The 132,139-nt window shown below is 48.0% G+C and overlaps 2 protein-coding genes, 2 long non-coding RNA genes and 1 pseudogene across 6 annotated transcripts; 1 reads left to right on the top strand and 4 right to left on the bottom strand.

Moving 5' to 3' along the window:
• Positions 1-18,925: 18,925 nt before the first annotated feature.
• TKT (transketolase) lies at positions 18,926-43,577 on the bottom strand. Its single transcript, XM_040628685.1, has 14 exons — positions 43,364-43,577; positions 33,575-33,692; positions 32,631-32,744; positions 31,767-31,864; positions 28,226-28,417; positions 26,319-26,437; positions 24,677-24,870; positions 23,766-23,930; positions 22,510-22,666; positions 22,245-22,375; positions 21,529-21,612; positions 21,331-21,424; positions 19,887-20,009; positions 18,926-19,205 (listed from the first exon to the last, which is right to left on the bottom strand). The coding sequence occupies exons 1-14, from the start codon at positions 43,468-43,470 to the stop codon at positions 19,030-19,032; spliced, it is 1,872 nt and encodes a 623-aa protein (XP_040484619.1). The 5' UTR covers positions 43,471-43,577; the 3' UTR covers positions 18,926-19,029.
• A 3,943-nt stretch (positions 43,578-47,520) lies between these two features.
• On the bottom strand, positions 47,521-52,534 carry LOC121102493. Its single transcript, XR_005834543.1, has 2 exons — positions 52,397-52,534; positions 47,521-48,072 (listed from the first exon to the last, which is right to left on the bottom strand). It is a non-coding gene; the product is annotated as an uncharacterized LOC121102493 (long non-coding RNA).
• LOC121102492 lies at positions 49,286-54,150 on the top strand. Its single transcript, XR_005834542.1, has 3 exons — positions 49,286-49,980; positions 52,341-52,586; positions 53,401-54,150. It is a non-coding gene; the product is annotated as an uncharacterized LOC121102492 (long non-coding RNA).
• Positions 54,151-62,156: 8,006 nt separating this feature from the next.
• Positions 62,157-117,340, bottom strand: DCP1A (decapping mRNA 1A). Of its 3 annotated transcripts, none has more exons than XM_008703660.2 (10): positions 117,143-117,340; positions 114,399-114,439; positions 111,860-111,987; positions 89,742-89,808; positions 84,470-84,608; positions 80,072-80,185; positions 70,016-70,768; positions 68,095-68,160; positions 66,421-66,636; positions 62,157-66,109 (listed from the first exon to the last, which is right to left on the bottom strand). In XM_008703660.2, exons 1-10 carry the CDS (start codon positions 117,335-117,337, stop codon positions 66,029-66,031), a joined length of 1,800 nt encoding a protein of 599 aa, XP_008701882.2. In that variant the 5' UTR covers positions 117,338-117,340; the 3' UTR covers positions 62,157-66,028. The 3 variants fall into 3 exon arrangements, with proteins under 3 accessions (XP_008701882.2, XP_008701883.1, XP_040484618.1); XM_008703661.2 differs by having other exon boundaries at positions 111,860-112,021; positions 117,143-117,243; XM_040628684.1 differs by lacking the exons at positions 111,860-111,987; positions 114,399-114,439; positions 117,143-117,340 and adding an exon at positions 110,834-110,852.
• On the bottom strand, positions 90,203-96,198 carry LOC103674740 (annotated as a pseudogene).
• Positions 117,341-132,139: the final 14,799 nt, after the last annotated feature.

Raw genomic sequence — 132,139 nt, 5'->3', positions numbered from 1 at the left:
TGTCCCCGCCACAGAAGAGTGTGTTAGAGTTCTAGAATCTACTCAAGAGTCCTTGCCTACCTGGGGCGGGGGAGGGGAGCAGGGTGGGAGAAGAAGGATGAGAAAATGCTGAGTGGCTATGTCGAGGTTGAGGGCCATGCTCCGGTGTATCCGTGGTGCAGTGAGGACAGTGGCTCCAAGAGACAGAGGTGGCAGCCAGTGACCCCTCAGCCTGGGCAGCTCTCCCTCCCACCACCTCAGTGTCTCCCACTCCCTGGCTTCCCCTTTCTTCCTCTCAGCCTCTCTCCCTACTCTTCCCTGTCTCTGTTCCCCTGCTCTCTGGGGCACAGGCCTGAGGCAGGGCCTGCCCTCCAGCCCCTCTGGTCCAGCCCCTGGCCCTCCAGTCCTAGCGGTGGGCAGAGTGCCCCAGCGCCTAATTGGCTGGCCCTGACAGCCAGGCAGCTGACTTCCAGCAAGTTCATTTTTCTGGGCTGAGGTACAAGTTTCCAAGGCTGGAGAGAGGTGGGACGAGGTGGGGCTGGTGCTGGCCAGGGGAGGGGGCTGTGGGGATGGGTGGAGCCAACTCCGTAGAGAGACTGAGGTCCCCCTCCCCTTTCCATCCACCAGCCATCACCTCCAGGAAACAGTCGTTGAATCCCCCGCTCTGCTGTAGGGCAGCGAAAAGGCCGGAAGTGAGGCTTGGTCCCTTGGGCTCACAGTCAGGTGGGGGAGCCAGCATGGCATGGGCCGACCTCTGCTGCAGCACACACAGGCCCCAAGAACTCCCCTGGGGCTGTTCAGAGTGTGTTTAGAACAAAAAAAATGGCTGGTGTTTGAATTCCAAGGCTCTCCCCATTGTCCCTCAGCTCTGGGGCAGACACTTGCACGGAGAACCCCAGCTTCCTCCTGTGTGGAGAGGGGTAAGTGGTTTGTCAGCCAGAGGCAGTGGAGGATGGCGGGAAGAAGCCTGGATGAGTTCCACTCTGCCATCCTTCACTGGGACTCAGTTCCCTCCTCTAGAAAATGGGACCATCCTGCTGCTTGGAGGAGCTCCTGGCTCTGGGGAGCCCCCGAAGGACTGATGCTGGTGCCAGGCAAAGCCTAAGAAAGCTCTGGGCCTGGGCCTGTGGGGCCCACCTCAGGCAGTCAGGGACGGGGAAGCAGCTGCCGGGATGCCGCCCAGCTGCCTGGGAGGCTGGAGGCTGTGTGTCTCCAGCCTGTTCTCAGAGCTGAGGTGGTGCCAGGCCTGACCTGGCGGCCTCAGGAAATGCCTCCCGTGGCTGGGCCCCGAGCCACATTTTCACTGGAATCTGGGGGTCCTCTAGAAGCAGGCAGGCTCCTCCCTTCCACCTACCAGGCAGGTGTGCCAACAGAGCAGAGCCGTCGGCCCCCACGGCAAGGGTCAGATGGAGCGCTGTGCCCCGCTGCGCGCCAGGCCCCGCGCTCAGTGCTTGGCAGGGTAACACGGATGCAGGAGGGCTGAGGGGCGGGAGCACGGGCTCTGCTGTCAGATGGCTCTGGGTTCAAATCCTGCGTGGCCCTAGTTGATGACCTCAGTGAGTGACAACCTCCCAGAGCTTCAGCTGCCTTTTCTGTCCAATGGGGATAACATGCTGCTGCGTGTGGGTGAGGCTGAGGTCTGTAAGTGTACCCCACGGACTCAGGACACACAGAGACGCTTCATAATCAGCAGCCACGGTGACTCCATCCCTCAACGGGATGAAACGTGCCCAGGACAGAGGGCCTGCCAGCCAGGCCTCTCACCGGACTATGGGGGGCTGCTTGGCAGTTCAGATGAAAACCTACGAGGCACCTGCCCCGTGTCCCAGCCATCCCCCTTCTTAGGCAGAGCTAGGCAGAGGAACCTCACCCACAGGCCCCAGGCAGCTGGCCCAGCATGCCTGCCATTGCATGGATCCATTGGGAAGTAAGCAGAAAGCCCAGCGGTTGGGGAGCTGGGTAACTACCAGCAAGGCCGAGGGACCAAAACGAGCAAGTTAGAAAGGTTCAGAGTGATTCCACCCTGTAGTTCCATGTGCCGGCTTAAGAAGGCACCCAAAAGTCTGGAAGCACAGGGTGGAGTTACAGAGAGGGGTGAATGAGTGAATGAGTGACCCCACAAGTCCCTTTAAGGCAGTGGCTCTCAAATTGTGTGTGCTGTGCCTACTGATGAGACATGGCCGTGCCGAGTTCCAAGCAGCAGGTCTCAGTGCTGGCAGCGTGTTGGAACCCCATGCCCAGGCTGCCTCTGGTCTAATAAAATGGTGATCTTCGGAGGAGGACCGGGCATCAGTATTTCCAAAGCTCCCCGGAGGGTCCAAGCTGTGCTGGGATCAGGAGCCAGTTGGGAGAGAGCCAGGAATCTTCATTTTGCCCAGTCAGCCAAGTGAAGTCAGGAAATGCTGTTCTGAGCAGGTCACACCCTGGAAGGCGAGGTCACCAGCCTGGACCTCCTGGACCCCTGCACCCAGACGTCCCTGGGCAGAAGGCCCCGCACTGGCTGGGGCACAGCGCCCTCTGGTGGTCATCTGGCTGGCGAGCGCTGCTGCCGGCTCAGGCCAGGGAGGACCTGCTTTGAACCATATACCGCATTGAGGTTTTTTTTTTTTTATGTTTTTTTTTTTTTTATTATGTTAGTCATCATACAGTACATCCCCGGTTTCCGATGTAAAGTTCAATGATTCATTAGTTGCGTATAACACCCAGTGCACCATGCAATTCCTGCCCTCCTTACTACCCATCATCAGTCTATCCCATTCCCCCACCCCCCTCCCGTCTGAGGCCCCAGTTTGTGCATTGAGTTCTTAACCCACCTCTGTGTCGTTAGTCCCTGGGAAAATGTTCCAGCAAGGAGGTGCTGGAGGACCATTTTGCAGAGGCTCAGGGATGCAAAGGATATACATCTAGATACCTACCCTGGCCTTTAAGAGGGTCCTGGGGCTAGTCCACATCTCCAGTCCAGTCTCTGGCATTCATCCCAACATTACGGTCACATTTCCTCAATTTATTCCTTATTAAGGTGTGCGTAGCCGATATGAGCTGGGAGGTTTATCGCTGGGTTTAATAGCAGGAAGTAAGGTGTGTTGCATTTGCCAAGGTGGGAGGGGCTAATGGGCTCCAGAACATCCCCCTGACGCTCTTGGCCAGCAGGCTGGGGTTTGCACCTCTGCAGCCCGCCATGCACCTGCCCTCCCCTTGGCCCCTCCAAGCTGGATGGGACCTGGCTCCCTCCTGCACCCTGACTGTGCCCAGCAGGTGACCTTAGGCTGCCCTGAATGAGGTTAGAGGCTGGAAATCGGTTTTGGTTCCTCTGAGTCCTGACTACCCTCCCAGGCACCTTATCTCCTTGGTGCTGGCAAAGGGGAGATGTACACAACTGAAAAACGGAATCTGGTAGCAAAGAAGGGGTGCAGAAGACCCCCAAATGTGGCAGCCAGGCCTGAGTCAGTACGGCCCAGGCGAGGCCAGACCTGTGAGGTTTGGGGCACTGAGGTACTCCCTTGGTCTCTCATATGATCGAATCCAACCTTTGCCAGCTGTAGCCTCAGTGATTTAAACCTATGGAACTTTAACACCAGTCCTCAAACCAGGCTTTTTTCAGTGGCCTTAGAAGAACCCCAGTTTCTCCTCTTTCCCCACTGAGAAATACATACTCTGAAAGCCCTGCCATTTGCCGCTAGACCGCATTAAGCAGCATGCTAAGCTCAAAGCCACCTGGGGAGCATGTTTTCCTTTCTCGTCTTCTGAGCGGGGAGTTTAGCTTTCCATTGATTGCACCTGCCATGGTAGACGCGGCGCTGGGGGTGGGGTGGCGGTTTGGGCTCTGTTCCCAAATTCACGCATTCCCTCCTAGAACAGGTACCCGCTCTGTGCCAGGAGCTCAGCAGGCATCATTCAGAGCTGTCACTCAATAGAGCTGATCTAGCACTTGCTGCGTGTGTCTCAGGTTCTCGCAAAGGTGACACTCGGGCTTCAGCACTGCACTTGATGCTTTCCCTGCATCATCGAAGGCAGTGGATCCCCACGACAGCCCCATGAGGAAATAACTGTCAGTCTCCCCATTTCACACATCCACAAACCGAGGCTCTGAGACGTTAAGGACAATTTGCCCAGAGGCTCTGGGCTGGAGGCTCTGCTGTGATGTTTTCCACGGACACAAGCCGTCTCCCAGGCTTGCTCAGGAGCTATCAGGGAGGGCACTCGGGTCCCTCGTCCTGGTCGTCAGTGGCTCCAGGAAGAGGGAAGGTGGGGGGCGCCTGGGTGGCTCAGTCGTTAAGCGCCTGCCTTTGGCTCGGGGCGTGGTCCCGGAGTCCTGGGATCAAGCCCCGCGTCGCGCTCCTCCGCTGGGAGCCTGCTTCTTCCTCTCCCACTCCCCCTGCCTGTGTTCCCTCTCTCACTGGCTGTCTCTGTCAAATAAATAAATCTTTAAAAAGAAAAAAAAAAAGGAAGAGGGAAGGTGGGCCTGGTGACGGGCAGACCGTGGATGCAGCAAGGATGGGGCACAGGCAGGCTGCCTCGGAGCTGGAAGGACCTCGGAGATGGTGGGTCTGCAGTGGGGATCTGCATGGATTCACAATGGGACACTGAGCTTAGAGGAGAAAAGGGGCTGGGCCGGGTCATACAGGGAGGCAGAGGCTGGGACGAAGGCAGACCCTCAGAGGGAGCAGCCAGGTGTGTCCCCAAACCTCCCCCTCCTGTAGGACGGCAGAATGGCTCCTCCTCTCTGCCTACTTTGGGCTCACCGTGAACCTGGCCGACAGCGCGGTGAGTAAACACTGGTGAATGAACATGAGTGAGTGTGAACGTGTCCACTTGCTAGACCCTCGGCACCATCCTGCGCCTCCCTCTCTGCTCCCCTGCCCCTGCTCTGGCATGGGGAGGGGGCGAGGGTGACGAGTAGGCACAAGCAGGGGAGGCTGCCGGTCCTGCTTTAGCAGCGGCGGGTGACCAAAGTCCAGGGACCTCAGAAGACAATGTCCACCAGCTGGTGAGTGGCAGAGGCCCAAAGCCTCAGCTGAGGGTTGGGACCCCGTTCAAGAGCAAGGCAGCTGCGGCTGGCCACCGTCCAGTACAAACCTGCCATCAATAATATTGGCAAGGCCTCTCTGAGCAACTTCCTGGGTTTTAAATCATGAATTCAGAAACAATTAAGTGAATTAGGCACACTTTGTGTCAATAACAAGTTAAAAATAACACACTTCACAAAAGGCTTGCATTGAATTGAAAATGGATCTTGTTAAGCTTAAATGTTCTCAAATGCTCCGTTTGGAAACAATGTATGTTTAAAAAAAAAAAAAAGATTGTCTTTCCACTCTGGTTTAGGTTTGTCAGGAGCGGGATCTCCAATGCCCCTGTGTTGATCGGGCCAGCACGTGGCAGTGCTGATGGCCGACGCATAGGGTGCAGGTGTGGAGCCAGAGCTGGGTCTACACCCGCCTGCCCCGTTCCCAGCTGTTGCTCGGCCTCTCTGAGCCTCTGTTTTTCAGCTGTAGCTTGTGCGTAACCTGTTGTCCACGGTTGTGGAGCTGCTGCGTGGAAAAGTCCCCGTGCAGCTCGGCACACAGTGAGTGCTCAGGGAATCGAAGTCTGTGGTTCTTACTCTGAGCTCGTGGACATTCTACTCCAGGCACGTTTGTCTCCTAACAATGCTCTAAGTACAAGGCATGGCTGGGCCCCGGCTCATGGTGTCCGGGAATCCTGTGGAAAGGGAGGGGGCAGCGTTTTCCTGGGCTGGGATCGAAGATCTGTGGCCCGCAAGTCAGGAGTGGGCTCCAGTCCGGGCAGCAGGGTCCTCGTTCCGCTCCTGCCCTCGCTGTGGGCTCTGGGCCACAAGCCAGCTCGACAGCAGGGAAAGGAGTGTCTAAGACTGGTGTGAATGGCGAATGGGTCTCGTGCGGATTTAAATTATGAAAAAGAAAATTTGAATGTCAAATGCCACCACTCTTGGCACAAATTAAAGCCAAATGATATGAAAGGCAGTAATTACCGCTGTCACGAAATTCTGCTGGAAGTTGCGGCTGCCGCAGAAAGAGCAACCAACACCTAGAGACTTCGCTGCCCCCTCTTGTTCGGTCTTTCAGCCCACACTGAAGTCTCCCCTCAACCTTCATGCCCCTCCCGGGCATGTTCCAGAGGCAGAGCTGGAGAACCTCCTGGAGGCCCCCAAATGCATGCCCTGCTGGCGGCATCCGGGCCGCGGACCGGCAGGTTGCACTGATGTTTCTTGGGTAGCTACTACGGTCAGAGCCTGCGCGGGCGGCTTTTCTAGTACATCTGTGCTCCTGAGTCTGAGACGAAGGCTGGACTCGGTTCATTGTGTGAGCATTCAGTAAGGGCTGACTGCATATCAGGGCGTCTCTAGGATGCTGGGAGCAAGGAGCAGGCGTCATGGTCTCTTGGAGGAGGCAGGTGTGTAAGGAGATAATGACGGGGGCTTGGGGTGGGATGCCCACTGGGCTGTGTGGGTACACAGGGACATGCTGGCTCTTCCTGGGACAGCAGCAGGGACCAGGAAAGGCCTTCTGGAGGAAGAGAGAGACATCTAATCTGGAGATCTATAGAACAAGTGGGTCCCTGCAACACCTATAGTCTGCTAATGGCTGAAATGCAAAGAAGCAGGGGGTCCCTGTTAGCAAGGCTGGGGATGTACATTGGCCCCCCATCCCCTTGAAGGCCATTTGGCTCTCTTTGGGAGTACTGAAGACCCAGAGTTCTTGCTGCTGGCGGAAGTCTTGGTGGAGACATTGAGAGCCACAGGTGCAAGAATGTTCGTTGAGTTTGTGAAATACTGAGTTGGACACAGCCCGAGTTTGTGAAATACTGAGTTGGACACAGCCCGAGTGTCCCCCACCAGGAGACGAGATCAGGAGCTGCAGGTGAGTTCGGGCCACAGAATACTGGCTCGTCTGCTTTCTCTGTGGGAGAAAGCCACCTGTGTCAACACTGATAAAAGCTCAAACCCACGTCGAGGGCAAAGCACACGGGGAAGGACAAGTGTGCGGGGTGATGAAATCGTGCAGCCCCAACTCAGGCTGCAGTTCGGTGTGAAGTGCAAGTTCACAGAGCAGGGGTGGGAACTTTGGGCCAGGACCCTGGCCACCACTGCGGGGTGAGGAAGGGCTGGAGGGCACCTGAAGGGCTGTAAAGTTTTGCCTCTTCAAATGTTTTACGTATGTAAGGAAAACCTTCAGGGGTTCATAGAACTCAGTGGAGGGTCTGTGGATGCTATTTTAATCTCGTGCCTATCCTGACGTTCAAAACGTTTCATAATGTTTAAAGGTGTTTTCTGAAGATTATTTGAGAGAGAGCAAGGGTGCAAGGGAGGAAGGGCAGAGGGAGAGAAGCAGACTCCCTGCTGAGCGCAGGGCCCGCCCCGGGGCTGATCTCAAGACCCTGAGATCCGGAGCTGAAATCAAGAGTCAGACCCTTAACTGACTGTGCCACCTGGGCGCCCCTGCAGGTGTTTTTTAGAGAAGAGCTAGGTGTTCTGTCTTGTGACTTGACTGCTGGTGACCAGTATCGCTTTATAATGACCTGTTACACCGTAGATCTGTTCTGTGTGCTTTTCTTGATGGAGGTGACATTTCAGTTTTTAAAAGTTAAGAATGAGCAAGCGAGAGGCTAGGTTCAGAGAAGCAGCCCCAGACAGAGGGACGCAAGAGAGCAGAGGCCTGGGAGCTGGGCAGAGCCCTGTATATGCAGGGCCCAGGGATATTTGCTCCCCTGAGAGGCAACCCTCTTCCCAGCCCCCACCTTCCCGTGGTCGGGCCCTCTGCTCCACTCCCTACCTGGCAACAGGGGGCCAGGCCTGATTCCGCCACAAGCCTGCATGAGGCTGGCTAGAAAGTGAGCTCTCGGGGAGCGACACCAGCTGGAGGTAAGCGGATGGCTTCGAGAAGTGGTTCAGCCAGCACCAGCTGGGTGTGTGGCCTGCAGGTGGGGGTTACTAGGAGCCTGGCATTTCTTGGAGTGGGGGGGTGGGGTGCGGCTGTGCTAATGATGAGGTTGTGGGATATCGGTGAGGTTCAGTGGGGGTGGAGTCTGGAGCCGACGACCAAGAAAGAATTCTTGAGGCATCTTTGGTGCAAAATGGTGGTTTATTAAAGCACAGGGACAGGACCCATGGGCAGAAAGAGCTGCTGCCCCGGGGTTGTGAGGAATGGCCCATTATATACCCTCAAGCTGGGAGGGGGTTAGGGATAGCGTAAGTCTCTAAGGAATTTTGGAAGCAAGGTCTCCAGGACCTTGAGGTGGCTAGCTGTTATTGGGAAAAGGTCATTTATTACTGTCTAATAAAACCTGAGTCATGAGACCCTTCAGATGTATATCGGTGGGCCATATGCTTGGGGGATGATTGTCAACACATATCTTGGTGGGGGGGGAGGGGGGTTAGAGATAAAGGAAGTTTCCAAAGGAATTTTTATTTTTTTTTTATTTATTTTTTAAAAGATTTTATTTATTCATTCGACAGAGACAGAGACAGCCAGTGAGAGAGGGAACACAAGCAAGGGGAGTGGGAGAGGAAGAAGCAGGCTCATAGCGGAAGAGCCTGATGTGGGGCTCGATCCCATAATGCCAGGATCACGCCCTGAGCCAAGGCAGACGCTCAACCGCTGTGCCACCCAGGCGTTCCCCAAAGGAATTTTTATACGTTAAAGTAGACTTACAGGATCTTGGTGGAGGGGAGGGGGTCAGGCTAGAACTGCCTTTGGCCCTTAGCAAAGTACTAACATTGAGGCCCCTGAGTTCCTAGAGGAATGTCACTCTGCCTGTTTCCAGAACTTGCCAATGGGCTGTATGTAGGTAGTAAGGAAATTGAATTGTGTCTACCTACATTCCCTTCTGGAAGCTAGGTTACTGAGAGCTTTGTTCTTGTAAACTGCTAAGACGTTTGTAAACTGAAGGAGACTCAAGTCTTGCAAGATTGTGGTCTCTATAGGTTAACGGTTTCTTTGTCCTTTAGGGCAGCCAGAGGTGCCTGAGGAATGCTGCATACATGGGGGGGGGAGGTGTGTGCCGGGTGTCAGCTTCTGCTTTGTGCTCAGCTTGCCTTCCTTCCCTCATCACTAACGGGGAAGGGCAGACGGGAGCCGGCCGAGCGGCGCTGGGTGGAGGCACAGAGGAGCGCCCCACGCGGTTCCACGGGCGGCTGTCTTTACGAGCTCACTAGGCTTTTCTCGGGCTTTCGGAAGGTTGGGGGAGAACAGCCCGTGCAAGGGTGATCGCAAAATTGCATTACTCTGGAGGAAGCAGAAAACAAGCTTCAGGAGGCAAAGGTTGGGTTCTCAAACTCTCGGTGTTTTTTCCGCCCCTGCGATGGGAAGTCAGAGCCTGGGCGCAGGGCGGGGACTGCACAGGGGAGCTGGTGCTCCTGACTGACCTCGGGGGGATTGTGCAGTGATTGAGCCGACAAGTAATCCTGTGCAGAAAACTCTCCGACGTAAAGGAAAGTGTAGAGAAGCCTTCTGCCCCAGACTAAGAAATAAAACATGAGAGAGAAAATCGCCCCCCTCAGACCCCCCTCTCTAGCGCACGGCCTCCTCCTTTTGTCTGTGTTCTTCCGGGGGCGCCAGAACCTGCTTTCAGAGTGGGGAGCATTTCTCTGCGTCCCTGAACATAGTCTGGGGAGTTGCTCTCCATGTTTTTTTTGTTTTTGTTTTTTGTGGTTTTTTTTTTTTTAAGATTTTATTTATTTATTCGACAGAGATAGAGACAGCCAGCGAGAGAGGGAACACAAGCAGGGGGAGTGGGAGAGGAAGAAGCAGGCTCATAGTGGAGGAGCCTGATGTGGGGCTGGATCCCATAACGCCGGGATCACGCCCTGAGCCGAAGGCAGACGCCTAACCGCTGTGCCACCCAGGCGCCCCTGCTCTCCATGTTTTTAAGCTTCATACAAACAGGATCTGTGTACTGAGGAGTGACCTGCCCCTGGATATCCCCTTGGCATGCTTTTTTTTTTTTTTTTAAGATTTTATGTATTTATTTGACAGAGAGAGAGGCAGCGAGAGAGGGAACACAAGCAGGGGGAGTGGGAGAGGAAGAAGCAGGCTTCCCGCTGAGCAGGGAGCCCGATGCGGGGCTCGATCCCAGGACTCTGGGATCATGACCTGAGCTGAAGGCAGACGCTTAACGGCTGAGCCACCCTGCCGAGGTTGTGGGATATCGGTGAGGTTCGGTGGGGTGGAGTCCGGAGCCCACGACCAAGAAAGAATTCTTGAGACGTCTTTGGTGCAAAATGGTGGTTTATTAAACCACAGGGACAGGACCCGTGGGCAGAAAGAGCTGCTGCCGGTGTGAGGGGTGGCTGACTATATACTATGGGGTTCGGGGAGGTGAGGAAACAGGGAGGCTGAGAAAACACTTTCATATGTTAAAGACTCACAGGAAACCGGAGGCCGGTTGTCAGGTTAAGGTTGTTTTTCCCTCTAGTAAGGCAGGAACATGAGGGTAGTTGGGAACTTCCTCGATACCTGGAAGTACCCGTCCATGGTCTGCGGGTTATAAAGACATTCAGTTGTATCTACTTTCCCTTCCGGAAGCTGGGTTATTGACAGAAATGCTTTGTTCTTGTAAACTGCTAAGACATTTGTAAACTGAGGGAGCCTCAGGTCTTGTAGGACTGTGGTCTCTATAGGTTAACTACTTGTTTTTCCTTTCCTTAGCTTCAGGGCAGCCAGGAGAGCCTGAGGAATGTCGCATACATCCCATGGGGGGGGGGGGGTTGCAGGGTGTCAGTTTCTGCTTTGTCCTGAGCTTGCCTTCTGTTCCCTCATCAACCCAGGCGCCCCCACCACATGCTTTTAAAATTGATTTTTGCCAAGTCCTTTAGCTCAAGTGCATTTTTGTCTTTCTGTGAGTGCTTTGGAATTCACACACCATACAATCCACCCACTCGAAGTGTACATTTTGGCGGTTTTCAGTGTGTTCGTGGAGTTGTGTGACCATCACCACAATCCGTGTTAGAACAGTTTCATCACCCAAAAAGAAACCCCAGACCCTTGAACCACTACCCCCAGGTCTCCCATACCCCACCTCCAGACAGCCAGTGATCTGACTATAGAGTTGCCTATTCGGGACGTTTCATATAAATGGAATCGTGCAATTATATAAACTTTTGGGACTGGTTAAAACATTCCTTTTCATGATTGTAAATTCCGTCACACAAACTTACCACCATTCATTTATCCAAATAAATGATGTGCAATCCTGCTTTCAGCCAAGATGGAGTAAAGGGACTGGGTTTACCTTCCTGCCTAAGGAAAAAAAAAAAAAAAACTAAAAAAACCAAGATAAAATCAATGAAGCAACAGTTTTTTTAAAGATTTTGTTTATTTGACACAGAGAGAGAAGCAGTGAGAGAGGGAACACAAGCAGGGGGAGTGGGGGAGGGAGAAGCAGGCTTCCAGCTGAGCAGGGATCTGAGGCAGGGCTTCATGAGCCGAAGGCAGACACTTAACGACTGAGCCACCTAGGCCCCCCAATGAAGCAACAGTTTTCAAGATGCCAGACATCAAGCAATGAAAGTCAGTACTCCATGGGAGGTGGTGGACAAAGGAGGTGAGCCCTGTGATTGTCGTGGCTTTATTGCCTGGAGAGTCTCCAGGCCGAGGACAGGGAGAGGGAACACAGGTGGGTCCCAGGGGGCTTCCCAAGTTGAGAAGAAGCTGGAAGTTCAGGGAAGCCAAGGTGGCTAGAATTCACAGTGCAGCCCACGGAAGATGAGAGGGAGAGAAGCCTGGAGAGCTGCCGAGGATCTCCGAGCACTTAGCGGAGTGCCCATCGCTACTGGGGNNAAGACCGAAGGCTGGCAGGAAATAACCCTCTGCATGGATTAGAGGTAACAATCCTCAGAACTCACACAGGAGTAGAAATAGGGCCTGTTCCCAGAAGCCAGAATGTACCTCATGATTTGGGGGTTACTATATAGAGTGCCCAGAAAGTACATCCTAGAACAGAGCCTGATAATTTTTATGGGATCAGAAAAATAGCCAGTGCTCAATAAGGCTAAATTCAGAGGCACCTGGGTGGCTCCGTCGGTTAAGCGTCTGGTTTTTGATTTCTGCTCAGGTCATGATCTCGGGATCATGAGATTGAGCCCCGTGTCAGGCTCTTCACTAAGCATGGAGCCAGCTTAAGATTCTCTGTCTCCCTCCCCCTCTCTAAAATAAATTAATTAATTAATTAATAAAATAAATAAATTTTAAAAATTAAATAATAAATAAATAAAAATAAAAAATAATACATACATACGTACCAGAAGATTACGCAGGCTTTAAGAATTTCACAATCCAGAACACATCGCCATGATAGAAAGTAATGAATAAAATTCCCTTATGAAAGGAAGAAATATAGAGGGGAGGGGAAGAGATTTCTTCTAGCCAGAGATCTAAGGAAGGCCATTTTCTAGGTAACCCTCTAACGCATGAGAATTTAGAAATATTTAGGTAAGAAAGGCTACATCTTACTTGTTGTTTGTTGACAACTTCTGATGAAAATATTAGATTTCTGGTGAAATATTAAAATTTCTCTTTCTGCCTCACCCCCCCCTTCTGTTATTCTACGGTGTTTGAGGCAGAAGGGAGGACGGCTAAGGGTTGGAGAGGTAGCAGAGTGGAGGAAGGCTGTGTTTGCCACCAGGATACAGAGATGAGCGATCTCCAGAGGTGGCTGGCGAGAGAGGGTGAGTGGCCCTGGAAATGATGGTGCTTTTGGCCTTGTGTGCAGACTTCTCAGGTATGTGGGGGATGCGAGCAGAAAGATGGAGGGCTCCCTGGTGTGGGAGGTTTAGGACCCTACGGAAAGTCTGATTAATTTAGATTTGATTTAATCTCAGACTTCCAGGCTGTCTGATTTTTTTTTTTTTTTTTTTTTTTTTAATTTTTGGTCTTGGTCTAGCTAACCCCTTTTGGAGACGTTTAGCCTGTGTTGTCTTTGCTGAGGAAAGCCACACTGGAACGGCTTGGGGCCTGGGACCTGGTGTCTGTGGACATCTCCCATCTGTTCATTAGCCAGCTCCTGGCAGCCATGGGCCTGGAAGGTGTGGACTGGGGCTGGCTCCCCTTTGGATTCCTCTTTGCACATAACCTGGGCAATGGGAAGCATTCAGTAAAACACGGGAGAAGGAAAGGAGGACGTTCCTCTTCCTGCGAAAGTAAAAGTGGAATTCTTTTCAAGCATAATGATGTGAGCATTCAAGGCCATGTCACTGCACCCCTTCCGTGAGACCTCTAGTCAAACTAGATGTTTACTGTTGCCCAGACAGGCTGTGCCCTTCTCTTGGAAGGCCCTCACCCACCCCCTGTATTCTATGCCAGCTCACTCTGGCAGAATCCAGTCTGTCTCATAGATGCCACCTCCTCCCAGAAGTCTCTTTTGATTGCACCCTCCACCCCCACCAAGCTCTGGCTTCTTCCTCTTTGGTCCCTATTCTCTTCTGGGCCAGGCTGACTTGTGTTTTCCTCAGCTCTAAGTGTTTAGGCACCCGCCCAGACTAGGGAGGGGTAGGAGGCAGAAGAGGAAGTAGGAGAGAACCAAAAGAAGCTGGGCGGGAGCTGGGGCTTGGCCAGTGCAGGGGAGATGGTTTCAGATGAGGCTGGATGGGGGGGCAGGAGGAGGCCATTCAGAGACGCAGCCAGCATCTGGGATTCATCCAATGGGAGTCGTGGGAAGGGGGCCGTTGAACAAGAGAGTGCTTGTGCCAGGTTCTAGAAGGTTCCTTGGGCTGTCACACAGAGAATGAGCTGGGGACATGGAAGGAGGTCAAGAGGCAGCTGGAAGCTGCTGTCACCTGAGCAGGGAGAGGTTATGGAGGTCTGGACCAGGATGAGGCAGAAGGTGGCACGTTGGGGTCATTTAGAAGTAAAACCAGTAGGACCTGGAGTTAGTGGGGGAGAGCACGCTGCAGTCCCACGGGGTGGGGGTGGGGGGAGCTGCCTGAAAGCTTCCTCTTTGTTCCAGGCTGCCTCTTGCAGTTTCGTGCCATGTCACTACCAGGAGGCATTGCCGCAGCCCAGGGTCTCTGGTCCCCAAGTACATCCCTCCCTGGCCCTGCAGATGGGGGTGCAGGCAACTCCCCGCAGCACGAAACCCGGGCCTTCGCTGATGGCGAGACCGGCTAGCTGCTGAGCCTGTGTCCCTGAGATCAGCTAGTGTGAAGTTCCGGGGGGGGGCGGTCCAAACTTTAGGCGCCCCCCCACTCTTGCCCTCATGGACCCTGGCTCGTCTCCAAATACCCTCTCGCTGGGTAAAGCTTCTCATCCAATTCTGAGTTGGGGGGTGGTTCGTTCAGTCTGCTGAGCATGGAGGAGTAGAGCTAGAAGCCGCCTGAATTTAAGGTGTGGCGTGTGGACAGGAAGTTTCTGTTAAAACCCTGGTCAGCTGCCCCCCACCCCCCACCCTCGCCATGAAAACATGTGACAAGCATATTTACTGAGTGCGCGGATCTGGAGTCACAGACAGGAGCATACAGACGGGCCACGTGTAACTCGGGTGCCAGTAAGCTCCCCCTTGGGGCAGGGACGGAGACTCCGGCCGGAGCAGGGGGCACGCTGTGAACTTGGCCGATGTGGAGCCTGTGACGCACTGAGTCACGTCCCTCCTGCACTCCTAGGTTGAAGCCCTAACCCCCAGTGTGGCTGGACTTGGGGATGGAGCCCCTAAGAAGGTGACGGAGGTTAAGGGAGGCTAGGCGCGTGGGCCCCGGCCCCGGTAGGAGTAGCGCCCTTAGAGATGAGACTGCAGAGCGTGCTCTCTCTGCACGCTCACGGAGGGAGGAAGGCCACGTCTGCAAGCCAGAACGCAGCCTCTCACCAGAAACAGGCTGGGGCCTCCATCTCGGGCCTCCCAGCCTCCCGCACTGTGAGAACTAGTTTCTGTTGTTGGAGCCAGCCTGAGCTTTCTTGTTATGGTGGCCCCAGCTCACACTGACACAGAGGCTGCCCCAGCTTCTGGGCCTCTCCCTGCCGCTGACATTGTCCCTCCCAGGTCCCAGAGGGGCTGGGAGCAGGACGCCTCCTGGGTCAGGCACAGGTCATAGGGCCAGCAGCTGTACCCCCAACCCTGAGGACAGCCCTGGAAAGTTCCCCCAGCCCTTCCTGCTGGACCCAAGGCTCATTCTCCCCACGACGGAGCCTGGCCTAGAGCGTGTCCGCACGGGACCAGAGGCACACCCCGTGCACCCAACCTGGGTCACAAGCAGCCGCTGCCTTGGCCTCTTTGCAGGACACAACTCGGGGGAAACTTTCTTCCTCTTGCCCTGTGGGCCGTGTCTGGGTGACCCCCTTTCTCTGGAGTGGACAGTGGGAGCGGGAGACCTGGCCTGGGGGGCCCTACTGAGCTGCCGCTTGGGGCTGGGGAAGGAGCCCTAGGATTGTACCTTCTTTTTCCCACTTTCTGCGCCGAGTTATTTTCTGTGATGGATACTTCCAATCCACATATCCATAATCCCCAGATTCCCGAGGCTCAGTGATTTCCAGAATCCTGCCTAGGGCACTTGTCTGGTGCCCCTTGATCTCCTATTACCTCCCCCTTCCCAGAAGGGGACAGAGAGGACACAGGGGAGCCCCGGCAGTCCATCCTCTGACGGGTGGCTGGAGCCCGCCTCTGAAATGCTTCTGTTATTAAAGTAATACCCTCCCACACCCTGGAGCCTGGAGCCTGGGAAGCAGGAGAGGCTGTTTGAGGCGGTGGCTTTCCTTGTAACGGGACCTGGGTCCCTACCTACAACACGCCATCTGGGAGGGAATCTTCAGGGGGATCAGGGGGTACAGCTATGACCCCAGCTCTGCAGCAAGAGGTGTCTGCGTGCATCTTAGCCCCCACGAAGCACAGGGTCTTTGCTGGGGGGGGCATTTGGCACCCCCAGCCTCAGTGATGCACCTCACAGCCCTGTCTCCCCATCCTCACAGCAGCGAGAAGGGAAAAACCTTCAGGTCCCATGAGTGAGAAAGACACGAACGCGGGTGAAAGCTGAGTAGGTCCGCAGTCACCGGAGACATTGTGAAAATGTCCAATGGTCCCAGTTAGGAAATGAGCTAGTTCTGTAAGCTGCTGCCACTGAGGGGAAGCTGGGCGATGGGGTCACGAGACCGCTACGCTTTTCTTGTAACTTCTTGGAAGTCTGTAATCCAAAAGGAAAAAAAGATTTTTAAAAATGACAGACCCAGAGAAGAGGGTAAAATATCTGTAGACCGTAAATCTAATAAGGGACTTCTATCCCAAATATATATACAGAACCGGGCTTCCGTAACAAAGGACCACGGACTGGCTGGTTTTAACAAACCTTTCCTTCTCCTGGTTCTGGGAAGTCCGAGATCGGGGTGTGGGCAGATCCGGTATCTGGGGAGCGTCCCCCACGTTGCATGTGGCTCTCCAGTTACATCTTCACGTCACCTTTTCGTGACGCGTGCTTGCAGGGTGACGTCAGCTCTTCCTCTTTTTAAAAGGGCATGAATCCCGTTGTGAGAGCCCCTCCTTCGTGACCTTATTATAATTACCTCCAAAATTTCCCACCTCCAAATACCGTCACACTGGGGATTATTAGAGTTTCAACATACGGATTTTGAAGGGACACAAAAAATTGAATAATAAAAAGAAAAATGACCCACAGATGTTGGCGGTGAGGGTGTAGAGAAAGCGGACCCCTCGTACATCGCTGGCAGGAACGTATAATGGGCCACCAGACCGGTCCTCAAAAAGGTAAACACGGGGTCACCAGCATTCCACTCCTAAGTATGCAGAATATAGTTTATATATAAATCGGTCGTTGTATAATCAGAGAAGTGAAAACCTATGCCCCCCAAATATTTAGAGCAGCATTATTCATAACAGCCGAAAGGGGGAAGCAATTCAAGTGTCCACTAACTGATGACTGGATGAATAAAATACGGCCTAGCCAGACAATAGACTATTATTTGGCAATGAAAACAAACAGAGCACTGACACTCGGGTGACCCCGGCACACATGCGAAATGAAAGAAGCCAGAGCAGAAGGCCACAGAGTGTATTCTCGTGCTTATGCGAAGCGTCTAGAAAAGGCGAACGGGCAGCCACAGAGAGCTGACGAGAGTTGCCAGGAATCGAGGAAGCTGGTGTGGAGCTGGCCGGTAAGGGCACGCAGTTTCTTCTGGGGTGGACGTGTTCTGCAGTTCATTGTGGTGACGGTTGCACGACTGTCGATGTGCTAAGAGCCACCGAATGGTGCACGGAAGCGGGAGAATTCTATCCCGAGGCCTGGGCTGCTGCGGGTACACCCCGTGCTCCCCGAGTCCGTGGCCGTGGCCCCAGAGCCCAGCTCCCTGTTCCGTGCTCACAGTATTCTTCCTGTCCCCCTTCCTGCGTCCTCGTGACAGCCTTATGAGGTGCTGTCGTTGTCCCCATTTCACAGATGAGGAAACTGAGGTTTGGGGAGATGAGCCCCGGGGGGTGCAGGGGAGAGCAGAACACCGGTCTCTTACTCTCAGGGCTTTGGCCAGGCTTTGTCACCCTTGGTCAGGCTCAGCTGGTTGCTTCCTCCTTTCAGCAGATTGGGGATTATGGAAAGGACCCCCCAACCCCCCCAGCCACGTCACATGTGTGACTGTGAGGAAATGGGGTCCCCTGCCTCCTGTCTCCACCAGCTGGGCTTGGGAGGGCCTTTCACTGGGAGCAGGAGTCTGTCCTGCGGCCGGTGTGGGGCCGGCTGACCGGCAGACAGTACCAGGCTTGACCACCAGGTGGCACACCCACCCCAGGTCTCCCTCGCAGGGCCACTGCCTGCAGACCTTTGTGCATTTCCCTGCTCTTCTGTGGTTTTACTGGTTTTATGCTGGATTTTACAAGAAGGGGTACTGGAATTGGCAGGACCCAGAGCTCTGGCTGAGAACTGTCCTCCCCTCTACCTCGCTTTCCCAGGCAAGAAGAGAGGGCTTGCCAGCTCCCCCCACCCCCACCTGGGCCTTCTGCAGCGCCTGGCACCCATAGCCCGCCTGGTGCTTGTCTCCACCTCCCTGCCTAGTGCTGGTCCCTTTCAGCACGTGCTAGCAGGCTGGGAGGCCCCGGCCCCGAGGTGGACAACGGGCCATCCCTGCTCTTGGCTCCTTCTGGAACTGGGGTTGTTAAAGGCAGGCACACAGCCCCCAGTATGGCCAAACCAGGCTGAGCAGCTGTGAGCGACTGTTCGCCCCCTGTGGGTTTGACTGGTTCATATTGTTGGACCAGATTGCTGGGCGGGCAAGCAGACATGTCTACAAACGCGTCTCCTCCTCCCCAAGGGCTCTGAGGGTTTCCTGGGATCCCCACCAGTGGCCGGGAGCATCCAGTCTCTTTCCCCAGCACTAGTCCGTCCTCAGCTGGAATCTGTGCAGTGGGCTACGAGCAAGGCCTCCGGCCGGGGAGCACGGCCAGCAGCGGGGCGGCCCGGAGCTTGCGTCTGGGCTGCCACAGGTGTGCCGACAGAGGATGGGATCCCAGGCACCAGAGGCAAGGCCTGGGAACCCGCAGTTTAACAAATCGAGGGGAGGCAGTTCTGCACACGGGACTGAGAGCTTCTGGTTTGTGGTGCCGGGTCAGAGCCGGGCCTATGGTTTCCCTCACCCCTGCTGCTCTGATGCCAACCGGGGGGTTCCCTTCCCCAGGACGGGGACTGCCGCTTCTCTCGGCTTCTCTGACCTTACTGGTTCGGAGGGCATCTGGGGAGGAGCTGGGACTATAAGCAAAAGCACCTCGCTGCCCAAGGGCTGTGGGGCTTTGAGGAAGGGGAGGCGGGGCCAGCAGCTGAGGTGGGGCGAGACTGGGTTTCAGCCTCTGGGCTGGAAGGTCACCTGGCGGGGCTTGGGGGCAGCAGCAGTCCAGTGGCTAAGGGCAGATGCTGGGCCCAGGGGAGGTGACCGCCCAAGACTCAGACGTCTCACCTTGGCCTCTACCAGCACCGGCTGCATTCATGTCAAATAAATACTTCTGGGCCAATTCATTTCTCTCAAAACATATATTTTATCACTCCTCTCCGCACAACTTTGAGCACCTTTGCCAGAACTTCAGGAATGTGCAGAACCCGTCTCCGTCCTCCTACCCTCCCTAGGCCTTGGCGACCAGGTCCCTCACAGCTTGTGCGATGGCGTCCCTGTCAATGCCAAACATCTTCAGCAGCTCCGCTGGCTTCCCGCTTCTCGGTACCTCGCCCACAGCCAGGCGAGAGATGGTGATGCCAGGCTCGCCCGCTAAGGCACAGCACACCGCCTCGCCTATGCCACCTGCGGAAAGGGAAGGAGAGGAGTCAGGTGATGCGGCCTCAGGGTGAGCAGCGGCTGCGGCCTCCTGGGCCCGTCCCTTACCTGAGGATGACAGGACGGCGTATGCACCACCCTCCCCCGTGCCTGTAGCCAGAGCAGACATCATCCATCAAGCACGAGCCTTAGGCGCCTTCCTAAGCCCAAACATGGCCTCGGAATCATTTTTATCGCCATGCTCTGGGCAGCTGTCCTGATGACAGCATGTGTACCTGACCCCAGAGTCTAAGCCCATCTCTTCCCCGGGAGCCTGCCCTGGTGGTGTGTGCTTGTGGAGGGCTGCTTTGCGAAGGACCCGCAGAAGACAGAAATTCTGCACAACAGACGTAAAACTCAGCTATGTCAGCCACCTCTTCTCCTCTTAGCAGCAAGGTCAAGATCCTCCTGGGCTCCCTGGGTGGCAGGGGGCTATACCAAGGAGCTATTCTGGCAGCCAAGTTTGCTGGGTCCCTGGCCAAGCCTGCGCCCAACAGGAGACCGAGACCCAGCTGCTCCAAGGGATGGCCCTGGGTTTCCTGGGCCCAGCTGCCATCCTAGGGCAGGTGAAGGAGGGACATCCAGCCCTCTGCGGCCCTCTGCCTGTGGCCCTGTGCGCCCAGCCGTTCCCTGACCCGTCTGTCCCTGGCTCTCCAGCCGGCCTGTTACCTTCATAGTAATGGTCTTCCACAGTGAGGATCCTGCCCTTGGTAGCACGGGCGCTTTCGAGAATGAGATTCCTGTCCAGGGGCTTGATGGTGAAGGGGTCCAACACACGAATGTTGATCTTCTCTGTGAGAGGAGAAAACACAGGGGTGTGACTGAGGGGAAGGTGCTGGGTGCTGTGGGTGTGTCCTTGCATGGGTGAGGTCGGTGGGGGTGTCCCAGGAGTTGTCACAGTTAAAAGCCTCGGCCTAGCCCTATCCTGGGGAGACCAGCTGTCGTCCTGTTCCCATCATCTGGGTAGTGTCTGCCAATCCCCACCCCCACAGTGGCTTGCTCCCTTCCCTCTGCTTATCGTGATGCTCATGTCCTCTGGCATCCTGCACCCCCTGACTTCGGAGCATCTGGTCTCAGGAAAAGCAGCGTCCCTCTCTCCCCCTCACATCCTGGGCCAGAGGATCTTAGCCTCTGGACCACCAAAGAACACTGTGTGGCCTGGCAGGGGCCCACACGGTTTTGCCTCATCTTCCCAGACGCCCTTGAAGATACAGGGGAAGCCGGAGGACAGTTCCCGGTGTCTGACGTGAGACAGGACCAGGGCTCGCCAGGTGGGGGGAGGGGAGCTGCAGCTGCAGGCATGGGGGCCAGGTCAGGAGAGGACCCAGCAGAATGGCCTCAGAAGCTCGAGTCAAACTCCGCCATGTCTCTTCAAGCCCTCCCCCGGGATCTCCATCCCTGACAGGGCTGGGCCTCCCCTGGCTTCTCTCCAGCTCGCTGGAGCTCTGGACGCGCTGTTCCTTCTGCCCGGGCCTCTCCGGTTATCAGTTCCTACTCACATCTGAGGTCATTTTCCTAAGGACACCCCTGTCTGCCTTCTCCTTCCTGCTCAGCGTGACTACACCGTGCCGTCTGCTGTGATTCTCTGAACTCCCAGCTTTCCTAGTGTGTCAGGAGCTAACACTTGTGAGCCTGCAAGGCGATGATGATAATGATGCCAGGTCACATGTATTAAATCCTCGGGACACCCCTACCAGGAAGGTGACAGTATCTCCACTTTATGGATGGGGAAACTGAGGCATGGAGATGCTGAATAACTTCGGTAGTGACCCGCTAAGTGGCGATTCAGGCCCACTGGCAGGCTCTAGGACCTCTGATCGGACCACTGTGCTGGGACACCTCAACTCCAGGGCCACGGGGCGGGGGCAGCCCCGGCACTCAGCACCACGCTGGCCACAGAGTCCTAAGTGCTCCAAGGTGGCTTTTACGGGGCGCCTGAGTGGTTCAGTCAGCTAAGTGCCCAACTCTCGATCTCAGAGTCATGAGTTCAAGCCCTGTGTTGATAAAAGGTGGCTTTTGTTACTATCAGCATTGAATCCGATGGAATCCCCTCTCACCCCCAAGACCGCGTATCGTCGGCGCCTGATCTGAGATGGGCTGGGTCCCTCCTCACCTTTCTTCAGCAGGTCGGCAGCAGCCAAGGCCTCGTGCAGGGTCACTCCGGCCCCGATCACAGTCACCTGGTCATCCTTGCTCTTCAGGACCACCTGGGGAGGACACCGGGGCCAATGAGGCTTGGGGACTGGTGGCCGACGGCGGGCCCTGGCTTCGGGCGTGCTTTGGGGTCTCATGGGGCATGCGCGGCACTGACCTTGGCCTGTTTGACTTGGAAGTCCTCATTGTTGTTATAGATGATGGCGTTTTCTGGGCGGCTCGTCCGGATGAAGCAGATGCCCTAGCAGGAAACACGATGACAGAGGATGACAGACCGTGGCATCGTGGGCAGCCTTTCTAGAAAGGCCACTGCCTCTCACTTGCAAACTTCCACACCCCGCCGTCCCCACAGGTGTGTGTGAAGCCACGTCACGCTGCCCCCCCCCCCCTCGGGGAAAGGGACCGTCTTGTCCTCTGTCGTGTGCATCTCTCCAGACACTCCTCCTGCGGGAGAGCAGCCCGCGGCTTTGCCAGCCCCAAGCCCCAGGCGGAAAATGGCTTTTCTTTCAGGCGGGCTGCTCTCCAAGTGGGGCCGCTCCCCCCAGAGTGCGTCTGGCAGAGGAGGGGGACCCACAGGGCACTCTGGCTCTTGGTCAGGACCATGCTACTCAGCTCATCCTTTCTGTCTTGGCAAGCCCATCTCGGGGAGGAGACGGGCGTCAGAGCCAGGTTCTCAGTGGGCCAAGAGCCCAGTGACGGTCAGCACTGTCCGCCACGCAGCAGAAAGGGTGGCGTGTTGTGTTTCCTGGCCTAACTCCTACCAGCTACAAACACCGGCGGCGAGGTTGGAGACACACTGTGGGGCAGTGAATGGCCAGCGCTGCGCCGGCACGCTGACCCCACCCCCAGGTCACGAACGGCCGTGTGACCAACCTTTGTATTGGCTGCTAATTCCACCGCCTTCTCGGTAGACACCGCGTCACTTGGGTAAAAGACCGTTGCAGTGGGGATTGACCGAAACATGGCCAGATCTTCCAGGGCCATCTGAGAGGGCCCATCTTCCCCTGGGGTGTGGGAAAGGACACAACTGAAGCAAGCCCCCCACCCACAGAAAGGAATCCTGCCCCTGCCCCCGACCTCCTGGTCCAGAAGGGCAGGGAAGTTACAGGGGCAGGCGTCCTGGCCCCGTGGCACTCACCGATGGACACGCCACAGTGGGAGCCACAGAAGTTGATGTTGCTCTCAGAGATGGCCGCCATGCGAATCTGATCGAAGGCCCGCGTGAAGAAGGCCCCGAAAGCACTGCAGAAGGGCACTGTCCTGTTGCGTGTGGCACAGCCCACCGCAACACTGACCTGGGGAGCAGACGGGGGCAGCGTCAGCCCCGAAGAGGAGGGACAGGGGAGCAGGGAGCCCAGAAGCTCACGCCCTTATTGAGGGTTGGGGGATTCAGTCATCCTAGCGACTAAATTCTCTTCCCTGCAACAGATCCCTGTGTACCCAGGGATTCCTCAGTCTGTCTGGTATCAAACCCCTCGGACTTGAAACAACCACTTCAAAAATTCTCTTCAAAATTACATTCCTGGGGATCATTTTTTTTCTAGCAAACAAGGAAGGCCTCTCACAGAGTAGGCTAGGAAGCTCGGACATAGACATCTATGTCCATCCTTCCCAGGCTTCTGCAAACCCTGTCCCTACTGTCCTCACCAACCCCCAGCCGTCCGCAGAGACCAGCCTCCCTACACACGTCTATGCCTGAGGAAGCTCCAGACCCAAATCCCGGCCTGGAAGCACAGAGAGCAGGCAGTGGCTCCAAAGCGGCCACCCCCTCCACAGCTCTGGAACCTGCCACCTGACGTGAGCCACCTGCCGTGGCCTCCCCAGCCCACACACCGCTCCAGTTTAGTCTGGACCCTCCAGCTGCCAAGACTAGAAGCCCCAGAGAGACAAGTTCAAGTTCAGCTGGAGAAAGAACTCTGGATATGGTAGAGCCTGGTGGCCTCAGAGAGGGGAAACTGTAGATGCTGGGGGCCTGCAGGCCAGGCTGGGCTCCTCGGTGAGAGGACCACGGCTGCTGGACCCGTTATGTTCTTGCCTTGTGCCCGTGGCTGCCCTACCACCCGGAAGGCCCTGTACCCCAAGAGACAGCCCACTGACCACCACACGTGGCCTACAGACGGCACTTCCTGTGTGTACCCACAGCCCATGCAGCTCTCCCGCCTGCACCCGAGCATCACACGTACGTTCCTCGCCCTCGCCGCCGCGGTCCCTTGAGGTCAGTGCTGGGTCCTAGCTATTCCTGTGCTCTCCCCGGGCTGGCCTCCAGCAGGCACCTGGCACTGCCAACATGGCTGCCCAGAGGAGCAGGAGGACTTCAGCCCTGCCCCGTACCCATCAGACCTCAGCCCCAGGCTGTGGCTGGCCCTGTGCCCACCTGCCCCCCCCGGCACCCACCATGTTCTGCTCAGCAATGTAGCACTCAATGAAGCGGTCTGGGTGCTCCTTTCTGAAGATGTCTGAGAAGGTGGAATTCTTGGTGTCCCCATCCAGAGCGATGATACGGTCGTGAGCACGGCCCAGCTTGGCCAGGGCCTGTCCATAGGCCTTGCGGGTGGCTATCTGCGGGGAGGAGAGCATAAGGGCCCTGAGCACTGGGGTAGGCATGTGGCCTGAAGCCTGGTTCAGCCTCTGGAGGCCACAGCTTTCAGGGAGGAAAAGCATAACAATAAAGGTAGAAGAGGAAAGCCCAACAACACACAGGCCTGTGGAAACTTAATTTCTGTAAGGTTGCCAGTGAGAACGTCTACACTCAATGTCTCCGACATCCCTGCAGGCCCTGGTTCCCAGCCCGGCCGTGAGCCATCGGAGCTGCAGATGTCCCCCACCCGTGACAGAGGTCTGTGAACTTACCCACTCTGCACAGGAATACACAGAGGGCCAGGGAGTCAAGGAGGCCTGGTGTGGGGTCACATGGGGGGGGCCCTGGAGCAGGATGGGCCTGCCTAGGCTCTGCTAGGCCAGACACGGGGGAGTCCTGAGCTCAGACCTAGGGACTCAGGCTGAAGGGCCAGAGATGAGGGGACTCAGGTGCTATGGGCTTTGATCCCAGTGCTGCCAGTAGCTTACTGTGTGACTGTGGGCCAGTCTCTTGCCCTCTCTGAGTCTCTGCAGGTAAATAATTTCACAGTTGGCTGTCCCCATTGAGGAGATGGCAAGATTAACACCTAGGATTCCTCCTCACCCTGAACTAGTCTCTCCTCTCTCCCTTTCCCAGCGCCCAGAGACACATCCCGGCCCCAGGCTCAGGGAACCAGAGAATCGTGGCCGCCCCAGCCAGACCAGAAAGGCAAGGCCCAACTCTGTACCTTGTCCCCAACTTTGTAGCTGGGTGGGCTGGGCATGCGGATGCTGGTGATGCTCACTGACAGGGCATCCTCCTGCGGGGGAGTCACGAGGATCTTCTTCTTGCTCTGGATCTGATTGTATATTTCCTGGACAATCTGATCAGCCATGTTTTTGGGGAGGGGCTTCCCATGCCACGCGTCCTTATCCTCTATCCCTGTGGGTACGACACAGGAGGGCAGAGGGCCTGGTAAGACCGTAAGCAGCTCTGAGGGGCTGACTCGCCAACAGCTGCGAGCAGGCCTGGAGACCTCAGACAGGGCAAGAACTGTGAAGCGGGGCCCTGTGCTGGGCGCCAAGGGGGTCGGGGAAGGAGGCTCGTGGTGTCCAGAAGTCCATGTGCCTGGCACCCACCAAACAGCTGCCAGGTCTCCAGGAGCTGGCTCACAGCCAAGTGGGGAGGAGAGCACGCATGGGCCTCTGCACGGCCTCCCCACCGGCAGGGAGGGACCTGCCGCAGAAATCCTGTTCAGTGTGTTGAATGGGTCGGTCAGGAGGGATCCTGGCTGTTAGAGGGGAAGCTGAGGCCCAGGGCAGGGTGAGCGCTATCCAGGTCCCCCAGTGCACTGGTGTGCAGCAGAGTGGCTTCCAGGGGCATCCCCACGCTGCCGAGGTCGCCTCGGCCCAGGCAGAGCCAAGGACTAACTCTTCCACACAGCACCCAGCCTCCCAGGAGCCCCCAGAAGCTTTGCGGTTTCCGGATCCCACTTGGCGCTAACACCTGAGGCATCCATGCCAGGAAGCAGCACTGCGGTGGTGACAACACCCCAGAGTCCTCTCCTCGATGTCCACCCGCTCCCGGAAGGCTCCAGAGCCGTGTACCTTCTCGCACACAATAGTGCCTGTCCTCATTTGCCCCAAGTCCACGTGTGCAGGTGGGCCAGCGGGTGTGTGTGTGTGTGTGTGTGTGTGTGACAGAGAAGCTGGCCCAGGCTCCGCAGTTAGGCCCCATGTCCCCGGGCAAGTGCCCGACCACTTCTAGACATGTTTTCCCGTGTGTAACAGGGGCTGGGGCCGCCTCAGGCCGAGGGGCTTGGAGTCCAAGGGGCCTGCGTGCAGGGGACCAGCGCACACCTGCACCGCTCTCAGGCCAAGCCAGGACCACCTTCCAGACCCTTCCGGGCTCTCTGCCCATACAGGACCCTGAAAGCACTTTACCACCATGCGCAGGGTACCCCGCTTGCTTCCTGGGGGAGAACCCGGTCTCCCAGGTCTCCGGACTCTGCGTCAGGCCTTCTGCTCAGCGCAGACAGCTGCAGCTGCCACGGATGCTGTGCAGATGACACCCGGGGAGGGTGTGGGGGCTGTGTCACAACACTGTCCTTTCTCCTTACCCGCGGGTCCTCTGGAAGGCCCTCCTCTCCTCTCGCCCAGCCTGGGCTACAATCCAGGCTCAGCCACGTGAGGATAGTTACCTCACGGAGCACAGCGTCCCCTGCTCCCACTTCCCCAGCCCAGTGCACCTGATGTGAGGTGCCAAAGGCCTGGCGCTTCCCCAGACACGGACCTCAGAGATGCGCCCCCCAGTGCAAACCCCACCACCTCGGTTGGCCACAGCGCCTGGTAGCAGGGGTGGGGTGGGGGAGGAAGGCTGTGCGGACGAACCTGGGATCCCCCGGCCCTTGAAGGTCTTGGCGATGATGGCCGTTGGCTGGTGCTTGGCCTGGCCGAAGGCCTTGCACAGCTCCTCCACGCTGTGTCCGTCCACGATGACGGTGTGCCAGCTGCGGACAGACGGGCGAGAGTGAGCGGCAGGGGCCGGGGAAACACTACAGACTTTGTGTCCACTTTTGATTTTATTTTCTCTTTTCTTCATCCTTTTAACATTATTTTACTTCCTCCTATTTGCCTCTGAACAGATTTTCTTTCTCTTTCCTCAGAAATTCAAAGCTTGGTTCATTTAGTTTCTCTTTCGCTCCTGATCTCGTTTCATGAACTCCACTCATTTCCTGAAAGCTGCGTTGGGGACAATGCCCTGGGTCTGCAATCTGTCTGCTGCTGGATTCTTCAAGGAGGTTCTGGCCCAACTTTTGTTTAGGGAACACATCTGGTCACTCCACACGTGCTGGATGTGGAGCAGGAAACATTTATGAAATGGGCCAGGGCGCCTGGGTGGCTTAGTCGGTTAAGCATCTGCCTTGGGCTCAGGTCATGATCCCAGGGTCCTGGGATCGAGTCCCACATCACGTTCCTGAGCAGGGAGCCTGCTTCTCCCTCTGCCTGCCGCTGCCCCTGCTCACGCTCTCTCTCACTCACTCTCTCTCAAATAAATAAATAAAATCTTAAAAAAAAAAAAAGAAAAGAAAAGAAAAACGAGCCAGGCTGCCAAACATATTAGGCAAGGAGCCAGGGCAGGGCAAACTCTCTCAAAGGCAGTCCTTTCTGGGCCTGTCCCATCAAGGATAATAAAGCAGCAGCTAACCTGTACCGAGTGCCCGCTCTGTGCAGGCCCCGGGCCGAGCACCACACATATGGACCCACCCAAGCCTCAGCACAACCCCGGGGCTGGGCGCTGCTGTTGCCCCCATTTGACAGACATGTAAACGGACAGACACTGAGCGTGGAATAACCTGCCCGAGGTCGCAAGGCAAAGTAGTGATGCAACCAGGACTTCAGGACCCAGGTTACAGACCCAGGGAGGCTGCCGGTGACACTCCAGGTCCCCAGCGTGCGGCTTGAGGAGGCTCTTGGGACCTTGACGGCCCAGTTTCCTCCTCTCCTTGCTTTCTCTATCAGGTCGGTCATCAGAGATAACAAGCGGAGGCTGCTGTGCAACCAGGGACCGCAACTCCACCCTGGCCTTCTCCAGGCAGGCTCATCTAGAAAGGGGCGCCCTGGCTCAGGGTCTTCCAGGCTCTTCAGCTGAGGCGGAGCGTGGAGGCCCTTGTCCCCTGGAGCCCCAACTGCAGCCCAGCTTTTATTTGGGGCAGGAGAGGGACACGGAGGTGAAGGCCCCTCTGGCTAACACCCACCCAGATGACCTCCCTGCTCTGTAACATGGGACTCTGAATTCTCAACCGCTCACGCCCCACAGGGGTGCTCTGAAAACCTCGTGTCCTGCTTCACTCGGAGAGGGGAGAGACCGGCTCTGCCCCCTCAGGCTGGCTGCGGGCACGCACAGGAGGCAGTTCCCGGACAGATGCTCAAACCCCTCTAGGGCCACATGTCCCTCAGCCTCACGGAGCAGGCCCGGTGCCCACTGGGCCTCTCGTCCCACCTCCACCAAGAATAAAGTGAGGACGTGTGCAGTCACGTTACGTGGGTGCCCTGAGAACTATCCTGTCCCACAGCCTCACCAGTGAAGGAGCTCACTCACGCCGGGCCTCAGCCCACAGCTCCAGACTGGCGGCCTGGGGTGCCACTTCACGGCTGAAACTGGGAGCCAAACATTGAAGAACAGACACCTTCTTTAGACGGGCCTTGGCCTCTGACGGACTCCTCCCCTGAACCTGAAAAGCCCAGCTCGACGCTCCGAGGCTGTGAGGGCGCGCGGGCCACAGCCCTATACTTACCCGAAGGCCTCGCAACGCTTCTGGTAGACGTCCACCTGGTGCTGCAGGGGCGTGGGGTCGCTCTGGCCCAGGCGGTTGATGTCGAGAATGGCAATCAGGTTGTCCAACTTGTAGATGCTGGCGAAGGCCATGGCCTCCCACACGGAGCCCTCGGACAGCTCCCCGTCTCCCAACAAGCAGTAGACGCGGTAGCTGTGGAAAGGTGGTAGGTCAGAGGGCAGCCCCTCTCGCCCGGGGCACCGTGCTCCCAGCCTGTCCCTGCCGGACAGCCTGTCCCCCCGGGGAAGGGAGCAGCAGCCACAGGTGACATGCAACAGTCAGGCCCCTGCTGCCCACCCCACGTCCACATCCAGGGTTCTGCTCCCTAAGATCCCGAGAACAGGGGTTATGAGGGCACGAGTAAAATGAGCAAGAACTGGTGGTGGCGGAGGGGGACGACTCTCACTAGGGGGACAGGGCTTGAGCCACCTGCATGGGGTGGGTCTGCTTCTCTCTACCTGTGTAGGAACTAGGAATACGAGGGAGCCCTGGAGACTTGATCCCAGGAGTGGGCTGGGGAGGCCAAGATGCGCCACCAGGAGCACCCCAGGGCAGGCTGTCAGGCGGGAGAAGGGTCACTAGTAAGAGCAGCTGAGGACCGGGGTCATGGTGGGGACAGTGCCTCACAGGATGGGCAGGTTCCAAGGTTGGTTCTCACCCCAAGATTCATGCCCAGGCCCACCTCCACCCCGGGGGCCTTGTCCTGGGTCAACAAGTCAACCATGGTGGCTTCAAAGGCAGTGTGACCTGGTAAAAAGAGCACTGAACTTGGAGAATTTACCCAGTGCACAGAGCCTGCTCTGGACCCCAGGAAGGGACCCCATCATCCCCAGGCCGGCGCGTGGCACCCAGGGGCTCCGCGGGCTGAGCTGCCCTGTCCTTGAGGTAAGTACAGTTGTTACTCCCAAATCACACAGATAAGAAAACAGGCTCAAAGGTCAAGGGACTTGTCTAAAGGTCACACAGCCGGGGAGGAGTCTAGCAGGGATTCAAACACAGGTCTGAGTGCCTAGCCCAGGCAGCCCACTCCGTGCTGTCCAGGAAGGCACAGAGCTGGAGCAGTGCAGGGCCTGGAGGCCCGCCCCCCGCCCCCCTCACGGCCCAGCACCCAGCTGTGTGGCCCCAGGGACGGAGGCTCGTGCCCGGACGGGGGCAGGCTCAGAGGGGACACGGCTGCCCTGCCGCTGCAGCAGACTACAGCCCGGGAGCTGGCTGCAGCTAAACCAGGCCAGCATTGGGGCCTCCGGCTTCCAGGCCAAGGCAGGGGAGCTGCGGCAGAGGCGGGACGGCCGGGCACGCTGTCAGCATGACTCAGCTCCTCTGCAGGCCGCCAGGTCCGGGAGGGCTCCTACATCCTCCCTCTGCCTGCGCCTTCCCTCCTGTGGCCTCCGGCAGGCCGGGCCCAGCTTCCTGGGGTCTCGGGGCCCACACTTGCAGCCACCCATCTGAAGCCGTGTCCTGTCCCCCCAGCTGGTCTCCTCTCCCCTCTGCAGGCTGCAGTGGGGGCCCAGAGATGCTGTAGGGGGCTGTGTCTGTCACAGCGGCTCCCCAAAGCGAGCAGCCTACCGGCACCTAGGCCAGGCAGACTGTAGGGAGTCTGATTTACCAGGGAAGGAATTCCAGAGAAGCCCAACCCCACGCCCACTGCTGTGGAGGGCAGCCTGGGGCCAAGGGTGGAGCACAGGCTCAGGCTCCCGTCAGGAGGGCGCGCCAGGGTCCTGGGGACACACCGGGGAGGGCTGCACAAGCCGGGGACTAAAGCTGCTGGATCTGGAGTGCGGGCTGCGAAGGCCCATAGTCATGAACTCCCCTGAAGACAAGGGACCTAACGCATGCTCCAGATGGGTCTGAAAAGCACCTCAAATGTCCCACCACAACAGCACTGCCCAAGGGGTTACAGCATATCCATGAAACAGAACATTGGGCAGTCATCAAAACCAGCTCTTCACAGTTAGGGGAGAAAATGGGCACCATGGTTGGATTTTCCTAAAAAGCAGAATGTACAACTGTATACTTAACTAAGGTTACCAATCCGTGAGCTTCTTCTCACAAGAACACGGAGGAAATAGGATATATTAAGTGAGATTCAAATGGGAGGTAGTTGAGAATAGGAAAACGTTCATTTCCTTTTAACGCATTTCCAGATTTTTCAAGTGAGTTGGTATTCAGTAATTCAAACAAAATTATTTCAAAGAGAAGGGAAAGAGAGCCAACTTGACCTATGCTCCCTGGTGGATGGATGGGAGAGGTGTGACCGGAGGCCAGATCTAGCCTAGCAGGCCCCTAGCTCCGGGGGGGGCAGGGTTGTTCCCCGGACAGCCCTGCCCCCTCCTCCCTGCAAGGTACAGTCCCAGGGCCTGAGCCTCAGCCAACCCTGGCTGCAGGGAACCCAGCTACACTCCCTGCACTGGCTTGTTGCATTACGTGAGGGTCCGGAAATGACTCTTCGCAGGGAATTACTTGAAGCATGTGTAGGGAATAATTAACTCACATCTCTGGTCCTGTGCCAAATAAAATACTCTTAAACATACATCCCATTCTTTGCGCCTTTCTTCACTTCACAGTGAATCACTTCTGGTGGAGCTGAGCTTGGCCCGGAGAGGGCCTGGAAGGTCTCACAGCCTCGGCTCCCCTCCTGGAGATCGGTCTCAGGATTCCCCACCTCCTGCACACAGCAGGTGCTCACCGCAGTCCGTCTCTTCTGTGGGCCCACGGGGTCACCACCACACCCCCATGACCGCCCTGGCTGAGGCCCTTCTCTTGCCAGTGCGGTGGACTGGAGGGTGCCGGGGAAGCCACGAGCAGCACAGCGGGGCCCTTCCTGCCACCTGCAGGCCAGGCGTCACCAGGCCCTCCTCCAGGAATCCCTCCTACTCACGGGCCCCTCAGAGCAGCCTGGGGACTCTCTATATATGCCGGATGCATGCCCTGGGTTCAAATCCTGCTTCCACCACGAGGCAAGCATTTTACCTCAGTTTCCCCATCTGTGAGGGGATAAGTGTACTCATGTCACCACCCAGCTCTCAGGCCCCAGTCAGTAAAGGAATGAAGGAGCCATCGGACGCATGTTTTCCTTAAGAGTGTGCGGCCAGCTCTTCTCCCTCCTACCAGTCACGATACCCGGCTGCGGCCCAATCTGGCCACACCACACGGCCTTGTGACTGAGATCTGTGGCTCGGGGGTTCTCTTCCAGGCCCGGTGCTGGAATAGCAAACCCCTCCAACCAGGCTGCCTGCCCACCCTCTGCAGGTCCACCTCCCCCACATTTGTCTCTGCTCTGGCTGACAGGTAGGGCTTGGGGATGCCCAGAATCCTGCAGAACACATGACCTCCTTCCCCCAGACGAAGGCAAGCGGCTCGAGCCTGGGCACGTGGCGCTTCGTCAGACAATGGGGCTGTGGGGCCCAAGAGGAGGTACCTGGGGGCAGTGGTGAAGGCTCGGCCACCAAGGACCCCTCCCAACTCCACGGAGGGTGGTAGGGTTGGGGAGTGGAGGTCTTACCTGGCTTTGTCGAAGTATTTGCCCGTGTAGGCCATCCCGCAAGCGGCCCCAAGGCCCTGGCCCAGGGAGCCGGTGGCCACGTCGGTGAAGGCTTGTTTCTGTCATAGCAGACAGGGCCACAGTTACTCACAGCGGAGAACGGACAGTGGCATTTCCCCAACCACCCTGCCAGGTCGCCGGCCTCGGGGCCCCACTGATCCAGGTGCAGGCTGGGTGCGCAGGCCTCGGGCAGCCTCTACCCAGACTGTGAGCTCTTGCTCTCCAGTAATGGTAATGGTGGGTGTGGTTCACATACCAGCAGTGCTTACAAGGGAGCTGGGTGACCTCAGGCCCCCACATCACCCACCTCATACTCATCCACGACAAGACTTGTGAAACATCTAGCCCTACTGGGTGCCCAGTGCGGGGTGAGTTTTCATGGTAACCTATGAACTCCAAACACGTGCAGGGGCCAGCACCTTGGGGAGTAAGCTGGGACGCTTCCCCGGAGCGTCCCCAGCAAGCTGCTGCGACCCCCTCATCGACCTCGCGGTGAACCTCTTCTCCCAAGCTGTGTTTACGAGGCCAGGGCGGCCCCGTGGGGCTGTGGGGCTGGGCGGCTGGGCGTGTGGGGCTGGGGAGAGGTCTTCTCTGCAGCTGAGCCCTGCGCTGGGGCCTCGAAAGGCCTTGCCCTTACGCGCCAGCTTGGGGTGAAGAGTGTGCCCGGGAGACACCTACTTCCTTCCTTCTTCACCTCAACGCCCTCTTCCCCCACTTTCAACACCCTCAGTTTCTCAGTGGGCACCCCGCCTCCCCTTCCCACATGCCCTGAGAAACAGGAAGTGGACACAGAGGCCTGTGGGGTTCCTGGTGGGGAGTGCTTACCGGGACGGGGTGCCCGTCCAAGTCGGAGGTGATCTTCCTCANNNNCAGCAGCTCCTCCTCGGGCAGGAAGCCGGCCTCAGCCCAGACGGCGTACAGGATGGGAGCCGCATGGCCCTGTCGGAGGGAGGAGTGGTGAAGGGGGCGTCAGCTGGGGAGCCGATACGTGGGGGCCGTTCCCACCACACACTGAAAGCGGGGCCTGGATGAGCCTGTCAGCCCTTTCGAGGGGGTGGCAAGTGAAAGCCACACACCCCCTTCCATCCCTCTGCAGCCCGAAGCTCCCACAGCCCAGGCCGAGTGGGCCCTGGGACAGGTGCAGGGGGAGCGCAGCTGTGAGGCCAGCCGATGCCAAAACCCCAGCAGGCAGCCGGCCGCCCTAATCCCTGGTTTCTGGCGCGGGAGCAGACTTGGACAGACTTCTAAGCTCTCATGCCTGCCCTGGGAGCCCAGAGGCCACAGGGCCAGGCCTGGGTACAGGTGGATTTCAGGGGTCCGTGGCATGGTTTGTGGCTGTGATTCTCAGGCACAAGGGGTGGCACCGGGCGCCTCAGCCCAAAGCAGGCGCGGGCCCTGGGGCGCCGGCACGGCACAGAAAGACGTGTGCACCAAGCCACAAAGCTGTACCCCAAACCTGGACTGGAGTCCTGCCTATTCACACACACAGGGGCGGAACATCTGGCAGATCATTTTCACGGTCCCCGATGAATTCCGTTGTTTATTTCTTAACTTGGCTTAAGCGTAGCAGCTGGGTCAGCAAGGGGTAAAGCACCCAGGGGTGGGCCGGGCCGAGCCCACAGAGAGCGTGGGTGCAAAGGATGGGCTGGGGCCAGGCTGACACCAGGGGGCCGGTCCCCTCAGAGATCCCTCGCTGCCAGCAACTTCCCACCATTCCAGGGCCCATGTGCCACCTGGCCCAGGTAGAGGGTGGCAGGCTGGGCTCCTACCTTGGAGAGAACAAAGCGGTCGTTGTGAGGGTTCCGGGGGTCCTGGGGTTTGTAGCGCATGGTGTGGAAAAAGAGGACAGCCATGATCTCCGCGGCACTGCAGCATGACGTGGGGTGGCTGTGGGCCAGGAGAGAGATAAGATGCATGCATCATGGCCCTGAGCCTCGGAGCGACAGGGCTCACCCCAGGCCCACCTAGGGGACCTGGGGGTGCATATGCCAAGGAGCTACAGGCCTGGCTGATCAGAGAGCCACACGCTCCTGCTCCTGGGGGGGCTGCATGGGGTCCTAAGGACACCACAATAGGTGGCACGGGGTCACACCCTCCCGGGGCCCAGAACGGCCCCAGGGCAAGGCAGCGCTGAGGCTGGAGGCTGGAGCCTAGATCTTCCCTCACGCGTCTAGCAGCATCTGTCGGGACCAGGCAGCCGAGGAGCAGTGGCCCCTCTGTGTCTGACCAGCGAGCTGTGTCCCAGTGGCCCTGCTCAGGATGCTGCCCACTTGCGAGAGGCACCCTGCCTTTCCAGGCCCCCAGAGGTGCTGGTTCTCTTAGGCCATGGGCAGGGGGGAAGGGAGGAAGGCTCATGGAATGGCCACAAAGCTCCCAGCAGCCTCAGTGCGTGGGGCTGGCAGCCGGGAAAGTGGGACTTCGGGCTCTCCTAGGCATCACTGGGCTACTTGGCCATTTCTCAACTGGCACGGGAAAGGCTGGCGGGGCCGTTAGGAGCCAAGCTTTTGTGCAGACTTTAGAAGGCAACGCATACTATCTCATCTTCCACAAAGGCTCCGATCATGAAAAAATAACAACCCTTTCTGCCTGTGACAGGCGGAAGGGGTGCTGACGAAAGCAAGAGGCTGCCCTTCCAGCGCTGGAGTGGTGGGGTCAAGGGGTCTCCCCCCTTTTTTAGCCTTTTGTTCTACTAAATGCAGATCCTTGCAAATAACCATTTGCGTGAACAACAGAAAATGCAACGGTCACACCTCAGCTGAGACTCGTTCAGGTCTCTTAGGACGCTCGTGAGTAAGCCAGTCCGGGGGCCAGGACATGCTGGAAGTCCTGGCTGGCCCCGATGCCCCCCTGGTCCACAGTTTTGTGAACCTGTCAGCCTCAGGAAACGTGCCTCCCAGCTGCCCGCTCCATGCAGCTTAGCGCGGCCCTCGGAGCTGCTCGAAGGTTCCAACACGGAAACATGCCCAATGCCAGACCCAAGGGCACATGCAACACCTGGAGTTCACGCGCACCTCCCTCCTCCCCTGCCAGTCGGCTCCCCACACTGGGTTAGGGGGTGAGTCACTCCCAGCGCAGACACATTAGTAGAGAAACCCAGAACTGTCCATGCTGGTTTAGTACCACGTTCCCAGCACACAATCAGCTTATACTTAGCCATCTCTATGAACTCCCGGCCATGGGGAAAAGACACTAGGCCTGAAAGAGGGAGGTGAGGACACGTAAATAGGAAAACTTGCTCTGCGGGGCAGGGACCCCTCCCCCTTGTCCCTCATGCTGAACTCAGCTGGAGGACAGCCCAGTCAACACCAGTCAGGCTGACCTCCTGCCTCCCGGCCTCCCAGGGCAGCCCGGTCTCTGAGGATCCTGTTTCAGAAGTGATGACCCCATGAGAAGTTGGGGAAGGGGGTGGGTGGAGAGTGGGCCAATGTGCTCAGGGGAGAAAGCAGGCAGGCAGGTGCAGGAGCTCCCCCTGCCCTGGCCACCCGGTGAGCCCAGGGTGACATTCCCCCACGGGGGCTTCTGGGATCCATGGTGTGGCACAAGCCCTTTCTGCACGCGGTGGAAGCATGCCCAGGCCTGGGCAGAGATGCGGTGGGAGGGAGGTCAGCCAGGACGAGACACTGGAAGTGGAAGAGGTACCCTTCCCTGCTGGGTCCATGAGGGGCGAGCCTACAAGATTATTCACTCCAAAGCTGCATCCGGGGATCACTGCTGGCCTGTCCTCGCACCCACAGAGTAAAGACCTACAGAGCAAGGGCTTCACCTCCCTGAGGCTCAGCTCCTTCAACTGTAAACGCGGATGTCAGGGGGCGCGCAGGGAGGCCCAGTAAGATCATGGGTCTGAAGCCAGGTCACCACTGGCCACCACCATCTGCTGGTAGACCAGATGCCAAACCGCTCAGGGCTTCCCGCTCCTCATGTGCTGGCGGGGACCGTGATGCCTTGTTTACCCCGGGGAGCAGGCAGGAGGGAAGAAACAAGCTGAAGACTGAGATGGTTACTTGTAAGCTCAACCTACTACAGGGACTTCAGGGCCGAGAGCGTATGGGGCCTGTGGCTTCAGGGCTTGAGCTTCCCCTGCAACCCCAGCTTGTCTGGGGGGGACGGGGGCATCTATGGGTGGAGGCCCCACCCCTCCCCCCCGTGCTGTGACTCACGCATGGATGCAAACTGGCCAGACAGGTAGGAGCGGGGACCCGGCATGGGGGCTGTAGGACACTTTACATGGGGGCTGTAGGACACTTTACGTCCTACTCTTTGTGATGCACGGTGGGGTGGAGGGGGGCTACGAGTCTGTCCGGAACCTGCACTGGCCCGAACAATGCACTTCTAGTCCCAATTCGCTCCGTCTATGAAGGTGGCACTGATGGCTTAGAGCAAGGCCTAAGGGTCTCAAAGGTCCCACCTAGCGGAGGACACATTCTTCCAGGCGTTTCCCCTCTCTTTCTTTTATTTATTTTTTATTTTATTTTATTTTTTTAAAGATTTTATTTATTTGACAGAGTGACAGAGCACAAGCAAGGGGAACATGGGGAACAGTAGAGGGAGAGGGAGAAGCAGGCTCCCCGCTGAGCAGGGAGCCCGATGCGGGGCTCGATCCCAGGACCCTGAGATCATGACCCGAGCCGAAGGCAGACGCCCAACCATTGGAGCCACCCAGGCGCCCCTCCTTTAAGCACACGCTCCACCTGCTCGCCAGCTTCTCTGCAGGAGATGTAGCGAGAAGGTCCCTCACCCCTCTGGCGAGGCCTCTCTCCATTATCAAGACATATGGCTGCTAGCCTCCATAACGTGATCCCTCTCCCTCCATACTCCAGCTGGGCCCGCATTGCAAGGAGTCACAAGGCTTCTCAGCAAATGAACAAACCAGGGGGGCCAAGCACCTACAACAGCCTCACTGAGGCAAACCTCAGTGTGCAGAAGTACAAAGAGAAGTAGTCTGCTGTGAAGAAGAAATGCATAGTACCCAACGAAGAAAGTAAAAGCCCCAAGAGTTGAAAACCCATAGCTAAGAAACAACTTAAAGTTTAGAAAAATGGAGTGAGCTCAGACAGTAGAAAGATAATAAAGAATAGAAACTCATGAAATAGGAAGCAGATATAAAAAAAAAAATTAAAGGCAAGAGTTAGCTCTTAAAGAGTACAAATTTAGGGGCGCCTGGGTGGCTCAGTCGTTAAGCGTCTGCCTTGGCTCAGGGCGTGATCCTGGCGTTCTGGGATCGAGCCCCACATCAGGTTCCTCTGCTGGGAGCCTGCTTCTTCCTCTCCCACTCCCCCTGCTGTTGTTCCCTCTCTTGCTAGCTGTTTCTCTCCATCAAATAAATAAATAAAATCTTAAAAAAAAAAAAAAGAGTACAAATTTAGTAAACTTCTGATAAGGCAGGACCCAGAAAAAGAGAAGGGCAAGTACCAGAAATGGAAGGACAGGCCTAACAGCTGATAGGATACTCCAGACAACCTGAAGCAAATTAATTTCAAAACGGAAAACTGTCTAGGAACAAACATAACTTACCGAAACTGACTCAAGAAGAAATAGAAAACCCGAGTCCTTTTTTAACGGTTACAAAGAAACCAATCAGCAGCAGCAGAGCACATTCCCTAAGGCCCAGCAACTGCATCTGGAAACACTCTCGCAGCCACATGTGCACGTGCCTCGCTTCAGGTGCGCTCCGGAAGCACAGGGGCCGTCCTTGCATTGTCTGCAGTGGCCACCCCTGGAGGCACCCACGGGTGCATCAGCCCAGGAGGTGAATCACACTACGCTTGTGTAACAGAATGCTCTGCAGGACAGTGACAATGAGTGAACCACACAGATCCAACACCAACCTTCTCTCACAGATAGACCATGCGAGCCAAGTGCACTGCAGAAGGACCTGCAGACCAGAGAAGACCATCCAATTTACGGAGATAGACAAATGTTACAAAACGATAAGGAAAACAATAGAATGAAAATGCACAATTCAGGGTGCAGCTGTTTCTGGAGGAGGAGGGACACCCAGGAGTTTGAAAGCACTGCCATGTCCTAGTTCTTACGCTTGGTGGTAGGCACATACAGGGGATTATTCATAACATCTGTGCATTATTTATACTCTTTTTTAGGTATACATTTATTTAAACAAAAGTACTCAGAAGGGAATCCCGGGATGCAGCGTGCAAGTGACCCCTGGAAGCAGTCCTTGTTCTTCCTGTTCCCGGAAGTGCCCTTGCCGGCTCCTGCCTGGAAAAACTCTGCCTCCAGACCTCACAGCGTTTCTTCCGAGGTTTACCCCCATGCCACCTCCTCTGAGAAGCTCTCCCGGACCACACTATCTACAAATACCTCCTCTTCCCCTCTCTTACACTTGCCACACCTGACATGACATACCTATTTACTGCCTGTGTATCCCACTGCAACGCAAGCTCCACGAAGGTAGGGGCTTTGAGCCGTTTCCCTGTTGCAGTCTCGGGCCTGAACAGCACCTGGCACAAATGCATAAACGATGTATCTTGGCTCTGAGGTCCTAGGGATGTGACCTCTCCGAACCTCAGTGCACCTGGTGGTAGTAACAGAACCTCGCCGTATGAGGTAGTGTATGTGTAAAGAGCTTGGCACAGTGCACAGAAAAATGGCAGTTGTTCAGTATTTGGGTTTAACGTATCAGAGATTAAGTCTAACCTCTTCCTCATTTTGAAGATGGAACCGCTAAGGCCCACAGAAGGGAAGTGACTTGCCCAAGGTCACAAATCCTACCATCAGAAGAGCGAGGACACAAGCAAAATGCTAAGAGAAACTGATGAGCACATAAAATGAGATACATCCACATAATGGAATATTCAGGAATAAAAATAATTAAGTACTGCCACAGGCTACCACACGCAGGACCTTCCAAACATTATGCTAAGTGAAAAAGAGTGAGACCTAAAAAATCTCATTCTGTATGATTCCACTGATATGAAATGTCCAGAGAATTAGATTTACAGAAAGTAGACGAGTGGCTGCCTGGGAGCTGGGCATGAGGCTAATGAGCACGGGGGATCTTTCCGGAGTGATGAAGTGTCCTAAAAACTGGATGTGATAAACTCACTAAAACTTGTTGTAAATCACTGTTAATTTACTACATTTATGGGGTGCCGGGGTGGTTCAGTCAGTTAAGCGTCTGCCTTCAGCTCAGGTCACGATCTCAGGGTCCTGGGATCGAGTCCTGCATCAGGCTCCCTGCTCAGTGGGGAGCCCGCTTCTCCCTCTCCCTCTGCCCCTCCCCACTCATGCACACTCTCTCTCTCTCAAAAAAAATCCTTAAAAAAAATTTACTACGTTTACTAAGAGCCACTGAACTGTACATGTAAAATGTAATGATTTGCATATTATACCTCAATAGAGCTGTTGCAGATCGGATTTTCAAAGGAGGATAAAAGATGGGGAGCAGCCCGTAAAGGAAGTTCTCAAATGCCCACACTGCCCCGTCCAGCTGTGTGGCCCTCAGAGATGCATTCAGGCTCCAAGCACAACTTCGGAGCAAGAAGCCCGAACAGTGCAGGCCCTAGTCAGCCAGACCCACCTGCTGCTGGAGTCTGTCACCTGGGCCCCCACGAGACCCCAACTCTGAGCAGACTCTGCCTCCTCGTTCAGGACAAGAGCACAGAGACTGCCTAAGGACCCGCCGCTGGGCAGGTCCCAACCCTCTGAGTGTGCCGGACATCCAGGGCAGATAGCAGTGGTCTGTGGCAACAAGAAAGTTCCGGGTTTTGTGGGACCAGGCTCTAGTGACCACAGGCCTGCCTAAGGAAGCAAAGCCCAGGGATCGGCACTATGATAGGGGCCACGATGCAGTCAGAGCAGATGAAAAAACCATGAAACCATCTCAACCGGACCCTAAGCAGGTTCCCGGCTCCCGGGTTCAAGAAACACCAACCACCAGCCCTGCTGAGTTCGGAGGTCACTCAGGCAAAGAACTGAGTCACTCTAGGACAGCCTCGTGTTTTCATACCGAGTTGGGAAATGCTGCTGCTGGGGCAATCGCAACGGGCTGTACTCTTGCCTCAGTCAGCACCAGGCTGGGGTGGAAAGCTGCCCCAAAGGAGGAGGAGGCCCCGGCAGCAGCTTTCTGCCCAGAAAGACAAGGCTTCCATGAGGCCCAAGACTCACAGGGGCCCGGGCCATGGAGGGGCCTCTGAGCACTCAGCCCAAGCATCCCCGTGCTTCCAGCCGCTTCCAAGTCACAGGACCTCCAGGATGTGAAGCCTGTCACAGCAGGTGGCAGGACCCCAGAGCTTGCTCACTCCACTCCCCCGGTCCCACTCCAGAGGCATCCACTTGGAAAATCACCTATCTATGGACTTCTTTAAAGATGGGGAACCTTCCTGGGATGGGAAGGGTCTTCCTGATGAGGGCACAGCCACTCAGAACAGAGCTGGGGTTAGGTGCCTGTCTCCTGGTGCCCACCAGCCAGGTCTGGCCAGACAGTTCACCCCCAGGTAGCCCTCCCAACTCTGTGGGGCAGAGCCCCCACCCCTATTCAGGCCTAATTCTGAAGGGGCCCTCAGACAACACTTAGCGCTGTTTGGACAATGCCACGGCCGAGCCCTGGTCGATGAGAACTATAGAATCTTCCTCACCAGCCTCAGCAGCCAGGCCACTTCTGACGAGGGCCCCAGGTTTCGCTTTTGTAAAGCCTGGATGAGCTGGCCCCGCCACAGTTCCCTCAGCACGTGGAGGGATAGGACCCCGGAGCAGCTCTGGCCATTGTCACTCTGCCTCCACAAAGGGCTTTCTGTGAGGGCTTTGTCCCTCAGCTCCTGCGACACAGAAGCCAGTGTCCTCACCGCCCAGGGCCTGCGGAGCTCCACGGACATGGGGTCAGCGATGGCACAGGAACGGGAAAGCTAGCAAGAAGTCGGGACCTCCCCGAATCCTGAACCCAGCATGTGTGAGCACAGCCCCCATGGGGGGCCATGGAAAGACCCCAGGGCGTCAGCTCCCCAGAAAAGGGGCATCCTCACGGGAGGCTCACTTTGGCTGGGCTACTGCCCAGACTGGGCCAGGGCCCCAAGGTGAACATCCAGGGACCGGGACACCGCCCTGCCCCCAAGTCCTCTGCGGCCACCTTTGGTGCACACAGCTCAGCACACACCCCTGAACACCCCTCTTGTGACAGCGGTTGCGTAGCGGCATTACTTCCTCCTGAAAAATAAGTTTTCTCTAAGTCTCTCCTGCATCTTTACACACAGGAATCACAGTCTTAGACACTCTCTTTCTTTTGGCACGTGGACTCTTCTTGAGCTCGAGTTCCTCCAAAAGGCATTACAATGTAAACCTGGGTGTAACTCGCAGCCCCTACGAACTGTATCTTTTGCCTGTAGCTTTTTAACTACCTAACAAAGTCCCAGGAGACCCATCCCACACCCCTTTCTTTGGGAGCCTCCTCACTTTGCAATGTTATGTCATTTCTCTCCAAGTGCCCCCAGACTGACCGACGTGTGCCCCTGCCGCACCTGGTCGTCCCCTTTCCAACTTCCCTTTGGGAGTCCCCTACGGTTGTAATGTCATTTCATTTCTCTGAGTGCCTTCAAGCTGACCCGACTGGTACCTTCCATCACTGCACCTGTCTTCCCCTCTCCAACTTCTGTTGTCCAGGCTGGCACTGCCTGGCCAGCCCCAGAAGTCTTCCAATCAACACAAGCCCCTCGCTGGACAGCACAAACAGCCAGCCACCAAGGACCAGCCCGGGCCTCTAGCCTAACACCCCAGTCTCAGGAAATGTAATAGCATCTCCCTCAAAGAGTTATTCTCAAAAAGCATGAGACAATATTAGCAATAAAAGATGCTCTGTGTCATGCCAGGGATGCCTATTGGGGTGCTCCGTGGCCCTGTAATTGTCGGCAGATGTCTAGCCCTGCAAGATGATCAGACATGTAACACTACTTAACTGGGTAACTGCTGTCTCTCCAGCTAGATCCCCAAGGGCCTGGTTAGACAGCTCCTAGCACACACTAGGGCTCGACAAAGCCCTTTGGTGTGAGCGACCCCCTAAAATGGTCAAGGGAAGGGGACCTAGTAGTACCCAGCAAGCAATACAAGGTGTGCGGACCTACTGTGTGTCCGGCTGGGGAGGGGGGCACTGGGAGTAAGCCAAACCCCTGCCCAGGCAAGGGACTCCACACAGAATGGGTAAGTCTGACATAAACCCTATGGAGATAATGGATCCAAAGCTGCATGGGGCTGGGGTGGGAGAGAAGCTGCCTGCTAGGACAGGTCTAATCCCTTCTGAGAACTGGATGTCTTAAAGGCACAAAAGGTGAGTGAGTACCCATCCTGAAAGTCAAAAGAGATTTACTCATTGATAGCATATTCTGTATGACACTGGCCAGAAGCTAGAATTTTGTCATTGTTCTAAGCACACAGCGGGGTTGGAAAGATTCCTGGAAACCCCCCCACACCCAACCCTCAAATCACTCATCAGTCCATCAGTCCGGCACAGTACAGTCTCCCAGGCCTCACGGTAGGCCCCAAGGGTGGTGCGGGAGTCCCTGAAACCATCCAGTGCATGGGAGCTACTACTGTTCCCATCTTACAGAGTGGGAAACAGCCTCTCAAGTAACTCACCCGAGGACCCTCCCAACGACCTCCCGGACGCCTCCCGGGGCACGGTGGCCTGTTACTATCACCGTCCCCGCCGCCTTCAGAGGCTCCTTGGGATCAGCAGCAGCCCTTCTGCACCTTCCGAGCCAGAAAGGCTGGCGGGAAAGGATATTGGGGGATGGGCCTCCCGCCCCTGCCTTGGGGAAAGTGCATCTGGCAGCTGGCCCGCCGGGACTCGGTTCTCTTAGCCTTGAAAGTCTCCCCTCCCACTCCTCCCGCCTCCTACCGCAGGTCACATCTTCGACCTCCCCTGCACGCCGCGTGCCAGGGTTCTGCAACCACATGGCCACCTTCCTCCCCATTCCCCAAGCCTGGCATCTCAGCAGACCCCCTGCTCCAGATTCGGACCCCAAACCAAGGCTGGCAGGAACGTGAAGTGCCGAAGGGGAGGAGTCGTGTGAGGTGGGGAGAGGGCCGGGCCCCAGTTTCCCTGCAAAATGAGGGATTAAAACAGACGCTCTCGCGTCGGGCGGCTTCCATTTCAATTCCAGCTCTCGCCGTGTGTCACACTGGGCAATCGACTCAAAGTCGGGGCCTCGGTTTCCCCATCGGAAAGGTGGAACGTTGACAGTGGCGCGCACACAGGGCCGCGCGTGTGCAGCGCACGGCGCAGGGCCGGGCTCTCGGCGACAGGGCCGTCATGGTGGGCCTCCCGGCACCGGATTCCCGAGTCCCGTCCCCGCGCCGCGGAGTAGCAGGGCAGCGCCGGCCCGAGGCGCAGCGGGAGCCGCGGCCCACCGGACGGAAGCCCGGCCGAGAGCGCGCGCCGCAGCGGAAGGCGCCTCCGGCCTGGGCCGTGCGAGGCGCGCGTCCCTGCCACCTAACCGCGCCCCGGCCGCCTCCCTCGAGGAGGCTTCGTGCAGCGCGACACGAAGCCGGCGCGCCCGCAGTTACCGCGGCCTCCGGAACGGCGCCCTCGCGGCCCCGCGCCCCGCACTCACCCCGAGCCGGCCGCCGTGGTGGCCTGGATGGAGCTGATGCGCAGGCGGTTGGCCGTGTCCTTCAGGGCCTGCAGCTTCTGCTGGTCGGGCTTATGGTAGCCCTCCATGGCGCGGGCGGGCGGGCAGGAGGATGGGGAGCCGAGGACGAGGACGCGGAGACGCACTGGCGGCGCGGCTGCTCTGGCGGCGACTGGCGGCGGCCGAGGCCCGGCACCGCGCGGGGGCGCGTTAAGACTCCCCGGGCCCGCCCACGGGGGCGGGGCGCCGGCATCACCCCAGGCCTCCGTGCAGCGGCGGGCCTGCCCCGTCCCGCCCCGCCCCCGCCCCGCCCCTCGGCCGCCAGGGCTGTCCACGCCAGAGCCTTCCCGCCCGGTTCTCGGAAACCCAGGCTGCGGCGGGCTCGGGCGCTTAGGGACCCAGCCCGAGTCTGTCCACCTGCCTAACTTCCCCTTCCCCCTGCCCATCCCCCGGCATTTGCTGGGCAGCTCGGGGCTGCCAGGCTCCTGAAGCAGAACTGCCCTGCTGGAATTAACTACACACACAAGTAATAATAATAGTCGCTCCAGGTTCTAGACCCGCTCAGAGTTTGGCTGACTCGCATCTTCATGGCAGAACGCTCTGTGTCCTTCCCCTCCACGCAGCCCTGGGTAGAATTGTTCCCCTTCACGCAGCCCTCGGTGGAAGTGAGAGGGGAAGCCTCATTGGTAACCCATTTTGCAGATGAGCAAATTGAGACATGCAAGATCAATCAAGGACACAGCTAATGGATGCTGAGCTCTGCCCTAGCAGAATGGCTCCATCTACAAGCCCCAGCACCAAGAGGACAAGCCCAGGGCTTTAGGGGCCTGTAAGAGGGAGGGGGATTATGAAAATGAGAATCGCAGTAGTAGTAATGATACTACCAGCTGACAGTAACCGAGAAATTACAAGTGGTAGGCCTTTCACAAATTATTAGGGCCTAATAACCCTGCTGACCCTTAGGGAGATTATTGGGTTTGGATCCAAGTCTGTAGGGACAGGTGCAACCCACCTCTGCTGTTACCAGCCCCTCTGACCCCCAGGGCAAGGGGGCTCCCCATAGTGGCTGATAGAGAGGGGACTGTCATCACAGACACCGTTTATGCCACACACCCACGCCCCATGAGGTTGATACCTTTTAGGATGGATGTCTTAAGCAGGAGGAACTCCATTTTACAGAGAGATCAAGACAGGCCCCTCAGATTGGTGGCTGGCCAGAGGCCTGCACCAGAACTGCCTGATGCTGAGCCCCTGCGAAAGCCAAGGGAGGTAGCAGTGGACACGCCCTGCCTGTGACCCCTCTGTGGCCTCTGTATAGTCCACACTCAAAGCTCTGGGTCATGTGGGACAATGGACTGAATGTGAGTAAGCCCCCCACCCCACCCCCAGATGCTCCTGGCTGCTTCTCAGCTGGTCTGGTTCCCAGATGCCTGGTCAGACCCCAAGAGTGGCATCTCACAGCACTTAGCTCCTGCTGGCCCAGCCTGCAATGGTCTACCCACCCAAGACTGGCCTCCTAGCTAGTGACAGCTGCAGAATCAGGGTGAGGTGTTCCCAGGGTGTACCGCGGTCAGAGGCCTGGAAGGGGCCACCTTTGTCCTCAGGCTGCTCGCAGTTTGTTAAAAGAAGACACAACTTTGAAACCATTTGAGAGCTTTTGTCTTCCATTCTTTTCTTAGAGCAGTGGTTTCCAGTCCCAAAACTCAATTTCCCATCTGGCCCAAGGGGACTAATCCTTTCCAGTCTGCACCCACCCTGGTCTCTGATGGTGGCAGGAGACTCAAAGTGGCTGCCACCCCCACCCCAGGGCAGCTTCTTCTTGTCCTGGGTCCAGGTGAATGAGACCCATTCATCCTGGCTTCAGCCATTTTTCAGGGGCTCTTGGCCTTCCTCAGGGTCCACTTCAGAACCAGAATCCTGGGCCGACTGGAGGTGTTTCCAACACTCTGCTTGTCCCAGGCAGTACTCCTGTCCCCAGGCCCTGAGTCATTATTCGGCCACAAGCACCTCACAAATCACATAGGACTTGGGAGGAAGACCTTGGGTCCTGCTGGTCACAGCTTTCTGCCTGGCTTCAAGCTGCCATTTGCTCCTCTGCTCCCTTCCCACCCCCTCCTCCTCCTTCAGTCTCCAAATGTGCTCCCGTGGCTGCTGGAGAGAACTCCTGCCGCTTCCCAGCTAAGCTCCCATTGTTCTCCTTCCACCCTTAGAATGAATTTCGGGCCCCTGTGGTATGCATGCTCTGCTCCCCCCACCTCTCTCCCGCTTCCTCCAGCCATGCCCCCCACCCCCACTCCATTCCAGCCACACCAGCCTTATTGCTTTCCTTAAAAACACTAAGCTCGCTCCACCAAGAGGCTTTTGCATGTGTTACTTCCTGAGCCGGTGATACCATTCCTGAACACTTCACATGGCCTGGATCCAGAGCAGCCCTCCTTCCCATCTGCTTGTCCTCTGCCACCTCCAGGATATCTCTATCCCAGAGACTCTGACTGTGTCTCCTACAGCGGGCGCTCAGTAAATGCCCATGGGATGGAAGTATAATGTTGCATGATCTGCCCAAGGTCACACAGCCAGCAACTGCCAGAGCTAGACCCGGGAGAGAGCAACGGGGAGACAGCAGGGGGTGGAATCTGGCTGCTCAGGCCCACGCCTTCTATCCAGCCTTTCCAGGAGTTGAGACACAAAGGGGCTCTGTTGGAGGACAGAAGGTGACACAGACATCCTGCTGCCAGCATCGGGTGTCAGCAAAAGGCCACAGCAACCTGAAAGCGGAGCCACATACAGGAGGCTGAGCCATCCCCAGCACCCACACAGCGCCTGGGGAGAAGGGCACCCTTAGGGCTGTGCAAGTCCCCATAGAGGTCCCCACAGCTGGCTCCCCAGGGACCTCCAGGAGCACCAGAAGGGGGTTGAGGGGCAATTGGGGTGCTGAGGGATAACGTACAGCCTAGCACTATTATTGAGGGTAGTAGCTTTTGGTCACTGTGACAGTGCTGATGGATCGTAATGGCTGCCTGGAGCCGAATGCTGACCACAGAATTCTGAGCTGCATTTCAGAAGGAAATGCCAGGAGCCATCAGCAATGCTGGGCAGAGGTGCTTGGAATGGGAGCCTGGCCGTGTGGGGCCATGCATTTCCCACCTCTGCTGGGTACTGCAGGAGCCCGGCCAGGCACGAGGAGCTGAAGTTGCCAGAACCACATGACAAACACACTGAGCTCCCTCGCAGTCTGTCACTCCGATCTTGCCTGCCCTGGGGCGTGCAGGCAGCATCACCGCAGCACCCTCGTGGACCCCTGTAAAGCCTGTGCGCCTTGGCTAAGGCACAGGGCAGAGCCAAGGTCCAGCTCCTCCGGCTGCTCAGCCCATGGCACCCAGCCGGACCTTCCAGCACAAAGGCCCCCACAATGCTCCTGCCCTTAGACTTTGCACTCCGCCCTGGGAGATGATCCTAAGGGAAACCTGGCTGCAAACAGGCCTGGCGGCAGAGGGCAGGGGTCGGCGGGGACCCGAGTGGATGTTTTCCCAGATCAGTGAAGACTGAACCTCCTGAGCAATGGGCTCGCTCATTTACTCAAAGTATATTGACTTGGGGACGGAAATTGGCAGCATCTGTGGGGAAATGTAGCTCCTTAGTGGCCCCAACGGCTGGACAGGACAGAGTCGCCTCAAGTAGTTATTCTGCATGCAGATCCCCTGGGTACCTCTCACCTTCTGAAGCAGAGGCTCTGGGGTGGGGCCTGCAGTTCTAAGACTCCCAGGCAATGCTGTTTGCGGGTTCTAAGAACTCTCCAGAGGAAAACATGGGGAAGACCATTAGAACTTGGGTTCTGGAGCTGGACAGACCTGGGGTCCATGCCTTGCTGGATGCCTGCCAACCTCCCCCCCCCGCCCCGCCCCGGGCTGAGTGTGCTACAGCTGGCAAAACATCGAAAGTTCAGCGGGGTGGGGGGGTGTGATCTGGAGTAGAGAGCAGCAGGTACAGCGTGATCCTACTTCTGTCAAAGATAAGGGAAAAGCATGTGTGTGTGCACGCGTGTGTGGGTACATGCATGCCCCGGATGTGTGCGTTTGTAAGTTGGCGTGGGCGAAGCAAAGAGGCTGTAAGGACAGACCCCCTCGGGGGATTTTGGAGCGTGGGACTGAGGAGGACTCTCGATTTCTACTTTACAGATTTTTGTTGGAATTTAGTGCCAGTGAACATGGTCAACTCTTACAAACCAAAAAAAGCAAAACAAAATTCCATCTTGAAAAAAGTACCGTCGAGGTGGGGGGATGCATTTTTAGGAAGGCGCTTTTTCTCCTGATTTCCCATGATTACGTAAAGCTGCTCCCGTGTTTCATAAGCCAGGCTGCTGCGCTGGGATGTTTCTGGGCTGGGAGTGAACCCCCAGGCGGTGGGTGCTCACCCTCCTGTCCCAGCTTTGCTCTCTGCATGACGTTCACCCTCAGGTGCCCCTGCACATCCGCTGAGCGGGCACCGATGAGGCGTGAACGGCCGCGAGCAGTTGCGTTCCTGAGTGACAGCGCTGGGCATCGCTTTGGCAGGAACAGGCCTGCGTGTGTGCTCCTGGGGCACGCCTAGGCTGGGCGTGGAGGGCCACGAGCCAGCCCTGGGCTTGCAGTGGAGCCGGGGTCCCAGTCTGGGTCCTCAGGACTCTTTCCTTGACCGCTATCCAGGGCTGTGGCCTGCAGGGGCAGGGGATAATCCTGTGTGAGTGTGTGTCCAGCCTTCCCCCCCCCCCCAGGTCAAGTAGAGGGCCCACTTGTGGACACTCTCTACAGGCTTGTAAATTTTTTTTAAAAAAGGTTTTATCTATTCATTTGAGATAGAGAACGAAAGAGAGTGATAAAGAGAGAGAGAGCACGAGTGGTGGGGGAGCAGAGGGAGAGGGAGAAGGAGACTCCCCACTGAGCAGGGAGCCTGACTCTGGGGCTGCATCCCAGGACCCCGAGATCTTGACCTGAGCTGAAGGCAGATGCTCAACTGACTGAGCCATCCAGGCACCCCTATGGGCTTGTATTAATTTTGAATAAATCCATCTCTTCTTTCAATGCCCCAAATTTCCTTCTTGGAGGCATTTTTGGGAAAATCCGTCTTTCAATAATGTTGCCCGCAGGAAGGCTCAACTCACTCATGAAAATTCTGAGGGTTTTTTTAGTTGACTTTTGTTTTTGCTTTTGCTTTTAAAAATGGTTTTTCCCCCCTAAATATAAAAGTAAAACATGCTTTTGGTAAAAAAACCTAGAAGGTATAGAAAATTTAAAAGTAAACTAAAATCGTGCATAATCCCACCCAAAGAGGACCACTGTTAGAGTGGTTTGTTCATTTGACAAATACTGATTTATTAGGATTGTTATGAAGAAAATAAAACAGGGTCAAGGGTCAAGGTCTGGAGAGGGGCTGGAGAATGGGAGCAGCGCACATCTGGACCTCAGGTATCAGGTGAGGCTGAAAACAGGTAGAGTCATGGCTCATCATGTGTTTGCTCTTGTGGGTTCTTCTTTTTAATTATTTTTAACACATTGTCAGGATTATATACAATTTGCCATTTTTCTCCTGTATTTTCCCACTAGCATTCTAAAATATTTCCAAGACATCATTTTTACTAGCTGGTATCGTCCTATCGTACAGCTGCATCCCCACTTAGGCTTACTAGCCATCCCTTAGTGATGGGTGTTTGGAGTGCGTCCATTTTTCACCATTGTATATTACCCCGCAGGGAACATTTTGGTACCTAACATTTGCCATCCTGGAAGGTTTTCTCCAGATCCAGAACCAGAGTTCTTTTTTTTTTTTTTTAAAGATTTTATTTATTTGACAGAGAGAGACACAGTGAGAGAGGGAACACAAGCAGGGGGAGTGGGAGAGGGAGAAGCAGGCTTCCCACTGAGCAGGGAGCCCAATGCAGGGCTTGATTCCAGGACCCTGGGGTCATGACCTGAGCCGAAGGCAGACGCTTAACAACTGAGCCACCCAGGCTCCCCCAGAACCAGAGTTCTAGAAGGGAAAGTACTAGGTCAGAGGGTGGCAGCCCTTCTAGAGCTCTTGATACACATTTGGCAAAAAGCTCTCTAGGAAGTGGTTCTGTGACTCAGTCACCTTTGTCTCTCACTGGAGAGGTCCCAGGGTACACTCAGGGGAGAAAGTGGAGGAGGGAATTGGAGACCTGCATGGCCTTGGGAGGATCCCTGCCTTTCTCGGGGCCCTGGTTTCCAAATATCTAGAAAATGGGCTCATTCTTGCAACACAGAGTTTGAGTTCTCTCTTTGCACCAGGCTCTGAGAGCTGGGTCAGAGCCCTATGGGGCTACTCTCTGCCTGGAGGAGGCCAGTTCGACTGAGTTGAGCGGGGTTGGACGGTTGCCGTCATTTTCATGGGCTTGTGAGCTCCTCCTGGCAGTGTTGGGCTGGCCGTGAGAGGTGTTGGACCCTCATGGCCCAGACGCCAAGGAAGATCGATGAGAAGAGAGGATTCTGAATTGAGTTTTGCAGATGGCTTTCTCCAGGATATCTGCAGAGCCTGGGGTCCTGGGCACTGGGCAAGAGCATCACGGGAAGGAGGGACCCGTTGGGGAGGGAACCTGGAGAAAGCAGGTAATGCACCAGCTCCTTGGCTTTGCTGGAAGGCAGCTCACCCAGGCACATGTGGCTCCTTCCTTTCTCATGTATGTAATGCTTCTTTTTAAAAATCTTAGCTTCCCTGAGATAGAGTTAACAAATCACAAAATTCGCCCTTTTAAAGTGTACAATTTTGTGATTTTTGGAATTGTGCAATCACAGAATTCTAGAATTGTGCAATCATTACCACCATCTAGTTTTAGACATTTTTATCACTGCAAATAGAAACCCATACCTATTAGTCGTCACTCCCTATGTTCTCCTCCAGGCCAGGCCAGGGCTAGCTCTAAGCTACTTTCTGTACCCGTGAACTGGCCACTTCTGGACATTTCAGATAGATGGAATCATACAATATGTAGTTTTGGGGGCCTCACTCCTCTCACTTAATGTGATCAAGGCTCATCCGTGTTATTGTCCATAGTGGTGCTTTACTCCCGTTTTATCGAGGAGTCATTTTCCAGTGTGGGATCCACCACATTGGGTTCATCCATTTATGGGTTGATGGACATTTGGGGGTTGCTTCCACATTTTTGGCTGTTATGAATAATGCTGTTTTGAATGGTGATGTAAAAATGTCTGTGGATATGGGTTTTCAGTTCTCTTGGGTTTACACCTAGGAGTGGATTATATAGCCATTCCGTGCTTACCTGTGTTAAAAAACAACATTCACCTGAGTAAATCTGAAGATCTATTTGGCTTTATTCAACCAGTCAGGAGGTGGGCAGCATCCCACCTAGCAAGTAGAAAACAGCAGAAAGCTTTTACGGGCAGATGGGGACAGAGACAAGGAAGTCGTAAACAAAACAAAGGATTATTTCAGGCCAGGTCACCGTTGCTGGTGGAAGGGCACTACCTCACTAGTGCTGGTCAGGAAATTCCAGACTGATCGGTTTAAAATTCCACTCCTGAGAGAGGCTGACTCTGCAATTAAGTTAGGTGTTAAGTCTTGGTTTGCTTATATGGGGTTTAGCACAAAGGACTCCTTTTTGAGTCTATTGTGTCTTTTTAAAAAAACTGTTTGAGGAACCACCAGACTGTTTTCCAAAGTGGTTACACCATTGTGTGGTAGATGAGGGGGGATGAGGGTTCCAATTTCCCCATATCCTTGTCAACATTTGTTATCCTCTGTCTTTTTTATTTTAACCATCTGGTAGATGCCAAGTGGTATCTTGTGGTAGTTTAGTCATTTATTGCTTAAAAAAAAATTATGTAAGTAACACATGTTCTGTATAGGAAATTAGAAAATTTAACAAAAATACGGTGATTGTTTTATGTGTCAATTTGGCTAGGCTACAGTCTCCCAGTTATTCAAACAGTAACCTACGTATTGCTGGGAAGGTTTTACAGATGTGATTGAAGTCTGTGATCAGTTGACTCTCAGTAAAGGAGATTATTCTAGATATAACCTGGGGTGGATCTGATGCAGTCAGTTGAAATGCTGAAAAAAAAAAGTGGGGCACTGGCTGGCTCAGTCAGTAGAGCATAAGACTCTTGATCTCAGGATTGAGTTCGAGCCCCACGATGGGAGTAGAGATTAATAAAAATAAAATCTTAAGGGGTGCCTGGGTGACTCAGTTAGTTAAATGTCCCATTTTCATTTCAGCTCAGGTCATGGTCTCAGGGTTGTGAGATTGAGCCCCATGTCAGGCTCCACGCTGAGCATGGAGCCTGTTTAAGATTCTCTCTCTCTCTCTGCCCCTCCCCTGCCCCACGCACACACATGGGCATGCTCTCTCTCTCTCTAAAAAAAAAATAAATAAAATAAATAAATAAAATCTTAAAAAAAAAAAAAGTGATTGCACTGTAGCAGCCATGCCTCCGGTGCCTGAGAGCCCAGTTGCCCTTCCCAACACCTCCCCTGCATGTTTCCTACCTGCCTAGCCAGCACCCACAATGGATAAGCCAGTCCCCACAATGGATAAGGGCTTTGCAACAAAGCCCTTAATATTAGATCTCCTTCGAGTTCTGCTTCTCTGGACCCTGACTGATACCCACACAAAAGGAAATCTCAATCCGCCATAATCCCACGATCAACATTTTCTGTGTATTTCCTTCCAGTCTTCCCCCACCCACCTCTTTTCTACCCGTGAACATAAATATTTAAAATAAGGTCTTGGGCTGCCTGGCTGGCTCAGTCGGCAGAGCACACGACTCTTGATCTTGGGGTCTTTGAGTTCGAGCCCCACGTTGGGCTTAGAGATTACTTCATAAAAAAAAAAAAAATTTAAAAAAGAATTAAATAAGGTCTCAAACCCTTTATACATTTTGCTTTTGTTTTCATCACTGTGCATCTTAAATCGTCCCCCCTCCAGAGTATGTATACTTTTCTCCCCCAGAATGATCACTGGTGTGGAAGAAGGTTGGCTGCTGTCCCCTTTGGGTGGACACTCACATTGCTCCTGGGTTTACGCTGCTACAGGATCCTGGTGCTTTTGCTTCTGGGAGAGAGGCCTTTTTTCAGGCTCTGCCACTGCAGACGGGATCCTGTTCTCCTCGGCCAATCCCAGGACCCAGCTGGGGAGGGTGACCCTCGGCGTCACCCCAGAAGGCCTGGGGCTGAAGAGACCTGGCACTAATGAAAGGTGAGCACCGGTGTGGAGCCTGGCCAAGTGCCGCCAGGCCTGCTTTCCTTGTGCACAAAGAAAAGGTGCCTAGTCATTGCAGCTTGTGGTTTGAGCTGCAGAGCATGGGCGCCTCCCTGGGTGGGGAGCAGGGAGCCGCCTCAACAGCCCTTGTCAGCTCCTTCCCAGGGGCGCCGCGCCAGGCCGGGCTCGGGCAGCGCTGTTGACACTCAGGGCACGTTTAGGGCAGTTGGGCCCCGCCTTGCATGGTCTGCAGGACGGAGTGGGGAGAACCTTGTCTTTTTCTCTGCCAGCTCCTGGTTTCCCGGAGCAAGCCAGGCTGGTGGAGGTGGCTAGATTGTTCCCGTGGATATTCAAGATGAATGCTTTTGTTTAATTGTGGAGAGATTAAGTGGATTTTCTCCTGGGCAGTTGAGGAACAGCTGAAGTGAAAGGTTACTTAGGGTGGGACTAAAGCTCTCCGGAGAAAGGCATGGAGAGCTATTGCCTTCCATTCTGAGCCACGGTTCCTCCTGGGAAACCCGACGCCCTTATCAGTGCCTCCCTTGGTGGGGGTGGCGGTGGGAGGATTCTTGAGGAGATAAAGTCCCAAGCCCCCCGAACACAAAGGCTTTTACCATCTCTCTCCTCACCTCACCCCCAGATTTAGCAATGGCACCCAGTTGGCTGCCCTGTTCTGGTGACGAAGGCCTGTGCTCCCGTGCAAAACACAAGTGCTGCTGCAGCCGGTCACCCGGTCGGGCCAGGGAGGTGTTGCTGCTGCCCCTGGTCCTCAATTCACTCACCAATTCATTCCTTCATTCCGTCTACCCAGGCCTACATGGAGGTGCTGTGCAAGATGCTCGGGGAAGGAAGGTGATGCTGTCTCTGTTCTTGGCTCTGAGGATGTCGCAAGTCAGCAGGGGCCGCCTGTGCACCTTGCCCTGGCTTGTGATCTGGACAAAGTTGCCTGCTGAGGCTGAAATCAAGGAAGGCTCCAAGGAAGAGGTGACCATGGAGAGCAAGTTTTGAAATAGCAGCATTCCCTGCAACAAAACTGTACCTGGGTCGAGCTGGTGTGGGTGAGGGGGATTGAGACCATTTTGTTAAAAAACTAAATTCAGCGGAATCAATTTGGCGATCTAATTGGTTTTATTCAGTGAGTCAGGAATCAGGCAGCTTCCCATCTAGCAAGTCCTAAGGAGCTCTAAAGAGCTGTACAAAGTGGAAGGCTTTGGTAGGCAGAAGGGGGCAGGGACAAGGAAGTCACAAACAAAAGCAAGAATTATTTCAGGAGAGGTACTTTCCTTTGCAGGAAGGGGAAGACTAGGGGTCTGTCATTACGGTGACCTCACTAATGCTGGTCAGGAAATTCCAGGCTGCTTTAAAATGCCACTCCTGGGAGAGGCTGGACCTGCAGTTAGGTTAGGTGAGAAGTTTTGGTTTGCTCATGTGAAGCTTTGTACAAATTACTCCACCTGGGGCCTGTGCTTTCTTTTCTTTAACAATTCCCTCTTTTTGCCCCGTATCTCAGCCTGAGAGAGATGGGACCCAATGTACGGCATTAAAGCTGCTCTCTGCTCCTGCTCTGCAGTTTCGACAGCACTTACTGATCCTCTGGGTGACGTTCGTAGATCATGATATGTTTGTTTGTCTGCTGGGTCTTTGTAGTATTCACAGGTTACAACTTCAGGCTCACAGTTTTTTAGTCCATTATTCCCTTTATTCCTTTTTTGACATTCCAGTGTTAGGGGAGGTCATTGGCTTGGTGGTTTGCAGCTGCAGACATGCATGTAGAGCTTTTGAGAGAATACAGTGTGCCAGGGAGACGACTGCGACCATCAGAAACAGATAATGCCCCATGTCTGGAGTGGACTTAGGAGCCAAGACCCAAACCAGTCAAAATGAGTCAGCTCCCTTGAAGGGAGCTTTTTAAAACTGAGCGGCTTGCTAAGTGATCTAATGTGACTGAGTTTCAATGTCCCCACAAGTGTGAATCCACATGCAGCAGGTGGTGCTGGCCCCAGTGTAGACACCTCCTTGCTCGGCTGCAAGGCAATGAAGGGCTCTCCTGTAATCCAGAACAACTTTGGCCAGAGTGTCTAAGGATTTCTGTTGGCCAGCTACTGCTTTAGCAGCCAATTCTGAAATATTTTCAAGAATTAAGGGGAGCTTCCTGACGATAGTCTCATTTACAATGACTCCTACCTAGGGATGCAGGGTTCAGCAAAAGCTGAATCATGAATGCCTCCTTGGCAATTCCCATTTGACTCTGTGGGTCAGGACTGGAAAGGTGATGGCCATGGAGCCCAGTATGATTTTCAGGGTCAGTAGACTACATGGGTGATTTTATTTTGGTTACCCTCGCCTTGCATAGAGCCTGAACACAATGCTCCCCGAGTTTGGGGTGGTTAACCAGAGATAGGGAAACAGACCAGGGGGTCTCTAACATCATGGACGGATCAGAATTTTTGACGACAAATCTAGCAGTCTGAAAGGTGCCCTCCCCCCCTTAGCCACGACCTGGAGGATACAGGGTTCATACAGGACCACATGTCAGGTGGAGCCTCCTTTAGCTGTGAGAAGTGTGCCTGAGGGGGGCGCCTGGCTGGCTTAGTCAGGGAGGGTGTAACTGTTGATCTCGGGGTTGTGAGCTTGAGCCCCACATTGGGTATAAAGATTACTTAAAAAAAATTTTTTTTTAATCTTTAAAATAATAATAAAAAAAAAGTCCGTGAAGTTTGGTTACCATCTGGGGGGTGAGGAGGACCCAACAGAGTCTCTTCTAAGGAGCTCTAAGGGCGGTCTTTGTTTTTAGTCATTTCAAATTCGAAGGATGGGAGAAAACTGGAAACATTAGTTTGGTGACGTGGAACCAGATAGAAGAAACTAGAGGCATTCAGGACTCAGTCCAATTACAGGCATGTCATAACAACTGTAACCATGCCCACCAGTTCAGCCAGTCTCATGTTATTAACTCTTGTTCTGCTTGGATCCAGGGTTCCCATCCCTTCTGGAAATTCTTACCAGTTCAGTTTTATGATCTTCAAGTTACCAGAAACCTGTATTCTAAGAGCATGTTCCACGAGTCTCCCTGAAGATGGAGCACTTTTGCAGGAACACTTTAGTAAAAGCATCAGAGTAAACGATAAAGACTTAAAAATGTCTGCTGTTGAAGATCTGATGAGAATTCATTATCACAGAGTTGAAAAGGAAATTTCTGCAACATACGATATTTTAAAATAACTGAAACTATGATAATCACACCACGCTAGGATATATCAGACTTGAGGAATTTCATGCAATGCTTTTTGGAACACTTGCAACATATACTGATACAAATATAACATCTGAACCTTAGTAAACTTAGGTAGAAAAGAAGTATTATATCTAATGCTGGTAACTCTAAAGACATGCCGGTTTTAACGAAACCAATGAACTTAAACTAGCTTTTTTTTTTTTTTTAAGATTTTATTTATTTATTCGATAGAGATAGAGACAGCCAGCGAGAGAGGGAACACGAGCAGGGGGAGTGGGAGAGGAAGAAGCAGGCTCATAGTGGAGGAGCCTGATGTGGGGCTCGATCCCATAACGCCGGGATCATGCCCTAAGCCAAAGGCAGACGCTTAACTGCTGTGCCACCCAGGCGCCCCTTAAACTAGCTTTAATAGCAAATACTTTCCCAGATCATGTGAACCAGAAATTCATTTGGATTAAGTTTCTCTTATATTTCTTTTTAAAATTAAAAAAAAAAACAAAGCCCCCCCCTTTTTTTTTGAGAGGGAGAGAGAGAGAACATGCAGGGTGGGGGTAGAGGGAGAGAGAGAATCTTAAGCAGTCTCCACGACCAGCACAGAGCCCCACATGGGGCTCGATTTCATGACCCTGAAATCATGACCTGAGCTGAAATCAAGAGTCAGACCTTTAACCAACTGAGCCACGCAGGTGCCTCTCTCTTATGTTTCTGAGAGTTTAATTTACATAAACCCTTAATTTTCTTTAAGCCAATTAAATAGAGCTCTTTTACAAATTAATTATGCCAATACTATCTGGAGGTATAAAATTCCACACATCTCCAACACATTTGTGTTAGACACACGTGAACATAGATGGAGAAGACCAAGTAGGACACTTACATCTCGAAGGCACAGGGACAAGACTTTTGGGATAAACAGGTGTGGATTGGTGGGCTCTGAATGGCTTCCAGAGCCATACCTCTGGTCCTGTAAATACTGGATTGTGTTACTGTCCTTGTGGTATCACAGGACCGACACACCCACCCACCTACATTGGGATGTTTATATTCCCCCTCAGCTACATTTAGCTTAGGGGAGAAGGCATACTTCAACTAGTTCTTATCAGACTCTATCAGCCCCCATCTAGCTAACCTCTGGCCACTGAGCTACTTCAAAATTCTTTTAAGTATCTTGTCAGTGTTTGGACGGGACAAGCGGTGAGAGGGAGAAACTTAGCAGGTCTGACTCCACGTTCTTCTATTCCCCTTGCTGCTGGGACCTATAGTTTAGAAACCTCTGCTTAGTCCCCCACACAGGCATGTTAATCATCAAAGGAATTTTGCTTACAGCTGAGATTTGCAAAAAGTGCTTTTTACCAGAAATCAGCCTCATTCCAGGAAATAAGGAAGTTAAATACAGAAATGACTATATTATGTTTAATATTTACAAGAGTGACACGACCAGATTCCTGTACACAAAGATCAAATGAACAGGCATGGAGAAGTTACAGGACCTTCCTTGGGTGTCTACAGACATCATTCACCTTTGACTCCAGCGCACTCCTGCTCCCTTCTTTTGCTAACACAAAAAGCTCAAAGTTCACACCCAGGGGAGATGGTCTTTGGGACAGTAGTCTGCCATCTCCAAAGATCAGTAACCAGTGGCCTGTATCTGAAAAGGAAAGGACAACATGACTCTGGCCCTTAAGTTGGCCTTTGACTAAGGGGTGAAAGATGTCTGAGAGCATCACCTGTGGCATCAGGTGGTCTAATTTCAGAAGACAACTGTTGAATAGACCCTTCAGAGTGGAAAGGCCGTTCAGACGGAGGATAACTACACTGACCACTCGAAGGAGGACAGAGGGGAGCGTAGGAATTAATGTCACCTTGAACCAGCTGACCCCAACAACGGGGGCCAATGGTCTGGGAGTTGCGCATGGATGGGGAACCGTGTGCGACACTAATGGTTCCCGTGCACATCTTTGGACAGAACCACGGGCTGGGGGTCTTCCACTCAGGGAGTTTAGGTCTGAAAGGCTAGGGGTTTTGGCTCCAGGCAGAACGGTCTGCAGTTCCAGCTGACCTGCCCTGTATTGGAAAGTCAGTTAGATCAAGCGCTCAATGCAAAAAGAGCAGAGCTCAGGACCGAGAGGAACTTACCCATGGCCCTCCCTTGGAAACCGCAAGAAAGACTGAGTACTCAAAACGGGGTTTGTGTTTGTGTTTCTCATCTCCAAATGCTGGTGTAAGTACATTCCAGATCCCACTGCTGCCACCAAATCTGTTAAAAAAAGAACCAGAATTCAATGGAGTACATTTGCAGACCTAATTGGCTTTACTCAATGAGTAATGAATGGGGAAGCGTCCCATCTAGCAAGAAGGAGCTCTGAGGAGCTGTTCAAAGTGGAAGGCTTTTATAGGCAGAAACAAGCAGGGACAAGAAGGTCACAAACAAAACAAAGGATTATTTCAGGCAAGGTCACCTTCCTCTGGGGAAGGGCAGGGGTCTCTCCTGAAGATTACTTTACTAGTCTTGATCAGGAAATTCCAGACTGATTGGTTTAAAATTCGCCTCCTGGGAGGGGCTAAATCTGCAAGTGGGTTAGGTACTAAGTCCTGGTTTGCTGACTGGGGCTTAGTAACTCCATTTTGGGCTTCTTTTCTTTCTTTTTTCTTTTCTTTTCTTTTCTTTTCTTTTCTTTTCTTTTCTTTTCTCCTTTCCTTCTTTCCTTCTCTCTGTCTCTTTTCCTTCCTTCCTTCCTTCCTTCCTTCCTTCCTTCCTTCCTTCCTTCCTCACAATAAACCCATTTCAAATTCTAAAACACTGAACTGGAAAGCAGCAATGGCTGTGAAGGGGAGAAGCAGGATGGGTCTACACCCACCTCCTGCCATGGGCCTCAGTTTCCCTGCTCAGGCACTGTCCCAAGATGCCCCTGAGCTTCCCCTGTCCCCTTCGGGGCCTAGGGCTGAGAAGGCCCTGTGAGAGCCACATCTGTGAGGGTAATTGGCAATAATCACCATAGGTGAAGCAGTCCTTTAACCGATTAATGGCCCCACCAGAGGGAGCAATGCTACTGTCATTTTCAAAATGCCCTTCAAAATGCTCCAGGAACCTACAGGCTCTCCCCACAAACCTCAAACCCAGAGGGAGGGGGCATGAACGAGCCCAGGTCAGCTCTTGCTTCTCCGGCCCTCTATCTGGGTGAACTTGGGCGGATTCCCTGAGGCACATTACTCAATCACCGGGTCCGTCATTCTGACAAATGAGGTAACAACCTGTATCTCCCAGGTGGTCCTGAGGGTACAGTGCACTTTATCCCACAGAGCAGGACACGCACCTCTACCGCGGGCCGTGCTGGCGGCACAGGGAGACTCGAGCAGTCCCGGCTCCCGGGGAGCTGGGCGCGGGTGTGCGCGCCGACGCTCGCGTGCGCACACGTGGTGTCAAGCATGGCGCCCGGGATCCGGAAGCAATGCCCCCCCCCCGCCCCCAAGGGCCAGATGAGGACTAATGAGAGGCGAGTAGTGTCTGTGTCTCTCCTCCCACCTCTCCGTCGCGCTTCCCTGGCCCCGTCCCTGACACAGCCTGGGGAGATGCTGCGTGATCAAGAGAGCACTTGCCATCGCGCCGGGCCGTCATTTAGGGACTCCGGAGTCCTCGGCGCGCGGGGTGGGGGGTGCTAACGACTGACCTCGCTCTCTCGGGCTGGAACGGAAGCGGCTCTCCGCTTTCCTTCGGGGCAGAAGCACAGTGAGTCAGGGCACTGCGGGTGATGGAGGGCTGGCGGAGGCTGGCTCCCGGGCGCGCCGGGCCCTGCATGGGCCCTCTGCGGGAGAGCAGCCTTCTTTCAGAGCGGGGTGGGGAGAGGCGTCGGAGGCAAGCCGGGGCCTCTCTACAGATTTTGAGAATTTGCGTCGTTGTCCCCAGACATTTACATATTTAGTAGGGAGCATTTCATTGCAAATTTAGATTTCTCCTTTATATCACAATTAGGATATTTAAAAAAAATGTGTGTGCAGGCGGAGGTTACGTTCTCCGTGAATTCCAGGTCGGGATAGGCAAGGAGGAGTTACAAAGTATTTGTTGAAAAAGGGGGCGAGGTGCCTGCTGGGGTGGAGCCCCTGGTGCGGGCACACATTAGAGGGGGGCGACTGTCCGCACTCCATTCATCGGTAGCCTCCCCGTCCCCATCCAGGGGGCCCGCTGTCGGGCGGGGGTCCGGCCTCAGCCTGGAGGTCTCCCAGGAGAGTCAGGGTCAGCAGGTCGGGGAGGCTGTCAGCCCGCTCCATGCAGGGGGAGAGCCCAGCCTGTGAGAGGTCTGGGCGGGGGGCCGTCTCTGGGGCAGGGACACCTCAGAGACACGAAGACAGCGCGGGGCTTGGCTGTCAAGATGGGGCCGGGTACAGGTTCTGTTTCCGACACTCCGCGGCTTCGCAGCGCAGGGGGTGCGTTGGCAGCCCCAGCAGCGCCCGACTCCTTGTTCGGGAGTGGCAGAGACCGGGTGGGAAACCGTTCCTGCCTCCTGCGCCTGCCTCCTGGGGCCTGTTTCGGAGCCATGGACGGACTGACGTGTCACCACACCCCCTGCCCGGGTGACAGGGAGTGTACCGGAGTCACCGCTCCGGGGCTGTGGGGGGCTCACGTGAGCGTGTGGACAGAGCCGCCAGCACCGGACACATGTCCGGGACAGAGAGATGCCGGTCGCTCATGAGGCCTGTCACACCGACTCTGCCTCGGCTCCTTTGAGGCCACTCCACCGTCACAAGAGCCCTCGGACATGGAGCTGGCAGCTCCTGTGGCCTGTGAAGCCAGGGGAGCCGCGGGGGCTTGCGGCCTGCTGTGTGGCCGGCACAGTCCGCCACGGGCCGGGCTGCGGGAGCCTGGCAGCTGTCCCCTCGCCTCGCTGCGTCTCGCCCGCTCGAAGAGGTGGAGGATCTTGGAACCCGCCAGGCCTCGTCACGTAGCCTGTCACAGATAGGCCGGGAGGTGCTGTCTGAAAGGCGGACATGGAGGGTGAGTGTCAGGCCTTCAGCGAGTCTCTCGCGGGCCTTCCCTTCCGCCTTCCAAGGACGTGGCTTCGTGGAAAGGTGGGCCTCCCTCGAGGCACAACATGGCTGCTGGATTTCTAGCTTCTTCTCCACGGGCTGGCTCCCGAGAGCTCTCTGAGACAAACACTGCTTGCTGGAAGCCTCAGGAGACTGATCACACAACTTTTCTCGAAGATCAGGTTTTTATCTACGAACCAGGATCCATACACAGCGAGTGAAATAGTCGTTAGAGACAGCGGAGAAACCTAAATCCCATCTGCCACAGCTTACTCATGACCCACTGACCTTCGTTTTCCATGAAATTCCAATGAATCCAGTTACCTGGTTTCCTGGGTGCCGACACATGCAAACCAGTAGGTGAGCAGACACCCCTAGCTTTTAATAAGCGGTGGTAACCTAAGAAACTACAAAAAAGCAATCCAGGATCATCCATCATGGAGACAGCAGAGCCAAGAAAGGAATTCTAGACCAGCTCTCTGGCCTGTTGGTTTCAGGTCTGTGACCCCGCGCTGGCTTCAGAAGCAACCTTTGGCACATACCTCAGACACTCTCGGCCTCAGTTTCCTTCTCCCTAAAATGGCTTGCTGCGAAGATCAAGAAAATAATGGGACGACCACCCTTCAAGTATTGAATGAGCACGCAGCTATCATGATGACGGTCCTGAAGCGTGGGTTTTAGCTTAAGCTCTGCCCTGAGAAAGCAGGCAGGTGTAACAAACATTTTATGGAGAATTGTTTGGATTACTAACATGTCAACAGTTGTTAGGGAGAGAGATGATTAACCGTTTTTTTCCCCTTGAAACTTTTCTCTATTTCCCATAATGATCAGATTTTCGTTTCCTCCCGCTTTCTTTTCTTCCTTGTCATCCTAGATGCCTGGCACGTGATAGCCCGATATGCATGAATTGACAAACTGTGGGAACTGGCCCCGACTGTACAGTCTCCTACAGAACAGTGTTTTTGGCTGGGATTAGAAGTGCACCCTGTCTGGGTAAACCACAGAAGAGTCGATGAAGCTCTTTAGTTGTCCACTCGCAGCAGTTACACACTTGATGTTTAGCTCCCAGGGAAGGAAGTGCTCAGCCGCTCACAGATGCCAGGCCCTCAGGGGCCTCGGGCCGGGGAATCCGTGTGGCCTGCGGCATAGGTGGCTGGGCCCTGGCTGGAAACGGGCAGACACCGGCCTTCTCCCGCAGCTTTGTTCTCTCACCTCACCGCACCTCATCAGCGGGAGGTTCTGGCAAAGGGTAGCAACGCATTTAGAAGTTCCATTTCTCTAAATTAAATAAAAACACAATTAAAATTTAGTAGGTGCTAAAACTGGGTTTTGAACTTTTATTAAAAAAATATATTTGCAAACATATAAAATTTAGGATGAAAAATGCTCATTTGAAAACATGTAATAACTTAATATTTGCAAACATACACAGATGGTACAAAATCCATACCATTAAAAATGTTAATGACGCAGTACTGCGCTCATGGAACGAAAATCTTGCTGTAAACCCAGAGCTGCTCAGCCCCACACTTCAGGGAACTGAGAATCCGGTGCACGGAAAGTCATGAGAGCCACATGACCAAAGCAGTAATACAGAATAAAAAACCACTGAGAACACATATTTTAAAAACACGTGTCTTAAGGAATCACACAGATAAAAGGGAAACACAATTTTGTGTTTTCCCCATTCAAAGTGAATGATATGGCATCTTAGCATTTCAAATGAAGATGTCAAATAGAAAACCGAATGAAACATTGCACACCTCTCTCCTGCTGAATTTGCTGGAAAACAGGCTCCTTGAGGCCCCGGCCCACTCAGGGAAATGTTCTCAAACACAGCTTTTAAAAAGCCCAGTGTAAGTTGCTTTACTTGATTTAGATCTTAACATTTTATACAACCTGAAAACGCAGGGCACTATTGGTTCCAGAAGGTACTTTGAACACAACCGAAGAAAACCAAAGATAGGTGACAACGAAACATGTGCTCAGCAGCAAATATGCAGCAAGAAGGCAGGACACACGTCCCTGGGATCCTTGTCCTCACTCCTGTGGACTGGGCCCACTTGTGCCTGTGCCCCTCTCACTCCTCTGTTTCTACGTTTTGCCCAGTTACTGTGTGATGGCTGATTTTGTTTTTTAAGCAGTTAGGCACCTTCAATTTCATGTTGCATTATTAGTAATACAATGGCAGTTATGGCCTCTACTACCCAAATGAGAAAACTTCAAACTACATTCTTGGGGGTGGGGTGGGGAGAGTAATAAAGCTGCATGGTTTAAACATACTACCTAGTACAGGATTCGATAGGGTTTATAATTTTTACAAGGAAACCTAGGCAGAAAAAGAACAGATGCTTGACATGCAAAATTGGGCCAGACACATTCTAAACAAGGCCCGTGCGGCCTTAAGCAGAGGATCCGTGAATTTGGGCTCTTCGCAAACCACCACTCTGTGATGGCCACCCCAAAGGCTTGCAAGGTGAGCTGAGGACACTCCCATGCACACGGTATGAAATGCTTCTTCTAACACGGACAGTCACTTGAAAACTTAGTATTCGAAGTCCCACCTGGCACACCTCTGGAAGGATGCGCGCTTGAGGAGCTGTGCCGCGCACGCACAAGGCTGTTTGGGATCCTGGTGCAGGAGTCTACCCGGAGACATGACACTTAACTACAACAAAAGAGCAGGGCCACCCACTGGGGTGGGGGTGGGGTACACGGACAGACATGGGGGTCTAACTGCAAAACCTAGCAAGAAGCATCTGTGTTTTGGTGTCCACTTTGATTCAACTAAGGTTTGAAACAAAGGTTCCAGTAAAGTCACGGCGGCTATGGACACATGCAACCTAAGCTAGCGTGAGGTTCTGGATAGGAACTCTGACCGAGGAATAAGGCAACTGAACTGTGACTTTCGGGCCAGGGTCATCCGACCGCGACGAGTCAGGCTTGGCCTGACTTTTCAGGGACTCATTCTGGCCCGAACCTCCTGGTAATCATGACGAACTTCTGGCTTCTGAATTTTAAGTAAATCCTTTGAATACATAAATCTGGGAGTTGAAAGAGGTTGACCCTTTCCAAGTCTCCATGACTTGGGCACTTCAAAGTTTATTTTCCCACTAAGGAAAACTTATCATAGATTCTCTTTCCTGTCTATCATATTCTTTCCTTGGATGAAATGGTGAAAATTAACAGATTTGATTACCGACCCTCTTTAGGATATTCTCTCTTAACTCTTTCATAATATTACACATACTCAAATCATTTCAAGTCAAATGTCTATTACAACAAGAATCCCTTGACTCTTCCATGTACCAAAGCCCACCGAAACCACACTGGGGGTGCGAGCAAACCTGTTTTCTGAGAACAGTCACGTCGCTCCCCCGACACCATCTCCTGGTGTAAGCAACACTCTGGATCTTACTTCGACATTCTCCTTCCTGGGTGATGTACGAGCAATTCATTTTTGGTTGCTGGATTTACACACTACCTTTGAAAACAAACTCTTTTCCATCAAGTATGAGAACTTATAAGCTTCCCTGACTTCTGCACAATTCACAAATAACTACGTAGACAGCAAGACACTACATTGATAAGCAGAAAACTGCCCAGGAAGCATGTTTAGATTAACGAAAGCCAATCAAAGTATTCGTTATGCTAAAAAAACTAAGACCAAACTAAAACAAGCATGTAATTCACAAGTAATTTTCTAAAATCTCAGCTAGGAAAAAAAAAAATCTACGGATTTATGATTGAGTTACCATTAAAGCTTAAATGATTGTTCCCGAGGAACCACCACATCCATCAGCATTATTCACAGCTAATCCTTATGCTAGCTGGTTGAGCCAACTGGGTTTTTACCCCATCATTAAATAGTGCTCAGAAAAGTAAGCAGTGCATCTTAATTGGTTAAATACTACAAAATGATCTGTATCATAGAAACAAAGACACTTTCATTCAAAGAGTATCTTAAAATTACTATTGCCGAAATAAATCAAAATCTACATTAAAATATTACTAATCACCATTACATGCCATAAAAGAATAAATATAAATCATGGCAGGTCAATAGCAGCATAACAAAGCATCTTTACATATTTTCACACTTTGGGCTGCGAAAGTACTCACAGCCTAGGAATAGTATATTGGTAAAGTTCTGAATTTCACACTTTGTTTTTAACTCCATATTCTATATTAAAGTAAGGGCAGTGTGAATAACAGCTCCCTTTTCTGCATAGCTTTAAAACTACTCTCAGTAGACTCGAGGAATGGAACCAGAATGGCTTTGTTAGATTGGTCCACTGGTCCTTTTGTCAAAGTGTTAAGGAAAACAATCAACAAGGACTTCTGTGTTTAGACAGAAAAGGAAAATAAGGCTACACTTCACACAAAACTTAACATTTTCAAAACCACTCAAGAGTTTAACTTACAGTGAAGGTTTCTGATCGAATTCAGTCTTTACCAGCCCCAGCCTTTGCTTCAAAGGTGTGACATGCCACTCCCATACCATCACAGAGCCTGGTGTGGCCCTAGTCACATGGTATCTCTGCCCTGGGAGCCTGCTGCATGGCCGCTCTGGGGACACTTACGAACAAAACACAACTGAGAAATTTCAGAACTTTTAAGGCCCAAATGGGGCATTCATAAAAATGTACTTCGCTTGAACAAACCAGTCCTAATTTGCCAACTTAAACTCTGATCCTTAAAACTCAAAGGTACTTTGCACAGAGCTGAGTTCTGCTCTGTTCAGAACTTGACCATAAGCCTAAGGCTCAAATTTCTAGGAGGAGCAGCAGGGGAAGGGGCGCGGGCTGGGCTGAACTCTGCTGCAAGGCTGTTGACTCCTCCTCCCTAAGACCTTGAGTGTGAAAGCAACTGAAAACCAGATTCCTTATTTCACATCCTTTCTTAGAGCTGATGAAAACACCCACACAACTTAACACAATGGTTGTTGTTGGTTTTTGTTTTTTTTTTTTTGTCAAAACAAAGGTCTGCTGGTGATGCTTCACAGTGAAACCTCCATTATCACTGAGAATGTCACTTGGAAAACATTCTTAAAGAATGAGTCTCTTTCTCATAGGCTCAATTTCAGGATTCTCAAAACTCAGTGTTCTGTTTAGAAGTTTCCATGACGAGGCCTATTTGTTTCTGAGGTCGACATTCTGCCTTCGGATTTATTCTGCTCCAGTCATAAGTTGTGGTTGTCTTTGTTCTTGGTCAGAACCTGCAGGTAGACTTCGTGAAGTGTACTGAGGAAGCTGGAATCATTCTGGAAGAGATGGTAATGTTTCGTTTACCTCAGTAGAACTTACTTCCTTGATGAAAGCTTAGGAAAAAAGCTATATAAATGATCTGTATAACTAATTACCCAAAGAATCCCACCACCCAGAGACAACTACAATCAATATTTTGGAATTCACTCAGATACTTTTCCACGGGGAGTGTATGCTCAGAAAGGGAGAAACATTAGTCCCAGCTAGTCTTGAATTTACTTTCTGAACAATTTTCTAAGAACTCAGACGTTCTTTAAAATTAAAGAAGAGAAGTTTACAGACTCTACTGCTGGGATGACCTGTATACCTTTATTAGATGTATTAATGTATCCTGGAGCTGCGACTTGCTGAGAATAATGGAAGGCTTTCTCTGATTTTCTGATGTTCCAACAGTCAGCGGAGAGGCGCTTGCTTTCCTCTCGAGGTCTGCAGACCTTGCAACTGTCTGCTGGAAAACGCTCGGGGACAACAGGACTGAAGACACTGCCATGGTTGTTGCAGTAACCAGCGTGGGGCCTGCGACCTGCAGGGGGACAATGGTCATGAATGAAGCTTGTTAGCTAAAGGATATAGGGCCCGTTTATTGGGAAGCCAACTCTGATCATCACAGAAAGGAAATATGGTCCCAGCAGGGTATGCACAATAAGAACGATCCTATGATAAATTAAAAATGTAAAGTTTTATATGGGGAGCAGGGAAATGACTGCAAGAGGGCATGAGGGAACTTTCTGAGGTGATGGAAATGTTACATATCTTGACTGTTACCCACGGGATGTTATGTATGTTACAACTCCTAAAACACCTGCATTTTATTGTAAGTATTTCATGTGGATGACATTTTACTTTAAAAAAAAAAAAAAAAGGAGAGAGAAGGGGCGCCTGAGTGGCTCAGTCCTTTGAGCATCCATCTCTTGGTTTTGGCACAGGTCATGATCTTGGGGTCATGAGCTTGAACCCTGCCTCAGGCTCCATGCTCAGCACAGAGTCTGCTTGAGAGTCTCTCTCCCCCTCTCCCTCTGCCCCCACCCCCGCTCTCTAATAAATAAAATCTTAAAGAAAAAAAGAATAAAAAAATCCAGTTACATGAAGCCTTAGTTTCTTTTATAGTGTTCAATATACTTACTCTACCACTACAGCTATCAAAGACACAACTTCTTACAAACAGAACTGACATCTACCTCCTTCCCCCATTTAGATATGCTTCTACGCTAATAATGGCTAACCATCAGAATATACTAAACCAGAAATAATCAGCATTTTTAATAATTCCCACATTGGATATATCAACAGACATCTCGATTTCTCCTTCTCCTGTCACCCTCTTCATTTACAAACAGCCACGGTGTTAACAGTGTGGCTTCTGGGGTCTGAGCTTTCCGGTCTGTTTTTGGTGCTGGCCCCGCAGCAGGCTGAGTACGCCTGCTGATCCCTACGGGCAGGCCGCACTACAGGGAGACCCGTTACCACCACCAGGCACGAGCTGGCTGTGGCTGCAGTTCTGAGGCTCGAGGAGAGGCACAAAGGCTCAGTAAGTGTGCACTTCAAGGCTGGTAGGAAATGGAAGGTGGGGACAACTTTTAAAAAGTGAGGCCAGGGAGAACAAGCAAGGGGCAGAGCGCGCAGGCCTGGGAGCACGAGCACCACAGTGACTCTCGACCAGGCCTCACAGCTCTTGCAGGGCAAAGAGTATTTCCTCCGCACGGAAACCAGGCTGACACGCTCTCAGGTGACAAACACTGTGCGAGCACCCAGCCCTCAGTGTGGTCAGGGAAGGCACTGTTCCAGAGAGGATGACCGGAAGCCCACAGGGGCCAGAGCCATGAGCTCTGTCGGTGGAACAGGGCAGCCTGGCCTAGGAGGGGCACCTGAGACGGCTCTGGGCTTGAGAGCTCCAACTTTCCACTCAGTCAACAATGTTTTACTTCACACCCAGCAGAAGAACTTGAAGAGAATGTGTTCTTCAGAAAAAGGGAGTCCTTACCGGGATGGCACTGGGTAACACCTTAGGCTGGGCAAAGACTTCAGGATCCTGGTTTTGCTGCATAGGCTGCAATGTTTAAAAAGAAAAGATGAACAGAGACCTAGCGAGTTGCAATGAAGATTTCCCAGCTACTGGGGATAAAGCCAGTTTAGCAGTAAGGAACAGTTCAGACATTAACTAGTTCTGTCTCAACTGCAGGGAGAGGGCCCTGGGACAGCCTCCAACCCCCTCAGTCTCCCCAAGAACAGGGCTGTGTGCAGAACCTTCGAGGCATGTCTAAGGAAAGAGCGGGGACAGCCCATGCAGTTTTGCTGCTGAATCTGTAGAGGTGCCATATGCTGGCGGCACGAGACCCTGATAAGGTGGTGTGAACTCCGGAAGGTGGCACTAAACAGTCTTCATCTAGAGTCACACCTCCACATGCTAAATTTTGTCCTTATTCATTGGGACACAAAGAACTTCTTATTGTAGAGCAAATACATTACACGTAAAATTCAGTGAAGCCCCAGATCCTAAAGGCAATGAACCGTAAATGAAAATGCACACGTACGTACACGTCCCCTGCGAGGAGGCACGGTGGAGAGCAGGGGCGGGCGCTGGGGCAGTTCAGACTGCCATTTCACGGGGGTGACACTCATCTCTTAGAACATGCTCTCTCCTTATACTGCACAGAACCTCAACAGAATGGCCCCAAATGACAATTTCAAGATATAACCAGAATACTAAGCTTCCTGTCTTTCTGTACAGGATTGTAAAGGAGTGGAACAAAACTGTCCATTAACTATGAAATCACATACAATTATTATGATGGACTCTTCTGTCCAATATTATTTGGTGAAATGTTAAGATTGCAGATGATTCTTAAAGGGCACGGGGCTGAAATCCTGGAAGGCAAACAACACTGTTGCTGTGATCAGCTGTGCATCTTGCACACTCACTACAATGGGAGCTGACTCTCTCATCTGTAAACTCGCCAGCCTTATCCATCACTGAGGGACAAGCCTCTTCTTCACACCTCACCCCCAACTGACTAGCAGGTCCCACTGCTCTCATTTGTTAACAAACCCACTTGTCCATACTCCCAAAGTCAGGCCCCCACCAGCTCAAGACTGGGTAAGCGCCTGGCCTCCTTCCTGAGGGGTCCTGCTTCTGTCTTCTCCTTGCCCTGCTCACCACCTCTGCCCGAAGCCCTTGAAGAACCCCACCCCCCGCCCCCCCAACCGGGCTCTGAGAACAAGTCTCAGACTCCTTCACATCGTTTCCAAAGCCCTGTTCGTTGGCCAGTACCATCGCCTCCAAGCTCCTTCCACAGGAGATCCAGCCACACTACAGGTCTTCACGTTCACAAATGGCGCTCATCTCCAGGCCTCTGCACGCACTACTTTCCTTGTCTCAAACACTTTCCTCTATCTCTAGGAAAGATCTGGCTAACTTCTGCTGAGCCTTCAGACCACAGATGAACAAGAGCTTCAGTAGGAAGCTTTACTTGACCCTGCATCTCAAATCTGGGATGCTGTTATGGCACCCCAAGTGTGCCTGGCCCCAGGTGGGCACTCAGTGAGTACCAAGGGAGCTGGGGATGGGACAAAGCTGGGGGTAATCTGGATCCATGGTCCCAAGTCAAATGCGGACTCCTGGACTTGTCAGGCAGAAACAAAAACCCCTACAATGCATGCCCTGATAGGAAAATACTGGTATCATTTCTTGGCTTGTATCAGTTAAGATTATCTGGGGCAGTGGAACTGAGTCACACTACCATGTACCAATGATCTGGCTATTCACTACAGGGCTTCTTACCTCCCGTGTTCTGGCCCCGATGTACCTAACGGTCTTTCTGAAGGCACTGCCTCATGGCAGTCCCCATCAAGGCCTCTGAGGATTCACCCCACCCAGTTAGAGCCACCCAGCCTCCTGCCAGTACCTGAAGGGGAGCAAGCACCATGTTGCTCAGGGATGCTGAGGCTCGAGCCGCTGCGGTCTTAGAGGGAGGCTCTATGAAGCTCTCAGGTGTGGCCAGCTGGCCAGCTGCTGGGGAAAAGCTAGGTGCCATGGCACCTTTCCCAAGTGACTGCGTCTGTATTTGGTCATGCTGTGGGGTCAACCTGAGTTTCTGGAGAAGATCCACGCTCGGGAGGGATGTACCAGCTGTGTTTGTCACGCTCAGGGGGGCCCTGAAGGGGCTCTGGGTGGCAGTCAGGTTGGCGTGGCTCAGCTCAGGGACTGGCTGGCCCAGGAGTGGAGACCTCTGTCTCGGCGTGGTCTTCACCGCCTGCATCATGGTGGTGTTTCGGGGTAAGCTGGGGGGAACCTGTGCCGTAGGAGCTTCTGCTGGTAGAGTGGGACTGAGCACAGGACGCAATGGGATGGCATAGCTTGGGGCCTGTTTGTCACTGGACTGTGTGATGGAGGCAGGAGTGATCAGCACCGGGGTGGGGACTTCAGGTGGGACCGAGTGGTGGGCAGCAGGATGGACACCCAGGTTTTCCGACTGAGGGGCTCCTCCTGACTGCTCGAAGGAAAATGGTAGGAATGAGCTGGACTCTTTCTGGGAGACATCTCCTGGCGGCTTCTCCACCTCTTCCGAATCGAGACCCACAACCACTGGCTGTTCCTTTGGCAAAGAGGTTCCAAATAATTCTTCCACCGTCAGATGTTTATGTCCAGATGGAGCAGACTGAAAAAACAAATCAAACCACCCAATGAAAGCAATCTCTTGCAAACCAGCGTAACCAAACTTCTTTCCCATCAACCAAAACAGTTTGCCAAAGTGAGGACGGATGGAGTCTGGAAATAAGGTACGGGGACAAACTGAAGATGTGTCAGGCATTAAGGCCAAATTGTCTCCCCAGGCGGGTGGGCAGAAATGTGTATTTGCAATAAAATCCAAGTTTTAGGGACTTCCGGTACAGAATTCACCTTTCTTCTTGGCAAATGGATATAAGGTAAAGGAGCAAATATCTTATTACAATGTTAATAGTGCTTAATTGCTCTTAAGTCAGTAATGCATGTAAAGAAATAATACTCAGGAGGACAGAGGGACCAAAGGCTGAGTAAGCAATCCCACCTTTATCTTCATACTTCACAGTTCTCGATAAAAAGCTAGGCATTGCACCTTAGGGACTAAGTTCCAGAAAACAAATTTAACCATTTTGTACATAGCAGGCCATTCCTTCCCACTACCAAATCACAGAGTCCTTAAGAAAAAGCAAAGCACATAGTCTGAATATGTTGAAGTTCCACCTATTACAGTGATTTGGTTTATTGATACCATAGCAATGATCTGAAGGAGAGACATTTATGCTTTTCACTCCTGAGCTTTCCTGTATCTTCTTCACTTCAAGCAATATGGCTGTATTCACGTACCCTTTATTTTCTGAGGACCCATAGGGTGCCAGGGCCTGCTCTGACCTGGGCCCAAAGTACATAGTAGGAGTAACAAAGTCTGACCTCCAACAGGGCTGATGTTCTAGCGGAAGACTAGCCGATGTACTTTGAAAACACAAGCAACCTCGATGTATGGATTTTGTTTTTCAGTAGGCTCCATGCCCAGTGGAGCCCAACGCGGGGCTTGAACTCACAACCCTGAGAGCAAGATCCGAGCTGAAATCAAGAGTCGGGTATGTAATCCACTGAGACACCCACGCGCTCCTCCAGATATGGTTTTATTTCTCAAGTATGTGGACTGCTTAGTTGCTCAGATGTACGTTTATGCAGAAAAAGACAATTCACGGAAACACAGGGCTCTCGGTACCTCAGAAGGCCTGTGAAGGCCCGAAGCTACACCGCACGTGAAGCACAAGCCTGAGAGCAGTACGGCACGGCAGTTCCACGGGAAAAGAGCGCCGTCGCTCTCGAGCACATGTGTGTTTCATCCATGTGGTCAACAAGGACATCTCCCCGCTATCTGCATGTGGACTGTCCTAGGAAGTGTTCGTAAGCCGGAATGGCAGAAAGTGAAGCAGCAATTCTTATCAATTCATATGGAAAATTTTTGAGCATTCCTAGACCCCAAAATAACTTCTCTTTGGCTTTTCTTTGTTCTTATAAAGATTTTACTTGTGAGAGACAGCGAGCAGGGGGGAGGGGCAGAGGGAGCAGGAAAGAATCTCAAACGGACTCCTCGCTGAGCGTGGAGGCCGACATGGCTTGATCCCATGACCTGAGCTGAAACCAAGAGTTGGACAATCAACTGACCAAGCACCCAGGTGCCCCCCTCTTCAGCTGTTCTGACACCTTACGACACATCTTGCCAACAGACGCACAGGACAAATGGAGACAGAGCGCAGGTGCTCACAGAGCCAGGGATGCTGAGTGTGGCTCCCAGGGCGGGGGCTCGGTGAGCCACTCTGTGTGCAGGGTGCTGCTGCCACCCAGACGCCAAACGCTATCTTTGCTTTTCACCTTTTTTCAAAAAAAGTAAAAATCCTCTTTGGATTTCTTTCGGTCAGCAAGATAGGTACTGATACAGATCTTCCCTAAAAGCAAAAGTGGCTTCATGCGAACTTTTAAAATGGATGGGGGGGGGGGTACCTGTATGGGTTTTAGCAGGTGCCCCAGGTACTGTGCTGGGATGGGCGGGGTGGGGAAAGGCCAGCACCCAGGACTGGGGATGCAGGGGAGCTTGTGAGGGACGGAAATGGAAGGGGGTGCCGTTGCGTAGTCCCTCTCGCATCACCTAATGGGTGAGCAGGGCCAGTGGGGCTGGTGGGGCTGAGGAGAACGCAGGTGGGGCAAAGGAACAGTGCTGAAGAGGCGGAAGCCTCCTCCAGTGTAAAAAATTGTAAGTTCAAACCAAACTATTTCTTCTTAGAAAATATTCAATAAAGAGAATTAATGTAATATATCTTGGCAAGTTAATATGACAAGAGGCTTTGTTTAAGTGAAGGAATTCTCAAATGGCAGATTCAGACCCCCCATTAACAATGCTGTAGTCAGACTAGTAAGACTACCTGTCATAACACTTCCTAGCACCTGAAGGGATTTTCCAGATACAGGATCTTGCTTCAAATACAAGGCAGCACTAACGTCTATTATAAACTGTGGAAGTACAAAAGTGCAAAAGAATGTATATGGTTTAATTTCTTGTATGTTTTTACTTCTGAAAAAGTTGTAGAGCTTCGGGTCTGAAATCAAAGATACCTGGGTTCAATTCCCAGCTGTTAACTGGGGAAATGACGGTCTCTCTACTGAGTTTCCTCGTCTGAAAAATGGGGACAACTGTGGCAATTACCTCACAAAGCTGCTGTGAAAACGAAATCCTCAACATGTCTGGTGCCCAACAGGCATTCAATAAGCGGAAGTCGGCTGTTATCTGTTATCATCACTATATGAACACCATATAGTCTTAACAGCAATCGTGATAAAGCTGTTTGCATATGTTTTAGGGAACATCAAATACGTTGGGATATTAAAAATTCATCAAATCCTTCCGAGTATCATACTCCCCATAATGTAAAATAACACAGTATCACCTGATGGGCTCTCAAGACTGAGATATTATAAATCACCCTGTCATTCCCTGATGCAAGGGGTCATTAGACACGGTTAGCATTTCAAATCCATTCAATGTAACTCAAAGTAGACAGTGAATTTTCACTTGGGACACACTTCTTCTCTGTCCAGGCCACTTAACTGGAGTAGGACGCATAGGTTCCCTCTCCCCAGGCAAACACTACGTTTATTCACTTCTGGATCTCTGGCATCATAAAGGTCTACTGATGAGCACAAACAGAATTCCTTTCCCCCCTGATTTCCAGAAGTTCTGGGAGGGGTGCCTAGGTGGCTCAGCCAGTTAAGAGTCCAACTCTTGATTTTGGCTTGGGTCATGGTGTCAGGGTCGTGAGCTCTCGGTCAGGTTCTGCACTCAGTGGAGAGTCTGCTTAAGAGTCTCTCTCTCCCTCTGCCCCTTCCCCCACTTGAGTGTGTGCGCTCTCACAAATAAATAAATCTTAAAAAAAAAAAAAAAGTTACGGTAAAATACGTACCAAAATTTAGCAGTGTAACCACATGGAAGTGTACAACTCAGCAGCATTCGGGACACTCACAAGGCTGTGTAACCACCATGTTCTTTCCCTTCCCCGGTAACCTCCATCTGACTTCTGTTCCTATGAATCTGCCTACCCTTGGCACCTCGTGCAAGTGCAGTCACATCATGCTTGTCCTTCTGTGACCGGCTTCCTTCGCCCAGCATCAGGTCCTGGAGGTTGACCGGTGCTGTAGCAGGTGTCAGAGGCTCCTTCCTTCTACAAACGCTGACTACAAACCACCATGCGCACCCCCCACATCTTGTTTATCCTGAGGACTGACACTTGGGTTGTTCCCACCTTTTGGCTACTGTGCATAATGCTGCTGTGAACGTTAGTGTAAAAGTATTTGTCTTCGTTTTCAATTCTTCTGGGTACATACCCAGGAATACCACGGCTGCGCCATATGCTAATCCCGTGTTTAACTTTCTGAGGAACTGCCAGACCGTTTTCCAAAGCTGCGGCACCATTTCACATTCCTACCAGTGATGCAAGAGGGTTCTGGTGTCTCTACGTTCTCACCAACACATTGGCCATTTCTAGAGCTTATCTGAGAAGATGACTATTCAAGTCCTTTGCCTATTTTTGAGTTGGGTTGATTCTTTTTCATACATATGTTTAGAACAAAGTGGTCAAGATTGCTTGGCAAAAAAAGTACTTGAAAACTACACTGTTATTCGTTAATACAAATTACGTAGCTCTTTACCACCACATTCTATTTCATATAGATGTATATATACACAAAAAACATTTAGATAGACATACTCTGAAAAATACAGACCATATTGGGGCTATTCTGCAGAAGCTTGAGTCTTTCCCAGGTAAGAATACAAATATTTTTATAAGAAAAGAATGGGGGTCCCTGAGTACCTCAGTTGGTAAAATGTCTGACTTTTGATTTTGGCTCATGTTGTGAACTTGGGGTAGTGAGATCCAGAGCCCCGAATCAGGCTCTGTGCTGAGTGTGGAGCCTGCCTGGGATTCTCCCTCTGCCTCTCCCCCTGCCCCTCATTCCCCCCATCCCCTGCTCAAGCATGTGTGCGTGCTCTCTCTCTCTCTCAAAAAACAAAAAAACAAAAAACAAAAAAAAACCCCAGGACATGGAGAAGATTCAACATGAAATATACCTTAGGCTTCAAAAAATGGCAATGATTCAGGTAGCAATTTTGACCTGTCCTGTGGAACACAAATTCACTTTTGAACAATTAAAATTACCTGTGTGTATACTTGGAATGTTTTTACACTTAAAAAAATGTATTTCTAATGGTTTAAAATTGACTTCACATTAAAAAATGAATCCATATGGTAGAGCCCTGAACCCTGACTGCAAAAGCAGCAAAAAGTTTCCAGATATCTCTACGGGGCCTCCCTACAGCTTCTGCTAGGTCAGAAACGTTCTCGGACTTTCTCTGGAATAGGATGTGCGGTAAGGCATTAGGGTTCAGGGGAATCTCACGTAAGAAGGGATAAATGAAGCTACGATGGCAAGCAGAGTAGCCAGACAGAACACTTACCGCGTGGGGGGCCCTGTGCTAAGCATGTCACACGCGTCACTCTATTATTTAGTGAGGGCCGTACTATTATCACTGCCATCTTGTAGGTGACACCCAAGTACAACAGAACCAGACTCAACCTAGTCCTAATGCTAAGTCCACGTTCTTAACCATTATGCCCCTGTACTGACACGTCAAGTAAGTATATTCTAGGTTACTTAATCAACTGGATGGTGATACTGACTTCTGGAAAACAGAGTACATCCATGGCTTGAACAACTGAGAGGCAGCTATAGGTCAAAATGTACCCACTTTTGGCTGAATCAGTCACGAGAGGGAAGTGAACAAAGCTTGCTTCTCCACACAAAAGCTTTATAGTCTGCATTTGAGAGGACCCTCTCTCCCGCTCTCCCTTCTCTGCCCATGACAAGAAAAGCGGCCACATTGCTCTGGTAGTTGGCCTTATCTATTCATGGATTCATCTCCCCCATACATAGAAAAGGTGAACTTTATTCTTCCTTCAGGTCTGAATTCTATGTTTTGCAATGCTTCACTTACATCAAGTGTTAGTCTGACCATTCCTCTTGTGACACGGAAGTCAGGGAGCAACAGTATGTATGCTGCACCGCAAAATTCTAGTATACTCTATCAGGCTTCACACTGCTCCTTCTTCACCCTACAGCTCTGGCCACGTAGAGAATTTCCTATTTCTGTCTGGATCTATGGTGTCCATCTCAGATTTCCTACCTGGTCAGTGTACCGGCCACTTCAGAAGCTATGTATGCTTTTTCTTTTTTCTTTTGTAAGAATTTATTTATTTGAGAGAGCATGAGCCGGGGAAGGGCAGAGGGAGAGGGAGAAGAAGACTCCCCACTGAGCAGGGAGCCCAACACGGGGCTGGATCCCAGGACCCTGAGATCATGACCTGAGCCGAAGGTAGACACTTAAACAACTGAGCCACCCAGGCGCCCCTATGTATTATTCTTAACCCCAGGAACCAAAAAAAACAAAAACAAAAACCAAACCCCACGTATATATACATATATGTGTGTGTGTGTGTGTATAAAAAACGTACTAGGGAAATAGTCCCAAGGGAATTTTAGCAAGTGAATTATGAAACTGAAATGGCATTTAATATTATGAAGACTGGACAGCAGTACTCGCTCCTGAGCACCAGATGGCAGTGTTGCCACACAAGTGTACTACTAGCGGAGTGCAGGGGCTGATTATGGATTTAAGCTAATTTTAGTCAATCACACAGCTTCTGACAATATCCAGATCCCAATATTCTACAAAATTCTGTCACTGTGGCCTATAAAATGGACTTTCAGTAGGCTGTGCGAATGAAGGAGTAACAAACACCAGCACTCTGCTCGTTAAGAGCGTCTCATTCTCTGTGTCCCCACTTCACTATCGTCCACAGATCCATCACTGGCGCTTTTGCTGAAAGGCCGAGCATGCACAGCTCATCGCACCCTTCATCTTTCAATGGACAGTGTTTCATGGCTCTTAAGGAATTCTTTGGAGTCCATTTCTCCACCCCCCATCTGTTATTAACTTGGCTTGAAAGCTTATTACACAAAGTCTTTAATGTATAATACAATGGAATCTGTGCATAAAAATAATTGTCTTTAAACTTAATGATTGAGATTTATTTTCCTTTTCGTAGCAGTTGCCCTATTTGTGACAAATGAACTCAGTTTTTATTGCTTTTAAGATGGTGGAAATTTTGTATCTCTTGATCTGGGTGGTAGTTACAATGTTTAAAAGTTAGGAAGTTACAAGGTTTATACTTGAGATTTGAATTTATTCACCATGTGTTAATTATACCCCAGTAAGAAAATGCTCAGATCCTCAAGCAGCTGGTTGTTTACAAAATTACCCTGGGTCTCGGTTTTCACACACCTACAATAATGATATTGATGCTACCTTCATCTCACGGTTCTATAACTTGTGTTACTGTATGAAGAGCTATTTTCTGCGCAATAAAAATGATGCTAACGCCAGGTGCCAGGGAACTTAAGAAACAAAGCGTAAGAGCATTTTGCCCATTTTCAATTGCCTGGAGATCTCCGCCCAGTTACCATTTCCTGCCTGCCTTCTTTGCCCTGGCCCCGGCAACAGGTATTAATTACTCCACCCCACTGCAATACTCGTTTCGCCCAGAAGAGTGTGGCCCGGCACCTGTAGCATCTCGAGAGGCGAGGCCACTCTGCCACAGTGCTGAGGCCGACTGAATACTGGGCACGGCACTGGGAGCTCTTTTGTTTGTCTTTTCAGAGAGCAGGCATAGATTCTCTGAGCCCAGTTTTAACTGTAACATGGATTTGTAATAGGAAACCTCTTCTAGCCCAAGGTTTGTGTTCTAAATGGTTCTCTGGGCCTTGGGTCTGTTCCTTCACTTGGTTCTCACAGTTGCTCTGGGAGTTACGCAGCACAAGAATCCTTAACCCCAGGATTCAGAAAGGAAAGGGGAAGTGACTCATGAATCAAAAGGGGGATGTGATTGGCCTACTGAACACTTGGGGCTGATACGCCAGACAGGAAGGAACGCAGGGATGCTATTCCTTCTCTCTCTCAACATTTATTTTGTAAAAATTAGATTTTACATAGCACTACTTTTAATACACGTTTCCCCTTCAGGACTCTAAACACAAATACAGTGAAAATGGAGCATGGGAAGGCAGTATACAAAATCTGGCTTAAATTATCATCTAAATACTTAAAAACATTATGGATATATTGCTGATGGGAATGTTAACAGTAAAGCCTCTCTGGAAAATTCTACGGCAGTTTCTTAATAAAGTAGAACATGGAATTACCAAGTGACCCAACAGCTGCATGCCTGAGTATTTATCCCAGACAAATGGAAATCTGTGTACAAAAACCCATGCACAAATGTTCACAGAAGCTTTACTTGCAATAGCTAAAAACCGAAAACAACCCAGATGTTCCTTCAACAGGCAAATGGTTAGAAATGGTTAAACAAATCTCAGTACTCCTACTTGACTGGGCAGCAGAATAAAAGAGAACAAAGAGAACATACTACTGATAAACCCAATAATTTCAATGACATCTCCAGGAATCATGCTGACTGAAGAAAGACACTCCCAAAGGTTATGTATTACATAATCCCATTTATGTAACTTTCTTCAAATTACACTATAGAATGGGGGACAGATTAGCGGCTGCCAGCATTAGGGATGGGAGGAGGGGAAAGGCAGGAAGGTGTGACAGGGGAGTCGGTGTGACAATACAAGGGCAATACGAAGGACCCTTGTGTTGATATAAGTCTTTGGTACCTTGACCCTGGGGATGGATACACAGAGCTATACAGGACATAAAATCGCACAGAGATACACACATGCACATACACATAGACATGAATGTGAATACAACTGAGGAAATGTGAACCACATGGGTAGATTTAATCAATATCCTGGTTGTGATATTATACTTTATTTTGCAAGCTGTCATCAGTGGGGAAATGGGTAAATGGTACGTGGGATCTTTCTGTATTATTTTTTGTAATTGCATGTTTATCTGTAATTATCTCAAAGTAAAAAGATTAGTTAAAAAACTATGGGCTTTATACTTGGTATCTGTTCATTTATCAAGCCATCGGCTATAAAGAAAACAGATTCAGTCAACAAATATTTACAGATGATAGGTGCTGAGAATATGGCAATGAACAAGGCAGACAAAACTGCCTGTTTCTATGGAGTTTACACTTAGGTGGGGAGGAGACACAGTACGCCCAGTAAAAAAAAAAAAGTCACAAACCACATTAGCTGGTGAAGCCGTAGGGTGAAAATAAAACAGAGCAGGACAGGGGTAAGGAAGGATTGTTACTTCAAACAGAGTGACCAGACAAGGCCTGACCTGTATGGAGGACGCCTGAAACTTGAAAGAAGAAAGGCAGCAAACCGTATCTGGGAGCAAAGTATTTCATGCAAATGGAACAAGTGCAAAGGCCTGCCCCGAGGCAGGGGTGGGTCGGGCACATTTGTGGAAAGGCCTCGAAACGCCAGCGAGGCTGGGGCCAAGTAAGCAAGGCAGTGAGAGAAAAGATGAGGCAGGGGTGGGGGGTGGGGGCCAGAGCAGGTTGGGCCTGGTGGACCACGGGCATGACCTTGGCTTTGATTCGAGTGAGCTGGGCACCACTGGAACGTTTTAAGCAGAGGAAAGCTATGATCTAACTTATGTTGAATCAGGGTTACTCTGGCTGCTGGGTGAAGAAGAGGTAAGGGGGTGGCAAGGACAAAAACTCTACAGCCAGTGCAGATGGCGGCTCTCGCAAAATCCGGATGGGAAGACAGGGCAAACGACAGGAGTGGACGTTAGCATGTCGCTTTCTGTATGTATGCACCTTGACGGAGAAATGACAACTCTGTTATCCTTACAAAATACTACTCTGTGTTTTGTTACCCTGGACAAGGCCAGGGCTTTAGCTGTACAAACCTTATCTTGTGACCCTGATGGCGTCTCTTCTAGAGTCTCAGTGCTTCCCAGATTGGAGAGCTGAGTACTTGGCTGTAACCCAGGGCTGGAGATATTGGAGTCGCCCATCTGATTCTGAAATTAAAAGGAAAAGTAGATCATGTGAAAAGTTTGCTATTATTTGGTTAGCAAAACATCGTATGTACTACGCTATCAAAATTAACGTGTCCCTGGACTGAAGTTCAGGGCTTTTTAAAAAAGATCTGGTCTCTTGAGTGTTCTCAACTGTTTGTGGTGTCTGTCTTGACACAGACAACGCTCACTCGATGCTGGATCAGACAGCCCAAATACAACTTCAGTTTCTAAAATTTATAATTCCATGTCCATCTAGTCCTCTTTTTTTTTAGGTTTTTTTTCCTTTTTCTTTTTTTTTTTAACAGCACAGTGTTAGGCACTCCAGTGTTAAAAGAATGACTAAGAGGCATTTTTTTCTATTCAAATGACTTAATCCTTATTTCAGAACATCTTTTACTCACTGTTGTTCTCCATTTACATAGAGGTGAAAGCGCCTGGGAAAGCCTATGAAGTATCTTTTTAAAAACACCTACTACTGAAGTAGTAGACAGCTGTACACATCACACGGTGCCTGTGAGGGTAAGTGTGGCCACCATTCAGTCACCACAGCACTCCAAGCACTGTCCCCCGTGCGGTACCGGTCATCCCCGTGACTCACTCGTTTTCCAACTGGCAGTCGGTACCTCTTAACCCCCTTCAACTATTTCACCTGCTTGTGAAATATCTTATTTTCCACCTCTTCAGGCAACACCACCATCAACCTGTACTAACACATTCTGGAGAATGCCTGGACTTAAACTGTATCAGAGACAAGCTCAAAACACTGTTCGCAACAAGTTCCTAGAACAGAAGGTATAAAATGTTCAGAAACATTTTTAAAATTGAGAGTTTGCACATAAAAATCCCAGCCTGTTATTTTCAGAGAGATGCTGGATACCTTGGCAACAACCGGCTGGAGCAGAGCTGCAAGTGGCCCTCTGATGCAGGGCCAGGCTCCGTCCGCGTTGGGTCCACTCTGAGCCGCTGCACGCACTCCCTGGCCCATGAGGTTTTGGGGGCAGCTGAGCCTCCCATACTTAACTCAACATCAGCTACACGATGGGTTATGCTTTAAAAGGTCTCCAGAACTTTCAGCATTTTGTTACGCACGTGCAGGGCCATTCTTGGAGTTTGTTTGTTGATGACCCTCTAGTCTTTGTACGGATTGGGTGAAGTGGACAATCACAGACAAACTTCCCTGAGAGTAATTTTACAATATTTGGTAAAAACCTTAAAAACGTCAAAAGCCTTTGATCTACCAATTCTATTTCAAGTAATTTATCTTAAGAGAAAATGCTGAACATGAAGACTTAGCTACAGGATATATTTCTGAGTTAAGAGAATTAGAAAAAAACAGCGAATTGTTTATGTAAGGCACAGAAAGAAAAATATACAGCTATTAATATGACTGTTCTTTTTCAAAGACTTTTCATTCTACCATAAGAAATCTCACAGGGACTCCCTGTGAGATGAACAGCTACTGTCATAAAGATATTGCTCTTTGGGGAAAAAAAAAATGGTTACAGAAGAGTTAATAAAAGCGACTTTTAAAACCAGTTAATAAAACTGGTGTAGAGAGAAGTACCACACACACTGGGACGTATTTATACATATTTTTGGAAGGATGCATCACAAAGTATTATCAGTGATTATATCTAGGTGGTGGGATTATGTCTTTTTTTTTTTTTTTTAAGATTTTATTTATTTATTTGACAGAGAGAGAGACAGCCAGCGAGAGAGGGAACACAAGCAGGGGGAGTGGGAGAGGAAGAAGCAGGCTCATAACGGAGGAGCCTGATGTGGGGCTTGATCCCATAATGCTGGGATCACGCCCTGAGCCGAAGGCAGACACTTAACCGCTGTGCCACCCAGGCGCCCCGGATTATGTCTTTTTCTTCTAATCTTTAAACATAAAATACAAACAACCCCTACAACACTCCAGGATTACTTCCTGCGGCTAGAAGCAGCCTAGCAAGGAGCAACTGTAAAGGACCGTGTCAGCGATCCTTCTTTACATTAAAAAAGGCAAGTTGGTTAAAACAAATGATAGGACTCGGAGAAAATGTTTCATATAGACAGTTTTTATTGCCAAGCAGTTTCTATTATAAATCCTTCACCCCAAAGTCTGGAATTTCATTCATTATATGACACCCAGTGGATGGGGGAGATTTAGGATTGGGAGTACGTCCCATTGCTGAGGTGTGGTTTGTACCCCTGCCCTGGTCTCTGTCAGTCTACGTCTCTACCTAAAGATAAACAGAGGAGCCATCTGGAACCACGCGGCAGCTGAGAGCGCCCGTGCAAACACCGAGATAGGAGGTCATGGGTCACTGCTCAGCCCAGCTCCATTTGGTTAGATGACAGGCAAGTGCAGACAAGAAACAAAACTGTTCTTTCAGGAAGCTCCGCCCATGGACAGATAGTGTTCAAAAACAGAAAGAACACATTATAAAGTAAGGACCAAAGATTTTACTAAGTTCCCAAAGGTTTTTCGTTTCAGACATCATTTTGTTTATTACACACCATGGGAACATTTTCTTTACAGCAGTTACTTACTGTGCTCTCCATATTCTTACTTTCACAATGTATTAACTAGAAATCAGGTCAGATTTTCAGATTGCCTGCTTGTGTACAAAAACTAAGCTTCTGTTCCTGCTTTCACTTTGCAGCCACTCGCTACTCAGCCTGAGGAGTAAGCCAGGCCGCCTCCTGGAGCGCCAGCTCTGGTGGACGACAGCCCCTACACTTTCTGTCCCGCGCAGCACCACCGTGACCTCGTCATCACTAGGCATGTGTGACAGAGCGCTGGGTTTATTAGTTACCTGTTATCAGAACAGAGAAAGGCCTCTATAAAAACTGAACAAGGCATCTACGTAGATAATCCAGATCTCATTAAGGGTATGAGCAGATCTGGGGGAATATAAGGTGACCTAAAAGTACAAAAAATGATTCTTAAAATTTATTCTCATCCAATTTCCTAAGAATCAATGAATCTACTCTAGAGATGGCTGCTTTTCCTATATTAATTTTCACCGATCCAGAAATTCCTCCTTATTCTCTATGAGACACTGACGAATTTGGTATAACTTGAAACTTCTCATGGACTCTAGAAGTGCGACTTCCTTTGGTGTCTAAATATGACTTCCTTAGTTAGAGGAAACTACCTTCTGGAGCACTGTTTCCAAAGTTTGTTTCCTGAACTCCAGATTCTTGAGATGCTAAAGGGAAACATGAGAAAAATGCTCCTGTGGTTAAATCAACCTGGGAATTTATTACAGGATCAATCGGAGTCTTGAGCACTGCAGAGCTTTAAGAGGATGGGGGAGGAGGAGCCACGTAAACAATGTTTCCTTAACTCACTCGACCAACCGGAACCTCTCCTTACGGAACCTCTCCTTACGGATCACTCGCTAACTACGGAGAGGCTAGTGTTGGAGCAGAACCATTCGGGAAACACATCGGAGAGTGCTTTTCATACCTTGTCCTTAAACTTTCGGGTGGGGTGAGGATTACACAAAAAATGAAAGAAAGTACTTAATCAAATATGAGTAAAGAGTAAGGTGACAATTACAATTCCACTGAGACAAAGTACAGCAGTGGGAACCTTCAGTCTTGCTCCCAGAAAACATGGGGCTCTGAAGTGCCCATGTCAAGTGAAAAGCCAGGACAGTTCCAAAGCCACACGGTTTGAAGACCACAGAGGGAATGTCCACTAGTTGACTCACAGTAGACAGTTCATAAGTGTGTATTAAATAAATTAACAAATGCACTGCAACTTCCATTTCATTCAATCTCGGGGAGAAAATGTTATCATTTAACTTTTAAACTAATACACAGAAGAGAAAAAAAGAATTCTAGAAAAGCTTCACATGTGGGTAAAATCCAAATGCTGCTTATTAAAGGCTGTGACCCTACCACCAATTACAGACCATAAATATACCCTTTAGCATCAGCAGGTGCAAATGATCAGACTGCATACATTCCTAAGCCCTCGCAGAGACTGCAGGGGTGAACAACAGGCAAGAAGCTTTTTCGGAACTACCTACTGCAGGCTAACCTCTGCACCCTGAAACCATTTTCTCCCATTGTAATTTTACAGAAACAGAAAAAGAGCATTCCCATTTTCATGCCAAGTCAAGGACTCTGAGATAAGCAAATTTCTTTCCCTGTCTTTCAGGCTAAAAACAGGAAGACACACTTTCTTTTTGGACTAATTATCCCTGCTGGCCTCAAGGTCACTTCCCTAGCACGTGAGTCTTCCGCAGGCCTCTCCTCCCCCCACGGTCCTCCCAGTCGGCATCTTACCCTCTCATATTCGTCCTTGGCTCTGCTGAGCATCTCCAGGATGTCGATGGGCCTGTGGTCACTGCAGCCGTTGGCCTGGCTGGGACTCTGCTTGTCCCGAGCGGCTTGCTGGGACCGCCGTGTCTCCTCTTCTACAACACTAGTGGAAGAGAACCAGGTTTCAGAAAGGCTTCTTTAGACACAGTCTGACCCACAAACTCTCCTGGTGCTCGTCTTCTGCAGATACGGGAAGAATGTCGTAGGATACACTGTCCTCCCAATACAAATGCAGGGCCTCGGTTACCTCATCCCGGGAATACGTGACTAACTGCTTCACCAGCTCATGCACAGTGATGCTGACTGACGTGTCTCACTGGTAGGACACAAGTACAGAATTCTTTTCTAGAGTTGGTGGCAGCAGATACGTTAAAAATGACTAAAATATTTTTCATTCTCTTTTTCGAAGTATCTCAGACTCAGTCAAACTACCAGGTAAAGTACATTTTCAAATGCACATGGCCAGCAAGACAAAGGCAGGCTGCATAGCTGAGCAATCCAGCGTGCGCAGTTTGTACTGACGCGGACTAGCGGGGAGAGAGACCTTAGGGAATCTTCAAAGGTTTCCCTTATTCTCTCCTTAGAAATCGCTGAGTGGTGGCTGAGGTCAGGGTGATTGTGGCAATGCTCTTTAATCTCATTGGTGCTTAGGCTAATTCTGCACTTCAAAATATGTAAAGAAAAGTTGAGGGTTAAGAATGCCACTGATAGGGTTGAGGTCTTTTTTTCTTTTTAAGATTCATTTAAGATTTTAATCCCAGCTGCAATGAATAGGCTTATGTGCCACAGGTTATAATGGGCACAGAACCAGCTTGGTAACCATATGAACTGAGAACCTTCTGGACAGTTATAAGGATAGGTAATAAAATAATTCAATAGCAAAAGGTTTGTTTGTTTGTTTGTTTGAATAACAGGAGTAGGACAAGAAAAGGCTGCTCAGTGTCTGTTCACTGCTTTAAGACAGCCTGCCTAGGAGCTCCCATTAACGTTTGTGAGATGGTTCTTGTATTTGAAAACACTGGGTTAAACAACATTAAACAGACCCCACTCTTTTTTTTTTTTTAAACAGCAGAATCATTCTGAGTTTTTAACATGCTAAAATGTATTATGATTCTCCAAGAAGGGTGGGCTTATAAATTTTCCCAAATTTATTTGACCACAGAATCTTTTCCCGAGGCGAGATTTGTTTGGGAAAATCCTGCTTTAAGATAATGTTGTCATTTCTCTATCTAGATTCTTACAGCTCTGAATAGGATGATTGATTTTTTTTTTTAAAGATTTTATTTATTTATTTATTTGACAGAGAGTGAGAGAGCACAAGCAGGGCAAACTACAGCAGGAGAGGGAGAAGCAGGCTCCCCGCTGAGCAGGAGCCTGATGCAGGGTTCAATCCAGGACCCTGGGATCATGACCTGACTGAAGGCAGATGCTTAACTGACTGAGCCACCCAGGTGCCCCTAGTTTTTTTTTAAATTAAGATTTATTCATTCTAGAGAGAAAGGGGGGGGGGTGCAGAGGGAAAGAGAAAATCTCAAGCAGACTCCCTGCTGAGTGTGGAGCCCAACGCAGGGCTCACTACCAGAAGCCTGCGAGATCATGATCTGAGCAGAAATCAAGAGTCAGAGCCACCCAGGCACCCCTGGGATGATTATTTCTAAAATGAATGTACAATCATCGACTTTACAGTAGACTGAAAAAAGACTGGTATGTGATATGAGGATCAGAACAATTAGAATCAATATTGTTTCTTTTATATCCATACTGGGAAAGAAAGATTGTATTGTCACAGCTGTGAGGCCTGTTGCAAAGGAAAAAAAGACCAGAGAAACATATTGGTTATTTCTTAACGGTGGGTCACAAGCAATTTCACTTTCCTTTTTTGCACTTTTCTTCATTTTCCACAATTAACAGGTGCTTCTTTAATAATCAGGAGAAAAAAAGAACGCGATTTCAAGTGATTTGTATTTACACTCAGTTACAGATTGCACCAGCCTGAATCCACCTTTACTGAGGACTCTGGTCATGCAGCCTCTTTGTCCTACCTCCTGCCATGCTGCCTGGCTTGCCCAGGCTGGTATTCCTCTCTCCACTGACCTGGACTGGATCTGTGATTTTGATTCAAAAGAAGAACATTTCTTTTCATTCCTTTCCTTCCTTTCTCTCTCTGTTTTCTTTCCTTCCTTTCCTCCTTTCTCTTTTCCCTTCCTTCCTTCCTTCCTTTCCCTCTCTCTCTCTCTAAAGTAAGCTTTACATGGGGCCTGAACTCCAGGCCCCGAGATCAAGAGTTGCATGCTCTACTGACTGAGCCAGCCAGGCGCCCCCAAAGAGAAGAACATTTCTAGTAGTCACCACCGCTCAGCCGTGGAACAGGTCACCTTACAAAGCTCACCATTGCTGCAAGCAGAAGCTGTCCAGATGTCATGGAAGGGACAAGAATGATGCTTGGACTCTGTTAAGGTTTCTTCCAGTCCAAACTCTGTGAGGAACACCCTTCCCTCTTGCCCTCCTCTCAAATATGCCCCAAGCCTATCTGTAAAATCAGGAATAAAGCTCACTTCCATGAATTCTCCAAATTTCATAGTCTACGTAGGCAACCATTTAAACAAGTATTTATTGTTACAAAAAGTTTCTGGCAGAATAGATTTCCTCCTTAGGAGAGTCAGCATCTCCCCAGTTTAGTGGATTTTCAACTTAGCCACTGACCGGAGAGGATTTCCAAATTCGGATATGGTACAGGTCTAGAAGTTTGCTTGCTCTCCCACATAGCTTCTCAGTTTTTATAAACATCTTTTGGAATAAATCAATTTCTTTACTTGGAGCATTTTTATTATACTACAGCTGTTGAAAGAGTGATATAACAGGATGGCCACTGACAGGCAATTATTGGGACACACAATATGCCAGAAAGAATTTTACCTGGATTTCTGGTTAGCAGAGATGATAATCTGAAATATGTGGCAAATAGAGGCTGTACACAGGCAAAGTCAGAGCAAGGAAAGATAAAGTAGTCTTTTTTTATCTTTGGTGACCAGAACACCATTTATCACAAAGTTAATGTTAACATATAAGGTATTCTCTTCGGCCATAAATAGGCCAGACACTTAAAACTCATTATCAACAGTTTTGTGAGGGCACTCTCTAATCACTTCCAGTACCTCCCCTGCGTCTAGTGAAACCAGCTGGAAGCGTAAGCAAATGTACTTTTGGGCATTCCTCATGAAAGAACCCGAAGGCTCTTCTTTTCCCTTCTGTTTCTACTCCCTCACCCTATTTTTGGGTTCCATACATTATTTTCAGATAGGCCTTCAGTCTTCTGCCTCGTTTACCATCTGAAGTCTTGTAAGAGGGGTACCATTGGCCCTGATAGTTTAGAAAAAAAGCTCAAAATGGTTTCCTGTAAATAGCCATTAAAGCTAAAAGAGACGGATTTCTCACTTGGGGCCCAAAAGCTCTCAATCTGCAGAAGAAAAATCTATATATTGATATATTCTTTTTTTTTTTTTTTAAAGATTATTTATTTGACAGAAAGAGAGACAGCCAGCGAGAGAGGGAACACAAGCAGGGGGAGTGGGAGAGGAAGAAGCAGGCTCCTAGTGGAGCTGGGAGCCTGATGCGGGGCTCAATCCCAGGACCCTGGGATCATGCCCTGAGGCGAAGGCAGACGCTTAACGACTGAGCCACCCAGGCGCCCCTATATATTAATATATTCTAAAGTTTAGATAGTTAAGGAAAATATTCTAGATTTCAGGATAACCAAGAATCAGCAAATCTGTGTCATCTAAGTAATTAAACATAAATTGCCTTTGCTGTAACTTTCAAAACTACAAAAAAGTAGTCCTCAAGTAAGCAAATGCCTTTGTAAGACAGTGGTTTTAATTAATTAATTTCCAGAGAAAAGATGTTGTAAAAAGAAAGTGTGGTTCACGTTTTCAAGCCTGAGTGATCCAAGTTCATTTGGAACAATGTCTGCAGGGGTGTGTGCCCACGGTAATAAACACAGCCTCCCGTCTGAGATCACAGCCGAAGCAAACAAAGCAGGAGGCTGACCAACATCCCATCAGGACCTGTGAGCCGTCCTGGATTAAAACCTAGCCTTAGCCACATGTACTTCTTTTAAAATGCAAATATACCTGGAACTGAGGTTTGGTGGTTAATTATTTACTTACACGTTTACAGAAATTAGTGTAAAACTGGCCTGTTTCTTAAAAAATGAAGACTGTTTTCTTCCCAAGATGTGGATAAAAACCTTGCAGGAGAGCAAAGGGAATTTTGGTTTTACAGAGGGGGCTCCACATCTCTCAGGAGATTCAGGCAAAAACCGTGCAAAGGAAACACAGGTGAGCCAGAACACACTGCCCACTACAGCGCTCTGCCCAGACCTGTGTGGCACCGTGGGCCCCGTCAGCACCACAGTGTCCTGGGCTCCCAGAATCCAGACCAGCAGCACCAGTGAGCCAGACGAGGGCTGGCTCCCACGGGCTAGCCGGAGAAAGAACAGGGAGCCCCCCTTCAGAACATTAATTCAATGAAATTACTCTCCCAATTCCAAGATTCCAACATACAAAACATCTAACTGGAACACAACCCAGTGCTGAACTGGGGACTACTAAACCTAGAATCGGTGTCAAATCGAAGTTCGCTTCAGGGAAGCGTGTGCAGGAGCTCTCTATTGGCTACTGAATGTGGCACCACCCAGCGGAGCAGAAACCTGGAGGGAGCCTGAAGTAAAAGCCCTTAGTAAAGCCCCTGCAGGTGGTGGGCAGGCTGTGCCCCAGGTGTGGACGGTCTCCTCTGGAGTTGGGCAGTCTGACAGCCCTAAGCACATATTTAACAACAAGGCTCTGCTTCAGTTATGATTTGTCTGCAGGACTGGATAAAATGCAGTCATTACAAATGTTACAGAGGACTCTTCAGTGTCCCGGAAAAAGGATGTGAAAAGTAGGAGGTACAGGGTGATCCTATTTTTGTAAAAAAACAACCACACACATCCCAACCTAATGTACAAATAAAGAAAAGGACTAGAAGGAAACAGACTAAAACACCAACAATGGGAGTAGTAGGATCACAGATGATTCTAGAGTTCTTTTTCTGCCTCTTACAAATTTTTGACAATAAGCAGGAAATCAGGGTAGAAATAAATGAGTTAGTAGATTCAGTAACAAAGAGAAGGGGGAAAGTCATTTTTTCATCTCTCATATATCACTAATCGAATTTATGTTGTGATATAAATACTTACTCGGCCATGAGTTTGGCTATGCGGTGACAGTCATTCTTGTCGTAAAACCAGATGCTGTATATTGACACTTGAAAAACAAAGAAGAAAAAAGATGAGGGGAAATGAGTTTTCAACATTTGGGTGTATGTAAGTACCACATAAATTACCATGAATGTCACAGAATTTACCATAAACTCTCAAACTGTTAGGAGTTCCTCTAAAGAAAAAAAAGCCTCTCCCCTAAACTGTTTAATAAAATTATTAATAAAATTAGGATAGGTAAAATATCCAGGTGAAAACGGAAAAGTTTGTTTTTAGACACGATTACTAGATCTCTCTGAGCCTAAGGAGCCACTAAGTGTACGCAGCCCCATTATTTTATGTATTATCAAGAAAGAGAAACACAGCCAGTTAAACTAAGAATCAACATTGATTTTAAGATGCATTCCAAATGGATAGCAAAATGCGAGAAAAAAAAAGTGTCTCAGTTATTGAAAACCAAGTTCACCCATCGGCTGACCAAACACCAGTCTCTTGAAGCTTGAAATACAGAATCAGTAGTTCCAGTCAAAACAGCCACCAGCTCCAGAGCCAGTGCATGCCCAACACTATTCACCCAGGAACTGGAAGTGCTGGGGCTGGGCTCAGTCTGTCACACTTCTTTTCCTTTTTCATTCCCAGCATGGATGGTGTGATCAACACTAAGAAAACCCTCAAAAGATATTTGGTAAACGGGTAAATGAACTTTATTATTATTAAAGATAACAATACTAAAAATGACTGTAAATACTTTTTGAATAAGGTGGAACAGAAATACTGAACACAAAAGTCAAAATAAACACAAGGATAGCCAGGGCTCACTGCTACCATGTGCACCCGCCATGACACTCACAGATAGCCTGGCCCAGGTTGTACCTTCCTTCCTACTTATGATGATGGTACAGGAAGTGCAGGTATCATTAGGACATTTTTAAAAACTTTTTAATTTTTTTTAAACACAGGAAGTATGATTTATTGGTGGGCATGAATATGGAGGGGGTAGTACTGGTTCTCATGAGTGAAGAGCCTGCCATTTGTCTAAGAGGCCACTACTGGGGATTTGTCTGATCCACAGCCATCTGGGATGAGCTGCTTTTCAGCCATCATGTCTTCAGATTCGTCCGCATTAAACTTAGTAAAGCCCTACTTCTTGGATATGTGGATCTTCCGGTGGCCAGGGAACTTGAACTTGGCCCTTTGTAATGGCCTTAATCACATGCTCCCTGCTCTGCAACTTGGTAAGGATGGACATGATGACTTGGCCAATGTGGACCTTGGCCACTATGCCCTGGGCCTTTTCAAAGGCACTGTGCATATCTGTCTGGAGCCCCTCAACCCCAGCACAGGACAGTATCTTCATACGGATGACGTGGAACGGGTAGAGCCGCACTCGGATGTGACACCATCTTTGCTGCAGCTTTTCACCATGTACTTGTTGGCACAAATATGGGCAGCCTCCACGGCTTCAGAGGAGAGCTACTCATATTGATATTCATCTGATATCATGTGGCCACATAGTAGGTACTCATCCACTTCTGACTTCTTTTGCCTCAGGTCAAAGATCTAGATCTTGGCATTAGGGACACCTCTACGGAAGTGAGACTTTGGATACGGCTTGTTCTTACAATACTGGTAACACTGGGTCTCGTGGTGGCCCATGGTGACACCAGGATCTTCGGTGGCACCCCGAAGGAAAAGAGCTAAACTTTTAATTTTGAAATAATTGTAGCTTCACACACAATTATAAAACATGAACACAGAATATGTGTGCCCTTTGTTTCTTCCAATGGTACCTTTCTGTGAAGTTGTAATATATCATAGCCAGGCTTCTGACATTGATACCGTCAAGATCCAGAACATTTCCCTGGCCACAAGGAACCCTGGTGCCCTTTTATAGTCACACCCTCCTCCCTTGGTCCCTCTCCCATCTCGACCCCTAGCAAACACACTAATCTGTTTTCCATTTCTTTAACATTGTATTTCAAGAATGTTATATACTATAAATGGAATCATACAGTATGCAACTTCCGGAGACTGACTTTTCCAATTCAACATAATTCTCTGGCTATTCATCCAAGTTGCGGCTTGCATCAATAGTTCATTCTCCCCTGCCCTCACCTTTTTTTTTCCCTTTCTTTCTTTCTTTCTTTTTTTTTCTTTCTTTCTCTCTTTCTTTCTTTTTTCTTCCTTCCTTCCTTCCTTCCTTCCTTCCTTCCTTCCTTTCCTTCCTTCCTTCCTTCCTTCCTTCCTTCCTTCCTTCCTCCTTTCCTTTCCTTTCCTTTCCTTTCCTTTCCTTTCCTTTCCTTTCCTTTCTTTTTTGCTGAGTAGTATAGGATGTACCTGTTCAACCATTTATCCACTAGAGGATATGTGGCGTGTTTCCAGTTTTTGGCTATTACAAATAAAGCACCTATAAATGTTCGTGCGAAGGTTTTTGTGTGAACGTAAGTTTTCCTCTCTGGGCTAAATGCCCCAAAGTACAATTACGGAGTCACAGCTGTTGCACGTTCAGTTTAATAAGAAACTCTTAACCTGTTCCCCAGAGCGTCTGTGCTAGTTTATATTCCTACCAGCGATGTATGAGCAATCGAGCTTCTCTGCATCCTTGCCAGCATTTGTTGTTCTATTTTTAACTTCCCCCATTCTGATAGGTGTATAGTGGCATCTCATGGTGGTTTTAGTTTGTATCTCCCTAATAGCTAAAAATGCTGAACATCTTTTCATATGCTTGTCATCCATATATTCTACTTAGTCAAATGTCTGCTCATGTCTTTTGCCCCTTCTGATTTTTTAAAAATATTTACGTACTGGAAAGAGAGAGCACAAGCGAGAAGGACAGAAGGAGAGGGAGAGAGAATCTGAAGCAGACTCTGCGCTGAGCGAGGAGCCTGGCGGAAGGCTCACTTCCACGACCCTGAGATCACTGCTTGAGTCGAAAGCAAGAGTCTGACGCCCAACTGACCGATGCCACCCCCTAATTGATTTTTCTTTCTTTTTTTTTTTTTTTAACTGCTGAATTGTATAAGTCCTTTATATATTCAAGATACTAGTCCTTTGTTGGATATGTGTTTTGAGAATATTTTCTCCCTGTCTGTAGCTTGTTTTTCATCCTCTTAATAAGGTCCTTCAAGAGCAAAAGTTTTTTTAATTTAGACAAGGTCCAACTTATCAATTTTTCCTTTTATGGATCATGCTTTTGGTGTCAAGTCAAAGAATTTTTTGCTGATGGACGCCTTGTTCCAAAATTTTCTCCTATGATTTTTCCTAAAAGATCCATAGTTTTACACTTCAGTCAGTGATTGACTTTGAGTTAATTTTTGTATAAAAACATTTAGGTTAAGGTCCTTTTTTTTTTTTTTTGGTCCAACTGTTCCAGTATTATTTGCTGAAAATGCTCTCCTCTCTTTTTTAAAAAAAAGATTTATTTTATTTTAGAGGGAGAGAAACTTTAGCAGACTCCTAAAGGAGCCTGACTGAGCCCAACTCGGGGCTCAATCTCACCCTGAGATCAGGACCTGAGCTGAAACCAAGAGTCAGATGCTCAACCGACTGTGTCACCCAGGGGCGCCTACTCTCCTCTCTTTATTGAGGAATCTTTTGTACCTTTGTCAAATAGCAGTTGGGCATATATGTGTGGGTTTATTTCCAGATTTATTTTATCCTATTTATTTATGCATTTATCCCTCCACCAATACCACACTGTCTTGATTACTGCTGCTATATAATAGGCCTTAATATTGGGTAGAATAATTCCCCCGACTTTATGCAGCTTTTCCAAATTGTTTTAGCTTCTAGGGCCTATGCCTTTCTATATAAATTTCAGAGTAAGTTCGTTTATGCCTACAAAAATCTTTGCCGGTATTTTGATGGAAAGTGCTTTAAACCCATAGACCAATTTGGAAATAAGTGAATTTGTACTATGTGGAGTCCTTCATACACAAGTACAGTCTATCTCTCCATTCATTTAGGTTTTTTTTTTTTATTTCTTTCATCAGTATTTTGTAATTTTCAGCACACAAATCCTGTACAGGTTTTGTTAACTTTATGCCTAAGTACTTAATTTTCTTTGTAAGGATTATAGATGGTAGGGTTTTTTAAAAAACTTTTTTTTTTTTTTTTTAAGTAACCTGTACACTCACTGTGTGGCCCAAACTCACAACCCCGAGATCAAGAGTCACATGCTCTTCTGACTGAGCCAGCCAGGCAGCCCTAAACAGTCGTTTTTAATTGTGACTGATTTTTGAGTGTTGATCTTGTGTCCTTATACCTTACACCAAACTCATTTATTAGTTCCAGGAATTTGTACCTAGACGGTCCTCTTATTCGTGAATAACACTTTTATTATTTCTTTCTTTCCCCTTTCTATTCCTATAGGTAGGTCTATTTTCCTTTCTTGCCTTACTGCAATGGTTAGAACTTTCAGTGCTGTGCTGCACAGCAGTGTTGACTGTGGACATCCTTGCCTTGATCTCAACCTTACAGGGAAAACGTTCAGTCTTTCACTATAAATATAATGTTGGCTGTAAGTTTGTTGTAGGTGCCCTTTATCAAGATGACATAGTTCACTTCTATTCCTAACTTGAGAATTTTTATCATGAATGGACATATGATTTTTTCCTGCATCAAAGCCTATTTCATATTCAGTCTGTTGATATGGTGGATTAAACCGACTGATTTTCAACACTGAACCAGCTTTGCAGATCTGGAATAAAACCCATTTGGGCATCACTTATATTTCTCTATATTGTTGGGTTTGCTACTATTTGGTTGAGGACTTTTTTACCTAGTTCATGAGATACTGCTTTGTGGTTTTCCTTTTTTTTTTTTTTGTACTGTCTTTGCCTTGTTTGGGTATCTGAGTAATACTAGCTTTGTAAAATCAGTTGACAACTGTTCCCTCCTTGGCTGTTTTCTGGAAGAAATTGTGTAAAATTGGTGTTAATTCTTCTTTGAATTCTCCAGTAAAACCATCTGGGCCTAGAGATTTCTTTTTCTTTTCAATTATTAATTCAATTTCTTCAGTGGCTAAAGGATTATTCATGTCATCCATTTTGTCTTGGTTGAGTTTTGTAGTTTGGGTTTTCAAGGTCCATTTCTTCTAAGTTATCAAGTTTGAGTGTAAAGTTGTTCATGGCATTAGCTTATTATCCTTTTGGTGTCTGGAGAATCTATAGTGATATCCACTATTCTATTCCTGATACTGGTACTCTGTGTCTTCTTATTTTTGTTAGTATTGCTAAAGGTTTATCAATTTTATTGACCTTTTTTAAAATTTAAAAAACTTAGCTTTTTGTTTCATTAATTTTTGTTTTCATATTTTCAACATCATTGATTTCTTCTGCTCTCATTTTTATTCTTTCCTTACTTCTATACAGAAGTATATATGCTTTGAGCTTATTTTGCTCTTCTTTTTAAAATTTCTTGAAGTGAGAATTTAGTAGCTCTCAGCCAGTGTCACTTGAAGGGGTGGGAGGAATTCTCCCTGGCTAGGCCACCTGGTGTGCCTCTCCTGGAGAAGGGAGCCTCTAACCTTCACAGATGAAGACTGCTTCCCAGGCTAGGTTGGTGATGTGAGTCCTCACTCCTCCTCTACCCCTACACCTCCCCTTCACGGAAGGAAGGGGAAGGATTCCCTTGGTGGCCACTTATTGTCAGTAGGGCTTCTAATCCTTCCTGGGCTCACCTGATACTGTTGGCAGGACGCCCACTCGATCCAGGAGGGGAATGAGCCTATCTGATCTGCCTTGTGATGATAGGTTGGAAGTCAACAAACACCAGACTGGGGTCCCCTTCTTCTGTTGGGTGAGAGGGTTTTAAGACCCTGCTGTTGTGTTGTTTTGCCAGTTCTGGGTCTTCCTCTTCCTACCTTTCAGAGTTCTCCTAATTGTCTCTTGTGTTATTTCTGGGTTTTTATAGTTATATTTAACAGTGAGAAGCAAGGAGAGACAAATCTATGCCATCTTATTTGGATGAGAAGTCTCATTATGCATTTTCATGGAAACACTAAGTGGCTTAAGAATCAGAGGGAAGAAGTCTTAGAACTGTAGCTAGAACTCAGGTATTCCCATTCCTAGGCCAGTAGTCTTGACATCACACAGGCACTGCCTCATTACATGAAATAACATAAAATTTTTTATAGAAACAAAAAGTTAATGAGCTTCAATTACGCTTGAAGACTCAAGTAACACACAGAAGAGTATAAATAATTAAGTTACAAATTATACAATAAAAGGATAAGAGAATATAGGAAATACAATGCTAGAACAAGAAACTTTAAGTGGGGGCGCTTGTGTGCTCAGTTGGTTAAGCATCTGCTTTGGCTTGGGTAATGATCCCAGAGTCATGGGATCAAGCCCCACACTGGGCTCCCTGCTTGGTGGGGAGCCTGCTTGTCCCTCTCCCTCTGTTCCTCTCCCTGCTCATGCTCTCTCTCTCAAAAAAAAAAAAAAAAAAAAAAAGAAACTTCTAAGATCCTTTTCATAACTATTATTTGAACTCTATCAACATACATTAATATGTATTGATATATTAATATATATTGAGAAAGCCACTTAGAAGCTTTTTAAAAATTGAGGTATAATTGACATAACATTTTAGTCTCAGGTGTATGATGTAAAGATTTGTTATTTGTATGTATTGTAAAATGATCACCATAGTAAATCCAGTTAACACCCATCACCATATATAGTTACAAAATTATTTTTTCTTGTGATAAGAACTTTCAAGATCCACTCTTAGCTACTTTCAAATATGCACTATGGTATTATTAACTATAGTCACCGTGCTGTACATCACGTCCCCATGACTTACTCATTCTGTAACTGGAAATTTGTACCTTTTGACTCCCCTCCACCCATTTTACCTCTCCTCCCCCCAACTCAGATAACCATAAATCTGTTCTCCATATCCATGAGCTTTTTTTTGTTTTGTTTTGTTTTTGCTTAAAGATTCCACATATATTGGGGCACGTGGGTGGCACAGTTGGTTAAGTGTCTGACTCTTGGTTTCAGCTCAGGTCGTCATCTCAGGGTTGTGGGATGGAGTCCTGTGTTGGGCTCCGTGCTCAGTGCCAAGTCTGCTAAGGATTCTCTCTCCCTCTCCCTAACCCCTCCCCCCCCCAAAATAAATAAATCCATCTTTAAAAAAAATTCCACATATAAGTGAAATCATAAAGCATTTATCTCTCTATTTCATTTAGCGTAATGCCCTAAAGGTCCATCCATGTTGTGCAAAAGTTAAGAGTCCATTCTTTTTTATGGCTGCATAATATTCCACTCTGTATATATACATTTCCTTTATCCATTCATCCACTGATGGACTCTTAGGTGTATCCATATTCTGGCTGTTGTAAATAATGCTACAATAAACATGGGGGTGCATTTATCTTTTCGAATGCGTGTTTTCATTTTTTTTTTTTCAGATAAATACCCATAAGTGGAATTGCCAGATCATATGGTGGTTCCATTTTTAATTTTTTGAGGAAGCTCCATATTGTTTTCCATAGTGGATGCAACAATTTACAGTCCCAGCAACAGTGCACAAGGGTTTACTTTTCCCCACATTGTCACCAACACTTGTTCTTTCTTGTCTTTTTGATAACAGCCATTCTGATGTATATGAGGTGGTATCTCATTGTGGTTTTAATTTGTATTTCCCTGATATTAGTGATGCTGAGCATCTTTTCATGTACCTCTTGGCCATCTGTATGTCTTCTTTAGAAAAATGTCTATTCAGATCCTCTGCCCACTTTAAATCAGATTATTTGTTCTTTTGTTATTGAGTGTCATTGAGTTTATGAGTTCTTTATATAATTTGGATATTAGCCCCATATTAGATATATGACTGGCAAACATTATCTCCCATTTGGTAGGTCGCCTTTTCATTTTGTTGATGGCTTCCTCTGTTGTGCAGAAGCTTTTTAGTTTGATATAGTCTCACTTGTTTATTTTTGCTTTTGCTACTTTTGCTTTTGGCATCAAATCCAAAAAATCATTGCCAAAACCAACGTCCAGGAGCTCACCACCTATGTTTTCCTCTAGGAGTTTTACGGTATCGGGTCTTACATTCAAGTCTTTAATCTATTTTGAATTTATTTTTGTGTATGATGTAAGGTAGTAGCCCATTTTCATTCTTTTGCATGTAGCTGTCCAGTTTCCCCAACACCATTAATTGAAGAGACTGTCTCTTCCCCATGGTATATTCTTGGCTCCCTTGTTGTAAATTAATTTGACCATGTATGTGTGAGTTTATTGCCAGGAATTCTATTCTGTTCCATTGATCTATGTGTCTATTTTTGTGCCAGTACCATACTGTTTTGGCTAGTAAAGTTCTGTAGTATATCTTGAAATCTGAGATTGTGATACCTCTAGCTTTTTTTCTTCTTTCTCAAGTACGCTTTGAGGGGATCTTTTGCAGTCCCATACAAATTTTAGGACTGTTCATTTTATTTCTGTGAAAAATGTCATGGCAATTTTGATACGAATTGCACTCAATCTGTAGATTGCTTTAGGTAGTACGGACATTTTACAGTATTAATTCTTCCAATCCAGGAGCATGGAATATTTTTTCATTTATTTGTGTTTCTCAATTTCTTTCATTATGTCTTAAAGTTTTCTGTGTACAATAAAAGCTGTTTTTTTTTAAAAGAACTTATTTATTTGAGAGAGAGAGCGAGAGAGGGGGAGAGAGAGTGCGCATGCACAGAAGGAGAGGGAGAATCAGACTTCCCACTGAGCAGGGAGCCCGACGTGGGGCTTGATCTCAGGAACCCGAGACCATGACCTAAGTTGAAGACAGACGCTTAACTGCCTGAGCCACCCAGGTGTCCCAATAAAAGCTATTTTAATGGCAAATATTTTGCTTCACTCTGAATTAAGGTCATTTTATTCTACAAAAAACTTCATGGCCAATCACAACTTTAAAGTTCCCTTTCTGATGGAAATAAAAGTTTAATCGGATTTTTTTAATTGTCATTGTAGAGGGAGCATTCATACATAGAGTGAGTGAATAGCTTCATTTTATGAATGAAGATCATGAATGTGAATTTTTTTCCTACCCTGTTCATAAGGGGACTTCTCCGGTGGAGAAACCCTCCGGTTTCACTAAAACTGTCCTTGACTGTTGGGCTCCACATCTGGCTATGTGTCGTGCAGTGACTGTGCACACTACCACCAGGCACCCAGGCTGGTTTCTGCTTTCTGAGTGGTCATTCAGTCTGCTGGAAGAGTTTTCCATGTTTGGACCCAGGTTCACAGCCCCTCTTCTGCTCACAGAACTGCAAAACACCATCAATATTTCAAACAGGATCAATGTCTAACAAATAACAAGTAATTTTGGAATATTTTACATGATGTAGTAAATAGGCTGAATTTAGCTTTGACAGCCCTTTGACAAGGAACACAGAGGAGGCTTTGTTATAGAGGAGATACTTATTAAACATGATCTTCTTGCAGGGTCTTGGTTATGTTCCTATTCCTCGCAGCTAAGGACTGCTTCTACGTAGAGTAAATCAGATTGGGCTCTGAAAAGACTCCATATATGGCAATTAAACACAACCATCTTTCTTTAAATATGTCTGTTTCAATCCTGGCTAAAGAACACACAAAACACAAGAGTCCGAATACAAGATTGCAGCTTTCCTCTAAAGGACACACCCCTACAACTTACAGTGACGAGAAAGTTTATGATAGGCACTGCATCAGGCTCAGAGAAGCACACACAACATTCTCTGGGCTAAAAAGGGGCATTTAGTAATGTTTTCATAGGGGGTTGCAAACCCAGCTCTTAAGAAAGAATTTCATATTGATAATCAAAATAAGCCCAACAGAGCTGTCAACTTATGTTGACAATACTTCACTTATATCCTCCCCTTTTCCTTTGAAGAAATACAATATAATTTAGAAATAAGACACATGCCTTCCACTCTTGTACATTATCAAATAAACTGCCAAAAAAGAGCCAAACACTTTCAAAGGCATGTTTGCAGAAGAAATAAAGATAAGGAAGCCATAACGATAGCTTAATGGGTAAAGGATAAGAGTCACACTCGATTCTGCCAAAAGCAGACCTGTAGAGGTTCAGACACGCATCCGAGAATCAGCTCTGTCTGCCAACATATCAAATGCTCAGTGCATGCAGCTGGCAAGAAGGCCCTGGGAGCTGCCCCTGAGCCTGTCGCTGTCACCAGTGAGGAAAGACAGACAAGTTCCCAGATAGCTAAGATCACGGAGGACCCGTCTTCAAGCCAAAGCCAAGTATTCTTTCCTCAAGAGAACTTCCACTCTATGGCCCAACACATTCTGTGAACAATTCATTTGCTGAAACGTCCTGAAATAATTTTCCTTGGTTAACTATAGCACAGACGATTTAGGGATTTGAAGATACAGTACTATTTTGCTCTGGCAAAAAATGATGGCATCCTGATTTATAAATGGTTCTTCTCAAGATGAAAGCAAACTATTTAGTTATTGGACCCCCACCATATAGTGTGGCTGTTAACAACTGTCCCAAGTCAGTCATGCTGTACAGGCAAGTCACTGAAGAGTTAGGGGGGGTGGTAGGGCATTTGATTACCCTGAGGTTGTACTTCCATGAAAAATACCAAAATTCAGAAAAGAACACCCAAAATTAAATGTTCCCTTTGCTTTTTAAATGATAGCAACTTTTGAAACTGTGAAAAACAACACTGACAAAGATTAAAGGTATTAGATCATTTAATATTGAGAAATTTTAAAAAGCTGAGGGGCAAGAGTTTTCCATTTCCCCAGAGAGCTCTTTTGAAGATCTAGCAGCCTATTATGATTTGATGTTACATCTCACTCTGCTTCTCATCTGGAATGGTGTGTGGCACGCACAAGATCAAGAAAACCCAAATTAATCTGGATCCTTTGTAAAATCCCTTGAGACTTCTTGAGATGCTGTGAAATGTCACAAAAACAGAGCTGGGAATCACTCTCGTGCACATGTTGTCTTTTTGATTCATTTATTATTTAGATCTGACCTACTTTCTCAAAGGATTTAAAGAGGTTGGAGATTTTCTCAGTATGGTGCCAAGCAGAAAAGGGGCTTTGATGTAAGCTTTTTGGCAATGGTGTTAAGAGTTATACATTTCTAAAGATGATACTGACAAATATGCCCTACACCAGGAAAGAAAAACAAGAAAATGTGCTTTGAACATAGCCAAAAACATTTATTCTAGACATAGGGAAAATCCTTCTGATTATAAAAGTAATGTAAGAATAGAACAGATTACAGAAGCATAAGCCTGCCCTGGCTAGTGAAAAAGCAAATGCCCCTGCTTATGACAGATCATTTCCTTTAAGACCAGAATAAGCCTGACGGCTCCACATCAACATGAAAAGGTTCGGAAAGAGAGAGAAGAGAGGCTCTGAGGTGGAAGGTAGAATGCATGCGGACAGGAAAAAGGGTATGGAGGCAGAGCCTGCCCGACCTAGGATTCTGACAGGAGATTGTGGTAGGTGGCCAACAGGCAGGCAAGGAAACTCCACAAATCTGTGCATATGGCTGGTAAACATGATTCGGTTCCCTTTGATGCCCCTCTTTAAATAAAATCAAGTCTGAAACTATTTACCAGCAATACTGCTTCCACAGTCCCCTTTAACACTGTAACCTTAGTACAGGATTCAGACACGTGAAATGATCGTTGAATTTTTGGAGGGAAATTAGGAAAATAAACCCCAGGATATCATGACTGTTTGTTCCTAATTACAAACTTTCTACTCTTAAATAATGGGCAATCCCAAATACCACAGTGAGTCACACTAGGGTTTTGTGTGTGCTGCCAGGGTTAATTGCCACGATTGCCACACAGTACTGGCCACTCCTTAAGGCGGAGCCTCTCCTAGGTGTGTGCTGCAAGTGATTATGGGTATGCCAAATGTTGGACCTGTCCGTCCCCTGGTGGGCTATTCATCTCAGCGCCCCACACAGAAATGATCATTTTTATGTATCACAAGTGACAATAAAGGGTAGGAAGCATGGCCCCTGGCCTCCACGGAGTCTTGTAGGCTCCCTGAAATCTACACGTAGAGCTCTGGGAAATAGTTCAGATAGTGGTGTAGGAAAAGGGAGACCTTCTTTTCTCTCCCTTCCCTAACTAACTTCTCTGCTACATATTTTTCTGTCACTTTAGTAAGAGGTCATCCAAACCAGGGCTGTAAGGCAGGTGGCCAGGAGGCTCACCCACGCCAGGCTGTGGTGGGGATGGAGAGGCTGTGGCACACACGCCTCACCCAGAGCTCCTGCTGACTCCCAGGGCTTGCAGGGATGCAGGTGCTGTGCAGCATTCACAAGAAGAAACGCCAGAAATCCAGCTGTGTGTGTGTAAAATGTCCTCATTTTTAAATGTTGGTAGCAAATGCTTATCCCATGCCTTCCTTTTAATTCAACAACAACAACAACAACAACAACAACAACAACAACAAACCAAAGAAAAAACCCTGCTGTGCGTGCCTGAAGTAGTGACTCTATAAGTAGCTCAGATCCTGGATCCTCCAGGGGACCGAACCCCAAGGGCTCAGTCTTAAGGTTTCTTCTGCCCACTTGAGTGGCTTCAAATCTTCTTGGATTAGTGGTTACTCTGTTTCAATTTTTACCTCCACCATGGACTTCACTTTGTAAACACAGGATGAAAACCTATATACATACATATTAAGAACACACTTCTGCCACTTAGCTATAAGTAACTGTTGCTTTCCTTTGTGAGTTCTCAAAAGAGAAAACGTTAATTATTTAAAAGAGGTAAATGGTGCATGCTCTGTTAACTTTTAAAACATTTACAATTAGGGTAACACCACATACACACACAAAAGTTAAAATTGCTTTTTACCTGACAACACTACTTTAGGGGGGAAAAGCCGGCACTTAGTGAGACATACTGGAAAGAATCTGCTTTGGAAATCTGGAAATGTTCATGGACTTAGGAACAAAGTTAACCAGAACCTTCTGGTAGAGGCTCCACTAGAGGTCCTCCTAGAACACTCACCAGTGGCCTACAACAGATAGAAAGCCATACAGACATTTGAAACTTCTGACCTGACAGCACCACCAGGTCAGCCCTGGAGTCTAAGTCACCCTATGTTTTCATGGTGTTTTTACCTCTTCAGTCTACTAACGTGGCAACAGCGAGGCTCTTTCCTTATCTTTGTCCAGAAGGCCAGATTAATGCAGTTGCCACAGATCCTTTCTCCTTCACTGATAACAGAGTCACACCAACCACAGCAGTGCTGCTGCTGATGGTGGAAGACTGCCTTTCTCCAGGCCGGTCAAGAAGCACCGTGCTGAATTCAAAGATCACAGGGAATGGACGGTGGAGCTTTTAAAATTGTTTATAAGTTCCTCTTTTAGTCTGGAGGTAGAAGTCACATTTTTTGACTTGACAAGTTGTAAACTTCTCTTGCAAGGACATTTCCTGCACTGTGCTTTAAGTCTGAAGATTTGTGCAAATGCCAACAGCCACCTACCATCTCTACTGTTCTGAGTCTTGCCCTTGAACTGAGAAAGGCCAAGCAGAGGCAAAAAAAAACAAAAAAACAAAAAAAAGTACACACTACAGTATTTCTTCTACTAAAACTTTCCATTTGGCAGCTGCATTTTCAACACTATGGAAATGAATCACCCTGCCTTTTCTAGTGATCTAATTTTAATTAAAAATGTTCTCTATCAAGAGACTGATGCCCGATATAAAGGAAAAGTTATAAGTGAAGTGGAAACAAAGGGGTACTTCTCACAGGCTTTTGGAGGTAAGTTCTTAAAAATATTACATAATAATGATACTTTTATCTTTAATTGCTTGTTACAGTGATTTGTTGTTGTTAAGCAGGTTATAAGGCAACATACTTTGTTCACTTTTTCAAAAGTACTTTAGGATTATAGAAACCATCTGAAAATATGAAAAATGGTATTCAGTGGGAGATCTATGCCTTAAGGTGCTGGACGGAGGAAACAACAATTGTCCTTGTTTCTTTCAGCTAAAAAAAATAAAAAATAAAAAGCCAAGTCTAATATGCACGTAAAGTAAAATAATGTTGTTATTTTTTGGCTAAAACCACAAACATACACTGGTCTAAGGAGGGAATAAAGTTAGGTCTGAGGAAAGAAAATCTAGACTGTATACTCCTTTTAATTAATGGATCAGTGTTGCTGCTAAAAATGATTATTGGAAAAAAAAAAACATGTAAATACCCTCACAGTCTCTGGTGGATCAGATTTTTCAATAGTGCAGGCCTAATCATTCAAATTTACAGCTGGTAATTTTCTAATCATAAATCTTAAATCATTAATTTTTATCATTAACAGAGCTGTATTAGGAAGAAATATTCATAGCACTGGGATTAATATAGTAACATATTTCATTAAGAATCTTCACCCTTACCAGAAAGGTAGAGTTCTGACACTAAAAGTTCTAACATAATGACTTCTGCTTATAATTCTCTAAGAAAATACAACAGAACCTCAGGACTAAAACGATAACCTCAGGACTTAAAAGTACACAACAGTTTTTATCAAAATGGTATAGCACTTGATAAGAGTACTTGGTAAATGACAGATGTTCAATAAGTGTCACTGAATAAGATGTATGTCTGAGTTAAATAATCAGCCTGTTTGTTTAAAAACAAAGGAGAAGACAATACTGAAATAGTTTTTGCAAAAGGAAATCATTAAATGCCAAAATTGACTTTATAGAGCTTAATGGGACCACAAACTTTTAACTTTAGTATTTTCGATTAACCAAGTTGCAGTGTAGACTGCCTAGCTGTAACAAACAGAAAAACCAGTTTTGCTTGCTTTTACTTTTTTGCTGATTCGTGTACCAAATTTTGGATTAAAAAAACCTTTTCAGAACCCTTTACAGAGGCAACCCTCCCAGGTCCCCTCCCTCTTCGGGAGCTTTGTACTAACACTTTACTATCGTTCAATGAACTTTGCTGCCCACCCAAAAAAAAACCCAAAAAAACCCTTTACAGAATATTCTTGGGGGCATTTCACAATTCAGTCATAAAGAGGTGCCCACAGAAGTAGAAATCAAAGGGAAAGCACCTTCTAGGAGAAACATACACAGTAAGGTACATTGCTTGCAGCAGGTGCTTGCCAAATGCTTGCTGAAAGAATGAATAGTGGATAAGAGCAGCACGATCTCACTGCACAAGAGTGGAGATAAGTGCCCTGTGATAAAATCAGAAATGTACAGATCCTATATCTGCTTTTGCAGAGGCCAGTCTCTATATGGAGATTAACTGTCCTGATTCCATTTTCTGAATAGGACGTTCCTCTTAGCATTTTCTTTAGATGTGATCGGAGAGATTTGAAACTACTGACCCAACATTTTATTGTTTGTGAATGTATTCAGATCTATTTATTCCTGAATACGTTTTGTTACACTATGTTTTTTCCCTAGGAAACTATACCTATATTCTAAGTTTTAAATGTATAGGCAAAAAGTTCTTCATAGTGATTTTTTTAAAAAAATGTGTATTCCCTATATTTAGTTGCAATACATAAAAATATATACATTATTCCTAATATTGCCCATTATGCTCCCCCTCCTTTGTTATTGTTGGATCAATCAGATTATAGGGGAGTTTTTGTTACTGGTTTCAATCTGTTGTTCTGCAATTTCTATGTTCTGCAGTTAATTGCCACTCATCTGTATTTTCCTTCAACTGAACCCAGATTTCTCTTTTTTCTTAACTTCTTGGGCTGGGAGGCCTACATTCGGTTAAAAAAAAAGGAAATTCTCGAATTGCTAGAAGCAGGGCTCTTTATATGCTCATTAGATCAAGTTTAACTATACTGTTTAAATATCTCAAAATCATCTGCTTTATCTGTCAATTACTGAGGTGGCCTGTTAAAATCTCCCATGATGATTAGGGATTTTTAACTTTTGATATGTATTTCTGACATATACTAGGTATGTACCAGTTTGGAATCATTTTATCTTCTAGGGAGTTCATTCCTCTTATCATTACGCGGCAACTCTCACCCTGATGTTTTTCACTTGAAATCTATCATGTATGACTAACATAGCTACAGCAGCCTTGTTGGGTTAACAGTTGCCTGATACACTGCATTCTCTCCTTTTACTTTCAATCTTTCCAGGTTTTTGAGTTTTAAGTTTTTTGAAAACATTATTCACAAATTCTGTATCTTCATCCAGTCCCACGATATCTTGTAACTGGCAACTTCAGTACACTTAACATTTTGTTCTAGTTACTGACTTCTTTATTTCTGCCCCTTTATGTTGGGCTTTCTATCTCCCGTGGTGTTCATTCATTTTTTTTCCCACCCTGGTTTGTACTGGTTTAAAAGACTCCTATGTTTGTTTTGCGGTGGTTACCCTGAATCATTTAAACACGCACAACTTGATTCAAATCTATGGTTAATCAATTTATCTATTCTCACCCCAGTTGTGGGATGCTTTAGATCTGAAGAGTTTTTACCTGATGCTGTTGATGTCTAGTATTTTTGCCTCACCTTTTTTTTTTTTTTAAGATTTTTTATTTATTTATTCCACAGAGATAGAGACAGCCAGCGAGAGAGGGAACACAAGCAGGGGGAGTGGGAGAGGAAGAAGCAGGCTCCTAGCGGAGGAGCCTGATGTGGGGCTCGATCCCATAATGCCGGGACCATGCCCTGAGCCGAAGGCAGATGCTTAACCGCTGTGCCACCCAGGCGCCCCTTGCCTCACCTTTTTAACACCTCTACTCAGACTAGTCATCTCACTGTCTTACGTAGTCCATGCTTATTTTGATTTACCTCCTTTTCTTTGCTTAGTAGTTTATAAACTTCATTTCTTTCTTCTGTGCTCAATTTTCTTCTTTTGGACCCCACCCTTTTTTGGATGAATTCTGGATAATTCCCTCAGATGTCTCTTCCAGTTCCTCAATTCTTCCAGTTCCTCAATTCTCCAATGTGGAGCTTAAACTCATAACCCTGAGATCAAGACCTAAGCTGAGATCAAGACCTGAGCTGAGATCAAGTCGGCTGCTTAACTGACTGAGCCACCCAGGCACCCCACGATTTTCTTATTTCTGAACCAAAATAAATACAATTAAGAATTCAGTTCACTAGGAGCATTTCAAGTGCTCAACAGCCACGTGTGGCTAGCGGCTACTGTACTGGACAGTGTTACCTTAGAAGCACCTAGAGGAAGGGGCCGCTAGAGGCAAAAGTTGTTTTTGTTGAAAAAATGTCTTTATTTTGTCCTCCTGAATTACTGAAGTATAGGTTGTTTTTTTCTCAGTACTCTTACTCCTTCGTCTTCCAAACTCAGTAGCTTCAATTAAATATGCTGTCAGTCTAACTGGCACTCTTTGTAAATAATCAATCTCAAGTAGCCTTTGGTTGCTTCTGTCTCTTTGTGTATTTCTGTCTACTTATTATGCTTGGTGCCTTGTTCTACTGCCTAAATCTGAGATTTATGACTTCTGAATATTCTAGAAAATTTTTAGTTATAATCTCTTCAAATACTCTCTTAAATCTATTTTATCATTCTGAAATTCTCCTGTTATGTGTTAGACTTTCCAATTCCGTCCTCCTGCCCGTATTTTCCATTTCCTTTCCCTTCTTGGATGAATTCTGGATAATTCCCTCAGATGTCTCTTCCAGTTCCCCAATTCTCCTTCCTGTTATTACAAATTAACTGCTGAGTCCATGCAGAGAGTTTATTTCAATAACTAAAATTTTAATTTCTAGAAATTGGACTTGGTTATTTTTCAAATCTGTCACTTTTTTTTATAATCTACATCTGACATTTACACCCATTACAGTCTCTATCTGATCATTTCATTAACTAAAATTTTGGGGAAGGACTGGCTAATCCTGCTGTTTGTGGTATTCTATCTTTCACTGATTGTGAATTATTTCCTTGTATATTTAGTAATTTTGTGTATTTAGTAATTTTGGACCATAAGGGTGTCGATGAGGTCCCTGGGCAACCTCAGTGTCTCTCTAGAAGGATTCTGCATTTGCTTTTGCCAGGTGATCTAGAGTACTCACCAGCTGAGGATCAATTTTTATGTTAATTTTTTGGACTGGGTTAAGAAATAATACCAAGTGAATGATATAACCTGAACCCCAAACCTGTATGAGAAAGCTCATGGTTACAATTATTCAGGGGAGACATTTTCCCTGTTACCCACAGCCCATACTGAGATAGATAAGCTTGCCTTGTCCTTCTCCTCGGTTGGTGGGCTGGTATCTTTCAAATTAATTAGTATGTAGCTCATTAGGGGACCTCGCTGTATGGATGTATGGGTGTCTCAGCTCTACCTCTCCACCTGTATGAGCCCAAGGCCCTGTCTCCTGACTCCATGTAATTGTCATGGGATCCTTATATGAAGGAGAGCTCCATACCTAAGAACCCCTAACAGCTGGCAGCCAGCGTCGGTTTATAAGTTTCTCACTTCAGCTTTCAGTTTTCACTCTGATGTTGGCCCACTGAAATGTCCCTTATTCTCTTTTTGGATAAGCTATGCATTTGATATTTTATACAGCATTTCCAAATGTTTGTAGGAGAAAGATTTCCTGTTATGACATTGCTGGACAGGAGTTGAAGGATATTTTCTTTGATGTGCCTATGTCCTAGAAGTCCTAGAAGTTCAGAGTCTCCCAAGAATGATTTTTATAATGCAGTGAGTAACACGGATTTTCTTTACAAATGAAAACAGAAGATCAGCAGATTGGTAGTAATGCATATGTTTAAAACATCAAAAAAACTATGTTTCTTCAACTAATCAAAGATAAAATTAAAACTATCATCAATGTTTTTTAGGGAGAGGTGTCCACAAATTAAACATCATGACATCAATACAAAGTTTTAGCTGGGACAGTGCTATGGATTCCAGTATACTAATCAAAATAAACATCATGACCCACTGATCAGAACTGTTGCTATTGAGTTTTAAAAAATCTGTACTCCGTAAGATTTCTCATTTTTAACATGTATATATTTTCAACTTATCATACCTCAGGCTGCCTAGTAATGGCCCCTATAACATCTGAAAATAATATCTATAAAGATAAACAGAGTCTCTAGCTTCTCATGGTGCTAGTCAGAGGGACAGGAGGAAGGCCACTATGGGCCTGGGTTATAAGAGAACGTGGATAATGTTAAAATCCTTATGACTCTCTCACCACAAAGATCACTTGGCTTGGGTCCAAGATGGAGACACAGTCTGTAATATTTTATATTTGTAAGTGCCTAAGAAAATACCTTCACGTATATGATGCCCTTTTAAGATAAGTAGGTCAGATCAGTGGTTTACATGATTTATCCAAGGTTACAGACCGAAAATGGCAAAGCCTAGAATAGAATTCTTTTCTGAAAATTAAATTGCATGCCAAAAGAGTGTTACCATGGCAAAGCCCCCCCCCACCCCCCGGGATATCTTCTGCAGCTTTCGTATCTAGAAATCATTTATAAATTTTAAAAAGAATGACTAAATGAGAGGCATAAAAATTGAATCCAAAGCTCCCCTAGTGCTTGTTCAATTCAGGTATGGCGCAACAAAAGGGTGTGTGTGAGCAGGGGTTCATGCTTTAGACTTCTGCTGTCCAATACGGTAGCCACTAGCCACATGTGACTACTTAAATGCAAACTGATTAAGTTAAATAAACTAAAAAAGAAAAGAAAATTTCTTGCTTGTACTAGCCACACTTCGAGTGCTCAACAGTCACATGTTGAGTGGTGGCTACTCTTTGGGATGGGACTGACACAGAGCACTTCCATTACCGCAGAGTAGTATGGGTCAGCCTCACTCTAGAACGTGGACTGATGAATGATGAAGTAAGTAATTTTATTGTGGCAGCTGAGCAGAAAGAATATGGGCTTTGAAGATTTGAATTCTGCCTGTCACTTACAATCTTTGTGATTCTTGAGCAAGTTTCTTAACTTCTCTGGGACTCTTGTTTCCTCAATATAAGTCAGAAGTAAGGAGTTAGGAACTACACTTTTGCCTAATTAACTACGGAATCTGCAGTCTTCCCAACCCTCACTGCAGCCCTGCATGGGTCTCCTGGCTGCCAAAAGGACCTTATCAGTATAGAAATATACTGCTTCCAAATTATTCAATAGAATCACCAAACCTAAGCCCCTGGCTAGTGTAAGCATTTTCTCTGTAAGATTTTACCTTTCCCTTTGGGGGGGGGTATAAATACAAACTAAAAAATGAAATCAAAACGAAACAATTAGAACAAGAAAAAATCATAGTGCAATTTTCTATTAATTCTAGAAAGTGATTTGAGTGAAAGAAGCCGGATCTGAAGGTGTAGTGAGCAAAATGGGTCAGGTGTCTTAGTGATATTTCCCACAAGAAAATGACAGAAGGGCAGCTACGGAGTCACGTATAATTACCTGTATACACACTCAGGCACTAATTAACTTTTTGTTTAAAGAACAAATCCCTTAACAACTCAATAGCTTGCAGACCTGACAAGACTATTTTCCACATTTAAGACTAGGCAGACAAAACACACACTCGAGAAAGGCCTTCACACTCCCAGAATCACTTTATGCTGCCTTGTCACTTCTCCCCAATACGGCTGTTCCTTTAAATACTTTCCCAAGCTCCTCTTGTGCACCGTTTCTAATACAACCACAGTGTTGTACTTGACCTTTTCAGGCCTTTCTCTAGTCTGAAAACAAGCTGATGTGCTCTGGAATTTCTAATTAGCAATATCAGAAACTGTGTGGCCCCTTAGAAGATGATCCAGTGCCTCAATTAACTGGGAAACTGGACAACCTTGGTTAAGTGAATTTTCCGTTCAACTAAGGAAGCCTTTGTTTAAACTTCTTAATGAAAATCTTCCTAAAAAAATGTATTTTTTTTGGTAGTAACTTTTCCTTTTTAAGTGAGAAGGAACACTTCTCCAGCAATCTCCTTGGGTGATAGTTACAGTCGCTCTACTACTGTAACCAGGTCTGATCTACCCACCGTCGGTACCAAACAGTCTCTCTTCTATCCTCAAACACTCATACCTTCAACACCCATACTGAAATACAGGAATTGAGGATACCTCTTTAGTATCTTACTCCCCCCCCTCCCCACCATTAGTACCTTAACTTTTTGAAAGGGCCACTCTAGCTTTGTGGGCTGCATGCAACCATTCTCAGGAGGCTGTCAAATGCCTGAAAGGACCCTGGAACTAGGGAGCAGAGAAGAGGGTTAGGATTCTTGCTCTCCAACTGGGGAGCTGCCACTCATCTCTGAGTCTCAGCTCTTTTTTTTTTTTTTTTAAAGATTTTATTTATTTATTTGACAGAGATAGAGACAGCCAGCGAGAGAGGGAACACAAGCAGGGGGAGTGGGAGAGAAGAAGCAGACTCATAGCAGAGGAGCCTGAGAGTCTCAGCTCTTTTAACTGCTTGCCTGCCCCACATAGATTATGGTACCATTAACATTAAGGTAAAGTAGCTCTGAGCCCAGAACTTGCAGCCAGTAGACACTCAATAAACAGACTTAAAAATACCACCACCAGGGCAAAGATAGTACTTTCTTTGTGGATAGAAGTATCAGTCCCCGTCCTGTATCTCTCAAACTAAGTTCTGTTGCTCAGGGGCATGGGCAGCCAACAATTCAGTTCCAACCAAAACAAAGGGAGAAACTTAATTTTCGTAAAACAAACAACAGGAATATGATGTAGTGCTATTACATGGAAGAGTATATTTAACTAAAACAATATAAAAAGTTACTGTAAGAGTGTTTCAATTTTAGAAAGCCCAATTTAAAAGGTTTGATCTTACTAAGAGACTCATTTATAACCTAAGAGTATAGATTATATACATTATTTTTAGAGATTTTATTTATTTGTCAGAGAGAGAGAGCGTGCGCACAAGGAAGGGGAGCGGCAGGCAGAGGCAGAAGCAGGCTCCCCGCTGAGCAAGAAGCCCGATGCGGGACTTGATCCCAGGGTCCTGGGATCAGGACCTGAGCTGAAGGAAGATGCTTAACTGACCAAGCCACCCAGGCGTTTCTATATTTTTTATTGTAACTTGAAACTCCAAAAATAACGTGATGATAGAAACTAAAGTCACACAATTTAAATTGTAAATATATGAACTGTAATAAAACAGATATACTCACAGCTTGCATTTCTATACAGAAGAAATGGTTCATGGAGCTGAAATTCCAAATCTTTATTCACTGGTTCAACCAGATTGTGCATATTCAGTCGATTCACAATGGTAAAACCATGGTAAGGTGAGGCTGACCTTAGATTTGACAGAAGACAGACACCTGTAGTCACTGTTTAATTTGCAGAAATGTTTATTTACTTCTTTATTTCCATTTCAAAGAGTATACACTACTGCATTATACAGTATCATTGGCACTTAAAATTGTAAACAAAAAATTCAAGTTAGATCATACTCCTTCTCTTCTCATAAGTTTCTAAGGACTTAGTTCCGCACAGTAAAGGCCAATGCCCTTACTAAGGCCACTAAGGCCTTGGCTGATAGGTGCCCTCCTTGCCTTCATCTCCTCTGCCTCTTCCCTTGCTTCTGCTCCAGCCACACTGAGCTCATCACTCTCCCTACAGGTATGCTTCCACCTAAAGACCTCTGCCTGGACCACTTGCCCAGAATTTAGTTATCTTACCCCCCCCCCCAACAGGCTTTTCCTCAAATGTCACTTTCTCAGTGACACTTACCTTTCTCAGGCTCCCGGCCTGCTCTCAAGTTCAATACCTCCAATTCTCTTCTCTTTTTCCCCATACCATTTACTTATTTTTCATATTTATTGTCTTTCTCCACTAGAATGTAAACACCATGCAAACAGGAATTTTTGGCTTTTTTTTTTTCAGAGAGATCCCAAGATAGACACCTAGTAGATGTTAAATAACATTTGCTCAACAAAAATATCACTTATTTAAAACATGGTACAAACTTGGTTTTAATAATGACTGTACACCATTACAATCATGATTATTTTTTACACCAAATAGGTCTTTCTCTAGTTCTCCTACGTTAGAGAGAAAATGCCTTGTATCTTATGCTAACAAACATTCCTGGTTCTCATACCAGGTTGATTCAGTACATGATTCTTGGTTCTCATATCAGGGTGATTAAGTACATGATCTTCATACATATATATGTATATACATATATGAAATACTTCATAGTTTCTCAATCGTTTCTCTGTGTACACGGGGGAGATTTTAGAATCCTACTCTACAGATTAGGAAGTAAACTCAGAATGATTAAGGCCTTTGCCCAAAGTCACGTAAATAATGTGACCAGAATTCAGCTTTAGGTTTTCAGACTCCAAATCCAGGTTTCTTCTATACTACGGTCTCTGCAAAACAACATTCTGACATTGTGGCACACCTTTATCCAAGGTACATAAAATGTTCTCACATTTCCCTGAGTTTCTTTGGTTTCCTTTTATTAGGATCAATACTATGTAAGCCTCCATGAATTTAATTAAGTCAAATCATTTATTATACTAAATTTTGTATTTTCTACAACAAGTGGATCTGTACTATAACAATGAGGCCAGGAAAATATTTTCCAAATATCATAGATACCAAGATTCTAACAACAACTGATGAGTTTCTAGAGATTTATAGAGGTAATAAAGAACAATAAAGTAGGTGAAGGGTAAAGGCGCCCCCACCCCTTTTTTTAAAGGAGAAAGATGAATGATAGGGAACGAAGTGGCAAAGAATGATGAGCTGCTATAGTTACTATGTAATATAAAAGCACTTACATATGAAGGAAGAAAAAGATCAGTGTTTTTAGACAAGATCTCAAAGTTGCATGCCAAAATTTAGAGGAATATTTGACAAATTCTTGTTAATTACCATCAATGGAGAAAGGCAATCCTTAAAAGAGAACTCATAATACAAAAAAAAGTGGGGAGGACCTGATGTCAGTAATAATTCCTGCTGAATCTCTAAACTTAGAAGCCATGGGAAGGAACCTGCCATAGTCAGAGAAAGACCTAAGGGAGATCCTAAGACCAAGAAACTCCATGACTATCCTTTCCTGTCAGTTACAAGTTAGGACATAAAAGTTGCCTAACAGAACAAAAGCTGCAATTTGCAAACCAATCACGTTTTAGATAATTAACTCTCAGAAAAGTTGAAAATAAAAAATGTGCAACTGAATAATCTGGGTTTTTCTAAAGGACTCTCAAACTAAGGTGACACATTACTAAGACACTGTACATAATTCAGAACTTTTTCTGTGGGGAGGGGTTCAGAAAAGGGACAGAACCAGAGTCATAAGAAGGTGACTCATTTAGTAACTATAGAATAGAGGGACTGACTTTTCAACTACGTTATTTTATAGAGTTAGTTTACGTATTATATTTTTCTCTATTTATGTATGTTTAATACAGGGAGAGGTAGGAAGGCATCTGTTTTAGACTCGTTCATTACTAGAAAATTTTTCTATTTTGAGACAGTTTTGCTAGGTTCCCAAGTAAGTTCTAACTCTGTTTATTCTGAATCACACGAAGGCTCAAAGAAGGGACGTAACTTGGTTCAGATCTCACAGCTAGAAATGGATGAAAAAGGTCAGGCAGGAAGGTTCCAAAGACAATAGGGCTGAACCACTTTATATAACACTGTTCACCATTAGATTAAAAATACGTATGTACCATTTTTTTTTTAAAAGCTTACCTTCGATATACAAATAAGGTCCCTTCTATATCAGTCTTCTCCTATAATAGACAAAGAGTTGATTAGTTTTTTTCCCCATAATCCAACCCCAAATGGTCCTAATGGAGAAGTAATATTCATGTTTAAGGTGAAATTATCTATTTTAAAATTAGTCCCTTTAGAACAGGTCAAGTAAGTCTCTTACTCCACAAACTACTGTTACCAGTTCCTTTTGTATCCTTTCTACACTCTGGTTGCATACTAATGTATATTAAATGTTCAATCCAGCAACATGTCTGTTATCTGCAGCACTTTTCTTTTTAAAATTTTAGGGTGAAAATCTTAGCTCCCCCAGTTTCTAAAGACTATTTATTTGAGAGAGAGGGCGTGCCCATGCGTGTGTGGGAGGGGCAAAGGGAGGGAGAGAATATCAAGCAGACTCTCACAACCCTGAAATCATAACCAGAGCCTAAACCAAGAGTTGGATGCTTAACCAACTGAGCCACCCAGGTGCCCCACTTTCCCTTTATAAAGCTAAAATGTCTTATCCAGATTTTTTAATTTTAAAGCCAAGCTTCTGTAAAGCAATTCCTTCACTTTTAAAATTTATCGGTTAGTATGGGAAAAAAAAAAAAAGAAAGAAAGAAAAAAGGTTATCTTCTAGGAGAGTTTGTTTCATCATTGGGGGATTTTGGTATATTTTTATGAATAGCGAATTTTGTGGTTAAGAAATACTGTCAAACACAATTAGTTTTTTATTTTTAGAACTTTGTTGAAGAATCATGAAAACTGAAGCTATACTCTGCCTTAAGGTAATTAGGACGTATAAATAATTAAAAATTTTAAGCATAAACGAAACATTTTGATTAAAAATACAACTCATATTATCTTTTATTTGCTGTGACAAGTGGACTTAGGTTTTAAACACATACAATGTTTTAAAAAAACCCCAAATAACCACAGCAGTTCACAGTTTGGATAGAACCTATATATTTTAATGCAATCAACAAATTAGAAAATTTTAAATGCTAGTCATTCCAAATTGGGTTTGTTGGGATACAAATATTTAAAATATACTTATCATATTGAGTATTGCTCTACCATAAAAATCATAATAAAACTTTTCCTTCCTAAGGGTTCATAGGCTTTTTCTTGCCTTTCAATTGTTAAATTATTAGTATAAAAAATTGGCAATCAGAAAGAAAACTTGCTCAAACACAACACTGCAAAGTTACAACTCACTGTAAAATAAAGATACAAAAGATTTTGGTTATGCTCTTTGCGCCATTATCCAAATGAACAAAAAATGGCAGTTCCTTTTTCAATTCAGATATTGTAACTAGTATTTCATATTTGAAGCAGGACTTTACAATTTAAATTCCACAATATTGAAAGTCTGTGAAAAACTAGAAATAAAAGTCTGTTAGTCTAAGTTTCTGCTCCCAAGTCTTCACCATTTGTCTGCAATTCACATCTCACAAATTTATATGCAGACCAAATAAAGAAAAATGATTCAGAACAATTCAAACTAAGGCAAAGTCTAAAACAGCTACACTAAAAAAAAAAAAAAAAAAAAAAAAAAAAAAAAAAATCTATAATTTTGTTCTTTGTGGCTTTCCATACCTCCTTCTCTTCCAGGAGGTGAAAGAAAGAAGATAAAAGCAAGAGGATTCTGAAAGCTCTTTTCATCTGAATTAACTGTTTATAAACATCAAATGATTTTCACAAAATTACTGATTAAATATAACCTATGTATCTGTTTTATACCGTAAAGGACATATTACAATGGTCTTTTAGGGTTTTGTTAGTATAAGGATTTCATTTTTTACTGAAAAGTGAACATTACTCATTTATGAACTCAATCCAACAAACATTTACGGATCATTTGCCAAAAGTAAAGCCTAAAGCTGAATGAGTAAATTATGGAGGGTCAGTTACTAGAAAACCGGAAATTATGTTACTTTTAAACAGGGGCCAACCATTCAGATAACAAACCCAATGTAACTTTTCGGACCCCCTCCCGTGCAAAAAAAATAAAAGGCAAAAAAGTACTTAGTCGGAAGGGAGCATTCAGAGGTGACATCACCAGCAGCACAGCTGGAATGAAACACATTTACAGGGTCTCTTTTCCAAAGGTTTCAAGGGAATCCAATTAACATGGAAGCCCATTCCCTAAGTGCCTTGAAATCTTTTCCAAAACTCTGGAAATACAGCGTAGTTAGATAAAAGTCGGACTTATCCCCACCACCTCTCTTCCAAGAATTGACACTAAGTGGATTTCAAGCTTTAAATCCAAATGACCTCTATGAAGGGGGCTCTTATTTACGCGCCTGTTGGGGGGAAAGGACTGGTGTTTACTTTATAGATTATGTATACGTAGTTTATCTAATAACCCTCATAGCTTCAAACACAATCTTTCAGGTATCTTTCTGACCCCACCGTTCTCATCCTCCAACACGTCTGCAAAGAAGGCAGATCGCCCAGGTCTCCGGACCCGACCCCAAGGGACTGATCCTCCTCCAATCCTCCCTTCTATCGGCTTGCCCCCGCTCCCCCCGCCCCCGACGTTCTGGGCCTACCTCTCTCCTCTCCCCAATTCCCGGCGCCCCTGACACCCTTCAGGGACCGACCCGTCTCTTCTCCAGTCCCTGGCCTCCCCGCTGCCGCCCTGGCCTCCCGAATCACCCCCAACCCAGGACAGTCCGCGCGGCCCCTTTAAGAGGCGGCGGCCGGGAGAACGACCTCAGCGGCCTGGCCGCACTCACCCACTGGTTGGCCTTGGGGCAGAAGGTGTACAGAGCGACCTGGCCCGTGAGGTCTGCGATGCTGGTGATGTAGGGGTCGTGCTGCTTCAGGGCCGCTAAGCTCATCTCCTGCCCAGCTCTACTCAGCGACTCCATCTTGAATTCCGGAGCCGAGCCCCTCCGGCGGGGGCGGAGTAGCGGACAGGAAGGTGCCATCCAGGCAAAGTTCCCCCAGCTGCGTCAGCACCTTCAACTTCCGCCTCTCCGCCGGCCTGGCGGCTGAGCGGTACAACAGCTATTGAGCTCCGCTACGTCCATGCCCCCGGGCGCCGCGTTCCGGGAGCGTCAGGTTCCTGACGTTCCAGGGTCTGGGTTGGCGTCGGTGGCGGAGCTGTCAGGCGGGGGCGCAGGCCCTTCCTGTACTCGGGGTAAAAATGCCCTGACCGCGGGATCGAGGCTGTCCGCGAGCCCTCCCCGGGCTCCTGCCGGACGAGGCAGCAGACCGACGCGGGGCCGCCTCGGCTTGCGCACCGGCAAGTCGGGTCGCAAACCGAAAAGCCCGCTGTGGCGGTGCGGGGCTCCACGGTCGTGGGGGAGAGCTTAGAGAAGCGGGGAGCGGGGCACCCCGAAAGTCACCCCAGATCTCCGAGCTCACGAGATCACCGCCGTCCGCAGTTGGATGGGGTTTTTTTTGTGAAGGAACGTTTTGAAAAAAGCCAAACTAGCCCTCTTGTAACTGCACTGGAGTGTGTTGTGCGATCCCCTGGGGCTCCTTACTTTGCTCGTCTGCAGGTCGCGGAAGTCCTTCCCTCCAGTCTTGGCAGGAGCCCGCGGAGGCGTGCGTGAGCGGTCGTGCAGCGTTTAAAGCTTTCAAAAGAGAACGCGTCCTTTTTAGCAAACACGTGTTAAGCATTTTAACACATTTTTAAAGAGGCAGGTACGAGCTAGAGTGAAACAAGGCACGGAGACTATAGGGAACTCTGTTCACCCCCACTCGACTTGTTAAAAGAACATTTTCTTACGTGGAAAAGATACCCCAATGGAATCGAATTTTGGAAAGGAAAAAACCCCGTCGTATTTGTACTGTTTATGATTTTTACATCCCAGGAGCGTTTGTTAACGGAAAGAATATAATGTCTTAGATTCTTTTCAGTATCACGTAAGAAGCGTGTATAAATGCCATTCATTTGCTGTGTATTAAGCAAGTATTTATTGAAGCTTTATGGGTGAGTAGGAGTTCATCAGAGAAGAAAGGCAAGGGCTCTTTCATTTTGCAGTTTAATGGTGAGGAAGGGAAGGTGTCTTCATCCTCATTTGATGGATGGTTTAATTGAAGCTGGGTGGAGTCATCACTGGCTCAGAGTTCCATACTACTCTGGGGGGCGCGCGCGGGGGGTGTGTCTGGTATTAGAATCCAGAGACTCCTTCCTTTCCCCCAGAGTCCTTTCCTCTACACCATGCCTACCTTTCTTCATCCCTGAGAATGAGTCCTACTCCCCTCCACCTACTTTCAATCCAATATTTAAAAATCTGTACCCTAATTTTAAAAAGTATGCATTTTTTGAATACGTAATACAAGCCTTTGGAATAAAATTCAAAGACACACCTGGAACTAAAAAGAGTAGGCTTTTCTTCTTTTAAAAATTACTATTTTATTAAGGTATAGTTGACATATAACCTTGTATTAGTTTCAGGTGTACAGTATAATGATTTGATATTTATATATATTGCAAAGTGATCAAACGATAGTCCAGCTAACATTTATCACCATACGTAGTTACAACATTTTTTTTCTTGTGGTAAGAATTTTCAAGTTCCACTTTCCTAGCTGCTTTCAAATATGCAATACTATTATGAGCTATAGTCATCAGGCTATATGTTACATCCCCAGGACATGACCATTAGTTTTTTTCTCACATAGATTTACTAAAATCTAAGACATTTCCTTTTTACTTATTTTTGATTGAACAGGGTTAGACTCATGAGAAACAGCAAGCTATTTTAGGGAGTTTTCATATTCAGAATAGAAAATTGCTTCAAAATGCATGTTTGCGTGGCCCAAAACATGTTAATGTTGACTGTAATAACTCTGTACAGCTCTCACGATCTATTAAAGAGAATGTGAAAAATTTGGAATTGAAACTCTTCCTCATTTACTTTGAGGCCTAATTTTTCCTTGTATTTGGTTTGGCTAGATTTCTGCCTATTGCCACTTTCTATGAATTGCTCTTTCAATGATTCCACCCCAGCCCATTGGCCTCCTTGCTATTCCCGCACATGTGCCAAATGAGTCTTGCCTCAGGGCTTTTGCGCTTGTCATTCTCCCTTTCTGGAACATTCTTCTCTCTGATATCCCTGGGATATCCTTATGGCTCATTTCCTCATGTTGTTCATAGCACTCATCTGCCAGTGGTAATTATTTTATTTACTTCTGTTTTGTCTGTATCATCAGCTCAATGAAGCAGGACCCATGTCTGTCGTCTTTATCACACTCTCAGTGCCTGGCACAGAGGCAAGGCTTATCCTTGTTTGTTGGATTAATTGGAAAGTCAGGGTATTCTCTTTATCACGTAAACCTGAGAGAAGGGATGGTTGTTTCAACTCCACATCTAAGAAAGCATTTGTTTCTCATAAGCGCTGAACAAATAATGATGCCTGCTTTTCTTATATTCCTATATCTGATTCTTGGGCTCGAGGCTTCCTGAGGCAAACATACGGTGTTTAGTATAGCCCAGAACAGTCACTGGGGACATTTTCAGTCTGGCACTTTTTCCCATGTCCGTATTCTCTCCATCTCTCTGTCTCCCCTCTCTTCTTCTTCTTCCTCTCTCTTTCTCTAAAAGTATTCTAGAAGTATCTGCTTACCGTTTGCTTTTTAAGGCAGAAAAACCAAGCTAACGAACTTTCCCAAGGTCACATAATGATTCATTTGCAAAGTTGGATTAGCATGTTCTAGCCTTAGCTTCCAGGTAGATCGTGTATCTTGCTACCATTTTGTCTGGCACACTCTTAAATTACGCTGCCTACACGTGAGTGAAGCTCGTTCTCCTTATGCTGCTGTTTCACCACTGATATTTATTTTACATGATTGATATGCAAAAGGTTGCGGATTTACTATAAAATCCATTACCTGGTGCTTACCAAATGCTTCGGATGGTAGTTCTTTCCTTCAGTTTCTCCAGAAAGGTCTGAGACCTCTGTATTTTAAAATGTTACTTTGTAAAAGTATTTTGAAAGGGTCTCGATATTTTCTAGAATTGCATTTCTGATTTGTGAATTAGTTTAGGGTGTCAGTTCTGGAGCAGAAACACGAATGCTTTCAACCAGGAAGAAAGAAAGCTGCTCCATATGGGGTAAGGTAACCAGAATAAAAGAACACGGGATCAGCACACTATGTAGTTCATCTGTTTATTGCATCTAACGGTGTTCTTGATAATGTTCTTTGGTAGAAAGTTCTACTTCGTTTATTTACTTAACCCAGTGTAGCATTTCAAATTAACAATAGCATAGCAGCGGTATATTCACAACAGATACACAGTGCTTCTCCATGGGACACAAAGTGCTTCATAGGTATGCATACTCACAAACTCTCCAGATTGGTCTGTGGACGTAAATAATTGTTACCCATTTGAAAATGAAGGCGCCCAGAGGCACATTAGTTGACTTGCCTGTGGTAGAGATTGTTTGCTGTTCATCAGCAACGTTTTTATCCTTTTCTGTTGCCTTCACCACACAGCCAGCCTTCATTTCCCAAACTCTTTTGGCTTAGGTATGGCTCTGTGACCCAATTTTGGCCAGCGGAATGTTGGCAGAAGTGATGTGTGCCTTCCCCAGGCCGTGGCATGTTCCGCCTTGACTTGCTTTTCTCTCTTCTGTTGTCTGGGTGCAGGCAACTGTGAGGCCATGGAGAATGGCGGAGACCCAAGATGGAAAGAGTTGGGACCTTAAATCACCACAGAGAGAATTGTTGCTTGCTGTCCAGGGTATCTTTCTCAGACTATTACGTGAGGAGTGGACTCCGTTGGGTTTGAGAAATTATGTACTTTGGGGTCTTTTTGTTACCTCAGCCTAGCCTATCCCAACTAATTACACTGCTCTAGATTGTTTAGAAAATCAGCAATAAAACTTCAGTCTTCTGAAGTAGAATTAAAATTAAACATATGATTTACCAGAACACTGCTTAGTGCTTTGACAATGAGTCAAGATTTTAAAAGAACTCCAGCCAGAGCTCTGCATTTGCAATCAGTTATAAGCACAGATTTGCAGTCACAAAGTGGCTAAAGACCAAAAATATTTTTGCCTATACCATTAGGCAATGATTTTGCAATTGCATCACGAAATAACCCCACTAAGCCAAAATGGGAGGCTGTCATTTAAAATGCACTTTCTCCATGAGAATTTCCACAAATTCTCTCGGATTTCTTTTAATTCTTCCTTTCTTTTTCCCTTGGGCATATTAAAATACAAGTACAGTTGACTCTTGAACAACATGAGTTTGAATTGTGTGGGTCCACATGTGGGAATTTTTTTTTTTATAAATACAGTAACAGTTCTGTAAATATATTTTGCTCTTCCTTATGATTTTCTTGGTAACATTTTCTTTTCTCTAGCTTACTTTACGGTAAGAATGTAGTCTATAATACATATAACATACAAAATATGTGTTAATCAACTGTTTATATTCTCGGTAAAGCTTTTTCAACAGTAGGCGGTTAGGAGCAGTTACGTTTTTGGGGAGTCGAAAATTATACATGGGTTTTCAACTGTGCTGGGGTTTAGTAACCCAACCTGTGTGTTGTCCAGGAATCAGCTCTATTTCCTTTGTTCCTACTACAAAAAAACCCCTTTATTTTATTATTATTATATTATTATTTTCTTTATTGAAGTATAGTTGACACACAATGTTACATTTGGTTCAGTGTGCAGCATAGTGTTTGACAAGTTTATACGCTATGCCGTGCTCATAAGTATGGCTACCATTTGTCACCATATAACACTACTACAATACCATTGACAATATTCTCTATGCCCTGCCTTTTATTCCTGTGATTTATTCATTCTGTAACTGGAGTCCTGTATCTCCCACTCCCCTTCACCCATTTTGCCTATCCCTCCGCCCCCAGTCCCCTCTGACAACCATCAGTTTATTCTCTGTATTTATGGATCTGTTTCTGCTTTTTGTTTGTTCATTCATTTGCATTATTTCTTTTAGATTTCACATATAAGGGGCACCTGGGTGGCTCAGTTGGTTAAGCGTCTGCCTTTAGCTCAGGTCATGATCTCGGGGTCCTGGGATCAAGTCCCGCATCGGGCTCCTTGCTCAATGGGGAGCCTGCTTCTCCCTCTGCCTGCTGCTCCCCATGCTTGTGCTCACTTGCTTTCTCTCTGACAAATAAATAAAATCTTCAAAAAATAGATTTCACATATAAGTGAAATCATATAGTATGTGTCTCTCTCTGACTTATTTCACTTAGCAAAATACCCTCTAGGTCCATCCATGTTGTCACAAATGGCAAGATCTTTCTTTTTTTTTTTTTTAATGGGTGAGTAATATATATATCACAGCTTTTTTTTTTTTTTAAAGATTTTATTTATTTATTTGACAGAGAGAGAGGCAGCAAGAGAGGGAACACAAGCAGGGGGAGTGGGAGAGGGAAGCAGGCTTCCGGCTGAGCAGGGAGCCTGATGTGGGGCTCGAGTCCAGAACGCTGGGATCATGACCTGAGCCAAAGGCAGATGCCCAACGACTGAGCCACCCAGGCACCCCTATAAATCACAGCTTCTTTATCCATTCATCTAAAGGATCAACTGTATTTAAGTCAACACAATAAGAAGAGTTTAAGTAAAGGCATCAATCTGCTGTGTTAACTGTGTAACCTGAAATCTTCCTCGTTGACTCTCCAGATTAACATGAAAATATAACAAATACTGGTGCCCGAACCTATAGACTATTTCTGTTCATGGATTCTTTTCTGTATCTTCCCAGTTTTAGTTCTGGGTTGCTTCTAGTCTTATATTACCATTATTCATTTACTAATATTTATCTGGAAAAATTAACATCATAATCACTTTTACATATGCCTTTAATTCATTTAATGAGTTTTAGCTCTCTTCAATCTTGAAATTTGATTGTTCGATGGCTAGAGCATATTAATGAATTGTTGAACTCTTATGGGTTGAATTTGCACAGAGATACCCTTAAGAATGAATATATGTCTTTGCTGTACTCTCCAACTCTGAGGGAAAGCCACAGTGTTACATACTTAATGGGTTCAATGCTTTCTGTTTTCTGCTTACATATTGTCTTAATTTGGGTATCCAATATGTGAGCTTGAGGCAAAACTGACTCAGGATTCATTGCGAGTCTTTCTTGTGTAAACCAATTATTATATGATTTGTGGAATAATAAACATGGTCCAGATACAGTTTATGTTATCTTGGTAAACTTGAATTCATTTATCCTGAAGGCACAAGTATTAGGAAATTCTATCTTTCCCCACTCAATTACACTCATAACATAGAGAATAACGTTGAACAGGGTACATTAAAAATCACTCCAAATTACTGAAATCCCATAATTTAATGGAGATTAACTGTCACAGTGTGAAAAACCACTCACTCATCTGTATGTTGTTGCCTGCAGCCTTGAATTTAACGACTATTACCTGTTCTGGACCTTGAAGGAGATCTCAATATTCATTATCTAAGGAGAAGAGCATAAATTACACTTAGCCATCTAATAAACATTAACTCAAGAGATAATAGAAAAACGCATTTCTCTTGCACAATAAAATTATTGCCACTACTGCGATAAAAGAGGCTGAACTAGGTCAGGAGCGGTCCTTTTTACATTGCTCAAGAACACTAGAAGGATTAAAAATTTATGGATTACCTCCTAGAAACAATGATCTGGTACAGAAATGAAATAAAACACCCACTCTCCTGTATCTTCCTAAGCTGCTCCATGCCATTTCATTTTCTGATTGTATTAGTGTAACAACTTTCCAAAGCTCTAGAAACTGTCCTTGGCAAAGATGAAGATTTTCAAACCAAATGAATTGTTTTTGAAAATTCAGAGGCAGTTGGCGTAAGAAGGTAATGTTAAAATGGGAACCAAATAGACTCTCGTCTTGTGTATACTTGGTATATTTGTAATTTTGTTTCACTTAGGTCGCAGATAAGTACAAGCAAAAGAAAAAAAAGTGAAGTAAAAGGGTATAGTATTAAAATGCTATGCAATATTAATAGTCCTTCTGGATAAATTTGTATGAAAAGACGATATAGTTATTTCTGTGTGAAATCTTCCAGAACCAAAGGCTGGCAAAATTGCTTCTTAAAAGAGCTATATCTAGTTTCGAAAAGTTATTTGTTAATGTGTCTGTAACCTTTCGGACTCTTCTAAGTCTTTGTTTTGCTTTTTAAGAGTATTTTAGAGTGTGCATATTTGTATATTTAATGCTGGAAAATAATCTGAGTGGGACTATTTGGATATAAATGTAAATTTTAAGGGATTTGGGGGGATGGAGCTTTTTATTTGTAAATATCTAAAAGTCATGTATTTCCTAAGTATTGATGGACGTTTTCATATAGAAGGGTTTTTGTTTTCTTTCTCAGTGACCCCTTTCCTATCTTTTTTTTCCATTGATGGCCTTTTATTCTTCAATAATGAAACACAGGAGAACATACACAGTTTCAAACTTTCCCTTTATCTGTTTTTGAGCTAAATTGCCTTGAGGTTAAGTAAAGGTAATGGAGATATGATTACTCAGGTGAAACATTACCATACGGGCATTTTCTGCCTTTTTTACAGATGTTGGCATTTATTTTAATGTGATTTTTTAAAAGATTTTATTCATTTATTCATGAGAGACAGAGAGAGAGGCTGAGGGAGAAGCAGGCTCCCCATGGTGTGGGGAGCCCGATGTGAGACTCCATTCCCAGGACCCTGGGATCACAATCTGAGCTGAAGGCAGGTGCTTAACCAACTGAGCCACCCAGGTGTCCCTACAGATGCCTGCATTTGAAGTAATCTAGAAACTGAGGCTTGGGAGGGAAAAATGTCCACCCATAGCTTATACTAATGGCATATATTCGAATAAAACTCTCACACTCCTTAGTCCATGAATCCCTGAGGATTGCAGTCCATCCATAGGGAAGCAGCCAAGAGATCTGTTGAAGGGCATATCACACCAAAGAAATGAACCGTGGAACTTGCAATCGCTAGAAATACATCAGCCGAACCAAACTGACAGGTAATCTTAATGTCATATTTTGGTGTGTCTTCTCAGGATAAGCAAGGAGTCTTTCTCTTCCTTGCCAAAAAAGTTGACTGATTTTTAAAGTTTTAATGGCATAGGTCTTTTCTTACGTGAGCTAGAAAGGTCTTTTCAAAAGGTAACATGGACTATAAAAAAGGAGCAGCCTTTGGATTTTGTCCTTCCAACTGGAGACTGGTGGTGCAAAATGGGTTTCGGAGACAAAGCCAATGAGTTGATGTCATTCTTATGAAGTCTGGCAGAGGGTAAACGTATTAACATTGTGAAACAAATTCTTTTTTTTTTTTTATAATGATTTTTTATTATATTATGTTAGTCACCATACAGTACATCCCCGGTTTCCGATGTAAGGCTCGATGATTCATTAGTTGTGTATAACACCCAGTGCACCACGCAATACGTGCCCTCCTTACTACCCATCACCGGCCTATCCCATTCCCCCACCCCCCTCCCCTCTTGTGAAACAAATTCTAACTGACCTTTTATGAAAATATAAATTAAGCCTGCATCTGTCAGCCCCACGCATTTCATAGACTGAGCCGAGCAAAATGAGCTGCTGACGGTGCAGTCTCTCAGTGTGGCCATGCCTTCTGCTCTAGGGTCACCTGTCCTCCAAGATGCAGATGAGGAGAAAAGCGCATTTTAAAAGCCGAGGGGAAAAACACAGACGTGGCTTTCTTTTAATCTTCTACCGAGCTTTTGAATCTAGTTTTATTTAAAACCAACACCATCAGTTGTATGCATACTAAAATACTTTAAACTTTTTTTTTTTAATTTTATTTATTTATTTATTTAGAGAGTGTGAGCGGGGGGAGGGGCACCAGGTGAGGGAGAGAGGAAATCTCAAGCAGACTCTGTGCTGAGCACGGAGCCCAACACGGGGCTCAATCCCACGACCCTGAGGTCATGACCTGAGCCGAAATCAAGAGTCGAACACTTCACTGGCTGAGCCACCCAGGTGCCCCTACTTTTAACTTAAACCAAAAACATAGCAACAAATCTTTGAGGACTCAGTAGCATTTCTTCCAATAAATATTAGGCAGTTCAATTTTGCATAGAGGTAATTGACCAAATAATCTCGACCCTGACAGTTTCAGGATAGGAACATTGATAAATTGCATCGGAACTCTGCTGTAATGACAAAGCACCACTCTCCCAGCACTTTGATCTTTTAGTATGCTCCCTGCTGTAGGGGAGGAAAAGTTTTCCTCGACCATATTAGGGTCTCTAATAGTCTGGGTCTGAAATTTGACAAAGATAATAGAGGAACATACACATTTTTTAAAAAAGATTTTATTTATTTATTTGAGAGAGAGAGAGACAGAGAGAGGGAGACAGCATGAACCGGAGGGGCAGAGGGAGAGGAGAGAGAATCTCAAACAGACTCCACGCTGAGCCTGGAGCCTGACGCAGGGCTTGATCCCAGAACTAGAGATCACGACCTGAGCCGAAACCAAGAGTGGGGCATTTAACCAACCATGCCACCCAGACGCCCTCATACACATTTATTTAATACAAGTTTTCTGTGACACAAGCCTTCCTTCCTTCATATGGAAATGAATTCCAGAGAAATGGTCAAGCCTGAGTGTTTTTATGCTGGGCTTGATAAGGATGGGAAGTTGCAGAAAGACATGATGGGGGGAAGAGTGTGAACTCAGGGTAGTAAACTGAGGGGAAGTCATCAAGGTCCGTTGATTTCCTCTATGTGTCCCTTTGTCTTCTGAAATCAGAAAGCTTCTTTCCTCTGGGTCCAAGGAGGGCACCTCTCATGTGAGGGTCTTACGACCTGCTTCTGGGGAAGCTCAGAGAGTCCTTCCTGGACTTGCCATTTCTCAAGTTCCTTCAGCCTGTAATACTCAATGTACCAAGATGCCGTATTTTGGGGAAATGTGTCCTGAACCCCATCACTGCCATAGAAGTATTTATCTCTTTCACTGACCATTCATGCCCATTCCCTTCTTTAATACTCAAGAACAGGGCAAGGATGTTTCTCCTTGTTTTATTTAGGGGAGAACAGGCGCTCTGACAGATGGAGGGATAGAGCCAGAACCCACAACCACATGCCCATCCCACAGTACCCGGCCCCATTACCCATGGACTCATCTGGGATCTCTGCCCTTGGGCAGCCAAAAAATCATGGAGCAAAATTGATATACAAATGCCGATGTACCAGTGGTGGTGTAGCGGACCAATGCCAGATAATATGCATTTCACCTGTGCTATCCCACTAGCAGCTTTTCTGGTGGACGTGGCAGAAAGTATTGCAGATGCTTTTGTGCTAGAAACATAATGTAACTGGGCTGTGAAGCAGGAAAGGAGAAATACATAAAAATTCTGGTGTCCATAAGATTTTATTAGATAGCATAAAAACGTTGGGAACTATTTTTGGAAGGCACTCATGATTGACCTAACTCTTTAATTTTGTGACTGGAGTTTTCTCTGCCTTGGAGCTGGGCACAGGCTTCCTTGTCTCTTGCTCCTTCATCGCTGAACAGCTCCGTACATTCGCTCCGACAGGACTGGACTTCGGAGGATCCGTTCCTGGCTTCCCCCTCCTTCTCTGCAGATGGGACACCACAATGCTCTGGGTGCTCCTGCTGGAATAGAGTCAACACTGGATATCAGGGGCTGGTGATCTATTCTGTGGGATGTCCAGGGTCTTAACTTTTTATTTATTTATTTTTAATAATAATATTTTTTATTATATAATGTTAGTCACCATACAGTACATCTCTAGTTTTTGATGTAAAGTTCCATGATTCATTACTTGCATATAACACCCAGTGCACCATGCTCCTTAATACCCATCACCAGCCTATCCCATTCCCCAAACCCCCTCCCCTCTGAAGCCCTCAGTTTGTTTCCCAGAGTCCATAGTCTCTCGTGGTTCATTCCCCCTTCTGTTTACCCCCCCTTTCTTTATCCCTTTAACTTTTTAAAACCTTTTAAAAAATTGAGATATAATTATCATATAACATCATCTTAGTTTCAGGTTACAACATAATGATTTGATATTTGTATGCATTGTGAAATGATCACTACAATCAGTCTAGCTAATATCCATCACCACGCAGCTACAAAAAAAATTCTTTTTTCTTAGGGTAAGGACTTTTAAGATCTACTCTATTAGCGACTTTCAAATATACAACATGGTATTATTAGCTATGGTCACCATACATTATATCCTGTACACTACATTTCCATGACTTGTTTATTTTATAATTAGAAATTTGTACCTTTTGATCCCTTTCACCCATTTCACTCATTCTTCACCCCCTGCCTGGGGCAACCACCACTCTGTTCTCTGTGTTGATGGGTTCTTTATTTTTTTTTTATGATTCCACATATATGTGAGGTCAGAGAGTATTTCTCTCTCGCTGACTTCCCTCACTCAACATATTGCCCTCAAGGTCCATCCATGTTGTCATGAATGGCAAGATTTCCTTATTTTTTTATGGCTGAATAATATTCCATCATAAGTATACAGCACATGTCTTTATCCAGTCATCCACCAACTGATACTTAGGTTGCTTCCTTTACTCTTTTCCTTCTTAGCATTTCTCTGCTTATTAGAATTTCCATCAGGTAATTAAGAGCCAGGAAGGGAGGGATGCCTGGGTGGCTCAGTTAGTTAAGCATCTGCCTTTGGCTCAGGTCATGATCCCAGAGTCCTGGGATCAAGTCCTGAATTGGGCTCCTTGCTCAGTGGGGAGCCTGCTTCTCCCTCTGTCTGTCGTTCCACCTGCTTGTGCTCTCTCTCTCTGACAAATAAATAAATAAAACCTTAAAAAAAAAAAAAGGAGCTGGGAAGGGAAGTTAGGAGAGGGGAAACTAGCAACATACAACAGTATACAGTATGTGCCAAGCCAGTAGCACTGCTAGCCAGGGCTGAGCCCCAGATGAAGGACTTTCGGAGAAGCCATCACGGAGGAGAAGGAACTGGAATTGAGCCTTGGTGATGGGTAGAATTAGGGTAGGCTGAGAGGAGAGAAGGTGCCAACTTCTTTTCTTTCCTGTATGTTTTGTTACAGAGAAAACCATATGGGTTCTCTTCGGGGTTACATTCTTGACTAATAATATTTCTTGGAACATTCTTTCCAAGAAATATTCTTCTATTTGCTGTGATGTGCTAAAGCAGTATCTACCCAATGGCTTTTTTTAAAAAAAGATATTATTTAGTTATTTAGAGAGAGAGAGCACATGTGTGAGTGGGGGGAGGTGCAGAGGGAGAGGGAGAGAAAGAATCTCTAGCAGACTCCCCGTTGAGCACAGACCCCTGATGTGGAGCTCGATCCCACGGTCCTGAGATCATGACCTGAGCCAAAATCAAGAGTTGGACGCTTAACTGACAGAGCCACCCAGGCATCCCTCACCAATGGCTTTGAGTCACCCAACATGTGAGCATTCTACATCAGAAAGTCCAACAAGAATCCCAGTCTTTGCTCCACCACCTGGTCGTTGGCTCTTCAGGAGAAGTCATTTAACTTCTTCAGATCAGTTTTTTCATCTAAAAAAAAAAAAAAAAAAGGATAGGGGCACCTGGGTGGCTTAGTCAATTAAGCATCTGCCTTCGGCTCAGGTCATGATCTCAGGGTCTTGGGATCGAGCCCTGCATCGGGCTCCCTGCCCAGCGGGGAGTCTGCTTCTCCTTCTGCCTCTGCCTGCCTCTCTCTCTCTCTCTCTCTCCCTCTCTGTCAAATAAATAAATAAAATCTTCAAAAAAAAAATGAAATAAAAAATAGGGTTAATAATACCTACCTCCTAGGCTTGTAGAAATTTGCCCATATTGAGAAAATGTGGGCAAATGAGCTAACATGGTGCCTTCTGCATAGTAAGGGTTCAATCAATAACAAGGTTCTTTTCCCTTCTCATAGTTCATAAATGACCTTCGTTGTTTTGTAAGTAGGGGACAACCAGCATGGCTCCTGGCAGCATGTAAAGAATGTGGTGCCTCTGCTGAAATGCTTGTCTCGGAATGCAGGTCAGCCTTCCTGGAAACCCGAGCCCGCTGTCTCACTGGTGACCACCCAAAGACCCTCTTCCCTGCCTGGGAAATGGATGGTGGCACCACAGTTCACACTTCCCGGTACATTGCCATCCACAACTCTCAAGAGCCCTGGAACACACGCTAGCTGTCAAGAGGATTAAAGTACAGCAGAGTTTAGGATCAAAAAGTGCTGAGGCCAGGCATATATGTTAAAAAGTGAGGACATTTGTGAGCCAAGGACAAGGGCATACTGCTAGGTAATCAGAAGTTTCCCAGGGAGCTAGTCCAGCACAGAGCTACAGTAATTTTTCTTGCATATATTTTCCCAGGTGGCCTTCCAAAATCCTATAGTAGTGCAATCAGAAAGAGCGGTCATGCTGCTAAAACCTGCTCTTTACCAGCAGATAGAGGGAAAAAGAGCCTCTGTGCTCGATTTCATTGACTAAAACACCTTACTGGAAAAGTGGCTGCGACGAAGGGGAGAATCTGGTTCGAGCTTTGCTGTAAGACTAGGAACTGAAGAAAGGGGGCGGCTGCATTATCACGGGCCTCCCCGCCCCCCGCCGCGAGTTGAATAATATCCCTTTAAAAGCTAAACGTAATTTCAGAGTGAATCGGGTACACACCTGTAGGTCCTGTGTCCCTATGCTTCAGGGTTGCTGTTGAATTAATAACAACACCAATAACACAAAGAACAAAGTATTTCCAGTCAGAGACTTGGATCTAAGGCAAAAAAACTCCTCCAGATCCCCCACGTGTCTTAACACGTGCTTCTACCTCTGGAAGGGCGGGGCTTCCGTGGCTCAGAGGCGTGGCTTCCGCCGGGCCTCCAGTCTCCGGCACAGCAAGCTCACCACCTTCCAAGTCTGTAGGGGCCTCTGCTCTCTCTCGCTGGGACGCGCGACGAGCCCCTAGAGAAGAATTGAATTTGTGTTGAAGAAGTGTTGTTCTCTGGGAGATGAGGTGTTAGGGACCGGGTCTCAGGAGAAGCTCGTAGAGGTAAGAAAATGATGTTATTTTTTTAAAAAAGATTTTTATTTTTATTTATTTATTTAATTAATTAATTTATTTTTAGTTTTCTTTCTTTATTTGACACACAGAGAGAGAGGGAGTGCAAGCAGGGGGAGCTACAGAGGGAGAGGGAGAAACAGGCTCCTTGCTGACGGGGAGCCTGATGTGGGGCTTGATCCCCGGACGCTGGGATAATACCCTGAGCTGAAGGAAGACACTTAACCGACTGAGCCACCCAGGCGCCCCTGGATTTTTTTTTTTTTTTTTTAAGTACTCTCTACACGCAATGCAGGGCTTGAACTCACGGCCCTGAGATCAAGACTTGCATGCTCCACTGACTGAGCCAGACAGGTGCCCTGAATATAATGTTATTATTACTACCCTCTTTTCCTCTTTTTCTTGCCTTGTCATTAAATAGTGGGAAAAAAAGGGTCGTTTAAAAAATATTCGAAGATAGCCTTCTAATGTTTTAGGCAGATGACTAAACTCTTGTTTAGAATGGCTTTTGGACTAGAAAGTTGGATAGTCACCTGGTAGAAAAGAGACATTAAAGGTAGTTTTAACTATGTGAAGAAAAAGTTAATACAATCTTTTATTGTTATTTAATGACAGTGTTATATGCAGATTCCGTTCCAATGGGAACCTGAACCTTCCTAAGGTCATGTCCTCAGACACCTCAGAAAAGTATGTCCTAATTAGAGGAGAGGATTTTAAAGGTGGTAGAAAAAAAGATTTTCTTTACCG

Source organism: Ursus maritimus, unplaced genomic scaffold (assembly GCF_017311325.1).
Source record: "Ursus maritimus isolate PB19 unplaced genomic scaffold, ASM1731132v1 scaffold_14, whole genome shotgun sequence".
Classification (NCBI taxonomy): domain Eukaryota; kingdom Metazoa; phylum Chordata; class Mammalia; order Carnivora; family Ursidae; genus Ursus; species Ursus maritimus.
This window is presented reverse-complemented; position numbering and strand designations above follow the sequence as displayed.

Excerpts from the sequence above, each read along its gene's own strand:
- DCP1A (XM_008703660.2), bottom strand. The coding sequence starts at position 117,337 with ATGGCACCTTCCTGTCCGCTACTCCGCCCCCGCCGGAGGGGCTCGGCT. Across the intron at positions 84,609-89,741 it reads ATAGCCAAACTCATGGCCGA|TGTTGTAGAAGAGGAGACAC; the intron begins GTAAGTATTTAT and ends CTCTTCCACTAG. Across the intron at positions 80,186-84,469 it reads CCAAGGACGAATATGAGAGG|AATCAGATGGGCGACTCCAA; the intron begins GTAAGATGCCGA and ends TTTTAATTTCAG.